At 42.0% G+C, this 133,082-nt stretch overlaps 8 protein-coding genes across 8 annotated transcripts; 3 read left to right on the top strand and 5 right to left on the bottom strand.

The window, feature by feature from the left end:
• Positions 1 to 6,767: 6,767 nt before the first annotated feature.
• Positions 6,768 to 8,153, bottom strand: LOC142939298 (protein IFIT1 homolog B-like; the record flags this gene model as incomplete). Its single annotated transcript, XM_076082574.1, has 1 exon — positions 6,768 to 8,153. A coding segment is annotated over one exon (1,323 nt), but the record flags the coding sequence as incomplete, so codon positions are not given.
• A 9,631-nt stretch (positions 8,154 to 17,784) lies between these two features.
• LOC142939296 (protein IFIT1 homolog B-like) lies at positions 17,785 to 19,665 on the bottom strand. The gene has a single exon (XM_076082572.1). It carries the CDS (start codon positions 19,382 to 19,384, stop codon positions 18,326 to 18,328), a length of 1,059 nt encoding a protein of 352 aa, XP_075938687.1. The 5' UTR covers positions 19,385 to 19,665; the 3' UTR covers positions 17,785 to 18,325.
• A 6,962-nt stretch (positions 19,666 to 26,627) lies between these two features.
• On the bottom strand, positions 26,628 to 29,105 carry LOC142939297 (antiviral innate immune response effector IFIT1-like). Its single transcript, XM_076082573.1, has one exon. The coding sequence runs from the start codon at positions 28,225 to 28,227 to the stop codon at positions 27,169 to 27,171; it is 1,059 nt and encodes a 352-aa protein (XP_075938688.1). The 5' UTR covers positions 28,228 to 29,105; the 3' UTR covers positions 26,628 to 27,168.
• Positions 29,106 to 35,478: 6,373 nt separating this feature from the next.
• Positions 35,479 to 38,539, bottom strand: LOC142939294 (antiviral innate immune response effector IFIT1-like). Its single transcript, XM_076082568.1, has 2 exons — positions 38,520 to 38,539; positions 35,479 to 37,325 (listed from the first exon to the last, which is right to left on the bottom strand). Exons 1-2 carry the CDS (start codon positions 38,525 to 38,527, stop codon positions 36,020 to 36,022), a joined length of 1,314 nt encoding a protein of 437 aa, XP_075938683.1. The 5' UTR covers positions 38,528 to 38,539; the 3' UTR covers positions 35,479 to 36,019.
• A 2,058-nt stretch (positions 38,540 to 40,597) lies between these two features.
• Positions 40,598 to 50,065, top strand: trmt1l (tRNA methyltransferase 1-like). The gene is made up of 16 exons (XM_076082567.1): positions 40,598 to 40,754; positions 41,799 to 41,909; positions 42,073 to 42,135; positions 42,465 to 42,578; positions 42,880 to 42,944; positions 43,488 to 43,644; positions 43,990 to 44,110; positions 44,232 to 44,311; positions 45,164 to 45,425; positions 45,871 to 46,083; positions 46,167 to 46,357; positions 46,932 to 46,998; positions 47,658 to 47,821; positions 47,915 to 47,980; positions 48,804 to 48,930; positions 49,471 to 50,065. Exons 1-16 carry the CDS (start codon positions 40,694 to 40,696, stop codon positions 49,658 to 49,660), a joined length of 2,052 nt encoding a protein of 683 aa, XP_075938682.1. The 5' UTR covers positions 40,598 to 40,693; the 3' UTR covers positions 49,661 to 50,065.
• A 6,331-nt stretch (positions 50,066 to 56,396) lies between these two features.
• niban1a (niban apoptosis regulator 1a) lies at positions 56,397 to 77,679 on the top strand. The gene is made up of 14 exons (XM_076082592.1): positions 56,397 to 56,450; positions 63,930 to 64,106; positions 64,849 to 64,977; positions 65,091 to 65,205; positions 67,901 to 68,065; positions 68,961 to 69,076; positions 71,589 to 71,693; positions 72,059 to 72,221; positions 72,309 to 72,496; positions 73,190 to 73,336; positions 74,300 to 74,410; positions 75,115 to 75,222; positions 75,346 to 75,457; positions 75,573 to 77,679. Exons 1-14 carry the CDS (start codon positions 56,397 to 56,399, stop codon positions 76,844 to 76,846), a joined length of 2,964 nt encoding a protein of 987 aa, XP_075938707.1. The 3' UTR covers positions 76,847 to 77,679.
• A 552-nt stretch (positions 77,680 to 78,231) lies between these two features.
• On the bottom strand, positions 78,232 to 108,127 carry kifap3a (kinesin-associated protein 3a). Its single transcript, XM_076082615.1, has 20 exons — positions 107,991 to 108,127; positions 107,204 to 107,335; positions 106,799 to 106,944; positions 106,626 to 106,684; positions 106,346 to 106,487; positions 104,442 to 104,541; positions 103,314 to 103,438; positions 103,025 to 103,123; positions 101,974 to 102,152; positions 99,605 to 99,767; positions 95,345 to 95,445; positions 92,814 to 92,922; positions 92,595 to 92,707; positions 92,066 to 92,231; positions 90,437 to 90,562; positions 89,836 to 89,934; positions 89,078 to 89,163; positions 86,991 to 87,180; positions 86,841 to 86,898; positions 78,232 to 80,613 (listed from the first exon to the last, which is right to left on the bottom strand). The coding sequence occupies exons 1-20, from the start codon at positions 108,029 to 108,031 to the stop codon at positions 80,514 to 80,516; spliced, it is 2,334 nt and encodes a 777-aa protein (XP_075938730.1). The 5' UTR covers positions 108,032 to 108,127; the 3' UTR covers positions 78,232 to 80,513.
• Positions 108,128 to 111,082: 2,955 nt separating this feature from the next.
• On the top strand, positions 111,083 to 119,880 carry ntmt2 (N-terminal Xaa-Pro-Lys N-methyltransferase). The gene is made up of 4 exons (XM_076082566.1): positions 111,083 to 111,281; positions 115,060 to 115,232; positions 118,556 to 118,808; positions 119,624 to 119,880. Exons 1-4 carry the CDS (start codon positions 111,083 to 111,085, stop codon positions 119,878 to 119,880), a joined length of 882 nt encoding a protein of 293 aa, XP_075938681.1.
• The last annotated feature ends 13,202 nt before the right edge of the window (positions 119,881 to 133,082 follow it).

Raw genomic sequence — 133,082 nt, 5'->3', positions numbered from 1 at the left:
TGAACAAACATTATCCGTGATGAAGTTGAACAAATCCAGATACAGATCCTCTCTCACTGACGTTCACCTGTCAGCTGTCCTTCACATCTCACCTCACACATTCAGCCTGACTTCAGTCACTCGTTCAAGCTCAACAAAGACTAGATTTCTCGCACTGAACTGAAAAACAGAAAGAGGTAATTGTATAGTAGTAGTTATAAAAGTAATCATTTTGCAAAAACATGATCCCCGTCAGTGTTCTACTATTATATATGGATATTACAAATGTATATGTTGTTTGGATCATTATTCCTGCTGCAGATGTTTTAGGTGGAGCTCATTTTAACTCCTTTATACTCTGTTGTTCAAAAATGATAATGTGCAAAGTAACTAGTAACTAAAGCTGCCAGACAAATGTAGTGGAGTAAAAAGTACAATATTTCCCTCTGAGATGTAGTGGAGTAGAAGTACAAAGTTAAATAAAATATGAATACTAAAGTAAAAAAGTACCTTGAATTTGTACATAAGTACAGTACTTAAGCAAATATACTTAGTTACATTCCACCACTGATCATAACATTTACTCTTACCACTCACAGCTCATCAAAACCAAACAACATACTGCTTTTTATAAAGAGGTGGAATAATATTGAGCAGGATTGAGTTCAGTCTATTGGTCCGGCCCTCCACAACAGTCCCTGTTTCTCATGTGGCCCCTTGGGAAAAATAATTGCCCACCCCTGGTCTACAAGGTGCAATGCTTAAAAAATAATAGACATATCACAAAAATATTCAATAACTTCATTCTTATGCTGCGGAGTGTGACCAAAAACACTTCACACATCAATGGTCTCTTAAACTAAAAAGGGTAACCCTTATTACAATGGTCATAAACAGGTGCATACATGAAATGTGTCCTCTGCATTTAAACCCACCATATGGCTTCAGGAGCAGTGGGCTGCTGTAAAGCAGACCAAGGAGGAACTTGGGGTCTAGTATTTCACTAATGGACAGCAAGACATACAATTAATAGTAGCCGAGGATCAAACCACCAACCTCGAGTTAAAAGGAAAATGCTCTCTTGCATCTTGTTATTGTGTATAACCAGGAGAAGACCATTGATATATGAAGTGAGTTTGGTCACACTACACTGCATGTCAAATGAAGTTATTGAATATGTTTGCACTATGTCTATGTCCTTGTGCACTCACTCTCACAGCCACATAGAAACCGACATTATTTGTGCAGCTCAGATGACGGCTCGTTTTGATGAAAATGAGGATGTAGATCGTTGTCTACCTCAGAACGGTTGCAAAGTGGCATCGTTTGTGTTTTAACATTTCGCTCACAAGTTATTGATCTGGAAAGTCTGAATCTGTGAATATCTTCTGACCTTTACCAAACTAGGCTATCTTATCTTATCTTATTTAATTATTACGAGTTATTATCTTGTAATTACAAAATAGTAACTCATAATGACGAGATAAGGTGTTTATATATTGTCTTCTTTGGATGCAATGCGCTTCTATAATTTAGAAAGGTTATTTTCTTCATCTTGAAGAACTTGATCTTATTCTGAGTGAAAGATTAAAACCCGAGATACCACATTGTTATGGCTGCACCTTCACATCGAATGATAATATCAAGGAGTTGTGAAACCTTTGAACGTATCTGTATGTTTTGTGACCTGTCGGCCTTCACTTTCGTTTCCTGGGATTGAAAACCTACAGCCACATCTGATCAAACTGAAACATAATTCATCAACTTTGGTCACTCAATTTTCTCTTACGAGTTATGAGTTATGAGTTACTGTTCTGTAATTACAAGAAAATAACTCACACAAAATGACAAATAACGAGATCTTTTGATTAATAATGACAATTGAGTAAAGGAAGTCGAGAGCTGTAAACAGAGACAGCTCGCCTTCAAAGTAAAAGTTGCATGTTTTCAAATGTCTTTGCTCCAGCGATCAATTTAAGGAGAGTGTTGGAGCTATTTATTTGATATTGAATTTTGTTATTTCATTTAGAGAGCTTTATAATATTCGTTCAGAGAGGTTAGAACAAATATTAAAAATAATGAACATAATATATAACTGTTACAAAGTCATATTTCTGCCACTCTTCCACAATTGAAGGTGAATAAACTGCCGATGAGCGGAAACACTGAATTATATGTATGTAATGATTCATTATATTATCAACTTATTTATTTAAATAAAGGCTTCCTAAACTATTTAGGTGAATATTTCAGGCTGTAGTGTTGAGACTTGTGAAGAGAAAGAGTTGATTTATCTTGAACTTTGACTTTATAGCTGGCTCTGTTGTCATGACAATGATGCCACGAAGCTATCCCATGTAAAATCCTTCAAGTAAAAATAATTTTGCAGGATCATCCTCTGGGCTTGAACATCATGACTTTCCACAGCATAAATATCACTCCTTGTAGAACATTGTCTGTGCCAACCCTTATTTTAATAAAACAAAATTTCACTCTTCAATTTTCTTTACTTTTATGAAATTACAAACGTTTTCTACTTGTGTCTGCTGCCCGTTGGCATCATGGTAACATGGATTTCACACCAGCCAATCAGTTCCTTCCATCAAAAAAACTTTATTTCAGACTCTTTTGCCGTCTATCATTAAGTAGTACTAATCAATATTATTGCAGCGTCCTCATTAAATGACATTTACATATGTTGAGGGCTGAGTAAGTCTACGACTACCATTATTTACTCAACCCTCAACAATATATTGTAGTATGAAGAAACAAAATTTAACAGCACCACAAACATCCTCCAAAATGACAAACAGTTGAATCAACACCTCTCTTTAGAAGGGAGGATTTATTGCAGGACTGTTGTATTATACTGCATTAGTTGTAGCTCAGTGTACCTAAATTAATTTAATATCCACCTGTGTGTTGTACGTCCAGTCACATTCACACAGTGTAACCCGTCAGCTCTGGAGAATCTCTACACACCTCAGTGTCAACTTTCTCTGGGCTCAGCATCATCCTGCAGTGATTAACACGCAGCAGAGACACTGCTCACTGCTACATACTGTCTCTGCTATGCATTGAACATGCAGGTTTACACTGGAAAGCCGATTGGAGGAGCCCCACTGAAGAATCAGGGCATGAGGGTTGTGCTCAACATGGCAGAGGGTATCAGGGGGCACAACATTACCTGTGACAAGTTTTTCACATCCTACAACCTGGGTCAGGAACTTCTAAAGAGAAAGCTCACAATGGTCAGGACTGTCCGATAAAACAGATCTGAGCTCCCTGCCGAACTGTTGGAGATCAAGAACAGGGCTCCCCAGTCGTCCAAGTTTGTCTTCACAGACACCACAGCCCTAGTGTCTTACTGCCCCAAAAAGGGAAAGAATGTTGTGCTCATGAGCACTCTCCATAGAAATGCAGAAATCAGCACCAGAGAGGACAAGAAACCAAGCATGATTCTAGATTACAATGCCACTAAAGGGGGTGTGGACAATTTGGACAAAGTAACGGGGTCCTACAGCACCAAGAGAATGACTGGCCTTTAGTCATCTTTTATAATATAATTGATGTATCGGCCTATAATGCGTTCGTCATCTGGACGGAGATTTTTCCTCAGTGGAACGTGTCGAAGCTGTACAAGAGGCGCATCTTTCTCGAGGTACTTGGGAAGGCACTCGTGGTGCCGCACATACAACGGAGACAGCACCTACCGAGGACCCCAGTCGCTGCAGCCACAGTGAGGGAGATCCAGGAGAGAAGTGCACCCAGTACACTAGTGTCTGAAGTAAGTAATTGTGTGTGTGCATGCATGTGTGTGTTTCAGGGGATCAGGAGAAAGACATAGTAAAGTAATCATTATCTTTATCTTTCTAGGTTGCTGCTGGGTGAAAAAGGAAGAGGGAGAGGTGCCAGGTCTGCCAGCCATCTGATGACATCAAGACGAGCACAACATGTGCGACATGTGCAAAATGTATTTGCACAAAGCACACCGTGACGACATGTCACTCGTGTGCTGTGTAGACACAGATACACAGACAAACGCATGCAAACATACACACACCTCGTTCATTGTGCTCATCTCTTGTTCATTTTTGTAAATGTCTGTTTCTTAACACTATAAATGAACATAAATAAAGTTTACTTTCAATACAAATCCTTATGACTCATTTGGCTTGATTTTGAGTGAGCGGGTCAATATGACCCTGAACATCAGAGGTGTCTAATCTCTATTTATCTACATCACCCCATGAAAAAAAGAAAGTTTCAAAATGTAAAAAAGATTTCGAAAAAAATACATGTTATGGTAGACTAATGCAATGTATATCTAGGTTTTTCCAATGTACCTAAAAAATAGTTTGAACATGTATTTTTCATGAAAACGAGTGAGTTATCCGAATTGAACTGTGATCTATGGAGGGGTGAATAACTCCATTCCACTAAATACTGATTGAATTGTTAGTAATGGTGTTGGTGATGAGGTACAAACTATAGTTATTAGGATTTTTTGGTTTCTGACAACTTTTGGATGATTAAACATGCACCGGGTCACATTGACCCGGGAACATCATTGCTGTGAGAAACGAACATAACAGGAGGGTTCTCTTCAAGGAACAGTGTGTAACATTTAGGGGGATTAGTTGGCAGAAAAGGAATATATTATGCATAATTCTAGTGTATAATGACCTGAAACTAATAATCGTTGTGTTTTATTTAGCTTAGAAAAAGCCATTTATATCTAATTAGGGAGCGAGTCCTTTTCCACGGAGTCCGCCATGTTGCACCGCCGTGTTTCTACAGCAGCCCAGAACGGACACTGGCTCTGGTGAGAGACGTTTGTGTTTTTGCATTACCTAAAAGGTAGGGATGGCTACTGAGACTCGGTATTAAACGTGGCCCGGATTATTAAAAATCGGAGTATTGATAAACTCTGACGTCACTGGTGCTTTTTATTTGTACTTTTTAATGGTTAGGTGTAATTTAATATCACGCTGAAGTGAGCATTTCCACTACTTTCTCTGTGGGGCTGAGCTCCTCCAACTACACATAGACACAAACACACACATGATGCATCAGTGAGCAGAGAGGCGGGACGGTGGTCCCTGAACCAGGTGAAGTGAAGAATACTTGATTTGACGGCAACTTCGCTTGTTACTGCAAAAAAAAACATTCGGAAGTAAAAGCCAATCATTTATCAATACATCTGTTCCACAACCACTAACATGTAAACAAAACCTAATTCAATTGGCCGCTCTCATCCACTATACTCTAACTCGCTATGTTTACACAAACACAGCACATGCGATCAGCCAAAAGCTTTTTCTTTTTTTTAATAAACAAATTAAACCGATAGATGTCTGTCTGAAGTTTACTGTTTATCTTAGTTTGTTCTTGTAAACTTCTCTACTGGCTGAGACAAAGCAGACAGGAGGACAGAGGACGGGAGGAATGACTACTATCTAATGTCTGTGTTCCTCATTATTATTATTTATAAACTTTATTCAGGTACTGGTTTACTCCAGTGAAATATTAATGACTTTATAAAGTGACTTTGCTGTTGTAAACATTAGTTATAATTAATTTGAATTTTTTTTATTCTATATACAGTATGCTTTCAAAGCAGTCATTTGTCATGAAAAAGAACAGAGTATTGATAAAAGTAGCTCTTTGCAGTAATAAAACCTAAAGATACCTCACTACCTGAAGGCCACCGCAGATCTCCGATAGGCTTAGAAAGGGGGTGGGGGGGGCTGAGCTGAGGGTCATATTGTTGCTTGCTATCTGCAACCTCACCACTAGAGGCCACTAAATCTCACACACTGTTCCTTTAAGTTGATTCAAAGTTAGAAACAGTTTTTTCTTCATCTTGAAGTATCCCACATTGTTTACCATCAAATGGAAATATTAACTTGGTGTGCATTACTTTAGACACACTTATATATCTAGCATATGTGAACATTTTGAGCAGCGGCCGTTTGCAGAGTGTTGGTGTGAACAGCGGTGACAGCGGTTACCTGGAGACACCTGCATTACGACACTCTGCTGCCATCTTCCAATTTGGCAGTAGCTTTCAAGAGCTGTAGTTTGACTAACATCCATCAGCGCCCTGTGAAGAGGACTGCAAGATTGTGTAGAGTACATGAATTTCTTGTATAGTAACCAGCAAAAAAAAACACAACTTAAAGAGTTGATTAATTTGTTGGATAATAACAAGCTAGAAAAAACACAGGTGGAAGATTTCTTAGTACACATTGTATATTTAATAGTATTAATAGGTAATTGTGTTCTTCTGAGACACAGCTTGACATACTTTCTATACATACAATCAACTGCATCTGCTGTGATATTCAGGTTACAGGCATCAAATTTACTATTACATTATTAGAGAATGTTATATTCCACGACTCAAAGAAATACAGCAAAGCAGATTTCACATACTGCTAGTAGTAGTAATAGTAATGTTCTTACATAAACTTAAAATACAGTGCTAAGAGGGAAAAAACACACAACAGGAATATAATAAACACAACATCTGATCAAAATCTATTGTAATAAACCATGTGATGTTGAATAATTCTAATGACATTTAGACATCACAGTGGATGTTATTAAAAGACCAGTGTTATCGAATGATTCAGCCTGTCGTACAAATCGAGTGTACTACTTCCTCCAAATATATAGTTGTTGTTTTTTTTCAAGCTTTTGTGTTCCATTAACTACTAAAGTCTAAAAACGTCAAGACACCTACCTTTTAAAGGGATACAGCTCAATTAATAAGTATTCTCAGATTTTTTTAGGTAATGCAATGAATTTATTTTTCCAGCTTTAGGACCAGTGTTGTAAAGAAACCACTATGGCTCTTGCAGGTTTTCCAGAAACTCCTCTATTTCTCTCCACATTGAGTTCCTGCGTTTATTTTTAACATTCTCCAGAACTTTGATGCTGTTCCCACGATAGAAGGATTGATGCGTAATCTCTGCCGCCTTCATGTGATATTTTAGTGACTTGTTTTGATCCTGTCGATCGAAGTTTAAATACTTTGCGTACTGGTTATAAAGCAGCTGTTTGTCTGCAGGTTCCAGATCACTGTTTAGCAGTTCCTGGTACATCTGCTCAGCTTTAGCCTGGCCGTGATTGGACTTCGCATATATATTTGCGAGTTCTATTTTCTTCACAAATGAAGAATGAGGGTAAAGAGAAATCACCTCCTCTTGGAGACTGATTGCTCTGTCTATCGTGCTTTGCTTTGGGCGACCGTCACTGAAACAAATGATCTTCCATCTGAGAGTGAGAGCGGCACATCTCTTCAGATAACGCTCATCTGGATGTTGTTCCAGAGCCTCCTCTGCCAAATCAACGGCCTCATCAATAGATACATAGTGTCTATAAACCCTTAGTATTGCTTTCATACCATTGTAGCTGCTGAGAAGATTTCTCAAAATCTTTCCGGCTAACTCACGTGCTTCATCCTCAACTCTTTCTCCTTTCTTTGCACGTTGCTCAAGGTAGTAAGCAGCAAGGTACAAGTTCTCTGAATCCTGTTCCTTGGCGACTCTCATTTTCTCCAAGATGTCAGCCTCCAGCACTGTGTCAATGTGATCAAAACCACTCGCTAACCCCATGACGTGACTGGTGTTCCACTCCACCATGTCCGGCTGCATCCTGATGGCTTTCTGGAAGTAATCTGCAACCAGCTCTCTGTCTGTGCTGAACTTCATCAGGGTCCAGGCTTTTTCAGCGTAGATCTCTGCATGGAGCTCGTCCTGCGATGGAGATGGGTATTTCTTCATCAGGGCTTCAACCTTGGACAGGTAAGCCTCGCTCTCTGCTTGGTCTCCCAGGTGGTGGTGCAGCCAAGCCAGGTTCCCGTAGTTCACCACTAACCAGGGACCGTCATCTGCTTTTCTCATCTGGCGGAAGGCCTCTGCAGCCTTGTTGAAGAAACTCTGGGCGTCTTCGGGGAAGCCCAGCTTGTACTGAATGAACCCCCTCAGGTTGTAAATGTGACCCAGCCAGCAGTGTCCCTTCTTGCCGATATCTACCAGCATGTCGCTGAGACGTAAAAGTTTCTTCTTGCTGGGGTCCAGATCCCAGGTAAAGTGGCACTGCAGGGCCTCCAGTTTTGAGACCAGTGTTGTTTGACTCTGAGCAGCACTGATGGGGAATAAAAATGACAAATATTATAACACATCACTAGGTTAATATAATATGCTCGGAGGCGTGCTTTGTTTGGATAATGATTGTTCATTTCATGTTGAGGAAGGGAGGAAGATAGAAATAGAGTAAGGAGCATTGAATCTGTTAGCTGCTTCCTTGATCTGGACACAACATCATTTCACTACACATACTGTTTAAAAAAAAGGAAGTAAGGAAGGATCAGAGGGGGGAATGAAAAATAGAGTAGGGCGCATTAAATGATCAGAAAGGAAATAAGGAAGGAGCAATAAAAGAAGATAAGGAAAGAAGTATGAGAGGAGGAAGAAAAAAATATGCACCAACAAACTGCTGCAAAGAAAAAGTAAGGTAGGAAGAGGAAAATAAGTAAAGAAGGAAAACTTGAAAGAGAAACCGAAGAGGACAAAGGAAGGCAAATGAGTGGACGAGGAAATGGGACAATGGAGGGAAGGAATGGATAAGAAAAGAGGTATAAGTGCAGACACAATATAAAACCTTGGAGGACAAGAAGAAACAAAGGTGAACAAAGTATGCAATGAATACATAGATTAGTAATGAAAGGATGGCATCTGTGAGGAAGGAAGAAACAGAGTGAGGCAGGAGGAGGAAAAAAAGGGGGGGTCAGAAGGACAGAAGGGAGAAAGAAAAAATGGCTGAAAGAGGTAAAGAAGGAGGAGGCAAGGAAGGAAGAAAGGTAAAGAAATGGTGTGAGCCACAGAGGAGAACGAGGAAGAAAAAAAGATAATAAAATAATTCAACAACAACATTTCACATTTGTCCACCAGAATTATATTCCTGGAAGTGTGGGATGAAACTTCAAGAAAACAACTGATCAGTAATAATTGTTAAGAAAAAGGGTTTTTAATCCCTGTGGCACTGACTGAAAGGCAAGACTGAAGAAACACAGGAGGGATAATAGTAGTAGCCTAAAGACAGAAAGGAGGGAATGAAGGAAAGAGGTACCAGAGATCTGACTGAACAACAGTGTTTGAATACATCATCAATGACTTGAAGGATCCATAATGTTAATATTATTTGGCTGTAGGACACAATGATAAGATATTAAATAAATCATAATGATACTGATTATTTACTCCAACAATGATATGAAATGCAGAAACAGCTACTCACCTCATCATTTAGCTGTTTCCTCAACTCTGTAACTCCTCTAAGTTAGTGTGGCTGGTTTTGGCTCTTGATGCTGCTTTGGCTTCGCTGGTATAAATGATAAGATGTTGTTGAGCACGCAGCTTTAAATGTTCACAATCACATCGAAGCGGATCGTAGAGGCGGGGCACTTGAGTTTCATTCTTCTATTCTCTTTTAGAAACGCTGCTTGACTTCCGTTTCCCTGAAATCGAAGTCTACAGCCATCTGATGAATCTAAAACATGACTTATCAACTTACCACATTATAATGGCTGCACCTTCACCTCGAATGATAATATCAACGTGTACATCAACCTTTGAACACATCTTATGTCTTGTGACCTGTCTTCGCCTTCACTTTTGTTTCTCGGGATTGAAAACCTACAGCCACATCTGATCAAACTGAAACATGTAATGGTAATTGTTTACGTAGTATATATTTCTACTCAGTATATTGTATTCATGCAACTAACTGTGTTGTATGAGAATGTTCCAGCGCCAAGGCCTTTGGGACGTTTGTTTTGGTTGCTGGCCGTTTGTTTTTCCTTGTTGTTCCTATCAGTCTGAGACCAAATGTCTGTAACATTGGCCATCGGCCCCCACCTTTGCTCATTCTGTATAAAGAAAGCTTGTTCACTTTTTTCTTGGTTCTTCCTCACTGAGACTGTACGCATTCTGTTGTGATGATTGAACCTTCTCTGCGAGATATATATAAACACTTAAAAGACAACCTGGTTTTTAGTATTATGTATCTCAGCATTAAAAGACTCACGCAAAGCGGGTATAGGAATATTTTCCACCACAATTGGCGTCACAAACAGCATCCCTTGTAAGATCGTCAGGAGCCAACAGGGATCGGTGAACTGGCCCTTCTGCCTCGACTTACCTCCAGACAAAATTAAGAGAGAGAGGCCCGATTCCTGTCCTGATCGTATAACTACAAATTCTCATTTGGTGAGTCGCTGAATTTTTTTAAATTAATCGTATTAGTGAAATTGATCCAGGAAGACCATATTGTGAGACTGAAAAGCAAATATGTCTGTTGTTGTTCATATTGGGTTTTTTTATTTTCTTTTGTGGGTTTATTGTGGATGTTGGTTAAACTCGTATCCTAGCGTTTTTCTGGGCATCACGATTGGGTTACTGGAATGAGGGGTCAGTGTTTGGCGTTGCATGTTGACGTGAGTGTTTGACAGTGTAGACGTTAAAAGCTGAAGTCCTTTGACCTAAGAGATGTTAGAGTCCGGAAGGGTAAATGTTATCTAGAGAAGGAGGACTGGTGTAAGGATGAGTGTTTAGCGTTGCAAGTTGCAGACCTTGGAGAGAGGTAGACGTAAGCATTGGATTCCTTGGACCTAAGACTGGAATACTAGGGGTGAGCGTTTGGTGTCTGCCTTAGAGGTTGAATATCTTGGGGTTAGGCAGTAAGCACTGAGTTCCCTTGACCTAAGAGACTTTAGAGTCCGCAAGGACAAATGTTGTCTAGAGAGAAGGCTTAGACTGGGAATCTAGAGCAACGGCTTTTATTCAGATTGTGCCAAAAACAAATCTAGAAACTCACTGTGACGACTGTGTTTAAAGAGAAAACGCGTTGCCCCATATAAAGAAAGCATAATATAATATGGGGGGGGGGGGGGGAAGAGTAAGTTCCAGGCTACTTCGCCTGATGAACCCAATGTCATGTTCATGAAAGGAAAATATGGGAAAGTGAGCTGCCAACATCCAAACGAATGGGTGAATGAATGTGGTTTTTCTGCGGGAGGTTTATTCAGTCTCAATTTGATACAGAAATTACACAGAGTTGGGGAAAAAAGAAAAAAGAGAATGATATGGAAAAAATAAATAAATAAAATAAAGGTGAAACATTTGGACATGAAAAAAAGTCATAGAATAAGCCTGAGCAGCCTGATGCCAAGGTCTTACCTCCAATAATAAAATACATGTGGGACAAAGATAATCAGACAGCCAAACAATTGGAAGAACGGATAAAATTGGGGTTCGCGGAAAAAGGCAACTTTAGCCTACGACCAAAATTGGATCAACTCAAACCGTGTGTGGAGCAGAGAGGAAAAGGCGAAGCAGAAACAGATGAAGTAATGTCCAAGAGGTAAAGAAAGAAAGAGATGTATTTGAATAAGACATATACAACTGATAGAAAAGGAAAATATGCTGCTGAACTTTTGTTTTTTGTTTTTGTTTTGTATTTGTGTTACATGGTCGAGTGGATCCTGATCTGGTCTCCGCAACGCCGCTGCTGTATGCTCCCCAGGCACAAACAACATGACCGCCAACACCCACCACTCAACACTCCTAGGATGAAGAAGGACGAGACTCATCCAAATCTACAGGCACCATGTCAACGCTCACAACTACAGCCCCATCAAGGAACACTGATGACAATATAAATCTGGATTATCTGAACGCGAGACAAAGAGGACATTACAACAGAGAAAGAAGATGTAAAGAAGAAGAAGCCATGACTCATGTGGAGAGTTGAAAGAGCAACTTCACAGAATTCAAGAGAACTTTGACCTCCTTTGTGCATTATCATAAAATATCTGCGGCATTCAGCCGTAATCAACCTGGAATGTGTTGTATACGACTATGATGTATAACCATAAAGTGACAGCCCTGACTGAACTTTGTAAGAACGCTTTCCTGCCATCTATGAATCTGAAAAACATCACCCTAAAGAAAGTTGTGTGATATGGAAGACTGCAACCATATTGCAACATGCTGAACACGTTGAGGAGCAACAACGACAGAGAACAAGCAAAGACTTTCGTCAGCGCAAACTCGAGGATGCCCAGCTGACAATGTAATCAGGCCATGACAGGCGAGGAGGAGAATTGAGGGGCAGAGACTTTCGAAAACACACACCAGCTGAAAACTTTGTGTGCCATAAATGTGACAACTTGGACATTGTCTAAGGGACTGCCCACAATCTCCATGGAGGCAGGACTGGTGGGAGGGCTCAACATCAGCAGTCAGGAGGGGAGGAGCAGGCGGCGGGGCGGACCTCAGTGATGGACCAACGACGCACACACATTACAACAGAGGGTGAACTTTAGATTCTGCATATGAAAACTTGTACATTCAATACACACATTAGAAATTAGACAAACACCACTCACACCCACATACCAGATGTGTATTTGAAATAAAATGAAAGTTTTCTAAAATTACCACAAGTCACGTTAACTATTAAAGGTAAATATGTTACATTTTTGATTGGCTCAGGAGGCATACCAATTAGTGAAATGTACACAAAGCCCTTATCCTGTGTTAGATAACATCACAGTCAAACATTCATTTCTGCTGTCCGATCACTGCCCTATAAATTTAGTAGGTAGAGAAATTATGTATGATGGACATTTATTAGACAGAAAATTCTGCTGGTGTCTCTGTTTCTCTGCCTCCCACACAATCTGAGTTGTTTAAGGGGGAGTTCACACAAGTGTCCTATGCACAAGGCCCATAATTGGAGGTGGAAGGACATGTCTGACTGGCTGTACAGACTCAACCACACATTTTGGGTATTATGTGTTGATGTTTCGATATGCCCCTGCTTGAAGACAGGCCACCACGAAATCTGTGGTTTCAACACCTTAATTATACTGTCCGCACGTCAGTAAATTTCTCTACTCTCGCCTGCCAATGTTAACCAAATTAACTAGTGGCCTATCCAGATGATGGTACGTGTCAATCCTTTTCAGGTAAACCTGTCTGCCTCTTAGACTACATCCGTACTACTCGTTTTTCAAACGAAAACGCAGTTTTCAAACAAAAACGATCTCCGTCCACACGGCGTTTCAGCATCGTTTTCGAATTGATCTCCGTCCATACTAACACACCTGAAAACGAATATCACGTGAGTCTTCACGTACACTGGGCATGCGCGTGGGTGTCGATGTAAACAGGAAGTACATTGGCTGCTTAGTTAAAAAAAATACGACAGAGTAATAAAGTAGTCTTTAATAATGAAAGGTCGTGTTTACCACGGTAACCACGGGTCTGTCGCCAAATCAGCCCAGACTGAAATCTTTTGGCATATCAACTGTAAGGCACCGTCTGTCATTTTAGTTCAATTAGCTCTGAGCGGTGGGGATGTCGTCAGCTTTAAAGATGTAAAACAGCGTATTTTTGTGGTACAGCTTAAACTGCAGCGTTCTTCTCCTCCCTCGGGAAAAAAACGAGCAAAGGCCGACTGTCCAATGCTGCAACATCCTAAAAGGGAGAGATAATTACTCAAGCAAAAAGCTTTAAAAAAAGCCACACATAGTTCAGGAGAGCAACAAAACCACACAGTGTGCGTACCTCACTGGCAGCGTAGGTGTTCAGGACTTTGATTTTGGACAACAGTGCAGCTCAGAGGAAGAAAATATATCACAGACAATACTTTTTAGTAGATAAATTCCTTATTGTTTCTTTAATAAATAATGTCATCAGACTTTAAATCTGATTTTGTGCTGCTGAATGTTCAGAACTCCGCGTTTACTTATTGGCAGAGCACGCCTGACGCACCACCTGTCAGACACACATGTAACTGTGATGAGAAGGGGGTTCATTAAACAATGCTTTGTATGAGCAGCAGTAGTCGTAGTGGTACAGACCCTTCCACAGACAGTGATGCCTCCTCCAGGTGAGGGTGAACTCACAGGTGCAGATCATGCACATGGTGGCCCTCAGGTCTGGGATCCAAATGGGAGCCTTTGAACCCAACAGGGCCCCGGTGTCGACAACGGCCTTCGCCCTCGGTCAAGATAATAATATACATATATTTTGAAGGCAGAACAACAGTACAACGTAAACTGGATTTAATGATCACTCACCAGAAAGAACACGTGAGGCTGCATGACTTTCCTGGACAGCTTCATTAGAGTGCCCTCCTTCAGAAACACCTGAAAATAAACAGGCTGCATTTAGAAAACACCTGCAGCATGTGGAGTCCAGTGGCTAAATGATGACTTTTTAAGACTCAATCGATACCTGAAACAGAAGCACAGAGCAGCGTGATGTGATGGTGGGAGTAGGTTTGTCATGTTGGGGTGATATCATCAGTCATACAGAATTAAACCACACATGAGTGTATTCTGATTCACAGAGAACCTGCAACATTATTAATGACGCTGCAAAAACTAAAAATGATTAGCAAGAAACTGAAAGATTACATTAAATTACATTACAGTAATTGAGCAGACACTTTTATCCATAGCGACTTACAATAAGTGTATTCAACATAAGTATTCAAGAGAACTAGTCACCAGAAGTCATAAGTGCATCTCCTTTTTTAAACAAGCATCTAAGAGTATAAACCAGAGCAAAAGTACAGAAACAAACGAATACAATAAGTGCAGCACACTAGTATGAATACAATAAGTGTAGCAAACTAGAATGAATGAAGATCATGCACATGGTGGCCCTCAGGTCTGGGATCCAAATGGGAGCCTTTGAACCCAACAGGGCCCCGGTGTCGACAACGGCCTTCGCTTCGCTTTCTGCATAGAATCTTAAAATGTTAGGTTTCTGTGACTTGTCGTATTTGTTAATTGAGAGAATTTACACCTGTGCGAAAATTATCCCCGCATGACAAACCAAACTGGAATATGAACTTTGGTTTGTAAAAAAAAGTTAGCAACACTTTTGAGACTTACTCTGCCTGGCTGAACGATCTCATGGTGACCAATATGTATAGAGAAAACACATCATGTCCTAAAAAAAGCACATAAAGGACATGCAATACATGTTTTGTAATACATTTTTCAAATGTGTACATTGTGCAGAATATGCTCGAGAAGAAACAAATCAATATCTGCTCTAGGTCTTGGCACCAGGGGAGACATAAAAACAGATATTACAACATGGTATTTCCTTTTTTCCTCCTTTGATGATGTCAAATGTGAAATTCCTTATTTTCAGTGTGCAGTCAGCTTCTAATTTGCCTTAAAATGATTTTAAATATTTGAAATCTGTTCTGCAGAATTCCTCCCTTGTGTTAAACTCCTCAGGTTTGTATTACCGTTACTGTCCACTGGGTGCCAGTACGGTACCAAAGCAAAGAAGGACCTGACTTCAGTCACGTGCTGTCAATAAAGGAGCACCATGACTCCATGACTCAGGAAACCCTTTGACTTTCAGTGAACAGTGAATGTGTGTCGGGTGGTTGTACCTGTGAGCAGCAGCTGGTGCTGAGGAATCCTCTGCACTGGTGTCAGCAGGTAGTGCTTCAGAGCCAGACAGACACATCTTGAACTCATGTCACAAAACAAACACAGCACCGTCCAGTTTACTGTTAGAGATACGCGTAGGGTGTTTTGATGGCTGCTTCTGGTAGCAACACTTCTGGATCGAAGCTGCAGACAGCTAAACTATATTACTTTATCTTTAAATGTTAGTTACAGTGAAGGAGTAAAGGCTCCTGAAACTGTATTTCACACATAATATAACATAAATAATCTCAATTAAAATCCTGCTTGAAAACGGTGCTGATGTGATTTAATCTACTAAGTGATTCGATGTTTGAAAGAAAAGCACAAAAAAACAAACCTGATACAATGTTCATGTAGAAACCCCAAAAATAATTGTTTTTTGTTAAAACTTTAAACTAAAGAAGAATAAATGACTTGCTTACATTGTTTTGCAATACAAACTTTTAAATACAAACTTTTTTTAAAGACAGGTAATTCAATAGTGGAAAAATTGTTGATTAACAAATATAATCATGCAAATATAACAAAAAGAAAAACAATGATATTACAACGTTCTCTCTAATCATTCTCTTTGCCTCCCCTCTAGCTTTGAGTTTCTCCCTCATGTGAAGTGGACAGAACTGGGACTTTGGTATTTTTTTTGCAAAAAATGCTAAAGGGGCAGGCCTAAAAATTTAAAGACTGAAGGCATCGACTCTGACCCAACAAGCACAGCACAACACTTGTAGATAAAAAGGGAAGCCTGGTTCATCAAGGATCTCACACTCAAATCCACAAATGGGGAGGAAGTCGGGCATGAATGATGCAAGAAGAGAGGACGAAGAGGAAGGAAAAGACATTGGTGTTAAAGAGAGATGGACGAGGAGGACGAGGAGGAGGTGATGGACTATGAGTACAGATGAGAGATATGACAGTTGGCAGGAGGGATGATGGAAGATGAAAGAGGGCTAGACACGGAGCATGTCTGGGTATCAAGTGTCGTGGAAAAGAAGTTCAGACCAGGCCAGTTGATGAAGTCTAAACCGCCATGTTTCTACAGCAGCCCAGAACAGACACTGGCTCTGGTGAGAGCCATTCGTGTTTTTGCATTACCTAAAAGGTATAGGGACTGAGACTCGGTATTAATTAAACGTGGCCCGGATTATTAAAAATCGGAGTATTGATGAACTCTGACGTTACTGGTGCTTTTTATTCGTACTTTTTAATGGTTAGGTGTAATTTAATATCACACTGAAGTGAGCATTTCCACTACTTTCTCTGTGGGGCTGAGCTCCTCCAACTACACATAGACACAAACACAAACACATGATGCATCAGTGAGCAGAGAGGCGGGACGGTGGTCCCTGAACCAGGTGAAGAATACTTGATTTGACGGCAACTTCGCTTGTTACTGCAAAAAAAAACATTTGCAAGTAAAAGACAATAATTTATCAATACATCTGTTCCACAACCACTAACATGTAAACAAAACCTAATTCAATTGGCCGCTCTCATCCACTATACCCTAACTCGTTATGTTTACACAAACACAGCACATGCAATCGTCCAAAAGCTTTTTTTTCTCCTTTTTTTTTTTTTTTTTTACAAACAAGCTAAAGCGAAGGCTGTCTGTCTGAAGTTTACTGTTTATCTTAGTTTGTTCTTGTAAACTTCTCTACTGGCTGAGACAAAGCAGACAGGAGGACAGAGGACGGGAGGAATGCCTGATACTATCTAATGTCTGTTCCTCATTATAATTAATGGGGGGCTGAGCTGAGGGTCATATTGTTGCTTGTTATCTGCAACCTCACCACTAGAGGCCACTAAATCTCACACACTGTTCCTTTAAGTTGATTCAAAGTTAGAAACAGTTTTTCATCATCTTGAATAAGGGAAATATTCAAACCCAAGCTCCCACATTGTTTCCCATCAAATGGAAATATGAACTTGGTGTGCATTATTTTAAACACACTTATATATCTAGTATACGTGAACATTTTGAGCAGCGCCCGTCTGCAGAGTGTTGGTGTGAACAGCGGTGACAGCGGTTATCTGGAGACACCTGCATTACGACACTCTGCTGCCATCTTCCCTTGTAACCTGGTTACTGTTTGGTTACCACTTCACACTGACGGGGCTGTTTAACTGAAAACCAACAATTCAATTTGGCAGTAGCTTTCAAGAGCTGTAGTTTGACTAACATCCATCAGCGCCCTGTGAAGAGGACTGCAAGATTGTATAGAGTACATGGATTTCTTGTACAGTAACCAGCAAAAAAAAACACAACTTAAAGATTTCTTAGTGTCCACATTGTATATTTAATAGTATTAATAGGTAATTGTGTTCTACGGAGTATCAGCTTGACATACTTTCTATACATATAATCAGCTGCATCTGCTGTTATATTCAGGTTACAGGCATCAAATTTACTATTACATTATTAGAGAATGTTATATTCCACGACTCAAAGAAATACAGCAAAGCAGATTTCACATACTGCTAGTAGTAGTAATAGTAATGTTCTTACATAAACTTAAAATACAGTGCTAACAGGGAAAAAACACACAACAGGAATATAATAAACACAACATTTGATCAAAATCTATTGTAATAAACCATGTGATGAGAGTGTACTATTTCTGACAAATATATAGATTTTTAAAAATGTTTTTTAAAGCTTTTGTCTCCAATTAACAACTAAAGTGTAAAATATTGCAGACACCTGCCTTTATAAAGGATACAGCTCAATTAATAAGTATTCTCAGATTTGTTTTTTTTTAGGTAATGGAATGAATTTATTTTTCCAGATTTAGGACCAGTGTTGTAAAGAAACCACTATGGCTCCTGCAGGTTTTCCAGAAACTCCTCTATTTCTCTCCACATTCGGTTCCTGCGTTTATTTTTAATCTTCTCCAGAACTTTGATGCTGTTCCCACGATAGAAGGATTGTTGCGGTATCGCTGCCGCCTTCATGTGATATTTTATTGACTTGTTTTGATCCTGTCGATCGAAGTTTAAATATTTTGCGTAGTGGTTGTAAAGGACCTGTTTTTCGGAAGGTTCCAGGTCAATTTTTAGCAGTTCCTGGTACATCTGCTCAGCTTTAGCCTGGCCGTGATTGGACTTCGCATATATATTTGCGAGGTCTATTTTCTTCACAAATGAAGAATGAGGGTAACAAGAAATCACCTCCGCATGGAGACTGATTGCTCTCTCTACCGTGCTTTGCTTTGGGCGATTGTCGCTGAAAAAAATGATCTTCCATCTGAGAGTGAGTGCGGCACATCTCTTCAGATAACGCTCATCTGGATGTTGTTCCAGAGCCTCCTCTGCCAAATCAATGGCCTCATCAACAGATACATAGTTTCTGTAAACCCTTAGTATTGCTTTCATACCACTGTAGCTGCTGACAGGATTTCTCAAAACCTTTTCGGCTAACTCACGTGCTTCATCCTTAACTTCTTCTCCATTCTTTGCACGTTGCTCAAGGTAGTAAGCAGCGAGGTACAAGTTCTCTGGATCCTGTTCCTTGGCGACTCTCATTTTCTCCAAGATGTCAGCCTCCAGCCCTGTGTCGCAGTGCTTAAAAGCACTCGCTAACCCTATGACGTGACTGGTGTTCCACTCCACCATGTCCGGCTGCATCCTGATGGCTTTCTGGAAGTAATCTGCGACCAGCTCTCTGTCTGTGCTGAACTTCATCAGGGTCCAGGCTTTTTCAGCGTAGATCTCTGCATGGAGCTCGTCCTGCGATGGAGATGGGTATTTCTTCATCAGGGCTTCAACCTTGGACAGGTAAGCCTCGCTCTCTGCTTGGTCTCCCAGGTGGTGGTGCAGCAAAGCCAGGTTCCCGTAGTTCACCACTAACCAGGGACCGTCATCTGCTTTTCTCATCTGGCGGAAGGCCTCTGCAGCCTTGTTGAAGAAACTCTGGGCGTCTTCGGTGAAGCCCAGCTTGTACTGAATGAACCCCCTCAGGTTGTAAATGTGACCCAGCCAGCTGTTTCCCTCCTCCGTGCCGATGTCCACCAGCTTGTCGCTGAGACGTAAAAGTTTGTTCTTGCTGGGGTCCAGATCCCAGGTAAAGTGGCACTGCAGGGCCTTCAGTTTTGAGAGCAGTGTTGTTTGACTCTGAGCAGCACTGATGGGGAATAAAAATGACAAATATTAGAACACATCACTAGGTTAATATAATAATATAAGTAATATGTTTGGATAATCATTGTTCATTTCATGTTGAGGAAGGGAGGAAGATAGAAATAGAGTAAGGAGCATTGAATCTGTTAGCTGCTTCCTTGATCTGGACACAACATAATTTCATTACACATACTGTGTATGGTGGTTTGATTTGAAAGGCAGCTAAAAAAAAGGAAGTAAGGAAGGATCAGAAGGGGGAATGAAAAATAGAGTAGGACGCATTAAATGGTCAGAAAGGAAATAAGGAAGGATCAATAAAAGAAGATAAGGAAAGAAGTATGAGAGGAGGAAGAAAAAAATATGCACCAACAAACTGCTGCAAAGAAAAAGTAAGGTAGGAAGAGGAAAATAAGTAAAGAAGGAAAACTTGAAAGAGAAACCGAAGAGGACAAAGGAAGGCAAATGAGTGGACGAGGAAATGGGACAATGGAGGGAAGGAATGGATAAGAAAAGAGGTATAAGTGCAGACACAATATAAAACCTTGGAGGACAAGAAGAAACAAAGGTGAACAAAGTATGCAATGAATACATAGATTAGTAATGAAAGGATGGCGTCTGTGAGGAAGGAAGAAACAGAGTGAGGCAGGAGGAGGAAAAAAAGGGGGGGGGGTCAGAAGGACAGAAGGGAGAAAGAAAAAATGGTTGAAAGAGGTAAAGAAGGAGGAGGCAAGGAAGGAAGAAAGGTAAAGAAATGGTGTGAGCCACAGAGGAGAACAAGGAAGAAAAAAAGATAATAAAATAATTCAACAACAACAACATTTCACATTTGTCCACCAGAATTATATTCCTGGAAGTGTGGGATGAAACTTCAAGAAAACAACTGATCTGTAATAATTGTTAAAAAAAAGGGTTTTTAATCCCTGTGGCACTGACTGAAAGGCAAGACTGAAGAAACACAGGAGGGATAATAGTAGTAGCCTAAAGACAGAAAGGAGGGAATGAAGGAAGGAGGTACCAGAGATATGACTGAACAACAGTGTTTGAATACATCATCAATGACTTGAAGGATCCATAATGTTAATATTATTTGGCTGTAGGACACAATGATAAGATATTAAATAAATCACAATGATACTGATTATTTACTCCAACAATGATATGAAATGCAGAAACAGCTACTCACCTCATCATTTAGCTGTTTCCTCAACTCTGTAACTTCTCTAAGTTAGTGTGGCTGGTTTTGGCTCTTGATGCTGCTTTGGCTTCGCTGGTATAAATGATAAGATGTTGTTGAGCACGCAGCTTTAAATGTTCACTATCACATCGAAGCAGATCGTAGAGGCGGGGCACTTGAGTTTCATTCTTCTATTCTCTTTTAGAAACGCTGCTTGACTTTCGTTTCCCTGGAATCGAAGCCTACAGCCATCTGATGAATATAAAACATGACTCATCAATTTACCACATTGTTATGGATGCACCTTCACATCGAATAGAAATATCAACCTGTACATCAACCTTTGAACACATATGTTTCGTGACCTGTCTTCGCCTTCACTGTCTTTCCTGGGATTGAAAACCTACAGTCACATCTGATCAAACTGAAACATAACTCATCAACTTTGGTCACTCAATTTTCTCTTATGAATTTCTCTTGAGGAAATGTAGAGTTAGAAACAGGTTTTTACTTCTTCTTACAGAACACGAGTGAAAGATTCAAACCCAAGACACCACATTATTATGGCTGCACCTCAGTGACGTGCGATGAGGTTCGTGGCTCATTTACAAATATGCACCCAATAGAGTAGCTTAAATCACCATTCAATTGGCAGCTTGCACATTGACTACTGGTTGTTTTTCATATTTCATATCAGCATTTTTTACACACACATAGGTACGGTACATAACATATTTGATTCCACCGGGAGCGTGTGCGACGCGATCCGGCTGCGCATAGGGTTTTATTTTGAAAAATTACCGGATACTCTATCCTTTTTCGATGTCTGACTTCCTGTCTGGGGCGATCTGCTCTGTGTAGCTTGACGCGACTTCAGCGCTGGTCCATGAAAAACAGAGGCCAAATCCCAATGTCCCCCCTAAACCCTCAAACCCTGAACCCTCAAGGACTTACTGACGTCACCTGGTAAGTGGGTGAGTGTGAGAGGCTGTGAGGGCTTGAGATGGTGTAAATAGGAACGGGACAGCACTTTGCTGCAACATATCACGTTACCATGAAAATGACAATAAATATGATGTATAATTGTGTGTATTTATTTTATACGTTGTACTCCCTGATTTGAACGTCTTCAGTCTCTTTCCTCACTTGATGAGAGGTAACTTCATATAATCTATATACTCGTTTTTGTCAAAACAGCTTCAATGACAAAATCAAATATTTGATCAATAAATAAATAAATATCTTCTGATTTCATGTTTATTTTTTGTTCCATCTTTAACCCTTAATGTTTCTGAGTAAATTTATTATGACAGGCTGAAGGTTGTTTACCTTTTTATTAAGTCTCCATGCGTCCACTGGTTACCCCGTGTTTAACGTCACATTGCAATGATTTGTGGGTAATTCCCTTAGGCTAAATCAGCATACCATGCTGATTTATGGAAAGGGTTCATAAAGGGCTCAAAATGTCTGCGAGAGAGCCCTCAGACACTTGACGATGTGACAGTGGGACAGCCCTAAACCCTCACGGACTTCGCGGGAGCGCGCCTCAAAGTCCGTGAGTCCGTAAGGGGGGACATTGGGATTTGACCAGACCCTCGCAATGTCTGTTTGAGAAAGCAAAAGGCACGCGCTCAACCCAGTTTGTGAGGGATTGCACAATCTGAGATGAGGCACAGCTCGTCGCTGCCTCACCTCGCGTGTCTCCTCTCTGTTTGAACAGGACATGCGCAAATTCAGCGATTTGGATTATAAAAATGCTTGAAATGATTGGAATCATACCGAAATTACATTTATAACACAGATCAGTAGAGAAATATTAATATTTATTTTATTTTATAATTATTTGTTTTTTTTCATGATGACCCGCATGTCTCAGTGCACCTTCACATTGTGTGATAATATCAACGTGTTGTGAAACCTTTGAACGCATCTGTATGTCCTGTGACCTGTCTTCGTCTTCACTTTCATCTGATCAAACTGAAACATAACTCATCAACTTTGGTCACTCAATTTTCTCTTAAGAGTTATGAGTTACTGTTTTGTAATCACAAGAAAATAACTCATACGTATGACAAAAGATCTCGTGAATACGAGATCCGGATTTCATAATTATGAGAAAAGTTAAGGTAGCCTAGTTCGGTAAAGTCGGAGAGATATTCAGATCCGGACTTCTTAGATCAGTAACTCAGAAGCGAAACGTTGTTAAAACACAAACAAAAGAGCACAAGAGTGCGCAGGGACCGTCTACAAGGTGCAATGCTTAAAAAAATAACTGACATATCACAAAAATATTCAATAACTTCATTATTATGCTGTGGAGTGTGACCAAAATCACTTCACACATCAATGGACTCCTCATGGTTAAACTAAAGAAGGTAAACCTTATTAAAATGGTCATATACATACAGGTGCATACATGAAATGTGTCCTCTGCATTTAAACCCACCATATGGCTTCAGGAGCTGCTGTAAAGCAGACCAAGGAGGAACTTGGGGTCTAGTATTTCACTAATGGACAGCAAGACATACAATTAGTAGTAGCCGAGGATCAAACCACCAACCTCGAGGTAAAAGGAAAATGCTCTCTTGCATCTTGTTATTGTGTATAACCAGGAGAAGACCATTGATATATGAAGTGAGTTTGGTCACACTACAATGCATGACAAATTAAGTTATTGAATATTTTTGCACTATGTCTATGTCCTTGTGCACTCACTCTCACAGCCGGCTGCACATATCAACCGATATTATTTGTGCAGCTCAGATGACGGCTCGTTTTGATGAAAATGAGGATGTAGATCGTTGTCTACCTCAGAACAAGTTGCAAAGTGGCATCGTTTGTGTTTTAACGTTTCGCTCACGAGTTATTGATCTGGAAAGTCTGAATCTGTGATTCTGACCTTTACCAAACTAGGCTATCTTATCTTATCTTATTTAATTATTACGAGTTCTTATCTTGTAATTACAAAATAGTAACTCATAATGACGAGATAAGGTGTGTATATATTGTCTTCTTTGGATGTAAATTTTTTTTAAATTTAATTTAATTTAATTTAGAAAGGTTATTTTCTTCATCTTGAAGAACTTGATCCTATTCTGAGTGAAAGATTCAATCCCAAGATATCACATTGTTATGGCTGCACCTTCAAATCGAATGATAATATCAACGTGTTGTGAAACCTTTGAACGCATCTGTATGTCTTGTGACATGTCTTCGCCTTCACTTTTGTTTCCCGGGATTGAAAACCTACAGCCACATCTGATCAAACTGAAACATGTAATGGTAATTGTTTACGTAGTATATATTTCTACTCAGTATATTGTATTCATGCAACTAACTGTGTTGTATGAGAATGTTCCAGCGCCAAGGCCTTTGGGCCGCTTGTTTTGGTTGCTGGCCGTTTGTTTTTCCTTGTTGTTCCTATCAGTCTGAGACCAAATGTCTGTAACATTGGCCATCGGCCCCCACCTTTGCTCATTCTGTATAAAGAAAGCTTGTTCACTTTTTTCTTGGTTCTTCCTCACTGAGACTGTATGCATTCTGTTGTGATGATTGAACCTTCTCTGCGCAGAGAAAAAATACTTAAAAGACAACCTGGTTTTGTTATTATGTATTTCAGCATTAAAAGACTCACGCAAAGCGGGTATAGGAATATTTTCCACCACAATTGGCGTCACAAACAGCATCCCTTGTAAGATTGTCAAGAGCCAACAGGGATCGGTGAACTGGCCCTTCTGCCTCGACTTACCTCCAGACAAAATTAAGAGAGAGAGGCCCGATTCCTGTCCTGATCGTATAACTACAAATTGTCATTTGGTGAGTCGCTGAATTTTTTTAAATTAATCGTATTAGTGAAATTGATCCAGGAAGACCATATTGTGAGACTGAAAAGCAAATATGTCTGTTGTTGTTCATATTGGGTTTTTTTTTATTTTGTTTTGTGGGTTTATTGTGGATGTTGGTTAAACTCGTATCCTAACGTTTTTCTGGGCATCACGATTGGGTTACTGGAATGAGGGGTCAGTGTTTGGCGTTGCATGTTGACATGAGTGTTTGACAGTGTAGACGTTAAAAGCTGAAGTCCTTTGACCTAAGAGATGTTAGAGTCCGTAAGGGTAAATGTTATCTAGAGAAGGACTGGTGTAAGGATGAGTGTTTAGCGTTGCATGTTGCAGACCTTGGAGAGAGGTAGACGTAAGCATTGGATTCCTTGGACCTAAGACTGGAATACTAGGGGTGAGCGTTTGGTGTCTGCCTTAAAGCCTAAAAATTAAAAGACTGAAGGCATCGACTCTGACCCAACAAGCACAGGACAACACTTGTAGATAAAAAGGGAAGCCTGGTTCATCAAGGATCTCACACTCAAATCCACGAATGGGGAGGATGTCGGGCATGAATGATGCAAGAAGAGAGGACGAGGAGGAGGTGATGGACTATGAGTAGCTACAGATGAGAGATATGACAGTTGGCAGGAGGGATGATGGAAGATGAAAGAGGGCTAGACACGGAGCATGTCTGGGTATCAAGTGTCGTGGAAAAGAAGTTCAGACCAGGCCAGTTGATGAAGTCTAAACCGCCATGTTTCTACAGCAGCCCAGAACAGACACTGGCTCTGGTGAGAGCCATTCATGTTTTTGCATTACCTAAAAGGTATAGGGACTGAGACTCGGTATTAATTAAACGTGCACCGGATTATTAAAAATCGGAGTATTGATGAACTCTGACGTTACTGGTGCTTTTTATTCGTACTTTTTAATGGTTAGGTGTAATTTAATATCACACTGAAGTGAGCATTTCCACTACTTTCTCTGTGGGGCTGAGCTCCTCCAACTACACATAGACACAAACACAGACACATGATGCATCAGTGAGCAGAGAGGCGGGACGGTGGTCCGTGAACCAGGTGAAGAATACTTGATTTGACGGCAACTTCGCTTGTTACTGCAAAAAAAAACATTTGCAAGTAAAAGACAATAATTTATCAATACATCTGTTCCACAACCACTAACATGTAAACAAAACCTAATTCAATTGGCCGCTCTCATCCACTATACCCTAACTCGTTATGTTTACACAAACACAGCACATGCAATCGTCCAAAAGCTTTTTTTTCTCCTTTTTTTTTTTTTTTTTTACAAACAAGCTAAAGCGAAGGCTGTCTGTCTGAAGTTTACTGTTTATCTTAGTTTGTTCTTGTAAACTTCTCTACTGGCTGAGACAAAGCAGACAGGAGGACAGAGGACGGGAGGAATGACTGATACTATCTAATGTCTGTGTTCCTCATTATAATTAATGGGGGGCTGAGCTGAGGGTCATATTGTTGCTTGTTATCTGCAACCTCACCACTAGAGGCCACTAAATCTCACACACTGTTCCTTTAAGTTGATTCAAAGTTAGAAACAGTTTTTCATCATCTTGAATAAGGGAAATATTCAAACCCAAGCTCCCACATTGTTTCCCATCAAATGGAAATATTAACTTGGTGTGCATTATTTTAAACAGACTTATATATCTAGTATACGTGAACATTTTGAGCAGCGCCCGTCTGCAGAGTGTTGGTGTGAACAGCGGTGACAGCGGTTACCTGGAGACACCTGCATTACGACACTCTGCTGCCATCTTCCCTTGTAACCTGGTTACTGTTTGGTTACCACTTCACACTGACGGGGCTGTTTAACTGAAAACCAACAATTCAATTTGGCAGTAGCTTTCAAGAGCTGTAGTTTGACTAACATCCATCAGCGCCCTGTGAAGAGGACTGCAAGATTGTATAGAGTACATGGATTTCTTGTACAGTAACCAGCAAAAAAAAACACAACTTAAAGATTTCTTAGTGTCCACATTGTATATTTAATAGTATTAATAGGTAATTGTGTTCTACGGAGTATCAGCTTGACATACTTTCTATACATATAATCAGCTGCATCTGCTGTTATATTCAGGTTACAGGCATCAAATTTACTATTACATTATTAGAGAATGTTATATTCCACGACTCAAAGAAATACAGCAAAGCAGATTTCACATACTGCTAGTAGTAGTAATAGTAATGTTCTTACATAAACTTAAAATACAGTGCTAACAGGGGAAAAACACACAACAGGAATATAATAAACACAACATTTGATCAAAATCTATTGTAATAAACCATGTGATGAGAGTGTACTATTTCTGACAAATATATAGATTTTTAAAAATGTTTTTTAAAGCTTTTGTCTCCAATTAACTACTAAAGTGTAAAATATTGCAGACACCTGCCTTTATAAAGGATACAGCTCAATTAATAAGTATTCTCAGATTTGTTTTTTTTTAGGTAATGGAATGAATTTATTTTTCCAGATTTAGGACCAGTGTTGTAAAGAAACCACTATGGCTCCTGCAGGTTTTCCAGAAACTCCTCTATTTCTCTCCACATTCGGTTCCTGCGTTTATTTTTAATCTTCTCCAGAACTTTGATGCTGTTCCCACGATAGAAGGATTGTTGCGGTATCGCTGCCGCCTTCATGTGATATTTTATTGACTTGTTTTGATCCTGTCGATCGAAGTTTAAATATTTTGCGTACTGGTTGTAAAGGACCTGTTTTTCGGCAGGTTCCAGGTCAATTTTTAGCAGTTCCTGGTACATCTGCTCAGCTTTAGCCTGGCCGTGATTGGACTTCGCATATATATTTGCGAGGTCTATTTTCTTCACAAATGAAGAATGAGGGTAACAAGAAATCACCTCCGCATGGAGACTGATTGCTCTCTCTACTGTGCTTTGCTTTGGGCGATTGTCGCTGAAAAAAATGATCTTCCATCTGAGAGTGAGTGCGGCACATCTCTTCAGATAACGCTCATCTGGATGTTGTTCCAGAGCCTCCTCTGCCAAATCAATGGCCTCATCAACAGATACATAGTTTCTGTAAACCCTTAGTATTGCTTTCATACCATTGTAGCTGCTGACAGGATTTCTCAAAACCTTTTCGGCTAACTCACGTGCTTCATCCTTAACTTCTTCTCCATTCTTTGCACGTTGCTCAAGGTAGTAAGCAGCGAGGTACAAGTTCTCTGGATCCTGTTCCTTGGCGACTCTCATTTTCTCCAAGATGTCAGCCTCCAGCCCTGTGTCGCAGTGCTTAAAAGCACTCGCTAACCCTATGACGTGACTGGTGTTCCACTCCACCATGTCCGGCTGCATCCTGATGGCTTTCTGGAAGTAATCTGCAACCAGCTCTCTGTGTGCGCTGAACTTCATCAGGGTCCAGGCTTTTTCAGCGTAGATCTCTGCATGGAGCTCGTCCTGCGATGGAGATGGGTATTTCTTCATCAGGGCTTCAACCTTGGACAGGTAAGCCTCGCTCTCTGCTTGGTCTCCCAGGTGGTGGTGCAGCAAAGCCAGGTTCCCGTAGTTCACCACTAACCAGGGACCGTCATCTGCTTTTCTCATCTGGCGGAAGGCCTCTGCAGCCTTGTTGAAGAAACTCTGGGCGTCTTCGGTGAAGCCCAGCTTGTACTGAATGAACCCCCTCAGGTTGTAAATGTGACCCAGCCAGCTGTTTCCCTCCTCCGTGCCGATGTCCACCAGCTTGTCGCTGAGACGTAAAAGTTTGTTCTTGCTGGGGTCCAGATCCCAGGTAAAGTGGCACTGCAGGGCCTTCAGTTTTGAGAGCAGTGTTGTTTGACTCTGAGCAGCACTGATGGGGAATAAAAATGACAAATATTAGAACACATCACTAGGTTAATATAATAATATAAGTAATATGTTTGGATAATCATTGTTCATTTCATGTTGAGGAAGGGAGGAAGATAGAAATAGAGTAAGGAGCATTGAATCTGTTAGCTGCTTCCTTGATCTGGACACAACATAATTTCATTACACATACTGTGTATGGTGGTTTGATTTGAAAGGCAGCTAAAAAAAAGGAAGTAAGGAAGGATCAGAAGGGGGAATGAAAAATAGAGTAGGACGCATTAAATGGTCAGAAAGGAAATAAGGAAGGATCAATAAAAGAAGATAAGGAAAGAAGTATGAGAGGAGGAAGAAAAAAATATGCACCAACAAACTGCTGCAAAGAAAAAGTAAGGTAGGAAGAGGAAAATAAGTAAAGAAGGAAAACTTGAAAGAGAAACCGAAGAGGACAAAGGAAGGCAAATGAGTGGACGAGGAAATGGGACAATGGAGGGAAGGAATGGATAAGAAAAGAGGTATAAGTGCAGACACAATATAAAACCTTGGAGGACAAGAAGAAACAAAGGTGAACAAAGTATGCAATGAATACATAGATTAGTAATGAAAGGATGGCGTCTGTGAGGAAGGAAGAAACAGAGTGAGGCAGGAGGAGGAAAAAAAGGGGGGGGGGGTCAGAAGGACAGAAGGGAGAAAGAAAAAATGGTTGAAAGAGGTAAAGAAGGAGGAGGCAAGGAAGGAAGAAAGGTAAAGAAATGGTGTGAGCCACAGAGGAGAACAAGGAAGAAAAAAAGATAATAAAATAATTCAACAACAACAACATTTCACATTTGTCCACCAGAATTATATTCCTGGAAGTGTGGGATGAAACTTCAAGAAAACAACTGATCTGTAATAATTGTTAAAAAAAAGGGTTTTTAATCCCTGTGGCACTGACTGAAAGGCAAGACTGAAGAAACACAGGAGGGATAATAGTAGTAGCCTAAAGACAGAAAGGAGGGAATGAAGGAAGGAGGTACCAGAGATATGACTGAACAACAGTGTTTGAATACATCATCAATGACTTGAAGGATCCATAATGTTAATATTATTTGGCTGTAGGACACAATGATAAGATATTAAATAAATCACAATGATACTGATTATTTACTCCAACAATGATATGAAATGCAGAAACAGCTACTCACCTCATCATTTAGCTGTTTCCTCAACTCTGTAACTTCTCTAAGTTAGTGTGGCTGGTTTTGGCTCTTGATGCTGCTTTGGCTTCGCTGGTATAAATGATAAGATGTTGTTGAGCACGCAGCTTTAAATGTTCACTATCACATCGAAGCAGATCGTAGAGGCGGGGCACTTGAGTTTCATTCTTCTATTCTCTTTTAGAAACGCTGCTTGACTTTCGTTTCCCTGGAATCGAAGCCTACAGCCATCTGATGAATATAAAACATGACTCATCAATTTACCACATTGTTATGGATGCACCTTCACATCGAATAGAAATATCAACCTGTACATCAACCTTTGAACACATATGTTTCGTGACCTGTCTTCGCCTTCACTGTCTTTCCTGGGATTGAAAACCTACAGTCACATCTGATCAAACTGAAACATAACTCATCAACTTTGGTCACTCAATTTTCTCTTATGAATTTCTCTTGAGGAAATGTAGAGTTAGAAACAGGTTTTTACTTCTTCTTACAGAACACGAGTGAAAGATTCAAACCCAAGACACCACATTATTATGGCTGCACCTCAGTGACGTGCGATGAGGTTCGTGGCTCATTTACAAATATGCACCCAATAGAGTAGCTTAAATCACCATTCAATTGGCAGCTTGCACATTGACTACTGGTTGTTTTTCATATTTCATATCAGCATTTTTTACACACACATAGGTACGGTACATAACATATTTGATTCCACCGGGAGCGTGTGCGACGCGATCCGGCTGCGCATAGGGTTTTATTTTGAAAAATTACCGGATACTCTATCCTTTTTCGATGTCTGACTTCCTGTCTGGGGCGATCTGCTCTGTGTAGCTTGACGCGACTTCAGCGCTGGTCCATGAAAAACAGAGGCCAAATCCCAATGTCCCCCCTAAACCCTCAAACCCTGAACCCTCAAGGACTTACTGACGTCACCTGGTAAGTGGGTGAGTGTGAGAGGCTGTGAGGGCTTGAGATGGTGTAAATAGGAACGGGACAGCACTTTGCTGCAACATATCACGTTACCATGAAAATGACAATAAATATGATGTATAATTGTGTGTATTTATTTTATACGTTGTACTCCCTGATTTGAACGTCTTCAGTCTCTTTCCTCACTTGATGAGAGGTAACTTCATATAATCTATATACTCGTTTTTGTCAAAACAGCTTCAATGACAAAATCAAATATTTGATCAATAAATAAATAAATATCTTCTGATTTCATGTTTATTTTTTGGTCCATCTTTAACCCTTAATGTTTCTGAGTACATTTATTATGACAGGCTGAAGGTTGTTTACCTTTTTATTAAGTCTCCATGCGTCCACTGGTTACCCCGTGTTTAACGTCACATTGCAATGATTTGTGGGTAATTCCCTTTGGCTAAATCAGCATACCATGCTGACTTATGGAAAGGGTTCATAAAGGGCTCAAAATGTCTGCGAGAGAGCCCTCAAACATTTGACGATGTGACAGTGGGACAGCCCTAAACCCTCACGGACTTCGCGGGAGCGCGCCTCAAAGTCCGTGAGTCCGTAAGGGGGGACATTGGGATTTGGCCAGACTCTCGCAATGTCTGTTTGAGAAAGCAAAAGGCACGCGCTCAACCCAGTTTGTGAGGGATTGCACAATCTGAGATGAGGCACAGCTCGTCGCTGCCTCACCTCGCGTGTCTCCTCTCTGTTTGAACAGGACATGCGCAAATTCAGCGATTTGGATTATAAAAATGCTTGAAATGATTGGAATCATACCGAAATTACATTTATAACACAGATCAGTAGAGAAATATTAATATTTATTTTATTTTATAATTATTTGTTTTTTTTCATGATGACCCGCATGTCTCAGTGCACCTTCACATTGTGTGATAATATCAACGTGTTGTGAAACCTTTGAACGCATCTGTATGTCCTGTGACCTGTCTTCGTCTTCACTTTCATCTGATCAAACTGAAACATAACTCATCAACTTTGGTCACTCAATTTTCTCTTAAGAGTTATGAGTTACTGTTTTGTAATTACAAGAAAATAACTCATACGTATGACAAAAGATCTCGTGAATACGAGATCCGGATTTCATAATTATGAGAAAAGTTAAGGTTAGCCTTGTTCGGTAAAGTCGGAGAGATATTCAGATCCGGACTTCTTAGATCAGTAACTCAGAAGCGAAACGTTGTTAAAACACAAACAAAAGAGCACAAGAGTGCGCAGGGACCGTCTACAAGGTGCAATGCTTAAAAAAATAATAGACATATCACAAAAATATTCAATAACTTCATTATTATGCTGTGGAGTGTGACCAAAATCACTTCACACATCAATGGACTCCTCATGGTTAAACTAAAGAAGGTAAACCTTATTAAAATGGTCATATACATACAGGTGCATACATGAAATGTGTCCTCTGCATTTAAACCCACCATATGGCTTCAGGAGCTGCTGTAAAGCAGACCAAGGAGGAACTTGGGGTCTAGTATTTCACTAATGGACAGCAAGACATACAATTAGTAGTAGCCGAGGATCAAACCACCAACCTCGAGTTAAAAGGAAAATGCTCTCTTGCATCTTGTTATTGTGTATAACCAGGAGAAGACCATTGATATATGAAGTGAGTTTGGTCACACTACAATGCATGACAAATTAAGTTATTGAATATTTTTGCACTATGTCTATGTCCTTGTGCACTCACTCTCACAGCCGGCTGCACATAGCAACCGATATTATTTGTCCAGCTCAGATGACGGCTCGTTTTGATGAAAATGAGGATGTAGATCGTTGTCTACCTCAGAACGAGTTGCAAAGTGGCATCGTTTGTGTTTTAACGTTTCGCTCACGAGTTATTGATCTGGAAAGTCTGAATCTGTGATTCTGACCTTTACCGAACTAGGCTATCTTATCTTATCTTATTTAATTATTACGAGTTCTTATCTTGGAATTACAAAATAGTAACTCATAATGACGAGATAAGGTGTGTATATATTGTCTTCTTTGGATGCAAACTTTTTTTAAATTTAATTTAATTTAATTTAATTTAGAAAGGTTATTTTCTTCATCTTGAAGAACTTGATCCTATTCTGAGTGAAAGATTCAATCCCAAGATATCACATTGTTATGGCTGCACCTTCAAATCGAATGATAATATCAACGTGTACATCAACCTTTGAACGCATCTGTATGTCTTGTGACATGTCTTCGCCTTCACTTTTGTTTCCCGGGATTGAAAACCTACAGCCACATCTGATCAAACTGAAACATGTAATGGTAATTGTTTACGTAGTATATATTTCTACTCAGTATATTGTATTCATGCAACTAACTGTGTTGTATGAGAATGTTCCAGCGCCAAGGCCTTTGGGCCGCTTGTTTTGGTTGCTGGCCGTTTGTTTTTCCTTGTTGTTCCTATCAGTCTGAGACCAAATGTCTGTAACATTGGCCATCGGCCCCCACCTTTGCTCATTCTGTATAAAGAAAGCTTGTTCACTTTTTTCTTGGTTCTTCCTCACTGAGACTGTACGCATTCTGTTGTGATGATTGAACCTTCTCTGCGAGATATATATAAACACTTAAAAGACAACCTGGTTTTTAGTATTATGTATCTCAGCATTAAAAGACTCACGCAAAGCGGGTATAGGAATATTTTCCACCACAATTGGCGTCACAAACAGCATCCCTTGTAAGATCGTCAGGAGCCAACAGGGATCGGTGAACTGGCCCTTCTGCCTCGACTTACCTCCAGACAAAATTAAGAGAGAGAGGCCCGATTCCTGTCCTGATCGTATAACTACAAATTGTCATTTGGTGAGTCGCTGAATTTTTTTAAATTAATCGTATTAGTGAAATTGATCCAGGAAGACCATATTGTGAGACTGAAAAGCAAATATGTCTGTTGTTGTTCATATTGGTTTTTTTTATTTTCTTTTGTGGGTTTATTGTGGATGTTGGTTAAACTCGTATCCTAGCGTTTTTCTGGGCATCACGATTGGGTTACTGGAATGAGGGGTCAGTGTTTGGCGTTGCATGTTGACATGAGTGTTTGACAGTGTAGACGTTAAAAGCTGAAGTCCTTTGACCTAAGAGATGTTAGAGTCCGTAAGGGTAAATGTTATCTAGAGAAGGACTGGTGTAAGGATGAGTGTTTAGCGTTGCATGTTGCAGACCTTGGAGAGAGGTAGACGTAAGCATTGGATTCCTTGGACCTAAGACTGGAATACTAGGGGTGAGCGTTTGGTGTCTGCCTTAAAGCCTAAAAATTAAAAGACTGAAGGCATCGACTCTGACCCAACAAGCACAGGACAACACTTGTAGATAAAAAGGGAAGCCTGGTTCATCAAGGATCTCACACTCAAATCCACGAATGGGGAGGATGTCGGGCATGAATGATGCAAGAAGAGAGGACGAGGAGGAGGTGATGGACTATGAGTAGCTACAGATGAGAGATATGACAGTTGGCAGGAGGGATGATGGAAGATGAAAGAGGGCTAGACACGGAGCATGTCTGGGTATCAAGTGTCGTGGAAAAGAAGTTCAGACCAGGCCAGTTGATGAAGTCTAAACCGCCATGTTTCTACAGCAGCCCAGAACAGACACTGGCTCTGGTGAGAGCCATTCATGTTTTTGCATTACCTAAAAGGTATAGGGACTGAGACTCGGTATTAATTAAACGTGCACCGGATTATTAAAAATCGGAGTATTGATGAACTCTGACGTTACTGGTGCTTTTTATTCGTACTTTTTAATGGTTAGGTGTAATTTAATATCACACTGAAGTGAGCATTTCCACTACTTTCTCTGTGGGGCTGAGCTCCTCCAACTACACATAGACACAAACACAGACACATGATGCATCAGTGAGCAGAGAGGCGGGACGGTGGTCCGTGAACCAGGTGAAGAATACTTGATTTGACGGCAACTTCGCTTGTTACTGCAAAAAAAAACATTTGCAAGTAAAAGACAATAATTTATCAATACATCTGTTCCACAACCACTAACATGTAAACAAAACCTAATTCAATTGGCCGCTCTCATCCACTATACCCTAACTCGTTATGTTTACACAAACACAGCACATGCAATCGTCCAAAAGCTTTTTTTTCTCCTTTTTTTTTTTTTTTTTTACAAACAAGCTAAAGCGAAGGCTGTCTGTCTGAAGTTTACTGTTTATCTTAGTTTGTTCTTGTAAACTTCTCTACTGGCTGAGACAAAGCAGACAGGAGGACAGAGGACGGGAGGAATGACTGATACTATCTAATGTCTGTGTTCCTCATTATAATTAATGGGGGGCTGAGCTGAGGGTCATATTGTTGCTTGTTATCTGCAACCTCACCACTAGAGGCCACTAAATCTCACACACTGTTCCTTTAAGTTGATTCAAAGTTAGAAACAGTTTTTCATCATCTTGAATAAGGGAAATATTCAAACCCAAGCTCCCACATTGTTTCCCATCAAATGGAAATATTAACTTGGTGTGCATTATTTTAAACAGACTTATATATCTAGTATACGTGAACATTTTGAGCAGCGCCCGTCTGCAGAGTGTTGGTGTGAACAGCGGTGACAGCGGTTACCTGGAGACACCTGCATTACGACACTCTGCTGCCATCTTCCCTTGTAACCTGGTTACTGTTTGGTTACCACTTCACACTGACGGGGCTGTTTAACTGAAAACCAACAATTCAATTTGGCAGTAGCTTTCAAGAGCTGTAGTTTGACTAACATCCATCAGCGCCCTGTGAAGAGGACTGCAAGATTGTATAGAGTACATGGATTTCTTGTACAGTAACCAGCAAAAAAAAACACAACTTAAAGATTTCTTAGTGTCCACATTGTATATTTAATAGTATTAATAGGTAATTGTGTTCTACGGAGTATCAGCTTGACATACTTTCTATACATATAATCAGCTGCATCTGCTGTTATATTCAGGTTACAGGCATCAAATTTACTATTACATTATTAGAGAATGTTATATTCCACGACTCAAAGAAATACAGCAAAGCAGATTTCACATACTGCTAGTAGTAGTAATAGTAATGTTCTTACATAAACTTAAAATACAGTGCTAACAGGGAAAAAACACACAACAGGAATATAATAAACACAACATTTGATCAAAATCTATTGTAATAAACCATGTGATGAGAGTGTACTATTTCTGACAAATATATAGATTTTTAAAAATGTTTTTTAAAGCTTTTGTCTCCAATTAACTACTAAAGTGTAAAATATTGCAGACACCTGCCTTTATAAAGGATACAGCTCAATTAATAAGTATTCTCAGATTTGTTTTTTTTTAGGTAATGGAATGAATTTATTTTTCCAGATTTAGGACCAGTGTTGTAAAGAAACCACTATGGCTCCTGCAGGTTTTCCAGAAACTCCTCTATTTCTCTCCACATTCGGTTCCTGCGTTTATTTTTAATCTTCTCCAGAACTTTGATGCTGTTCCCACGATAGAAGGATTGTTGCGGTATCGCTGCCGCCTTCATGTGATATTTTAGTGACTTGTTTTGATCCTGTCGATCGAAGTTTAAATATTTTGCGTAGTGGTTGTAAAGGACCTGTTTTTCGGCAGGTTCCAGGTCAATTTTTAGCAGTTCCTGGTACATCTGCTCAGCTTTAGCCTGGCCGTGATTGGACTTCGCATATATATTTGCGAGGTCTATTTTCTTCACAAATGAAGAATGAGGGTAACAAGAAATCACCTCCTCATGGAGACTGATTGCTCTCTCTACCGTGCTTTGCTTTGGGCGATTGTCGCTGAAAAAAATGATCTTCCATTTGAGAGTGAGTGCGGCACATCTCTTCAGATAACGCTCATCTGGATGTTGTTCCAGAGCCTCCTCTGCCAAATCAATGGCCTCATCAATAGATACATAGTTTCTGTAAACCCTTAGTATTGCTTTCATACCACTGTAGCTGCTGACAGGATTTCTCAAAACCTTTCCGGCTAACTCACGGGCTTCATCCTCAACTTCTTCTCCTTTCTCTGCACGTTGCTTAAGGTAGTAAGCAGCGAGGTACAAGTTCTCTGGATCCTGTTCCTTGGCGACTCTCATTTTCTCCAAGATGTCAGCCTCCAGCCCTGTGTCGCTGTGCTTAAAAGCACTCGCTAACCCTATGACGTGACTGGTGTTCCACTCCACCATGTCCGGCTGCATCCTGATGGCTTTCTGGAAGTAATCTGAAACCAGCTCTCTGTGTGTGCTGAACTTCATCAGGGTCCAGGCTTTTTCAGCGTAGATCTCTGCATGGAGCTCGTCCTGCGATGGAGATGGGTATTTCTTCATCAGGGCTTCAACCTTGGACAGGTAAGCCTCGCTCTCTGCTTGGTCTCCCAGGTGGTGGTGCAGCCAAGCCAGGTTCCCGTAGTTCACCACTAACCAGGGACCGTCATCTGCTTTTCTCATCTGGCGGAAGGCCTCTGCAGCCTTGTTGAAGAAACTCTGGGCGTCTTCGATGAAGCCCAGCTTGTACTGAATGAACCCCCTCAGGTTGTAAATGTGACCCAGCCAGCTGTTTCCCTCCTCCGTGCCGATGTCCACCAGCTTGTCGCTGAGACGTAAAAGTTTGGTCTTGCTGGGGTCCAGATCCCAAGTAAAGTGGCACTGCAGGGCCTTCAGTTTTGAGACCAGTGTTGTTTGACTCTGAGCAGCACTGATGGGGAATAAAAATGACAAATATTAAAACACATCACTAGGTTAATATAATATGCTCGGAGGCGTATTATGTTTGGATAATCATTGTTCATTTCATGTTGAGGAAGGGAGGAAGATAGAAATAGAGTAAGGAGCATTGAATCTGTTAGCTGCTTCCTTGATCTAGACACAACATAATTTCACTACACATACTGTGTATGGTGGTTTGATTTGAAAGGCAGCACGGAAAAAAAAGGAAGTCAGGAAGGATGGGGGGGAATGAAAAATAGAGTAGGACGCATTGAATGGTCAGAAAGGAAATAGGGAAGGAGTAATAAAACAAAATAAGGAAAGAAGTATGAGAGGAGGAAGAAAATAATATGGACCAACAAATGGCTGCAGAGAGAAAGTAAGGTAGGAAGAGGAAAGTAGGTAAAGAAGGAAAACTTGAAAGAGAAACAGAAGAGGACAAAGGAAGGCAAATGAGTGGACGTAGAGGAAATGGGACAATGGAGGGAAGGAATGGATAAGAAAAGACGTATAAGAACGGACAAAATATAAAACCATGGAAGACGAGAAGAAACAAAGGTGAACGAAGTCTGCAATGAATACATAGATTAGTAATGAAAGGTAGGATAGCGTCTGTGAGGAAGGAAGAAACAGAGTGAGGCAGGAGGAGGAAAAAAAAGGGGGGGGGCAGAAGGACAGAAGGGAGAAAGAAAAGATGGCTGAAAGAGGTAAAGAAGGAGGAGGCAAGGAAGGAAGAAAGGTAAAGAAATGGTGTGAGCCACAGAGGAGAACGAGGAAGAAAAAAAATGGACTCAGCAGAATAAAATAATTCAACAACATTTCACATTTGTCCACCAGAATTATATTCCTGGAAGTGTGGGATGAAACTTCAAGAAAACAACTGATCAGTAATAATTGTTAAGAAAAAGGGTTTTTAAATCCCTGTGGCTCTGACTGAAAGGCAAGACTGAAGAAACACAGGAGGGATAATAGTAGTAGCCTAAAGACAGAAAGGAGGGAATGAAGGAAGAAGGTACAAAGATCTGACTGAACAGCAGTGTTTGAATACATCATCAATGACTTGAAGGATCCATAATGTTAATATTATTTGGCTGTAGGACACAATGATAAGATATTAAATAAATCATAATGATACTGATTATTTACTCCAACAATGATATGAAATGCAGAAACAGCTACTCACCTCATCATTTAGCTGTTTCCTCAACTCTGTAACTTCTCTAAGTTAGTGTGGCTGGTTTTGGCTCTTGATGCTGCTTTGGCTTCGCTGGTATAAATGATAAGATGTTGTTGAGCACGCAGCTTTAAATGTTCACGATCACATCGAAGCGGATCGTAGAGGCGGGGCACTTGAGTTTCATTTCTTCTGTTCTCTTTTAGAAACGCTGCTTGACTTTCGTTTCCCTGGAATCGAAACCTACAGCCATCTGATCAAACTGAAACATAACTCATCAACTTTGGTCACTCAATTTTCTCTTATGAGTTATGAGTTACTGTTTTTGTAATTACAAGAAAATAACTCATACACAATGACAAATGACAAGATATTTTGATTAATAATGACAATTGAGTAAAGGAAGTCGAGAGCTGTAAACAGAGACAGCTCGCCTTCAAAGTAAAAGTTGCGTGTTTTCAAACGTGAATTAAATAAATAAACAAATATTCTAACTAATGAACATAATATATAACTGTTGCAAAGTCATATTTCTGCCACTTTCCCACAACTGATTGAATAAACTGCCAATGGGCACAAACACTGAATTATATGTATGTAATGATTCATTATATTATCAATTTATTTATTTAAATAAAGGCTTCCTAAACTATTTAGGTGAATGTTTCAGGCTGTAGTGTTGAGACTTGTGATGAGAAAGAGTTGACTTATCTTGAACTTTGACTTTATAGCTGGCTCTGTTGTCATGACAATGATGCCACGAAGCTATCCCATGTAAAATCCTTCAAGCTTATTTACTGTTTGTACTTTTAACTATTCAACATAAAATAAAATGAATGAATAATAAAAATCCTTAACAGGGTTATCCTCTGGTCTGCGTATGGAGAGTTTCTACATCATGCCAACTATGTAATTACCATTTTAAGTACAGCAGTCTAGGGTGTATACTTGTTAATACTTGTTAACATTGGTAATAAAATATAAAATAAGATTAGTAGTATAAACAAAATTTCACTATCCAAATTGCTTTACTTTTAAGAAATTACAAACGTTTTCTATGTGTCTCTGCTGCCCTTTGGCAGCAATGGAACAAGGATTTCAGGCCAGCCAATCGGCTCCTTCCGATCTAAAAACTCTATTTCAGACTCTTTTGTAATCTATTATTAAGTACTAATCAATATTATTGCAGCTTCCTTTTCAAGTGACATTAAAAAGAGTTAAACCGTGTTAAAATTTAAACATTTAAACCCATCATATGGCTTTAGGATCAAACTGACGCAAATGAGCCACTTGGGTATAGTATTTCGCTAGTAAACAGCAAGACATACACTGAGTATACTAACTGTATGTCTTGCTGTCCACTTTATGGCTGCAACTTCCCATCGAATGGAAATATAAACATGTTGCACAACCTTTGAATGCATTTATATGTTTGAATATTCTGGTCTTTACTTTCGTTTTCCAGGAATGGAGACCTACAGCCACATCTTTATTAAAAAACTCAAGCATGACTCATCAAATGTCCTAATATTTTGTCTTAACTTGATGGTTAGATATAATAGCCTATGACTATGCAGCACTATGTTAAATATTCAAACCGGATATGCCACATTTTATGGCAGCACCTTCTCATCAAATAAGAATATTAAGATGTCATGTGCATTGTCTTAAACACATTCACATGTGAACTCTCTGTGTGTGTACTCTCTGAGCAGCGGCCGTGTGCAGAGTGTCCGCACAGAGAGCTGGTACGATGGTTGACTGGAGACGCCTTCATTACGACGCTCTGCTGCCACCTACGGGTGTAACCTCGTTACTGTTTGGTGAACGTCCAACTGAAAAACACTTTTCGGCACAAAATCTCATATTACATTTTAACACATTCACCCATTTGTTGAATCCTTTCATTTGAAGGTTTCTTTTAACTGTAAACTATGTTATCTTTATATTTATTTAATTTTAGTCTAATCTAAGTATTGTATTTTCTATGTGTGTGTAGTGTGCGCTACAACTTACATTTCATTGTGGGAACCTATGTTGTAAAATGACAAATAAATGAACCGTGTAACTTTGTAAATTAGTCTTTTTTGTTAAATTCAACAGCAATCTACGTTTACAAACTGCGCAGTTTGCGTAAACCACGTACGACGGAACATATCCTGCGTATGTTGCTGTAGTTAGCAATGGCGGAGCTCAAAGAGGCAGACGCTGCTCAGCTTCACCAGGAGGACGTCGATATCAAACGTAAGTAAACTGCGCCCGTTTGTTGATTGAACGCTACATTTTGGACCGTAAAGTGGAGAATAAATTATAGCATAGTCAATGTCAGCGCTGTGCAGTGAATTCACAGAGAATTTGAGTTTGTAACTGCTTAACTAAACGAGGGCCTCACCACGGAGCTCCGCCATGGGACCTAAATAGTCAACATTAACAGCGTCAAAGGCGCTGGAGCTAACGTTAGCTAAACCGTTGTCGTTAACAGTGACTTACAACAGTGCATCTCTTCACAGAGCTTTAATAAGAGTGTGGGTTTGGGTTGCACTACAGTTTAGGATGACACGGTCTCATCACGGAGCTGCACTACAGGACCGCACAGTTTGGACATCAGCTGTCCCTTTATTATCGGCTTATTGACGTTGGTTTTAGTTTCAGAACAAAGAAAACAACAGTCCACTAGCGATAGCTCAAACTTCAGACGAGAAGATTCTGTTTGTGAACAATTTATGTTGTGTCAACAAACAGTGGGAGCAGATGTGTAGCATATTATACTTCTAATACAGCTAGACCTATATATTATACGTGTATTATAAATACTGAGGCCATGAGACCAATCCTCCTAAGAAGTTGACAAGCATAAATAGCTGTAGTTTTGGCCTTAGACTGGTCTTAGATGTCATTTTGGTCTAAGTCTAATCAGGTCTGTGTGTTGCATACATATAAGACTGACTGATCGCTAATGTGAGGGAGGAATGTTAGCCAGGTAATGATTAGCCACCTCAAGGTGAGAGCTCTGTTACTGAGTGTACCTGGATTGTTCCAACTTCAACTTAAAAACGTAGGACATAACCTGGTTTTGAAAAGTTTTCCAGTAAGACGAAGCAGGAAACCCTCAGACAAGTCAAGCTGAACTAATTAGTTTGTCTGTTTTTTTTTTGTAAAAAGCTTTTAATGAACCTTGCACCTGCCAATTCCAGCTGGTCCACTCAAAGAAATAACCAAAATAGCTTAAAAGAAACATTTTTATTGTAACTTTCCCATCTCTCTGTCTGTCTGTCTGTGTCTGTGAAGGTGGAGATGGTGGTGGAGATGCACCGTCAGTTGGTGACCAAGCTGCAGAACAGGCAGTGAAGACTGAAGCTGCTGCAGACAGCGATGCCAAACCCTCAACCACAACCCCTGGTGAATCAATAAAAGCTGTTTCTGTGCATTGATTGGTTGACATCAGTGATGGCTTCATACCATCTATATTCACTGACATTAAGGATGAAACTTTAATGGCACGGACTAAAACATTATAGAAGTGTTCTGACTTTACATAAGTATTGTGCTTTTCTACAAACAGAGAGACACGTCTCCATCCAAACTATATTGGAGGGACTCGAGGTGCTGGTTGACCTCAATGGTGGTAAGTTCAGTTCTGCAGTAACGCATCCCTCTCTTTTCCACTGTTTATCTTATTTGTTATAAGAGAAATCAGGTGACATAGAAGAAGAATGAGAGGACATGTTAGATTATTTTTTTTTGTGCAAAAATGCCCCGAAATTTACTTCACACTGTGTATTTCCTTCAGCTTTCCATTGTCGTATTTGATAGTAAACAAAATATGTAGTTTTGGAGTTAGTTGTTAGAAATGTCATGTTTGCCATTTACTGCCATTTCAATCCAGTTTTCTGACATTTGTAGAGCAAACATTCAAGCAGCCCTGCTTATTGATTTTGTGTCTTCATTCATCAGCGGGACGTAAATCGTGTCCTCTGTGTCCCGAGGAGAAGTTTAAAGCCTGCTACAGCCACAAGCTCCGCCGACACCTGCAGAACCTCCACTGGAAAGTTTACGTGGAGTTTGAAGGTAGGAATGCAATCGGGTCCGGCTCACAGTCGGCGTTCCAGAGATGTTGGATGAGGTTGAGGTCAGTACTCTGTACCAAGAACACTGTTGTCCAAAGGCTTTGTACATTGTCTGGCAACAATTAATGACACCTGTATCCAGCAAACTCTGTCATTGGCAGTTGAAATATCAAGTAAAAATAGATCTATTGTCCAGAAACGTACGTAAAATGCGTGTGAAAGTGACGTCTGGTATCTTGGTCTCAGGAAATCATCAAATCCTACTTCCTTAATGTTGACATGTGACTGTTGACCTTTAACAGGTCAGAGAATGTGCATCTGCCACCTGCCCTGCAGAAACCTGAAGCCCAGCCTCAGTGGAGATCAGGTGAGAAAAAAAGACGCACAAACTGTCTGCAGCTCAAGCTCCCTTCAGTTTGGAACAATAGAAGCACTGTGGCTTCAAATTGCATCACCACAGACGGACTCATTCATGACGATCACTTTAAACTTTTCACAAACTCATTGTAAGCATGAATCTTGTTTTGCTGCAGTGGTGCTGTATTTTAAGGGTCCTGTAAGTTCAGCTTTTCTTTTTTTTTAAAATGTCAGTAGGCAGACTGAGCAGACAGCTTTGCAAGTTTAGTTTAGTTTTTGGCAAAATTGTATGAAACGACTTATACGACTACTTCGAGCAAATCTCCTGCATACATCGCTCACACAATGCAGCAGCGGTCGGTGCAGACACCCCTGGCGGAGATCTGCACTCTGCTGAGTGCACCTTTCTAGTTACTTAGTAATGTCCGAGGTAATTTGGTAAGTATTCAATTGAAGGACACCTCCCTCCTGCCACATTAAAATACTGTGATGTAGTTGCGGTTCGTTTCTTCCTTCACCCCTAAATTTCGATTCTTTGATATTTTGTGTCCAGGCGTCGGGGAGACACGTGGCTCACTACCACTGTGTGGTGTGTTCTGTGACCATCGCCCGCAAGACGGACATGGTCAGCCACCTGAAGCGACACGTCAACAAAGGAGAGACTGAAGCCAGCTACTCCGGGAGCTCAGACGTCCCGTTTGAGGAGCCGGGTAATGAGCACTGACACCATCTCGCCACAACATGCTCCATTGGATAGCTGTCGGGACTCACAAGAGAAAGAACGGTCAAATTTGGACCGTTCGTCACTGGACTCTACACTTCCCGTAATGCAGCTCTATATTGTGTCTAACCTATAACCTTCCATCCTAAAAGAGACAGCCATTAGCTTTGTGCAGGTGTTTTAACATCTACACTGCCGCTGTCTAAAAAGCTCTTAGTACAATCGCATGCTTCAGATCTCCTTATTCCAGGTCCTGCCTATTCCAGAGATTCTTTTATCCTTACTGAATGCGATCTTTCTGCATGATTTTAATGTGTTAAAACGTGCTCGGCAGCTCCGTCCGGTCAGGCCTATGAAATCATGAAAGAACTCGGAACCAACGTCCAGCTCCTCCCGAACCACACCACCCCGCAGAAGAGCGACACTTACTTCAACCGCAAGATGAAGACCAACAGGTCGGCACGCGCACAAGACATGAGTCCCTACGAAAATACATGTGCAGAGTTTTGCTTCACGGCTTTATGTAAACTCTGATTATGGACATTCATTAAAGCGGAGTTCGTTCGTGTGTTTCAGGCAGCTGGTGTTTTGTTCGCTGGCTGTTCTGGCGGAGGAGAGAAACCCGCTCGAGTGTCTGGACGCTTTTGGAGCCACAGGTGGGACTGTAAAGGTCTCCAGAAATAAGAAAACAGGGTTAAATACCACAAAAAGCTTTAATAACACACGGGCTTTCAATGAAAAATCTCATGCCTAAGTATTTGCAGTTTATCTGATGTTCCTCCACAACCTGTTTTCATGAAATAGAAAACTGTTAAACTGTTAAACTTAGGTATCGTTTACTCAATTCTCCTGGAGCGATCTACTGTTTCAAATTCCTGTGAATGAGAGGAATTATTTTAACCTGTGGGCTGAGTTTGGAGCTGAAACGATTGGTCGATCAGTCAATCGTCATTTTTGGATGCTTAAAAAGAATCAAAAGACACGTGAATATTTGGTGGTTGTCTTTGTCTTCTAAGATAGTAAACTGACTGTCTTTGGTTTTTAGACTGTAGCTCGGACCAGACGAGTCATCTCAATATGTACAGTTGGAATTTTGGAAATAATTGATTAATTGTAATTGATTAACTGAGAAAGTAAAAACAATTGTTTTGTCGCAGCCCTAGTTTAAATCTTGGATTCTCTGAGACTGATCAGGATCAGGATTGATTATCAAGTTTAACCACATCAGAATCAGCATGAGGAGTAGGTTTTCAATATGAATAATCATCACAATTTACATAATAAGATAAAAGGCAAAGAAACCAGCACTGCAAGCCAAGAATCTATATAAAATAGGATTATACGATTAGAAATATGTCAAAAATCTCTTTTCATTTTGAAACAGATATGTGCGAGAAGCAAAAATCCCTAATTTACATGATGCCTTGTAAGTATTTGTTGATAAAATGTTCCCAGGCCGTCGCTCTAACCCTCCACCTTGTGTCTGCTATACGTGTCCTCTCTCTCAGGGATTATGGGCCTCCAGTGGGCGAAGCACCTTCGTAACGCCGTCAAAGTCACCATAACCGATATCAGCGACACGTGCATCAAAATGATCAAAGAGAACTGCGAGCTCAACCACATTCGGGTGGACGGAGGCTCACGTGGCTCACGAGGCCCCCGGGGGCCCGACGGGGCCGGCAGCGAAGTCGAGGGAGCGCCCATCGCCACGGTGGAGGTCGTCAAGATGGACGCCAACGTCACTATGCACCTGTGGCCCTTTGACTACATGTAAGTAGGAAGGGTTTGTTCAAGTGTGGGATCCATTTAGCTTATTGGTCAGGTGACTACATACAGTCCTGTGTCAATACTTTCGGAGGAATAGAGTGAAGACACAGTTATGGTGATAATTCAGCCTTTAGTCCGTAAAGACTTGTGACATGTTCCTTCATTACAATGAACACACACACTGTAGTGAAAGTAGTCCCCAATAAATGCACTATTTCCTTTGTTTGTTTGATTTAAAACTACAGTGACCAGCTGTTTAAGGAAATTACTGAACTTTAAAATAAACTTTATATTTGTTAGGTGTTTTTAAAGATTTACATCTCCAGTAGAAACCAATGGGCTTGGAGCTGAGAGCCACAGACAGGAAGTCAGTCAGTACTGAGAGACAGACTAATGCTAGTTTGTTGACAATAAGACAATCCGTCACTTTATCTCTTGGATCTTTCAGCCACTTGGATCCGTTCGGGACAGCAGTGAACTACCTGGACGCCGCCTTCAGAAATGTCCGGAACCTGGGCATCATCTCTGTGACGTCCACAGACACGGGCTCTCTGTACTCGAAGGCTCCCAACGTCACCCTGCGTCACTACGGCTGCCACATCGTACGCACGGAGTACTACAGGGAGCTGGCCGCACGCATGGTGGTGGCCACTATGGCCAGGTAGGACTTTAACTTGTGGTGTAGGTCAGTCCCTCATGTGATACTTGGGCGGAAGAAAACGTAATCCTCGCTGTCTGTTGTAGGGCGGCGGCTCGCTGTAACAAAGGCATCGAGGTGCTGCTGGCGGTGGCGTTGGAGCACTTCGTCCTGGTGGTGGTGAGAGTCCTCAGAGGTCCCACACAGGCTGATGAGTCAGCGAAGAAGTTACGGAAACTGGTCCACTGTCAGTGGTGTGAGGAGAGAGTCTTCCTCAAACAGGGAAACATGGTGGACGGTGAGTTCAACAACAGAGCGGTCCGTCATAGAATGCTGGTGTGCTGACGTTCAGCGGTGGAACATAACAAAGAACAATAAAATGCACAAATCAGATGTATTTTTACTTTACTTGAGTATTTCCGTGTTCAGCAACTTGACAATATTGTACTTTTTACTGCACTACATTTGGCAAAAGTTACTTTTCAGATTCCACTTTTTCATAACCTTCCTGTCCAGTGAAAACCATGTATCTCCAGGTGTGGTGATTTTGAATGTTTGTGATAAACTTGAGGAAATGTCCCTTTATGTGTTGAGACAATCCCAACGAATGGTGTGCTCACGTCCACTTTCACAGTAAAGGCTTACAATTGCTTTCACATTGAAATACATTTATTGTGAAGCACATGCAGGAAGTAGAGAGCAACAGCAATCGTTCAATGCTTTTTCAATTGTCGGCCAAAATACAGAATGCATCTATTGGCTGTTGTTTGGTCAATATGCTTTTTGTTCTGCTGCTGCTCTTGTGAGTACAGGAAGCTGCAGTGTGTGTATATATAGAAAGTAAATCATGTCCTTTCTTGTATTTCCTCCAGACACGCTGCCCTGTAACTGTCATGGAAGTCTGCCCGGAAAGACAGCAGTGCAGCTGGGACCGCTATGGTAAACCTCCCCCCCCCCCCCCCAGCATCACTGCACACAGCAGCATCAGTCGCAGACAGACACATATACCTCGCTGAGCTGTATGAAAGATGGCTAAATACTCCATCTACTTCAGATATCCTCATTTTGGCGCCATCTGGTGTGAGCAACAAAAAAAATTAAGATTATCGAGACACCCTACCGTTGAAAGATGTAATCTCCTGCCACAGCAGTTTGATTGGGTCCAGTCCGATTACTGCGAGGACTACTCTGTGTGTTTGAATGGTCTTTCATGCTCTTAATTTGTGGAAAGTCCTCTTTACAAGTAGATGTTATTTTGTGTTCTGTTATGAAGGGTGTGTTTTGTACATGGAGAACAAAACTGTGTCCAATGGTTCAACCAGACAGTAAGGGACAAAGATCCCTCTGAGCAGCGGTTGAATAAGAATCACCAGTTATTATGTGAAAGAAACTGGAAGCTTAGCATCAAAATGTGTGCACAATAATGCAGCCTAACACATGCTGGACTAAATGGAAGTTTGGATCATTGAATTCCTCTTTTGGGGCCAAAACTATTTCAAGTGTAAATAAAACATTTGGTGTCTGAATTATTTAAAAAAAAAAAAATCTCAATGCGTGTGCGTGTGTGCGTGTGTGTGTGTGTGTGTGTGTGTGTACAGGTCTGGTCCTCTGTTTAACACGGGCTTCCTGAGGAGGATGCTGTCGGCGGCAGTGCAGCACAGCATGGACGACATCCAGGCGCTCGTCAAAAATCTCATCTGCGAGTCCGACTGCACCACCCTCAAGTCTTTAGTCCACGGGCCGTCCGCTCTCACCAACCAGGGTGAAGCGATCACACCTCTCCTCAGTAACGCACGCCTGATGTTTGCATGACGAAACTACCTCGCTTACAGAACATTGTGTCTCCTCTCTGCAGTGGAGTGCGGCGTCGTCATCAAGACCTTACAGAGCGGAGAGGAGTCGGGTCCCGCTGAGCAGTCTGGTGAGTCACTCACAGGTTTATTAACCCGTGTGATCATCTCAAGTTCTTTTCAAAATTGAATTCAGCATTAGTTTTTCTTATTTCTGTTGTACATATTAACACATAAGTTCTGGAAAACCAGATTTGAGTTTTTTGCTCAAACTAGCTTGTATGTGTCTCTTTTGGAGTGGAAAGATAAGATAAGATGGAACTTAAGTTGTAACGAGGGAGAGTGTTGAGCTGCAGTTGCATAACAACGATATCATATGAAAATTCTAACCAAATGTACACAATGCCAGGTATATAAACAAGCTAAACGGTAAGGACCACACATATGAAGGAGCAGTGGCATGTACGTAGCTATGCTTGTACCATATCTTAGTACAGGTGAGTGTATCTGGTTCATTCCAAATGTCCAGTGACTATGTCCATGAGTTATTCAAAAAATCAGTTAAGTCAAATTCCTTGTTCCTTCCTCAGCCGTGATGTAATAGCCAAGTGGAAGCAGCGTCCACCGGCTGACCTGCTTTCTTTCCTCATAGGATGTGATGCCTAAACTGTTTCTGTTGTCGCAGCAGCATCTCGGCAAAGGGAAATGTTCTAGATGTCTTGTGCATTATGTTACAATCGTTCCCCAAAATGACAGATTGGGTATCTTTGGAAACCTTTGAGATCTCCACTAGATTTTCTAAAATAGAGCTATGAGAGTTTGAACAAAGTCTGACCAAGCAGCATGAGTTTGTGAAGACGGAGTCACCGCTGGGTTGAGCACGGCCTCACGTGGATGCCTCTCAGTTTAGTTTTTGGTTCAGATCTCATTTTCTTTCTTTCTTTCTTTCTGCAGGTAAGAGGAAGACGGGAGAAGAGTCGGGGAATGTAGTGAAGAGGATGAAGTCCGATGGGTCTCTGGATCACCCGCCCTTCTACTACAGCATCCACCGCCACAGCATCAGAGGCATGAACATGCCCAAGTAAGTGACCTATGACCTCAGATGTTTTATAGTGTCATGTATCGTGTCCACACTCAAACCAAGAGTGAATGCTAGCAAGTATTGTGTGTGTGTATCAATGCCTGATACATCTTCTTCCTCTGTGCCATTGTTGTCCAGAAACTATTAAAAACACATCAGTGAGCCACACTGTTGCACTGGGTGACATGCTCCTTCATCCCCATGAACACACACACTGTAGTCAATTCTGACTCAATCCCACATACACCGTCCTCCTGCCAACAATACTCACTAGAGCAACAAATGTGGATTAATTTGCCGCTGAAAATAGTCCTCAACAAATGCACTATTTACTTATGTTTGATAAAAACTACAGTAACCAGCTGTTTTAGAAAATGACTGAGTCTTTTCTTTTTTAAATATGAAGCTATATATTTGTGAGGTGTTTTTAAAGATTTACTTCTTCGGTAGGAACCAATGGGCTTGGAGCTGAGAGCCACAGACAGGAAGTCAGACAGGAACATTTTATTTATATTCATTAAGTCTTTTTATCGTTTATAGGTTGAACAAGTTTCTTCAGTACCTGACGGAGGCCGGCTTCAGGGTGAGTCGGACTCACTTCGACCCGACGGGGGTTCGAACCGACGCCACGCTGGAGCAGTTCAAGTCTGTCCTCACCAAGTACAGCGTCCCCACGTACACCAACGCCACCACCATGCAGACGAGCGTGAGCACGGAGAACACTTTGTGAGAGAAACGAGCAGGAAGGAGCTTGATTCACACACTTTGATGAACAAAGTAGATCTGCTCGTCCCGTTTCTACTCCACTTGGACTGTTTCTATTAACCTAAACAAAGTTCTGACTGCACTGATGTCTAAAACAAACCCACCAACTGCTCTCTATGTGGACGTGCATATACTAAAACAAAGTAGTAATCTGATGTAATCAAACCAAAACTTTCTTAAAACTGCAAACCAAACTGATCCTGCTGCACAAATGAGCCCAACTGATCCACTGTTCCTATTTATTTCTGACTTCTCTTGAAAATTCATTGGTTACAAGATTGTTTTCTTCTCTTCTAGATGGTTTTTATCATCTTTTTTTTGTTTCTCCTGTCTTATAAAGGCAAAATAAAGTTTATCTGCCAAGCCTGAATTTGCTGAATTGTCATGTATGTGATGTCCTGCAATTCTTTACAGAGTCTGAGAAAGACAAACACACGCAGATGTATTTCTAAGACACAATTAAATAAAATTACAAAACAGACATCATAATGCCAAACAGGTTTATTTGTGTGGCACCTTTCAACAAGGCAATTCAAAGTGCCTCAAGATATAAAATGTGTTGGGAAAAGATACAGAAGAAACAAACCAATACAGAAAGACATAAATATATTAAGATAAATCTGGCAGAATAAAAGTTACAGTGCAGTGCAAGATGTGAACAAATAGTCCCAAGTTAAAGTTCTGCAAACAGCCCTGATTTCAAAGAACAGAGTGTCTGTGACTTTGTTTCAGATATGGGCATCACACAAAGTGAAGTGCTGCTTCTGTGTGTTTAGACTGCATAGGGGCGGAATGCAGACCTGAACCCAGATCATCTGAGACCTGAACCTGAGAGGTCTGGATGGTTCATAACGAGCAGCAGATCAGACAGAAGGACACTCAAAAGATATACAAAGAAATAAATGAACAAATACCAAAAAAAAGTAAGAACAAACTGAATTAATTCATAATTTGTATTAATAATCTGAATAAGTAAAGTAACCAACTAATACCAAATAAATGTAGTTTAGTAAAAAGTACATTTCCCTCTGAGATGAAGTAGGTAGAAGTATAAAGTAACTAAATGTAAACAGACAAGTAAAACACAGTACTTTCGAAATTGTACTAGTTACTTTCCACCTCTGCAAAAGATGAATTATTATTATTAGAAGTAGCCTAATTTAGAGCACAAATTAGTATTCTGATGTCAGAACTCATCCCCCTCAACCGGTGTATGATACTTGATTTAAATTAAATTGAATGGTGTCAAATCCATACGTCGTCGGATCACTCACTGTTGAATTACGTCATTAGAGCAGAAAAAGTGAGCTGGCTTTTCTGGCTGGGCGTCACTGCATGGCACAGTGTTTGAAAGAGGAGGAGGAGGAGGAAGAAGAGGGCGTGTTCCTCCTCCCTCTCTCCCTCTCTGCTGCTGCACATCGATGTGTCGGTGTCTGTAGGCTACCTGAGGACTGAACCCTAACCTGTGTATCCTCTCCCAGCAGCAGCGCCATGGGGATCTCCGCGTCCAGTCTGCTCGATGAGACCACATCCAACTACATCAAAGGTAAACACATAAATATTCACATTTAACAAGCATAATAGATAACAATACAAACATTCACGGGTTGGAGCGCGTTTGGAGCGACGCGGCGAGGACGCACCGCGTTTCCTTCAACACACAATCTCCGTTTATTTCTACCGGGAACTTCCACTTCTTTATCGTTGTGTTCTCGTGGAGCTTCGTGTCTTGAGTGTTAGTGACGAGTGGATCTGTGAATGTCATCTTCTCTCCTGATTGATCGGAATCTCGGAGTCTCATTCAAATCTGGTATTAACGTGTTGACGTCACTCGGCTGAGAGTTTCTGTGGAAACAAACAGCTGTTCAATTTCACCTGAACTTATTTCCAGACATCTGAATCTGTCAGTCGGGCTGCTGGAACCCGTCTGTCTGGTCTTCTTGTATGTTTCCACAGAAATCTTCTCCTAGACTTAAATCCGACCTTCCTCTGTGTTTGTCTGACCTTGGCAGGTGACAAACCCAGGAGGGGATTTGATGCTGCTGTCAGTGTTTGCAGCTCAGCTATCTAAAGGGGCTGATCAGGTCACTCCTGCCTTTCCAGTCCTGCAGGGGGGGGGGGGGGGGGGACAAGAGTGCCAAGCCCTGTTTCCCCCTTTGTCTTCTGTGTCCTCTGCTGCTGGGTGTGTCCCATGGGTGGATGCGTGGAGTGGACAAAAGGTGCCTCTGTTGTTGTCATTGTGTGCAACTGACAAACAGAGAGGTGGGGATGCTAACAGGTGTTTCATGAAGGGATGCTGCATGTGCCAACATGATGATATGTAACGCTGCTGCTTTATTTGTGATGTCGGTGTTTAAATGTGCATATATAAGATGAATCAGCAGGATGTTTGGAGACCATATAATCAGTCATATCCCACATATAGTCCAGGGCTGATCCAAGCCTTTGCGGGGGGGGGGGGGGGCGTAAGCAGAACCCCTTAGGTTGTTAGGTGACCAGCTGGTGGCTGAAGATCCCCCTGTGTTTTCAGGTCAGGTCTGGCACCATGTTTGTGCATCTCGTGTAGTGGGATCATATTCCAGTAACCGTTCTCACCATCTGATTTTCTCACAGACACATGCCTGTAAAGGTTTGAAACGTTAGTGCAGTTTTGAAGGTATTTGAGCTTTTTTTTAAATCCATGACCATTTCCTACTTTAACAAATGAAAAAAGACTGTAGCCTTGTTGATTTTGTTCCAAACAAGAACAATATCAATGGGTTTTTTGGGCATGAAAATATAAGATAACGGAAAGGGATGTCAATTACTGATTAGGGCTGTAGCTAAGGACTCATTGAAAACACCTTCAAATGTCAAACTTCTCTCGGTTTCAAAAGACCGCTGCATAGTTGTTGATGCAGCTCAGTGTTGTGTGCCGGTTCTGGTGCTGTGTCAGTGTTGACTGAACGTGTTGGCATAACAGAGAGAGGATAAGACAGCCAGCAGGTCCCCAGCAGAGACCAGCTGACTGGAGACATTTATGTACTTGTATGTTTTTCAGGTGTGTGTGTATAGATCAGGGCTGCAACTATTGATTAATCTCATTATCGATTTAACTGTCACTTTCTCAATGAATCGCTTAGTCTATAAAACAGGAAAACCCATCCAAATCTTCACATGTCTTGTTTAGTCCAAAATATATTACATTTACTCTAATGTAAGAGAAGTAAAAAGGCAGCAAATCTTTGCCAACAGTTGCCAATGAATTTTGTTTGAATGGACGAGTTGTTGCGGCTCTGGTTTGGATGCATCTATGTTCTGCAGGGATGGATGATCCACTCGCTGCAGAGATAAATCCAGTTGAAGTTTATAGTTAGAAATCGAACAGCTGGACTGGTGTCGGCGTCTTTGTTTGCAACGATGATCAGAGTGTTCCAGCGCTTCATTCACGAGTCTGGAAACCTGGTGTGCCGGATCGAAGCCATTTCTTGGCTTCTTGGGTCACATGAACAACAGGCAGGGTCAACGCTCAGTGAAACGGCGTCATTGTAAGCGAACAAAATAAAGGTGAGAAAGCGGAGGAGAACGGCTGAAGCAATAAACAAAAGAGAACAAAGACTAAAATGGCAACAATGATTGTAAAACGCTGAATAATCTGGTCCTCCTTTTAAATATAATTGTACCTCAGAAAAGATAAACAACCGTCTGTGAAAACGCCTCCGTGTCTGTTGTTGATGTTGACACCGGTTGCCTCGGCTGTTGCCGTGGTTGCAGAGTATCATATGTTGAAAACGGGAACGGAAAAGTAAAAATATTGTCCCGTGAGGTGGAAAATCCCGGAGTGAGATGTGTTTTTTTTGTTGTCACTGTTGAGACCACTCTCTCTGCATGCTGGGTCTCGCACATAAGACGACAAACAATGTGCCGTGTGTATGTGCATGTGGTCAAGGTTGGTGGAAGGCAGCTCTCAGACTCTTGTTTAATGGGGTCCTTTGGGAGCCGTTTACCTCCTGCTGCCCCCAGATAGCTCTCAGTGTAGACGCAGCTCGGTCTGCTCGCACTCTGGGATGAGCCGTTTGTTCTCGTGGTTGCCTCGTCAGTTTTTCCTGGCTGGGCGGTTTTTAGTGGAGGGCAAACTCAGAGCGGTGCATCACCGTGCATTCATTACTCGTGGTGAAAACAATCCTCTCTCTCAGTCTGCAGCAGTGAGAGATGTGTGTGTGGAGGGTGGGGTGGGTGTGTACGGGATAATTTGTTGAATATTTGGTGGTAGTGTATACTGGGTTGGGTTGGATGTCTGTTTTTTTTTTTTTTGAGCAGGCTACATTTGATTCATGAGACAGATTACTCCAAACATTTGTCCTCTTTGAGTTTTGGCTGTATGATGTGGTAACATGGATCTTTATCTCATTTCTAACTCAATCTGACAGTATTTCTTCATCATTCCTACGATACACGATGGCCTGAACAACGTGTTTGGCTGCAGCTGAGATTGGATGTGAAGATATGAGGGCAGAAAGAGGGCGTGCAATTGTGAACGACTTGTGCTTGAAATCAAATATGCAACACCCACTTTAAATACATGATAATGAGGTTGCGGAGGCCACATTTCACTAATTGCTCCAACATGTGTCCGTGCTTCATGGATTCATGGCGATTTTTCCACACTACAATCTCACAGCAGCAACAGAGTGTGTGAGACGTAGTTTGACTCTGTGAGACTGTGAACATGTGGATCCTCGGTAGAGGAATATACCAAACCACTGGAATAAATGTTGTGCACAGCGACGACGCTTACGAGCATCTTAAACATCTGGCAGAGCGGTGCCGCATGTTTATCCTCCACATATTTCACCAAAGACGACAAACAGAGAAGCTCAACAGGGGCGCAACATCTGCTGTCTGCTCCGAAGAGTTTCTGCATTACTCAACAGTTTGAACTGTTTCCTTTTAAACCATTGCTCATCTCAGCATGACCACTCAGTGACTCATGTTGCGTTGGGATGGGCGAAGGAGACCAGTCTTAGGCTGGTTCTGGTTCCTAGCTGTTCTGAGCCGGAGTACGGATGAGGAGCTGCTGCAGCGGTCAAGGCTGCGACAGTCGTTCATTTGTTAAACGTTCAGTATTTCCAGTTTGTGTCTCGCATGACGAACCTCTTTGTTGGTGCATTGTTGTGTTTCTTGCTGTGTTACTGCCACCTGTAGTGTGAAACTATTGGCAGGTAGTGTCCTGCTCTTAAACGCCATGCATTTTCACTGTACATCTGATGTGTTGCTTTGTCATTGTAGCTGTTCTGCTCCTGGTGGCGTTATGAGTCTGATGGAAGGGATTCTTTAGTCTCCCACATGGCTTCAAAGAAAGTCGGCCCAGCTCAGTGTGCAGCATTACATCATCTGTCCAGTATAAATGTCACCCAGAAAAAGAAGATCATCATTAGCTCCAGTTAGAAAACATTATTGTAATTTAAGAGTTGGCTGAAGTAGTTGTAGAGATTCTTTGGTTTTTGCTGTCAGGCTGCAGTTCTTCATGCTGTGTCACTCCAGCTGCCATTACACAATCCTTCAGATATTCAGAGGAGCTGTGAGACTGTGAGAGCCCCCCCCCCCCCCCTCCCCCTTGTTTTTTAGATCTGAATTCACGGCTCTCCACAAAGAGAGGAAGCTGCTGCTGCTGAGGCGCTCTGCTTTAAAAACCACCTGTTGTTTACTCAACCTGACTGTCCACTGAACACAATGCAAATACTGCAAATCTGCTGCTATTCAAATAACGTTTCACCTTGAAACCAGCTCTGATTAGTCAAGAAAGTATGTACTTATGTATCTGTATGAAAGTGACACACCAAAGCCTGAAACGATTAAACATTGGAGATTGCAGCCTCATTATACCACTTTCAATTATCTGATAATTCTTTAGTAAAAGGATTGTTCACCAAAACTACAAAATACCCACATTTTGTCACTTAAAGGAATAGAATAGTACATTTGCTTCTTTTTTTTCTTCGCGGAGAATGAGATATTCAGATGGTTATTAATATCATATCAGTGTGTTAAATATGGAGCTGGAGTCGGGACATGGTTAGCCTAGCTTAGCATAAAGACTGGAAGTAGGGGGAAACAGCTAGCTCCAAAGCTAAAAAAAAATAAAGAATACAGTTAGCAACCACTAAAGTTCCCTAATTAACACGCTCTATCTTGTTTGTTTATATCATAAACAAAAATATAGAAAAACAGTTTGTGGTTTAAAGGGAAAGTTACGAAGTATTTCTTGATAGATAACAGAGTATCCTTCCACTGCAGTGCCTCCGTGCAAGCTACAGGTTGTCAGATATAGTCGGATATTGTGATTTTTAACAAATGAGATACAGTGTGTTAATCAGTGAGCTTGAAAGGTGTTGATGGGTGTAGTTTTCTAACTTTGGACAGAGCCAGGCTAGCTGTTTCCCCCTGCTTCCAGTCTTTATGCTAAGCTAAGATAACCACATCCTCCAGCTCTGTCCATAACAAACAGACTGATTCTCATCTCACTCTCGTTTTCAATAAAAGTCGCTCTTCCTCTTTATGTAAAGTGTCATGGTTTATAGGGTGTAAAGTCAGAATTCCGGTGTTGAATGCAGTTTCATATCAGGCTCACTTTGTGGTTTGAGCTCGGTGCAGATGGAGCTTTTTTTTCTGTCATTTAGTTCACGTCCGTATGCGGCTTATTTTGAGTGTAAACACGAGGAATGGAGGCAGAGCTGGGCGCCAAGACCTTGACGCTCGTACTCCTCATCCCCCAGGTATGATGGTATGGGAGCGTCAAACCGGCTCTGCAGCTCGTAAAAGTCGCTAATGGACAGATGAGTTTACTATTATTTCAGAAAAACTCTCACATGGTGACGCCCATCCTCTGTTCTAATAATCCGGGCAATGAAACCTGTCGGCTATGTGAGGGATGTTTATTGAAGTACATTTTCCAAGTGCAGCGCTCTATCATTGACTATTCCCCTCTGTCTTGTGTCTCTTATGTAGTTTCACTGCAAACAAGGCACAGAGCTAAGCATCCATTTGTGTGAGAGATGAATCCCTGACCATCTGCAAAAAACCCACAAGGTCCTTTTAACAACGCTGAACACTGAATCAATTTCGAGAGTCCTCAAAGACTCTTTAAACTCTCAGAAAATATTCTGCTGCACGACCAAAACGATTTTTAACCATTTCTCCCAACAAACGTGGAAGCCGGATTATTTTAGTTTTTTTATGAACAAAAACATATTTATATGTTTCCTTTGTTGTATGAAATAAGCATGAGTCGTGCCCAGCCACCATCTTTGTTTTGATTAGGAAATGGAGTTGCAACCTGGGAGACGGGTTAAAGGAGACATAGAGAGAGGACATCATCTGGCCAACATTGAAATGTGTCCAACACTTTGGTTTATGACCAAATACCTGCAGAACTAATGATATTCCCACCAGCCTCAGCTGCACGTTGTGTTTACTGGTAACTAGCTAATGTTAGCATGCTAACACGGTGAACGTTTAACCAGCTAAACATCAACCTGCTAGCATCATCATCGGGAGCATGTTAGCACAAAAGCACCTCTGTGCCTAGCGTGACTGTGGACTCCTGTTGCTAAATAAATTACAATGAATTCATCATTGTCAAGGAATCTATTGTTGATCGACTAATTGATTAATTGACTTATCTTTTCAGCTTTTAAAATATGTGGTTAAAAGAGGTTAGTTTGTATACCTGGTATTTCTAGTTATTTATATACAAAAACAGCAGTAGTCATATGAGTAAAAGATGGGCTATGAGCTAAACTGGAGAGGAGCATGTTTTAATTTTCATGGACACAAATGCAAACACACTCTCATATTTTGTGTATTTGTCCAACATTTTTCTGCCTTGCAGTGACTTGCTCTGTGTCTCGGGTATTTCCTGACTGACAACACAAAGAGTCTCTTCTCTGAACATAGGGCCCTTGCGAGTACAAAATAACATTAATCATTTATTTTTTCGCATTTTATTGTACTTTGAACTTGCACTATAAAGCACTTTGGGCATTTTTTAAATATGCTTTATTAATGAGATCTGACATGTCGTGTGGACTCTAACTTTAAACTGTTGAAATTATGTCAGCAGTGGTTGTGCATACTTGTTCACTTAGTCATCATGTTTGCATGTTAGTGTGTGCGAAAACAAATTTGTTGTCGGTGTCTCACACACACACACCCTAGACAACCACAGGAACTTTCTCATATGTGAACCAAAGAACACTTCTACCGTTGGACCTCATGTGGTTTAGCTGTTGGAGATTTCAATTAGTCTTTTTTAAAGCCTTTTTCCCCATATTAATTATTTTTCATTATACTTGCATCTAAATTTTACAATCCTCAAAGAGTGATGTTTCTCATTGTACACTAGAGCCGAAAACCCCACAGATCTTTTACACAATTATAATATAGAAATGACATTTAATAATAAAGGCACTACATATTGGTGGAGGTTGAACCAGGTGTGATGGGGTTAGGTGAAGTTGGCTTTCTTTGTATGACTGTGTGTGTGTTTGATTTTGTATTTTTACATTTTACTGCTGGCCGTTTGACCAGCTGTGCCACATCTGCCTGCATGAGTTCCACGTGTTTGCAAGGTCTCTGCAGATCCCGGATAAGTCGGATCAATGGAAGACATTGAAGTAGTGCTCACTGTTTTTCGACCCATGAGACTTTGCGTACCATCGTCATTTAGTCCATGCTTATCACATGAGGTGTCACCCAGATCTGGTCTTGAGATTCCTTTGTAGGGGACCGCTTGGACAATTGCTGCACTCATCCAATAAAATGACATTACCTGTGTGAAATAGCACCTATGCGCTTTACGGCCTTAAGGTTAAAGGGGTCCACCTCTGTGATGAAACGCAGCCATGGTGGAAGACCGGACTTCAATTCAAAGGCACAGTTTAAACGACAGTAAAAACCTGCAGGGACTCTTGTGTTTCAGTCCATCAACCGATCTTCTGCTGTCTGACATTGTAAATGTTGAAGGTGGAAGAGCAGGTCTCTCCAGTGAAACGGGGGGGGGGGGGGGGGGGGGTTGTAAGTCGAGCTGCTGCTGAATCACTTCACACAACTCTCGCTCATAGTTCACATACCAAACCCTCGCATACCAGCACACATTTCTGTTAGAGGACAGGCTGGCACATTTTCAAGACTCGCATGTCAGAATGTTTGTTTAAAGAGTTACTGGTCAAATTTTGCAGCAACCAAATGCGGCAAAATGGAAAGTTCATCATCCACCAAATTTGAAAACTGTATTCTGACACGGATTCAACAGCATTTCCTCTCTGACAAAAGTTGTACAAATTTAGCTAAAGAGTGAATCCTTTACGCACCGCAGGATTATTCTGTGTGCTCACAGTTAAGATCCGCCTCAAGCAGTCCGCAGGTGTGGCTCTTCATGTTCTTGTTAAAGTGCCAACAGGTGTAACATAATGTGCGGCACACAGTCAGACGCCAGGCCTGCAGTATTTTAAGTATTCAGTACTCAGTGTGTCAAGGTTCCCTCGCAGATGCATTTGATTTGTTTTGTTGTTTGCTCATTTATTCTTCAACAAACCTTCAAACAGTAGAGACGCAGTATCTGACCAGCAGACTGTCTTTGCACCATCAAGCACTTAGATAGATGAGCAAATCCCAAAATGTGATAAACTCTATCAACAGAGCCATAGTTGGGCGTTTAATACCATGGACCGTTGTGGACGTCGCGTACTTGGGAGGAGATGTCTGAGACTGTGTGGAAACAGGGTGAAGTAGCGCTGTGTGAAAGTCAGTCAAGAGTGCGTTCTTGTCTCATCTGAACTCTTGAACTGGTGTCTTTCTCTGCGCAGATGGCAGCATAAATTAACAAGGCAAACTGTTTTTGATGGATGCCCACTTACAGCTTGGTACTCCAAACATGCGAGAAGTTGTGTTCATGTGCTCTTAGTGACTCTCAGTCGACACTAAAATACAGTCTATTTTGATGAGAATATGAATTATGTGCGGGGAGTTTAGTCCTTTTTAGATTTTAATAATCTGAAGGTCCATCTTGAGTTAATATATAAGTGAATGATTATTTAGATATGGCCTGGGTGTGTTCAACCGGTTGCCCAGTGCATGCGATGTCTGTCTGCTGTGATAAATTTGCTCTGAATGGCCCAATTACGTAGCTTTTATGACACTTTTGTCTGTGTCTGTTTCGCTTTATATTAATGTCTTTACAATGTGCATTTGCACGATGTTCAGTTTTGATCTGTGTTCAAGTTGAACATTTGAAAACAAGGTTTTCTACTCGTGCCAGGACTCAAATGAGAAGCAAGCAGATGGCTTACGCACTGGCTCATTTACAGTCATGCTGATCAATAAGAAGTGTCCCTGGGAAAACGGCAACCAAAGCAGAGTGATTGTGAGTAATCTGTGATTATTTTAATGAATAATGGATTGTTTTGTTTATAGAATATCACGTTGTCCGAGCCCAAACTGATTTCTGAGGGACTGTAGGAAACTGATTTGGGTTTCAACACGTTCCTCAGTGAGTGACTAAAGACGAAGTTATTTACTTTACTACATAAAACCTTTTACAGCTATATAAAGCCAGACTCTTTTTCTAGCGCTTTTCTCATTTTAACTTAAAAGGCCGTCTGAAGGTTGGTCTGAATATGTCATTGCTCCTCCGGCCACCTCTTTCATAATAACTCAACCTGATAACAAGGAAAATATTAAACAAATGGCGGCCGGAGCTATTTTGCATGAACGGCAGCCGAGCAATCGGATGAGGGCCGTCTGCCCAGCCATTCAAATCAACTCGGGAGCAGAGTGAACCAAGATGAACTCGGAGGAGGACGAGTCATGGAGCAGAGGTTCCTCCTCCACTCTGGATTTGTGCTGCAGCGTTCTCAAAATGCAGAGAATGAGTCAATTATACCAGAACACGTGTGTGTGTGTGTCACAGCTGGCAGCCAGAGCAGATCAAACCTCAGAAGGAACGGACCATCTCTCAAATAAAATCCATTTTCTGTGCACAGAGCGTCTTTCAGGGTTCGGAGAATAAAACTTCACTTGTGTCTGTAAGAGTCTCTGATACTCCCTGGGTGACCCACAGCTTCGCATTATTGGAAAACAGGTTAACCTCCAACCTGACTGGGTGCTGTTGTGCAGAAGTAGAACGGCAAGTTGCACTGACGGGCACATAAGCAGAGTCTGTCCTTTCTTGCCAGTACAGTTTATGAGCTGCCGGTGTATTTACCTTTTCAGGGCTGAACTAACATTTCCAGTCCAGTTCTTAGATCCAAACCACTAGCGGGTCTGAAAAATGCAAAGTTTGTGGTGCTAGAAAAGAGTCTTTTAGGGATTATTAATGTCAAATGGAAAAGTTAGCTCTGCACCAAAACCTTTTCTTGTTGATGATCTGAGTGCATGAACAGGTTTTGCATCAAAATATGCAGCCCATGAGGCCATACATCCTCCAGCGAGTGTGCATTGGTGACATTCAGAAACATTCCTGTGGCTGTTTCATACAGATTCGGATTATATAACATCATCGTGTCTATTTGGAACCTGGATCAACCACCTTTGAGTTAGATTTAGATATCTCCCGTGTAAAGTTAATATTTTTTCCTGACCGCAAGGGTTCAACCTCTGGGGAGCTCTTTGTTTTGTACTGATGGTGCCACTCGAGAAGAGGCCAAGGGGGTCGGCAAGACATTTTAATTCTGCCCCCAAATGTCCACAAAAACTTGGATGTAAATCTGGCTAGGTGTTGTTTCTAGTACAGACGAACAAACCATCCATTGGACCTTCTGAGATCACCATCCACCAATGAAAAGGCATCCCCGTGGAGTGCTATGGCCAGGAAATGGAAACTGCCCTCGTCTGGGAGCAGGATATCCACTCTGACTAGCTGATCAGTGGAGGGATAAGCGGAAGGCTCGTCGGGGTCAATGGGGAGACGAGACACAGAGCTAACCTTTCTACACGCTGCATTGTTTAAGGCTGAGGAAAAAACAAGGAGGCCCCCTGAGATCCTCCATCCACAGCTCCAAACTGCCGCTGCTGATGAAGAAACAGCCTCTGCTTTACTGTGAACAAACCTTTAAAATCCCCGTCATTAGTCGTTCACCAAACAGTAATCTATCAACATCTAAACGTGTGACTAAATGTTTGGTCTGGCGGCCAGAAATATGTCTTAAAAACACCTTAATTTCAAGGCCTTCAACAGGTCACAACCCTAATTAACACAATTTGAAACATTTGACATCAATTCCAGGTGTTATTAAAGTTGGGACTCTGGTTCGGAAATATAAATATAAGTTTCAATTAAGGATGCCTTTTGAATGGCTTTTCTGCATCGTTTAGGAGTTTGAAAGAGTTGATGAGCCTTACAGAAAACCCTCCTTCACTAACTCATTACCAACGATCACTGCAACTGTTCCTGAGTTTGCTTCTACCTGAACACTGTTTAATGCTTTTTATATACTGTACATATTATGATGTTGTTTTTGTATGAGATGAGATTAATGGAGATGTTTCATTCGTTTGTAACGACTCGCTTCCTGTTGCTGCCTTCTTGGCCAGGTCGTCATTGTATATGAGAACTGCTTCTCAATTGACTTATCTGGTTAAATAAAGGTAAAAAAACACACACAAAAAACAGTATATGCGATGTAAAAAATGAACGCTACCCCAAAGTTGGACCTTAAAAAAAATATGACTCTAAAAGGGAAAATCTGAGGATTCGTCTGAAGTCTGATGTTCTTTTGTGGGCTAAAACATATTAAGGGGTTTTATGGATTTAGAAGGCCCTTAATCAGATAACTAATTAAACATAGCTACTAATTTATCCATTAATTGTCCTCTTCATCTGAATGTGTAATGTGTATTACTAGCCCTGAAAACGACCAATTAATACTTTAATTACATTTTGTGGGTAAATTAGTGATCGAGGAATTGCCTCTCTGCCTTGTAACTGAGCCACAGAAACCCCACTTGTGTTTTCATTTCTCTAAATTCATCTCTAACCCAGACATACGGCGTGATGGAGCGCCACAGCTTCTGTTACCATAGTGACGCGGAGCCGGGTTGTCGCAGCGCCGTGTCGTCATGCCGTCTGTAAAACACCCCAGAGAGATAATGACGGCGCACATCGACCCCGATCATTAACACCGACTGTGCAGCGAGGGAGACAAAGCACAGCAGCCGCCTGTTCAGGCATGTTTATCCATTAAGTGGAGGATGTGTCACTGGGAATTACCTCTAATAGTTTGTGGATATTGAGAATTTAAAGCTGCGTAAATACTCATTGAATGTTGTATTTGTGATGTGGTTTTGCAGCCGTGCAGAGAGAGACGACTGAAAATGGGGAACGCTCTGCAGCGACTTTGACAGGGCTTTATTCTTTGTTTTGTTTTTCCTAAGAAACTGAATCCCTCCGCGCCAGGAATCTGGCCTGCTTCAAACGGGAACGGAGAGGTTTCTCTTTTCTCTCGGTAATCCTGCGAGCGTACTGCCAGCTAGTCGTAGGTTGACAGACCACAGCAGGGACGGAGTGAAAGGCCTCTCTGGTTGATGTGGTTGAGAATCGCCTCGGAGACTTGGACAGAGACACAGAGTCTGATTGGACGCTTGTAATCTGGATAGAAGTTACTCACACGATCCAGAGAGACACCAACAGCAGCCTCGGCGTCCTGCTTACAGCATTCTGCAGAGATCACCTCGGGTACAGCGTGATATCATCTGGTGTTTGTTATCCAGGCTAAGGGAAGACTTTGGCATGTCTCAGCGCCAAGGAAGAGATGGAAAATGAGCGTAAAGATGAGCTCAGGTTTTGTTTTTAAGAAAGCTCTGTTGTGTGGGTGTGTGTGTGAAGTTTTCTGGCAAACGCTCTGCTGCACAAAGTTTTGAGCAGTTTTGACAAAATACGTTCCAACTTCATGTGATTTGCTTTTAGGTTTCTTTAGTTGAGCATCGTTCTATTTATCGAAATAAATCTTAAAGATCTTTTTTTTTTTTCGGAGAGTGAGATGTTTAGATGGATGTTAGTCTTTTATTACAGATCTTTGTGTTTGAGAAGTCCTCAAACTGGACTCCCTGGCCTGGTTCATATTTCATCCTCGGAGCAGAGCGGCCTCGTTCTTATTGTCGGGCTGAAACCTGACCAGGAGTCCAACTGGAATGCTCTGGCTCAGTATTTAACACCCATCTTCAAGTGTAATCGGTGCTTAACTTCCCACTGAAACCAGTCCTGTAACCGTTGTTTTAATTCTTCTTCTCTCTGTGTTCCTGCAGTCCAGGCCGAGGCCGAGCTAATGGAGTTCAGTCCGTACTACAGGAAGCAGTTCTCTCTGGCTCGTTTCTCCGAGGTAGAAGATGATCTGGAGCAGAACAAAGAGACGATCACGCAGCTGCTCATACAGAGGGTACGTGTCTGCACCGGTGCCATACCCCCCCCCCCCCCCCCCCCCCCCCCCCCCGAGTCAGCATTCACTCCTTAAGAATGGGTCTAATGAATCAGAGGTTTGGTTTAAAGGTTGGCAGAGCAACCGCAGCAGTAAGCACATGTGCAGGTGTGACTAACATCTGTGATGTCATCCAGCTGCGTGAGACAGAGAGGAGTCAACTAAATTACAGAGACAGTCTTAGGGGGCGGTGTGAAAAGCTAACGGCTGGATTACATCCAGACTCACGAGGGAAAGGACTTGAAAAATGAAAGTAAGCAAAGGTTTTTAGCCAACTTGTTGTCCCAGTTATTCAATTCAGGCTCACCTGTGAATGAATTTATAAAAAGGCCAAGCTGAGGTATTTTCTCTTGCTTTGAATCCGGATGAATATTTATCAACGTCAGAGCCAATCTGTTGATTAGATTCATAAACTTATAATGATTATTTGTGACCGTGAGCCAGTTGAGGTGAATCATGCATCCCCTGGGCACAACAATTCAACACACAGCCTTTTCTCTACAGAAAAAGTCTCTCCGTTACTCTGGATAAGGGTCGGGTTGGAAATCCAAAGTGTTTATAGCCGTTCATAACGGTCACACTCGAATATACATATGAAGACGTTCACCGCAGAGAGAATTCAGAGGACAAAATCAAATTCTTGCCACGTTTACAGCTGAGTGTTCATTGTATGTATGTGTGTGTGTGTGTGTGTGTTGACCAGGGGACTCCTGAAGGGGGTGAGGTGCTGTATGAGGAGGGCGTCCTTTTCTTCGACGACGCCAGGAAGTGGAAGGAGAGGTACGTGGTGGTGAGAGCCAACTACTGCCTGGAGTGTCACGACGGCCTGGAGGTGAGCGTGACAGTCAAATGGCAACATGTCACATTAATCTGTATACACACTCCATACAAAAAGGACACATTTAATCTCCAGTTTTTTCTTTTCCTTCTGTCCTCTTCCACCAGACTTTTATGAAAGGGATTCCTCCCCGTCAGAAGCTGCTGCCTACAGGGGGCAGTGTGCCGACCACAGAGGAGAAGTACATGGCCATGGTGGACAAGTGCTTCCCCGATGACACCAGTGAGTAAAAGATCTGATAACTCTTAGTAACAGCTTCAATTACGTGTACACATAATAATTAGATAATCATTAATATGTTGTCTATTCACTGTTCCTGTCAGCATCAGCTGCACTTTAATTATTGATACCTTACATGCAACGTAATGCTACACAACCGGCCTACATGCTAAAGATAGCCAGTGGTGAATACTTTACTGAAGTACAATTTGGACATACTTGTACTTTACTTGAGTATTTCTATGCTGTGCTACTTTATTTACTTCACGAGTATTTTTTTTTTTACACTGTGGTATTTCTACTTTTACTTAATTAAAGGATCTGAGTTCTTCCTCCACCACTGATATAGAGCTTATTAGAGCATATTAATGTCCACTAACAGAAATTGCGAAAATTTTCTCTTACTTTTTTAATCTATCCAATAATTGAGTGTGTTGGGTTGCAGTGGACATCACAGCTTCTCAGTGCTTCTAATGTCTCTACAATCTTGCTGTATTGGCTTTTTCAGGACAAAGAATGTCCCTTCAGGTATTTTGATCACGGTCATTTCAGCCTCAGGTGTTTTGAAAAGAGACGTGTATCTTTACTGAGTAAACAGTAACCTCTGCAGAGGATGAGCTTCTTAACGTAATGGTGTCATTTGGCTGTTTGCACACAAACACGCTCTCATAAAGGGATGCTGGGTATTATTCCCACCGGTTTGGTACGGATAAGAAAAAAAAGAAACATTGCAGGATTCATGATTTTATCCTTCAGTAGTTCTCTACTTTCAAAGTCGATAAAATAGACAGGTTAAGGTTTTTAAAAAGAAAATTATTCCACATATAGATTTCAAATTTCACAGAGTCTACTATCTTACATCCCCATCTATGAGAAAAAATTCAAATACGTCATCATACGTCATCACTGGCCATTCAGGAAGGTGGTTTTGTTGTTGCTTGCATAGAAGACAAAGCAGCTCTTAAAGAGGAGCTCACTGTTATCCCTCCAGATATTTAATCTGATTATATTTTTTTTAAGCCTTGTATCTTAACGGAAGAGAAGAGAAACCTGTTTCCCACTGTGATCTTGAACAACAACCTCCCACCCACGGGTGCTCAACAAAGCTAAAAGCAGCTCAGGTGGGAGTTTGGGGAACCAAGACAGACTGAAGGAATTTAGGAGGAACGTTGTTTAAGACACGCAGGCACCAACGCAGCACTTTGATCACGATCATTGATTTAGTTCACTCTGGTTTATACATGAATTAAAAAAAAACACACATTGCAGTTTGACTGTGTATTTATTGAACTCTGGCAGCGGCAAACAGTTTTTAGATGTCATAAAATCAAGCTTAGATGGTTCTGCTTCTTGGAAGAAATGTGGTTGTATTAAAGTAAATTAAAAAAAATATACATGTCTTCAAGTTTTCAGTGGAATACTCCTTTAATGGTATCCATCAGTGTGCTGAGTGTGCAGCAGTAGAACTGGAGTTCTGTGTAAAAGCAGGCAGGTTTGTACAGGCTCTGATCCAGACTGTTTCTATTTACTGTGTGGCTTTCCCTCAAAAAAATCAGCCACCGAGTGAAGAACCGACAGACGGTTCAGACTCTGAATACTGCTGCCTTCAGACCGCAGGGCTCACCTGGACTAACCTGTGTGCGATCCGAGCCGGTTTCACTCGCCTGTTTCTAAGCTGTGTGTAGCACTCAGCTAAAGGCAGCAGCTCAGAGGCATGAGCGGACTCAGTAGATTATAAATTCATTTGATGTAAAATTTTGATATAGAAAACACTGGAAAGAAATCACTAATTATCATCCAGTAAAATGTTTTATCTATAAGAGAACTTCATATTCATCCATAACTACAATATACTGGACTAAATTGTCTATAGAAAAATGGGCACAATTTATGTATTTTGTTGCTCATACTAAACGGACCAAGCAAATATATTATAAGACAATTGGAGGCTAATGATTAACACATTTTTTTATATTTGAAATATAATCAAATTAAACTCAAAAAATAGATAAACCGAGCATTGTGAACACAGTTTTTTTTCTCCTTATGTGTTTGCGGTTGTTGACGTCACTGAGATTTAATGGTCATGTGTTTATCAAGAGAATCTGAACTGCAAATTTGACGGTATAAACTCAGTCTAAATGGTGACTTCTTTGATTTAAGTGTCCCTGGCTTGAATAGAGCAAAGAGAGAGATTTTGTTGTTTGGGAAGCTCGTACTGTTGTGCTGCCACCTGACCTGAGGGCCTTTGATTCAACTTAAAGGAGGTCAGAGTCTCATCTGGTTTAGTGGTTTAAAACGTAGAGCAGTCACTGAACCGGTAAGAGCCTAAACACATTATATCTGAAAGCTGAGGAGTCATTCATGCATCTCTTTCTCCTCAGATCAGTCTGTTACGGTGCGTGATGAAGTGTTAATGCTTAAATGAGCTGAAGACGCAGAGAGCAGAAGGGAAACAACACATTTAATTTCCACACTACTCCCTTATAAGCCACTGTATGTGTAACCTACACAGTAACCAATAATCAGGCCAACTACTGGAGGCCCAGTTTACACCATACAGTGGTATAACAGCGTATACTACTATCGTGTGGACATACCAACCGCCCAAACGTTGAGCCGCTAGTGTGGCTAAAACAACAGCTCTCCATTCAGTTCGGTGGTCGCCATCAACGGATCTCCGTGTTTTCTGTTTCAGACGTGAAGGAGGACTTTGCTCCTCCTCTGTCGGGGATGCCTGGACAGTTCCCCGTCTACCTGCGTCTGCCCTACAGGAGAGACTCCTACTTCTGCTTCAGACAGGAGGCCAAAAGAGCTGCCTTCCTCTCCATCCTGTCAGACTGCATCAGACACCAGAACCAAGGTGAGACAGATACAGTCGATCCAAATACTCCACAGTAGGTTTACCGTCCGCTGCTACAACGCAGCCATGGGGGGTCTCTCATTCTCTTTTAGGGCTGGGTATCGTTTGGCACTTTGGGATTTGAGTTTCAATGTTTGTTTGTTTTTCTTTTCGATATCTTACTTTGGGGGATTATTAACTTGTTTTTCTACTAAATCCTTTTTTCATTTTTCTTAACTTACTTACTTTAACTTTACCAAATGAAATACAGTCTGAAGTTGGCCGATTTTTCAAAAACACACTCAAGATCCTAGTTGCTTTTTTTAACGTATTACTGTTGAGTGATACGGAATAAAGCTGAAACAGGAATGCCAGACCTTTGCTGGCTCCAGATTGCTGGTTTTCTATATATTTAATCTACCACAGGGCGACTAAATATCTTTGTTTTGGACTTTTAGACATTGTGATAGACGGTTTCAATATTATGACACATTTTACAACCTGTGGAATAAAATGGTTCTACCTACAGTATCATATTGATTAAAAACATTCATTTTTCAACACATGGTCACTCGTGATCCATTTTACACTCTGCAGAAATGACTTGAGAAGCAACGGCACTCTATCATCAGCAGCAGCATCTGAGTGTGCGAGAGATGGTTTTAGGTTGCATGGCATCACTTGAACCACTTTTGGCAGTTGCCATGGCAACAGACTCGCCCCGCACCAGCTCCGAGGAGCAGAGATGGGCATTTGTTTTTTATAATCAAGTTGAAGCAGAACATCTCTGCCCGAGCGAGTTGACAAAGCATTTAATTCACATCTCGGCTTAGAATAAAGCGAACACACTGAGAGACTGACGACGCGTTATTTGTAGTCGTTTTGTTAATCTCTCCATCTCTCTCCTCTCTGTCAGACTTCCTGAAGAAGAAGACGTGTGAAGTGCAGGCCTTCCTCAAAGCCATCCAGCTCTACAGACAGGACAAAGGCCAATACGAGGCCTGGGACATGCTGATAGGGAGCGATGTCAGGGTACGTTTTGGTGTATTCACATTCTCAGTAGAAGTTACATTGGCAACAACTGCTCCTCCTGCGGTCAACACATGCTTACACATGTTAAGCTCCACTAAAGGATGAATGAGTTATTTAGCGAGCTTTAGAGGTGTTCCCTGTTTCCAGGCTTTATGCTAAGCTAGGCTAACCACACCCTCACCCTGTACTTAACACACAGACGTGAGATTGATGTTGCATCTTAATTGCAAGGACACCAAACAAATAATAATTCAGAAACTATAACTGCACAAAATTGCTTCGAAACTCAACATATGATAACTTCTAATCTACAGAAAAGCTTTCTGTTGAATAAAAGATAAAGAAAAGAGAAATACTTTTACTATTTTTTCTCTCTTGTTTCATCTACACCTCCACCTGCAGTGTTGCTTGCCCTGTTAGCACCGTTAGCTTCTAGCTGGTGGCTCAACATCATCGTCACAGTTTCATTTGTACAGACTGCAGTGTATCTGCACCATAGAAGGATGCAGGACTTGTACGAATCAGAGTCACGGCTTTGTAGCCTCTCGCTCAGTTTGCTGTAATCTTCCAGTAGCCGAGAAAACCCTGAGAACACAGAGAGGAGGAGAGGAGCTTTGGTTCACTTAGACCGTCGTCCTTACTCTCTTTTTCTCTTCCTTCCTCCTCCTTCCCCGAGCTCTCTGCTCTGCCGTTGTGCTTCCTGCTGTTTTTCTCTCTGTTCTCTTTTAAAGCAGTGCAGGAATCCTCCCTCATAGTGTCAGTGTAAATGCTCCATTGTGTTGCTGTTCGCTCACATTGTGTTTAGTCACAATTAGTTGGAGGTGAGAGGAAGTTTGACTTGCTGCAGGAAACACACACACACGCACACACACACACACACACACACACACCATTTAAAGTATATTTGTTTTTCTCTGCACTTAGCATGCAGTTCATACACGTATAAAGTAAAAATACACACCAAAGTACACAGGTTTGCACTCGCTCACCGGTATTTTCTTTCCTTCTTGTACATAGCTCTTGTCTGACACACACACACACACACACACACACACACACACACCAGTGAGAGCTAAGACATGAGAGGAATGAATGAAATGTTTGCAGCAGAAACACGAACAGTTTCACTGAGTTTTATAACCACTGCATCAAAATCATAAATCAGTCAAGGTCTCAGTCTTCAAAAACAGTTATTTGGTGTGTGTGTGTGTGTGCGTGTGCGTGTGCGTGTGCGTGTGCGTGTGCGCGAGCGCGTGCGTGCGTGCGTGCGCGCGCGCAGACTCACTGTCTACTAACATCTTTAGTGATCATGTAAGTAATTTATAAAAAGACGTGAAACTTCAGTCAGTCAACAGTGAGGTATATCATTTGATTTTATTAATCAAATATGGTCTATGTTGCCTCATCAGGTTACAAACACAACATATGCCAGACTGGCGGCATGTTGCAAAAAAAAGACCTGTCCACATTGAGGACTACAGTCCTGCCTCTGCCTGTTCTCCGTCTGTTAGTCAGCACGTAATCTCAGAAACGTGAGATTTCAACGACACTTTGTTGAAATTGAGGACTGGATTTGGTGTGGGGGATTTCTTCACATGAATGTTTTCCCATGAACTTCTGCACTGTTGAATGAAGAAAATCTGGCACATTTATCATATCGCTGTCCGTCTCGATGTGTATTTTGATGTCGATCCAGCACTTAGTTCTCTCTAGCTTGGGTTATTTGACCCGAGGCTGAATTACCAATTGGGCAAAACTATTGCAAATATTTTAACGGCAAAATTAGAGCAGCGAGCAGCCGTGACATTTCTTCAGAAGATGTAGCCTTTTCTCGTTCCAAATGTATTTGGTAATGTGCACCACTAAAGAATGATATCAATGGAAATTGGAACAGTGTCTTGAGGTCCTGTCTTGTGTCAAAGTCCAGTTTTAAGACCTTTGATATTTTGGTCAAGGCTATGCTTACATAGTGCATATTCAGAGAGTGTGTTTACCAGACTGATATGTTTGGAATCTTTGGGATTTAGAAGGTTTAAAAAAATAAATAATTCAAATTATGACACATTTGTGGATAGTATCTAAACAAAAACTTTAGATACAGATCCCTTAGATTTTTCTTTTTAAGATTTGTAACCAAGATACATTCTTCGTGGGACATTTTACAAAGTAAAAATAACTTGTCAGTGCTCTGTGATGAGCGCACTGTTTTTTAAATGTCTTCAAACCTAGTTTGGTGTATCTGCAATAATGTTATGGGTCTGTCTCTATTTTATTGTCTATTTTCTCAAACAAATGTGTTTCATAACCAAACTAACTAACTAGCGCCTGCATAGAAGAACCCCTCGTGGCTGCGGTTGATAGATAATCTTTTAACAGAGTAATCCAACATCACTTTGGTAGCCTGAGATATTTTCAAAAAGGCTTAAATGTGTTTGAAGACAGGACTGAAATTATAATTATTTCTTTTTTTGCAACACATCATTAAGCATTTAAACTGTCTGTGTGTTTGCAGGTGATGGCCAACGTGGTGATGGAGCAGCTGCTGCCGTCTCTTCAGAAAGACATGCTGCCTCGCCTCAAAGCCAAGAAGACGGAGAGGAAGAGAGTCTGGTTTGCTGTGAGTCACACTGTTAACGTGATACCTTTTTATATCCTTTGTGACTGATGTTGCTGCTGGCGCACTGTCAATGCAGATGAAAAATAATCAGTTTTAGTTTGAAAATTGGCACACAGGGAACATTTTTATCCATCGTCGTCTTTGATGGCGTTTTATCACAAATTTAACCTAGTTAAATCTAGAATGGTAAATCATGCATTCATGCTGTGGGCTATTCCCTGCATTATACTATGTCTCTACTGTAAATCTTCATATGGAGCAATTTCATTTTGTCAAGCAGTAAGAAATGAAGTGAGCTGAAAACTTGGAAAGAATTGACTTTATTTATATAACCCGTGTTTGATCAATGGACTGTTTGTGCCCAGACGGTGGAGGCGGCGTACATCCTGGTCCAGGAGCATCTGTTGGAGGGACTCTCAGCACTGAAGGAGGAATGTCGAACGTCAGTCCGGCAGCAGGAGGTGCTCATCCACTCCGACATGGACCAGATCCTCAACTCCAGACGGCAGCTGGAGGAAACAGTCCGAGGTAACGTTCAGCGGCTGACTGATAGTCAGTGTGAATGAAACTGGCTCTGGTTGTTCTGAGGGTAAATATTTGAATTTCTTCCTCCAGACAAAGTGTCGGAGCGAGCAGAGAAGCTGTGCTCCGAGTCCGTCCAGCCGTACCTGGCCTCAGTCCTGGAGGAGCTGATGGAGCCGGTCAGCTCTGGCTTCCTGGAGGGACGGCAGCTGAGCGAACGCGCCATGGACCAGGTGTGTCAGGACGTCCTGCGTCTGGCAGACAATGAGGAACTGAAGAAGGTTCGTCAATCATCTACAGTATATCCTCTTTTGTGTTTTTTCCTCTGTTATTGAAGACCCAACCTGACTCCATCACAAATAAAGGAGTAAATAAACTGAGGAATAATCATCTTTTACCGTCGCCTCTAGATTTAGTTTTCTTCTTGCTGAATACATAGCAGAGTTTTCCTCATGAGACAGGCCTGGATTAATTTTTCCATAAGTATTGAAATGAAGGCCTCATCCAAAGGTGTCTACTCAACATAAGCATCCAAGCAGCTCTTTTAGATCACATTGTCCACAGTCTGACAACTTCCACAGTTTATCTTACACTGCATTAGGCTCCACAGTGCTGTATGTGAACTATGTGACAGCCACCAAAGCTGACCAGTAAAACAATACTCCAACATTGCATCATAGAGAGAGAGAAACGTAATAACTTTCAATTCAATTCAGTATTTGTAGGACCTCGATTCTAAAACACAGCTGCTAACTCTCTGGGTGGTCCGCCTTAACTGACTAGAAGTACACACAGAAACATGTGACTTTAGTTCCTACTGTTACATTTGCTCAAATCTGTCATTTTTAGGCCCAAATTAGTTTAGTTTCCCTGGCGGGCTCCTTTCTGCTCAGCCCTTCAAAATAAGAGTTATCTGTAGCTACATGAGCTAAACAGGCTGTTATTTTAAACCCCCTCCTCTCTCCGTCTCTCAGGCTCTGGCAGACATGGCCAAACCGAACCTGCTGAGCGGCTACCAGAAGATCGGCTCGCTGCAGGAGAAACTGCAGCACCTGCAGGAGAGATTTGGTTTCTCCAACATTTCAGGAGTGGTCCACAGCGCTCAGATCGACCTGCAGCAGGTACACACACACACACACACACACACACACACACACACACACACACACACACACACACACACACACACACACACCCAGTATTTATTCCAGCACTGTACTAAAGTACAGTTTTATGGTAGTTGTTCTTTCTTGAGTATTTCCATTATATGATACTTCTTACTTTTATACTTCCCTCCACTACATTTATTTGTCAACCTTAGTTACTTGTTTCTTTTCATGTAAAGTTTAACATAAAGGTTATGAAAGGTACAAAAAAGGTTATAAAATATACGTTGAAAACACATTATTTAAGATTAAACCAGTGATTCCCAAACCTTTTTTTATGTGACCTTTTACAAAAGTAGTCTGGGCCTCTAGTCATGTTTCAGATGTCGGTTCCACCACACAAAAGCAAATTTTAGCTTTAACTTTAGCACGATTATGAATACATTACTTGTGAGTATTATTTCATTGTATTGGTAGTTTTACTTAAAGGGACTGAATACTTGGTTCCATTGACTCTCTCCTCCTTCAGATGACTCAGCTGTCATGCTTCTGCTCAGACAGAGTGGGCAGAGGAATCTTTCTGGCAGAGTCGTTTTATCAGCCAACATTTCTGACACAGTTGTGATTGTAATCTATGTTCCTTCGATACATTGACTCGGCACTTCAGTGTGTGTGAACACATTTTGAGTCTGCTGATGATGTTTCACACTGATGGGATTTCCAGCTGCTTTTTTTTTCGCTCTGTGTTTGGGGCATTTAACTGCTGTCTGATCTGATCTCATCCTGTCTGTCTGTGTGTGTGTGTGTGTGTGTGTGTGTGTGTGTGTGTGTGTGTGTGTGTGTGTGTGTGTGTGTGTGTGTGTGTGTGTGTGTGTGTGTGTGTGTGTGTGTGTGTGTGTGTGTGTGTGTGTGTGTGTGTGTGTGTGTGTGTGTGTGTGTGTGTGTGTGTGTGTGTGTGTGTGTGTGTGTGTGCTTCAGCTGACTGAGAATGCAGCCTCCACGTTTGAACAGCTGTTTCACAAAGCCGTCCAGGACAACCCCGAGAACCCCGGCTCTGCCATCGAGAAGGCCAAACACAGAGTGCTCAAGGTCAGATTGTAATTTACAACACGTGGCCTCCATGTTTCTAAACTATTCTTTGTCACAGACTTTTACGGAATTAAGAAACACATTATTGCCATTACAAATCCAATCCGACAGAGAAAGATAAACAAGAGGGGAGAGAGAGACACGTAGGAGAGAGGGACAAGAAATACTATAGACGGGAGACAGAGGGGAGAGGGACAAAGGGGGAGGGAGAGAGGGAGGCAGAAAGGGTAGAGAGAGATGAGAGAGAGACAGGATGGGAAGGGAGAGACGGGACAGAGAGACATAAACATAAACATCCAGGGGAGGGGAGACAGAGGCCAGAGAAGATAAGAGACAGAGACGAGATAGGGAGGGGGAGACGTGAGAGGGGAGAGAGACATGTTACTGAGGGGGAGGGGAGAGAGGGGCGGATGAGAGAAAGACATGAGAAGGGGGAGAGAGAGACAGACTATAGACGGGAGTGAGAGACAAAAGTGAGTGGGAGAGGGGACGAGAGAGGAACTAGGGAGACGAGAACGAAAAAAGGGAGGAGGCGAGAGGGAGCAGGAGACGGGGATGAGATAGGGAGGGGGAGAGAGACAGAGACAGATGAGAGGCAGGGAAGGGGATAGAGAGAGGAAGAGACGAGAGAAGGGGGGAGAGACAAAACAAGAGCTCCCTGACATGAAGTGACGAGTCTCGTCTGTCCCCTTTGTGTCCTGCAGCAATACGACTATGACAGCAGCACAGTGAGGAAGAGGATCTCCAGGGAGGCCCTCGTCTCCATCACTCTGCCCTTCATCAAGAAGAGTCTGGCCGCCACCTGCAAAACTGTGAGTCTCACACAAACACACATATATAGACTTACTATGATCAATGATCATTAACTCCACCATTATTCAGAAAGCTAAGATGGTTTCAGAGCATGACCCATGTGTCTCTCTCTCTCTGTACAGGAGCTTCAGGGTCTCGAGCGGTCAGTCTACGCCGACCACTCCAACTACATCCACATTGAGAACGTCTATGAGAGCATCCTCCTGCAATCTCTGGACAAGGAGGTCACCAAAGGTATGATACAAGTTACACAGATGGTGACAAATCAGCAACACACACACACACACACACACACACACACGTCCTCCCTCACAGAGACGCCGCTAATCCTTCCCATTTTCTCCCGCAGTGGTGAAGGAGGCGGCCAGCCTGAAGAAGTACAACCTGTTCACAGACAGCAGAGACCTGCTCAGTCAGTCCAGCCGCTCCAGCCTCTCCTCCCCGCCCGTCTCCACTCCGGGCACCCCCGCCATGGTGCTCGCCTCCCCCTCCAAAACCTCCGTTGAGCCCCAGCCCCCGTCTCCTCTTGCAGTCAACGGTCTGTCGTCCAGCCCCCAGAAGGAAGGGCAGACGGAGGAGAGCGAAGCCCCGAAGGACGCGGCCCTTATTGAGACGCCTCTGGGGAAGGTTGAACAAAAAGACGCAGCTCAGACCGTCGAAGTCGGCGAGGAGGCAGGGGCAACGCCACTCACAGCAGAGGAAGTCTTCCTAACTGTGAAGGCAGAAGCAGGCCCCCCTGCTTCAGCAGACACATCCAACCCGAGTGAGACGCAGGAGGTTAACGTAGAAGCGCCTCCAGAGACTGTGATCGAAAAGGAAGAGATTTCTGTCGAGACAGAAACAGTGGAGATGGCCGCTGAGCCTCAGGTGCAGAGGACAGATGCTCCAAAAGAGGCAGATGTCACTTTGTCAGAAACCCCTATTGTTGTAGAAAGCATAAAAGATGTAAAAGAAGCAGCAGCACGGATAGAAGCTCCTGTACCAAGCTGTGACCCCACTGATGAACCAGCCAACACTTCAGCAGAGAGCACTGATTCCCAAACTGCAGCCAGCTGTGTAGAAGAGACAAACTGTGGATGCTCAGAAATCAAGTTAGAGGCTCCCTCTAGTGGTCAAACAGCTGAACTCACATCTGCAGACATCAGCCTGGACATGAAGCGACAGGAGGCAGAACCAGTGACCGTCTCAGACCCCAATTCCATGGACGTGTCGGTGGGGAGTGAGTCGGCCCCGTCGGACGTGGAGTCCATGGAGGAGGGGAAAGTAACGCAGAGCAGCGAGGACGAAGTCTCAACGACCTCCGACGTCTTGGAGGACGAGGCCAACGTCAGCAAATCGCCTGTAAGCTTGGACGATCCCGCCGGGGACAAAACCACGGGCGACAAGGCGTCTCCTCAGGCCCAGACGGAAGCTGTGACGAGCGGCGTCGAGGCGGGTGCGAGCGCGGAGCCCTCTGCGGCAGATGCGGCAAACTCTCAGCCCTCTGAGCCCGCAGAGGATGAAGGCCCTGAAGCGCAGCCCATTGGCTGCATCAAGGAGATCCGTGACCTAGTGATGGAGGTGATGGAGGTGGAGGAGCCGGTGCAGCGGTACCCCAGCGGAGTGCCAAAAGAGGAGGAATGAGGCATCAGGATCCATCACAACTGCATTACAAAAGTGATTCAGGATGTTCTGCTGAAGGGAACCAACTCATGACCAGAATAGAACATTAAGCCTCAAACTGTCCGGGAGTCAAGACATTTGTTCTCAGAGCCGACGCAGGAAAAGACTCCTGAGAAACATTCACAACAGCTTCCATGAACTTTTTTTTTTTTTTAAACACATATGCATGAAATGATGGTAAATTATTCATAAAAATCAATATATCAGCTGTGTCGGGTGTATAAAACAAACATGTCGGTTTCATTCAGTGAATTTTAACACTATAATTATTTTTGTGGCAAAAAGTTTTAGAAAAAGTTTCTGGAAATTGCATTATGCTGTGGTAGATTACGAATCTATTTCAAAGGAATAGTTAGGACATTTTATAGAATGTATTTATGCGCTTTCTCTCTGAGAATATGTGAGGATGGATATCAATCTCCGTATAGGATGTCTGTGTATAAGCCGCTTAGCTTAGCAGGGGAAATGGCCAGCTTGGTTCAGTCTAATTTGAAATGACACCTACAAACGTTTTATCTGTCAGCTCTGTACAGGCAGACATGAGATTTGTATCCATCTGAATATCTCACTCTCTGGGGAAAAAAGCAAATGAATGAATTCCCTAAAATGCCAGACTATGAGCTTTAAATTGTTTAGAAATGACTATTAACAGATATTTAATTATATTAGACCACATGCGGCGTAAACTGTGGCTTTGACAGCAGTGCAGAGCGGCGGCTGTGAGCTAGCCAGTGGGGGGCGCTCACGTGCACTAAAAGCCACGTGGCAGGAAAACACACACACACACACACACACACACACACACACACAGAGGAAGAGCGACTTCATTCTCTGCTCCAGTACATTCATCCTCTATATCTTTACACAGCAAATCGCTGTTTGCTGTTGTATTAATGCTCTGAATGTTTAATGCAGCTTCTTCAATGTGATTATTTAACCTACTGAACGACTTTCTTTTAGCTAAAAAGGAAACTAACTGCCTTCACAGAACCTCCATGTTGCCTCCTCGTGCCTTATCGTCACAAAATGAAGGAAACCAGCTTCTGTCCTGTGGAAGCGGTTGCCGTAGAGACTGGTCCGAGTCTCAATACCTGTGCCTTTTACCTGTGTAGAGCATCTTACACAGACGTGGTTAGCGGGACAGTTTACAGTGCGAGTACAGGCAGAAACACTTGACCATTTACTGTCAACGGGATGACTGTTTGTTAAAGGAAACATTGTGTTGAAATATGAATAAAATAAGAGTCTAAAAAACAAACTATTACTGCGTGAACTCTCTGGTTTCGATGTTGGGAAAATGACACAAGCAATGAATGGTTTTATTTGCCAATAAAACAAATACAGCATGAGGTTTGGATTATTTATTTTTGGTCCACAATCACAGACACACTGTGCTGAGAAATATCAAAAAGCTGCAAGTAATCCAACATCTGTGACAGATTAAATACTAAATACAGTTTGACTACAATAATACGCCTTACATTTATTTGATATATTGCACCACATATGTCAAGCGGGCCAGCAGGGCTCCAGGCACATCAAGGACAGGATAAAGAACACAAATAAATTATTTAACATTTGTTCATATTTAAGATCCATTTTTCAAGATAAGACAAAGGCTGTTCTCATTTACATTCATAGAAATAAAGATAAATGACATGTTAATCCAGTGCTTGGATTTCTTTTTCTTACGGTCCACTGCAGAGATTCTAGTGAGACGCAGTGTGTACTCTTTATTTTATGGTCCATCGTTATCCTGGAAAGAACTGTGTAATTTGGTACTGATTATAGAGACAATACTCAGTTATTCAAGCTTAGAGAGTTATGTGGAGTTTATAAAAGCTTGTTGATGTATGAGTAAGCAAATCCAGCTGACCTGCTGGGCACAGACTGAAAGACTCTCCAGGTTCTACACCAATTGAACACTGTGTCCGTCTGCAGTAGTTTCCCTCTAATATGTACCAAATTACAGAGTGATTTTCAACAAGCTTCCTTGGAAATCAAGAAAATACAGAACCGGAAATATAAGGTGTTACCCAAATATGATGTATTGTTATTTAACACAACTATTGTTAGAGCGTAACTCAGTGGTTTTAAACCTGTGGGACAGACTATACTACGTCCCAGTCGACCCAAGAGGAATCTGAGAGGTCACCATATGATTAAAGGGATAAGATAGAAAGTGCATTTTCTCAGTTTTGCTTTATTCACTTCCACCTCTTTGGGCCTCACAAGCAAAAAATAAATAAATACGCCAGCCAGTGAGCCGGACTGGTTTTAAGTCTATAAAATATTATCTCTGTTAAAGGAAGTTTTTCTCTTGTTAATAAATCCAACCGACAGTGAATCTACTTGCATGTACTAACAAGTATTGTGTGTGTGTGTGTGTGTGTGTGTGTGTGTGTGTGTGTGTGTGTGTGTGTGTGTGTGTGTGTGTGTGTGTGTGTGTGTGTGTGTGTGTGTGTGTGTGTGTCAGAGCCCAGTGTGTCTTCTTCCTCTGAGCCATAGAGCTCCTTTAAAAACACATCAATGAGCCACACTGTTGCACTGGATGACATGTTCCTTCACCACCATGAATACACACTAGTTTATTTTGACTCAATCCCACACGCACCGTCCTGCTGCCACAAGTACTCACTACAGCACCAAATGTGGATTAATCCGCCGCTGAAAATAGTCCCCAACAAATGCACTATTTCCTCCTGTTTGATAAAAGTACTATGACTAGCTGTTTAAGATTACTGAGCCTTTTTTGTTTTAAGGGAACTATATACTTAAAGGTTGATGTTAATATGTACCAATGGGCTTGGAGCTGAGAGACACAGACAGGAAGTCAGAAAGTATTGAGACGCACCAACACATTGTTGGTTTGAGTCTGCGCATGGCATTTGTTGACATGAGAACATTTTTTACAATAACACCAGATTTATCTTTCAAAACGCACTTATCTCTTTCTATGTATTTTCTTTGCCTGAAGTAGTGTTTATGAACGATCACATTAGGCACGCTGTGGTTACAAAAGAAACATTCGTTTGTGTCAAACGTGACGGTAAAAATCTGAAAAACGCAGTTCAGTGTTAAATCAACAGCTGCCTAGTTTATCACGAAACAGACGTATTAAGCTTTGATTCACAGCACTTGTTCTTGAATCACATTAGCAATATTAAAATATTTACAAATTCATCTGAATAAAGGTCAAATGAAATTTAAGATCGACCTTAATATGTGAGTTTTTTAGTTGTTTTAAGTGTAAAATATTTATATAATATGAATAAATCACATACTTTCATATGGAGTCTTGAGGATTTTGTGGGTGGGGTAATTCAACTTATTCTCTGTGCAGTTGTTTGTTCCAGCAGTTTCCCCTGAATCAGTGCCAGTATATTCAAATAAGACAAATTACTTTTGGTACTCCAACATCAAGAAAAGGACACTTCCTGTTTGCCTCATGAACAGACTGACTGACCATTATGGTGATAATTATTTTGCTGTGACGACATGTAAAGCGCTGAGCGATGCTCAAAGAAAAGACACGTGTCGATGCTATTCCTCCACAATCAAGATGCAGCTTCAGTGGCCCAGTGGGCACGACGCCTGTACAGTGTTTTATGTGTCAGGGGTTCCAGGTTTACCGGGAGGCGGTGTTGTAGTTGAAGAAAAACTGCTCGTCTGGGCGGAAGCCGTAGGCGCTGACAGGTCGATCTGCTGGGACAAACTGCTCCGACAAACTGAAAGGACAAACAAAAGAAGGCGGAGATGGGAGAAATTAAGACAATCTGATTCACCATTACCAATTACGGAACCTTTTTTTTTTTTACATAACCTTAAAAAATACGAAACAGTCTTTCACATGATTATGACAGAGATACACACAATTCTTAAACCTTTGACTCGACTGCTTTCGAGAACCAGGAGTGAGCACCAATGGCCAAGATATGAACTAAAATAAGCCCCCGGTAGTCTTGTGGGCAGAGATAAGAGCGATGAATTCATCCTTTTGAAAGAAACTAAGTAGGAAAGCAACTGGGAATTTCTCAACACAATCAAGTACTTTTACAAGACCAAAACAAAATCCCCCAAAAGTTAAAAAACATCGTCAGATATCTAAAATGCACCATCGTAATGGAGCTGATGCAAAGCTTTTATTTCTTTGCAGAGATCCTGGTGCTTTCTTATTCACAGCCACATTTTATAAGCTCGTGTGAAATCCAAGTTTGTAACAAGTAACTACAAGTGTCAGATGAATGTAGTGGAGTAAAGCGTACTGCGACACAGTTTGACACGGTGCCTCAAAAACTGTCCACATTGCCTACAATAGTGAGCCTCCAACGTTGTGTCAACAGTTTGTGTTAGTCTCTTTCCTGTTTCAACATGACAACGTGCACAAAGCCAGCTCTATAAAGAAATAGTTTCCCCAGTTTGATGTGAAAGAACTTGACTGGTCTGCACCAGAGTCCTGAACTCAACCCCATCCAACACCTTTGGGATGAACTGGAACATCACCTGAGAGTCAGACCTGAATCACCCATTGTTAACATTGGACCTCACTACTGCTCTCGTGTCTGAATGGGAGCCAAGCGTCCAAACATCTGGAGGAAAGACTGAAACCAGAAAGCACCGGCACCACCACCAGGTGGAGCTCTGACACCAGACATCTCTATGGAACCCCCCCCCAACTCCTAACCCCGGGCCGGACCAATCACTCAGGGTGAAGAAAAGGGAAAAACTCATAAAAAGTTAATGTAATATTCATCTGCCCTGATGCAGGTGTTGGACATCCACAATGAGTGTGTGAGTTACAGACTGCTAATGGCTGGAGGGGTAAACAGAAGAGCGGCCAAGCCGTAAAAAAAAAAAAACGGAGAGATGTCAAAACACAGCGCCGTGGAGGCTGACGGCCAAACCTGGAGGACCTGGCTGCCCTCCGCTTGGCAACAGAGGCCTGTTGAGGGGGATGATAAAAGGCCTGTATCTGCAGCGTATAAATCAGTTACTACGGGGATGTGGATACGGAGGGTGGGGGCCGATTTCACGCTCCATCTTCTGACCAGCTGCTGGGAGTTTGTGTCTGGTTGTGGTGGTGGTGGGTCACCTCGAACAGGCCGGTCGATGGATAAACTGGGCCCTGATGGATGACACCACATCTCACACGTATCCCCGTCTTTCTCCTCGCTGGCCGGCCCGCCGTCCTCCCTCGGCCTTCTAAAATACGAGCTGTTTGCTTTGCCCCTGCAAGCGCCTATAATGACGTGTTGTTTTTAGCCAAATCACTTCCAGCGATCAGTTACACAGCTTGCAGCATATCCCCACTCTCCCTCCTCCTCCTCCTCCTCCTCCTCCTCTCCGTTTTGCCTTTGCCCCCTGCCGTCTCTCTCCCCCCCTCCCCTCCCCTCCTCCCACAACCACCATCTCCTCTCCCTCCTCTCTGGGCAGAAATATGTCTTTTTCCTCTCCGCACGCTACGGCTGTCAGGGGGGATTTGAGAGCCCGGCTAAAGGAGGCTGGAGGAACACTGGAGCTCTGAGTCACACCATCCGCCTGCCTGCCTGCCTGCATGTCTGCCTGTTTCGATGGCTGACTGACTTGGTCACGCCCCGGCCTGGACTTCCAGGATCTGCTCACGACCTGTAGAGTCATGAAGTTCAGACGGGACCAAAAACACTGAGCATATAGTCGAATCCTGAGTTATTAACCTCCACTGCGATTGCTAATTCAATTCAATTTGAAGATGTGACCTCAGGCCCTGGGGACTTGTGGCCAAGCTGACTACTTCTGATCTCTTGTCCCAGGTTGCGTAAGTCTACAGGTTCTGACCAGTTGAAACACATTGTGACTCCTCAGATGGTCTTAGTTGAATATTTTGGGAGTCATACAATTATTCTGATGAAAAAAAAGGAGAGACTAAAGAATATCCTAAAAAACACAATCTGTCAGATTTATCTTGCGACCCTTAACGGACAGATGACCAATCCTGAGCCAATCATTAACTGTCTGGTTGAGTAATAATTCATTTAACTTAAACTGCAAACATTGACTGAAGACCGGAGCATACACTGAGTTTGTTTTCATGTAGAACTTTAGTTACAGTAAAACAAGATATATAAACTTAAACATCATGTGACTGCCAATAAATTAAAGGAATGTGATGTTTCTGATTACAGTAATAATATGATGTTAACATTAGAGGCACACAGTCAGACGGAGACGACTAATTGGTTTTCCTTTGATAGAAAAATGGATTTTAACGTTTCTACTATTCTATACATTTTGGATGTTTGTCAGTTGAAGCTAGCAGTTCCAAAGCGCTCATGATTTATTATAGATCTGTCTTTTCTTAAAAGACAAAATACATAACGAAATATGTAACCCTGTTATGTATTTTTTTTTTAAAGAAAGGCTGAAGAACTGAACTGATTATGGAAACTGAATCAATAAAAATGATTTAAATGTTTCTAGAAACACTGGCTCTCATCTCGAGCTTTATGTCAAATCTTAACTCTGGTGTCAACCGAAAAGCTCCCGTCACAGCAAGAAGTTAAAAACACTGCAGCTGAGGAAAGACTTCATCCCTCCGGGTGAGTGATGCTTTTTATCACGCTTTGAATATTTAGTTTTAAGCCCAGCAGGTCTGGACATCAGAAACGACGCCTGACACAGTTGCTGATATTTCTCATTATGAAACATGCAAATCAACCTGTCTGCCTGCCCCCCCCCCCCCCCCCCCCCCTTATTCACTTCACGTGTGTCAGTGTGTGTTGTGACACGCCGGCAAAATGAGGTGAGTGTGGTTGGGGGTCGCTGAGACAAGGGGCCCGGTGTTCCCACCAAATGCCAGTTTGGCCCCAGAGGAGCGGCTGCAGGAGGCGGCGGGGACACGTCCCATCCCGCAGAGAGCATTCCTTGGTAGTGAACAGGAAAGGGAATCAGGCCTTCTTCCTCCTTTGGCGTGACCCTTCGCCTCCCCCTACGTCTGTCTCTTCCAGGGCCCCCGCTTTGATCTCGCCCTGCTGTCACTGCTCAGGTTACAGCTAACCAACACGCCGGTAAAGAACCAGGTCTTGCCCCCCCCCCCCCCCCCCCCACCCCACCACCATCCTCCCCGCGTATCTGCACGTCTCACCTGATCGCGACGGCGTTCTGCTTCTTCTTCCCCTTCATTTATTTCGTACCTCGCTTCTCTCCCCGGCGCCCCGCCACATCCTGACAGCCTCTCAAAGCGCTCAATGATCCTCCTGTTGGTGCGTTCACAGGCGCACACTGTCTGTGTTCCCAACCAAAACGTCCCTGGGTTCATGTCATCCCCTGTCTCTGTCTCCCTTCATTTCCTGTTTTGTCTTTATATTATCAACTGTCCAATAAAATGCAATACAATGTCAGAAAATATCTTTGAAAATAAAACAAAAAAATGTGCAACTATAGCAAACTATTTAAAGTAAACTGCACTGAAACTTCGCTAAATTAGCATCAATAAAAACAGCACAAATATATGACTGAATATATATAAAGATACATGCTAAAGTTTTATAAACATGAAATTAAGAAGTGTGCGGAGCATTATGAACATTAAATTCATTTTTGATAGAATAGCCTGTCACCAATACAGCCAGACTGATATTTGAGAGTTCAAAAAATCTGATTACAATGGATTGAAAAATTACTTTTAAATAAAAAATTTAGTGTCTTGGACAGAAAGAGCAGAGCGACCTGCTCTGACTACTGAGCGGCAGCTTCCCTCTTTCTATACACGGACAACATATTGGTCAGATTGATGATCCCTCTGGTCAGGAATGAATAATTAGTCTTGAGGTATTAATTTAAAACCCATTTTACGATTTGCTTAGGAAAAAATCCTGTCCTGCAATTACTTCACATATCAGCATACAGTACACATACTGTATACATCGATGTGAACTCAACTGATAATCCTCATTGTACAAAGTTGGTATAAAAGCTCATTCTGAGTGACTGAACAGTATTATGTCCATTTAAAAAAAGGCCCCATTCACACCATGTTTCACACATAGTTTAAAATAAGCTTTGATTATTATGTTAACCTGGACCACTCAGGAGTACAGCGGCCAAATTAAAACAGTCTCACAGACGCGACTCCCCCGGCGCTTTCAGTATATTTAAAAGGTATCGGTTACAAAGCTGAGAGAGAGAGCGAGAGACAGAAGGAGAACAGAAACAGACAATAAAGAAATGAGTGAAGGGAAGTCAGATTGGGATTTCTCTCTCGCTGGACTGGCTGACTGTGTCTTGGATTCAGCCGCTCACAGTCAGCCTCTCAACAACCGCCAAATTAAACATTCCTGCCGGTGAGGGGGGAGAAAAAAATAAACATCGACACAAGCTTTATCGCACGCAAGGAGACGTTTGATAATAAATAAGACAAATTACTCACAATAAACTCTCTATTTCCTCAACTATTCATCATCTCAGCGGCGTATCGAATTAGCTGCCGCTCGATATTGGGACCAAAAAACGGACTCGCAGTCCATCTTAGTGATAACAGGACTGATTTCTAATTCCCAGGCTTCAGTTTCATGTTTCGCTGTGGAATGTCAGCGGCGTATTGGGACTAAAGTAGCTGATATATTGGAGCCACGGAGGAATGAGGGAGAGAGAGAGAGAGAGAGAGGGAGAGAGAAACATGGAGACAGACGGACAGCCGGAGAGTGTTTGTTCTCAAAGCTGGAGTACTGCTGTTCAGGGTGAAGCGATGCCTTCTGGGATTGGTGAGGCCTGTTGACTCAGGCCTGGCCTGGTTCAATAACACAGATCAGCGAAAAGTGATTCAGAAAAACAATACGAGGGGGCAGAGGCTGGCTGGCGGACGAGCTGACTGAAGGTAAACACTCACAGTTTAGCGTTTCCTCTCTGACACAGCCAGTGTTTCTGGACAAAGACAACCTGCCCAGCTGACAGACGTTTTTGCTGTGTCTGAGTGCAGGGTTACCAGATACTGAACCCCAGAATCCTAGGTTCGCTAAATATCCATACTGGCTAAGCTCCGAGGATAACAAATGTCTTCTTTTTCATTAGCAAGGAGCAACGTAAAAAAAATTCAAGTAGCAGGATTCTCCTCTTTTTCAGCTGGCTGTTGCCTTCACCATATGAATTGCCAAAGATTATATCAGCAATGAATGAAACTCATCTGTTTTCTGGTTAATGTGCTCTATGTAAGGTGGTGTGCTCACTCCGCCACAGATTTATTAGAGAAAGAAGAAGAAAGCGTCCCTCTCCAACATCCTTTTTGGCATTGCATATATTTTGAATTGGCCCATTATTGTTATTTAGATTTTTATATTCAAACTCATTCCTACTTCTTTTAGCAACTGATGCACAGCAATTTCCCTCTGGATAATTAAAGTTATGTTTTGCGTAATTGGGCTATACAAATGACTTGAATCTAAATGTAATTGTTACATGACCCACCTCCGTCTGAACTCCTTTTCTCTTTCTGTTTGTTGAGGGAAAAACCCTGCACTCACATGCTGCCGTGTCTACATGTTAACATGGTTACTAGACTATGTGATCTTGCCTCGTCATTCTGGATATGGCTTTCTTGACAGGCTCCAGGACCAGCAGATGGATTTAATAATAGTTTAAGGGATAGAATTCATGCTAAAACCACATTTCTACTAGTCACACAGTACTGGTCCTTTTCTTAACCGACAAACGAAGTACACAACAGACAAAGACTGCTTGACAAGGAGGGTGTTGTTTGGTCCAAAGGTTGACTGACTGACTAAACAAACTGGCACACGCACCAGAGTTCGTGTGAACCAAACTAAATGGGTGTAAAAGCAGAATAATTTATATTTAAATGTATTCACCGAAAAATGTTGAAGCTCGATGATTTTAAAATGATTACGATTCTCAAACTGGATTTGAAACCAGATTCAGTTTTGGTGAAGTGCTATTATTGTGAGGTGAAGGGAGAGCTCCAAACCTGCTCAAGTCGGTGTAGAACTCGGGACTGATGGCACCGTCTGCTGAGATGATCCCCTCTGGATGAAACAATACAAACGCTCGTTATAAATCCTCTCATCCCACTCTCGAGACAACAAAAAGGCAGACCGTTTTTCAAAGCCCTCCGTACCGGCGCTGTAGAACAGATCGGGTCTCTCCAGGAGGTCTCTGTCCCCGATGAAGGATTCTCCGTCCTCCCCGTACAGGAAGGGCTCTTCCGCCTCATCCATTGGACGGTTCTCCACCATCTCCAGCCACTGGCAATTGTACCAGCGGAACTTCTCATTCTGGATCTTCTCTCCCAACTCCTCGTCATATTCCTGAAGCGATGTTGGAGGGCAGAGAGGTTTGGGTGGAGAGAGACAAACATTGTTGTTATAATGCTGCATTTCCATTTTTGAATGCACAATTTAGAAAATGATTGGAATGTACCTGGAGGTAAGAGCAGTGAGACAGACGTCTTATCAGAGTCAGCGTTATTATAGAGGAAAGGATTCAGTTTATTGGCAAACATTTTAAACGCTATACTGACTGATACTCGCCACATGACTCAAGTAAGGTCAACAGCTCCATATCAGGCACACGCCTGTATGTATGACTGTGTGTCTTCTCCGCCCTCCGTCCTCACTACAGCTTATAAAAACCTCTGTTTGCGTGCGGAGCTCGGGCGGAGGACGACCACAGAGCTCTGTTTTCTTTTCCCTGCGGGGGCTGAAGGGGCAGCGATAAAGGCGGCCTTTGAGACTGCGACGCCCCGGCCTGAAGGATTAATCACTCAGATGCAAAGCAGAGCGCCTTGGGATCTGACAGCCGGCCGAGACCCCGGACTCAAACGGGCCTATTGTCACACAGAGGGCCCCGCCCAAAACCCCTGGAAGTGACAGTGACACATTTCTTGGCGTGCGGATTCATCACAGCCTGAAATAGCAAATATGCTCTTTTATTAGCTTAATATGACTTTATAATCAGCTATTAGCCGCTGAGCGCATGACAGCATGAGCTCATCACAGCAGGGGTGAGGAAGTGCATTAAAGTTTTGCCAGTTTTCCAACTTATTCCTCTGGAAATGTGGCATCACTGTGAATTAGGCCTGTGTCCCACTTGGAGCATCTACAAAGGTCCTTGTGCGTGTGTGCTTGTACATGAGCAGGGCCACAATGATCAAAGAGCGAACATCTCAGGACTGCATAGTTATGGCGTGTGCTGCCAAAAGGATCCCGCACAGCCGAGCAGTAATGATTGTGTGTGTGTGTGTGTGTGTGTGTGTGTGTTTGTGTCCACAGCTCTGCTTTCTCTCTCACCTCTGCTGTCCAGCCGCTGACACACTCCAGAGCCCACCGGCGGCCTTTCATGTGGTTCACAGCTTAATAGGTCTCACTGATAATTTCAATGAAACACTTCCTTCGCCCCGCTACACTGGCTGGCTGTAATCTACAGCTAATTACGCTGATCTGAGGTCTGGCAGCGATCACGCACTGTCTGGGAGCTGACCACACCTGTCAGTCACAAGGTGATTCCGGAGTTCATCGGTTTGGTAATCGCTGATGTCAAATGTGACGCATCAGGAGAAGGTGAGAGTGTTTGACTGGAAGACTGGAAAAGGTCAAAACGTTTCATGTTTGTATGGAAAACGAGCTGTAGAACACAGTATTCTGGAAGACCTGTTTTAATCTGCATAGAATTGGAAATCTTAATTTTAATCTAATATTTCATTCCATGACTTGCAGCAGTGTGAGTGCAAAGCTTCCAAACGTTTTTGAACACCTCCTATCCAAGGCTGTATTACCAATCAGGCAAAGTGAGGAACTGCCCTGGAGCCCAGGAACCCCAAAAAACATCTGATTCCCTGCGTTACAATTGGTGTGTTGCTCTTCAACCTGTGAGACTCCAAATCAGTGCACCTCTTTGGAAAAACACCATAAAACCAAGTTTACTTTGGCTTTCTCTTCTTTTATTTTATAAAAACATAATATTTGTGTCTATTCACCTTGTTTCTATAGACCGTCTTCTGTCTTTTTAAAGAAATATAATTTCCTCTGTATCTATTCTTCTCTCTTTAAAGAACTTTGTGAAAAATTTGAATGTATTTAAAAAAAAAAAAGTTTTTACAATCTGTTAAAAAAAATAATACTGACTTTTCATTTCAGCATCAAAGCACCACAGGTCCTACAGCTGAAGTGTTGAAATGTTATTTATGAGACATGGTCAGTTACTCACAGCGATGATATCCAGCGTGTTGTTGCAGACTTTGCGGATCTCGCCGTTGCTATCGTGCATCAAGTCGATGAGGTACGCAGGCGCTTCTGAGATCAGGACTCAAGGAAAGAAAACATTTCATCCTCTCAGGGTCGTTTCGACGCTGAATCAATTATTTTGTCTGTCCCTAATCAATCGCAGGGGGAACGATGGGGATGCGGTGGTACTGTGGGAAGGAACAACCGCTCCCCACTCTGTCATTTGAAGACAAAAGAGACCGGAGACAGGTGCCCTGCGGCTGAAGGAACCGCTGTCTGCATTTCCTGTGATGAAGTGAACACTTTCCTCCCACAGCGGTGCCTAAATCAGACATTCCCGTTATATTCTTTACGCAGAAAGAAAAACATCAATCAGAACATGCTGACAGAGAGCATATTTGTAATTTGACACAAGCCGCCACCGACCACAACTGTGTACAATTACAGGCAGCTTAAAATACCCAGAGGGTTAAAAGAAGAAGAAGAAAGAACGAGGGGTTAAAAGAGGTTGCTATTGAGATGCAGATGGGACCAAACAGTGAAGATACATACAGGGCAGTACAAGGACTTACCACGGGGACAAACACAGAGCACCAGAGAATAACTGTGGAGGAAACATACAGGCAGTGTACATGACTGTGATGGAAGCTACTCATAACAGTCTTCCCATATCTCACGTCTCTAAACATGTATTTCATCCAACGGGACAGAAACGTCTGCGAAGCTTTGCAAAAAGGATACGAGTGTCTTTGACGATGACGTCCCTGGTAGCTTTGTGAAAGACCATCTGGTAGAAGACGTAGACAATCTGACACACAAACTCATCATCCTCTTGACGGGCTAAGATGGAAACAAGTATAGGGGAAAAAAATTAAGAATGATTTATTTTAAAAGTAGATAACGTCATGTGTCAAAAATGTCCCCTGGAAATTTTTCTCTTGAAAAAGGTAAAAAACTACTGTTGTAACGAACATGATTTAATCAATATACATATTGTTTTAAAAAAAAAAACAAAAAAAAAACGAAGCAGCAATATGATCATCCGATTGTTTACATTTCTTCTTAAGATTAAGAAGTTTTATCGCTGTTTAGTTAAGATCAGTTAAGGTGGTTTACTTAAATAAAGTAAGGTGGATAGAACACAGATTTAAAAGGCATACTCCAGCAATTTAGTATTGTACTTCATTAAAGTTGGGGGACACAGATTAAAAAAAGAAGGTGAATATCTGTGTAGAAGAAGGCGAGATATCCTGACTTTTAGTCCATAGAAAAACAAAATTAAAAATACTACATGGTACATTTCATAATGCTTTGGAAAGCTGTAGTAGGATTTGGTTCTTACCGTTGAGCAGCTCAATAAGAGCAGCAATGATCCCAGACTTGGCCAACATGGCTGCACACGAGTCATCCATGGACACGGTGCCGATCATGATCACCACCTCCAGAATGAGGTCGTCCTCAGCAGAACCTGACATCAGGGAAAAGTGCAAGTTGATCGGATGACCGGCAAAAGAAACTCATTGATCGTCTTGACACATCTGGCCCCCGATGTGCAGAACAGAGTGCTGAGCCAGGGGAAACACACGGTGCTGCTGGACCTCAGTCTGACTGCTGTGTCTTAATACCAATGCAGTCTAGAAAACTATGCCTGGGAAACATAAGGTTATAAATAAAAGGGCTGTTTTACATTTGTGTCTGAGGACATCTATTGACTTTTAAAGGATCCCAAGAGGCTCATTTTAAGATCAATAAATGGCTCATGGACGGTTCAGTGGAGGCTGTTAGCGGGCTGGAACTTACTGAGGATCGCTCAGATCTCTTTGTGAAATCATTAAATTCTCAGACTGTTGGAAATATGATCAGTTTTACACCCTCACCATGGCCATCAAAACTTAATGCAACTGACATGTGGCCATAGCATCCGATATCAAAATCAATTCTTGATTAGATTAAAACTCATTATATGAAGGAACAATTCGTTAAATGAATACGATTTTCAATTTTCCCAACGTTTTTGAATGGCTGCTAAAAAAATGTGAACTTTGAATTATTCTCAAAGGTATCAACAAACTTGTTCTGGTATCGGAGGTGAAACTCTGGTACTCCGGTATCGACACTAGTATCGAAACATCAAATGACACCCAAAGAAGGCCTGCCCTGGTTGGAAAAGAAATATGGGCAAACATCAAACTTTGAAATAAGCCAGGGTTCTTGTTATAGACTTCAGTTAGATAGGTCTTCACTGGTCCAACATTCATGTGAAAGGAGAACCATAGAAAACCCAAATCTAATGTGCATCATCTTAAATAAACAAGTCCCAGTTCAAAAAGGGCCCAATAATAATTCATTTAAAAATAATGAAGCAGCATATAACATATTGACATACAGTCCGGAGACCTGCAGCAACACCTCTCTACTGTTGTTGAATGCACAGATATAATTTGGACCCAACCCAAACCATGTCTTCATCACGATGTTTATGGTTAAATAAGAAAACATAACTAGTAACTTATGTAATGTTTTACATTCATGTTACGTGCCAACTTTCCTGTCATTCTTTATTGTTTACTATCCTACAATGCAAAAACAATGAAGTTCAATATATAGCACTAGACTTTTAATTCTGCCTCAATGAAGACAAAAACTGAGGGTTAGGAGGTCACTGGTCCTCAAAGGTAAAGATAAGGCCCAGACCCTAATGAGGGTCCTCTGTCCTCATATCATCCACGACCAGTGACACCTCACTGATAGTGGGATGCAGGTGCAGTAGTTAGAGGTTAAGATGGGGGATGGGAGAGACCTGGCCTCTGCTTTTAAAGGGAGATAGATGAGAGAACCGTGGCAGGGTTATCCTTGTATGCAAGCATTACTGCATGTCTTGCAAGAGTGCGTTTAAAAGATGTCACAAAAAACACTCTCAGATGGTGCAGCTGATGAAGACCACAGAGGTCCATGTAGTCTTCACACACACCTGGTTTAATTCTGTCTTTCAGGTAGGGCACCAGGTTGTACTCCTTGAGGACCAGAGCCCAGTCCAGGTCGGAGATGGTCAGATTGGCCAGCGTGCCCAGACACTCAATCACAAACTCCTCCGCCTCCTCCTCACTGATCTCAGCTGCCAGGTCACCGACGTGGTCCTACCAGCAGACAGACAAAGCAAGATCAATGAGAGTATGGAGTATGTGCTCTCTTTACCTTCACCTAGAGGCTTTGTCACTACATGTTCTCTTTATATGAATGGACAGAGGAGAGTGTTAGTGAGATGTAAGAACCAGGCTGATTGGACTGATCAAGTAAAAAAATATATAGTTTGGCAAAAGTACGGCACATTAATAATCGGTTAATAAAAGAGGAAGTGTAATGTTGCAATGGAGACACTGAGTTAGCCCCCTGTATTTCTTCATACTTTGGTGAATCTCAAAAAGTAATTTACCAAAATGTGTTACTTTTGATCAAACCGCTCATTGCTTTGAGGTCATGACTTCAGTATCAAGACTGACCAGGAAGAGGCTCTTGGTGGGTCCGTTGTGCTGAGAAAGGTTCCTGATCATCTTCATCACCAGAACATCCTTCAGCTTCACAGCACGCTTCATCAGCATCTTCAGACCGTTGCCTAGGCCAACAAGGAGGTAAAGATCATCTTAGAACTTAACGACATCAGAGTGGGATAAAATGCCCTTTTCCATATGTTGCGTTTAAGGTTTCTTTGGAGCTCCTACCTTCACAGATGACCTTTGCGTTACTCTTGTTAGCAGCCAGGTTGATGCAGAGCGAGATGAGCGCAACATCCATCGTCTCCTCCCCACAGTCAAACACCATCTTCATCAGCTGTCAATCACAGGTGTTCCACATGTCAGTTAACCTCTTGATTGATTCATCACTGAGAACCAAGACAAACTAATCCATAACACACCAAAGCAGTCGTGTCAGAATAACACAGCTGTATATCAGCGGTTCAGGGTGTTTATGTAATATGCTTTGGAGTATTTCTTCTCTGATGTGAGCTAAAAGGGAGCAGCGGTTAGTTCCCGAAGACAACGAGCGACATGTCTTCATGTTGTGTGTGTTTTTGGTCGTGACGTGTCATTTTGATGATTTTCGTGTCGGGGTTTGAGCCCTGGAGTGTAAAGGAGGGTGAGGAAAAGAAATGAGTTGAGAAAAGTGAGTTTTTGAGTTAAAGAGAGAAAGACAGTGTTTCGAGATAAAGGCAAGCGCCATTCCTAACTTCTCAAACACCCACCACCTCCTTCCCTCCCTCTGTCCATCTGTCAGTCTCTCCTGCACTGATTTAACATTAAACAGGAAAAGCTTTGAGCAGAGGAGGAGGGGGGGCAGAGGTGCACTGCTTCCCTGTGAGGAGTCAGGAGTCAAAGAAAGGCTGGGCCGGGCCTGGGTTAGGTATCACATACCAGGGGCCCCGGACCCCAAATCAGCCCCGTCTAGACTCTCTGGCACCTGCCTCTGCTTATTTACCACAGACAGCCACCGGAGGCCCAGTCAGGGCCCAACGCCACGCTGCAGTCCAACCAACACAGCCACCTCTGCTGGGCCCCCCCCCCCCCCCTCACCTCCATTCCTCTCCTTCCTCACCCCTGGCATCCCTGCTCTGGAAACCCCACATTGAACACCAAACTGTGACCCCATTAAAAGCTAGAGAAGGGGAAAGGGGCAGGTCAGCTACTAGCCTGGGAAAGCGATAAAAGAGAGGGGTCTTAGAAGTACAAACTAGGTAGAGAGGATAAAAAGGTGGGAAATGGGGCGAGGCAGTTTGTTGAGGATGGAGGGACATGTAAATATCATATGGCACAAAAAAGGTTTTGGTGTGGGGAGTTGGACTTTGGGGAAAATAAAAAATAAAATGTAAATGAACCACTGAAACTGAGACAATGTCTACACAAAGAAAAATAATGTTTTTAAAGTGTGACTCTGACACTCATTGATTGTTTTTGCAAATATCTGCATCTGCACACGAAGACCTGAACAAAAGGAAAACGATTAAATCTTGTCTTCTTAGTCAAAAACAACTAACTGTTGATCACAGCAAACATCTGGTGAGCAGGGGGACAGACACTTTAGTGCAGACAACATCATTATCTCACCTCTGCTTGATAATGAAATGCTACCTGTTCACCTACTGAACAGTAGCTCCTGTTGAGCTGCACTGAGACGTCAATCAGAATCACTAGGTTGATGTGTGATCAGCTACATTGGCAATTGAAATGAGTGATGGCAGGCAGGGCTGCTACAAGGATTTTAGAAACACCAAGTGATTAAGAAATCAAAACAAAAACCATAAACAATTACACTTTTCAATGATATCTTTCTTTTGCACTCTACATTATTATGGTGGCAGGTACTTTATGCAATTCTGGTGGAAACAAATGACTCATTTGAACCCTTTTTATATTCAAGTATGCTAAAACTGTCCAATGTAGTCCAAAAATAACAACTTAACAACTCCTCATGTTATTAAATTCCTCAAATAAAGTGAGTTGTCTTCTTAATTACTGTCAAACTGCCTCTGACCTCGATTGAGCGATAGATTTTGATATTTATCCACTCCCGATTAGTGGGACTAAAGGTAGAAGAGGGTTGTGAGCGGGCCTCGGGGCGGGGTCGGAGGTCACATCCTGGTCATGCTGCTAGCCAGCCTCCTTTCTACCACGCAGGGGAGCCTGGGGTTCAGATCTGCTGCTGACGTGACCTTCTGAACAAACAGCCGACTCCCCCCGGCCACATCTGGCCGGCATTTACACCCAATCTCAACAAACAAACACAACGCACATTTAGCTAATCGCCAATGATGAGAGGAGCGACTGACCGGGTCAACTCAATCAGGAGGGAGTGTAACTCAACAAAAATGTTCTGATCGAAAGTTGAAAGAAACAAGCCTGAGGGGGTTTTGAAATTAGGCGGTAAACTTCATTTTCATGATCACAAATCCTGTCTCTGCGCTGGTGTCCCAGTTTAGAAATGCTAATGAGGCGTCGAATATGCGGAGAAGATACAGAAATGGATGAAATGGCGAGAGGATGTTTTCAGGAAAGAGAAGAAAAGAAGGAAAAACAGAGACGTCATCACAGCGAGAGCGAAGACTGAGCAGCAGTCCTCTGGTGGTTTATGGTTCCAGATGTGGCGCGCGTCCCTCCCTCTCGCTCCGTTTCTCATGCATTAACTCCCGGGTGCCGTTAGCTGCTGATGCCAATGTGTCTGTCTTGGTCTGCTGGCGTTGTACATTAGCCAGTCTTACCTGCGGTATGCAGTCTGTGTCGGCAAACATGGACTTGAATCTGTCGTCCATGCTGATGTGGTACAGAATGCACATGCAGAGCTGTCTCTGGGCCTCGTCAGCTGCAACATAAACAGGAGGAGGGAAGTCAATGGATGAATGACTGGTTGTGCCGTAACGCTTCGCGGGATGCCAATGACCACATCTAGGAGAGTGGTGTGTTTTTTGAAGGTATTAATGAGCTCAATGGCCTTTTTAACAGCGATTCCTGTCGAAGGTCAAATGGCATTCGGTGCAGAATCAGAATCGGTCGACTGCAGTTTCTCAGTTTGTTGTGTCTCACGGGAAGCTCTTTTGAAGAAAAACAACATCTAAACGTTGAATGTGGAACTGCAGCAGGCGACTGACTGAAAAAGGCCAGCTTTCCATGCTGCATAAATGGGAAAAAAGAAATCTAGATATTTTCTCACTTACTTTGTTTGTGCAGCTTTTGATATATCCAGATTTCTGTCCCAAAACAATGGAAGTAAATGGAATTGTTGTGCTATTCACAGAATTTGGGGATACGTCTCACAATATCATATCTTTTTCTTATTGTCAACAAATTCCATGTGCAGGCCAACAATGAATCTACTATCTACTAACAAGTGATGTATCTTCTTCCTCTGTGCCATAGAGCTCAATTGTTGTCCAAAACTATTGAAAACGCATCAATGGCTCACACTGGATCACATATTCTTACTTTACCACGAACACACACACTGTAGGTCATTTTGACTTAATCCCACATACACTGTCCTGCTGCACCATATGTGGATTAATCCGCCACTGAAAATAGTCCCAAAATGTACCCTTTCCTCTTGTTTGAGTAAGTAAACCAATGGGTTTTGAGCTGAGAGCCACAGACAGTATTGAGAGACAGACTAACATGCTGTTGGTTCGGCTCTGCACATAGGATTTGTTGACAATAAGAAATGAAAACAATGATGCCAGGCTTGAAATCATGAATAAAAAGAATCTCTCCTCTCCCTCCAGAAACAGTGACCCAGTTACTAGTAGGGATACTCCACAGACCTCACTGGGAATAGTTTACATAGGGACCATTTCTTCGGTAGAAAGCAGTTCCAATGAAAACAGATCGGTCTGTGGATTATCAAGGTAACCGGGACACTGTCTGTGGAAAGACACGTTCATGCTGAATTATTTTTAAAGCTGCATTAATGATTTTTCTGCTACTTAAGAGGCAGTGGAACAAGTTGAAAACCTCAAAAAGCTAAATAAATAATCATATTCACCTCCATTGCATTGATCCAAGAGACAGATCTCTAAAAAACCTGGACTTATAAAACCAAAACTATCTGCATAGATAGATACTGCTAGAGGTTAAGAAAGAAAATGACCCTATAATAAAATGAGTACATTCCCTGTCACTACACTTTTGTGAGCTTATCAAGCCTTGGAAGCAGCATGGAGGAGATAAAGACAGAATGGATTGAGTGTTAGACTGTCAGTGAGCCCAGGACCTTTATGAGTTTGACCTCCGACCAGAGCAGGGGGGCAGGAGGCCTGGAGGAGGAGCCAGCCAAGGGGGGATTAATAGAGTTCAGACCAGAGTTTGACCCGGGAACTTTTCATTAAGAGAAGTGTTAAGAGAGAGGCTCCTCACTGGACCAGAACCACCGACAGACCTGCAGTAATGCCCACCAGCCTCCAAATCCCCAACCAGGTCCAGTTAAAACTGGTCCCAGCCGTGTTCGGTCACTGGCCGTACGGGGAGCCTTATCGCTGAGTATTGGATCCAGATGTGCTCAGTGAAGCCTTGGAATCACAGGAGGGAGAGACGGCTTCTAACTTTAATTGGGAAAACAGGAGGAAGCATCAATTTTACTGCCTTAAATACGTTAAAGCTACGCCGCTCGCTGCTCTGGACCTTCCAGCGCAGCCAGCGATTGGCCAGAACATGTGCGTCTCATTAGCGATCCTTTACCTCAACCAATACCTTGAAATGCACATGAAAACAACCAAGCATGCGCGCGCGCGCACACACACACACACACACACACACACACACACACACACACACACACACACACACACACACACACACACACACACACACACACACACACACACACACACACACACACACACACACACACACACACACACACACACACACACACACACACAATAAGCTCCTGCAGACCGTGCAGACTTTCTCACTTTACTGGTAGGAACATGGAGGATCCTTTATGGGGGACGAGAGAGATCCCATTAAATGTTCAAAACACTGGTCGGGTTGGGGCAAGAAAGAGGAGGAAAAAAAGGTGAGGGGGAGCTGTTAAGAATTAACTAGACTGTTCAGGGGCAGTTAGTGGGCGAGCTAAACTCCAATTACACCCCAGCCTGATTTAAAACCGCCTAACCTTCGTAAAATTACACCCGCACACATTAAGAGGCGTCTGGGTTTGCTTTGCCGACATCACTGCGCCGTTGTTATTGTATTTTCTGGATAAATAAGCAAGCTGGGTTTGGTCTTCGGAGACATCACGCACCACTTAAACTGGGTAAAAAGTTCTTAAAGAGATCCCCACCCCCACTCAAGTCTCCTGGTTTGTCTTTTGCAATGTAATGACAGTCAACGTGCTGTTGGGCAATGCTGGAAATGAGGCTGCAACAAATGATTGTGTTTTATTATTAATACATCTGAAGATTATTATTTTTGGATAAACAGATTATTTATATTTGTATATATAAAATGTCGAAGGTGATATTTGTATTATGCGTCCAACAGTCCAAACCCAAAGACTAAAAGACAAAAGGCAACACACGAAACCAGAGAATGTTTGGTATCTCTGATAAATAAACCTAACTTTTATTCTGATATGTGATTTTAGGGATAAGAGAGAAAATAAATATTTCTGTTTTGTTATGGTATTTTGGACATACAGGTTCAGACAGTGCTTTTGTTCCATGCGCACAGTCCACGTTGTCATGACTTTAAGGCCCTCATATACTCCAAGAGTGAAATTTGTTCATACACTTTACTGGGTGTCATCATAGGCGGGTGTGTGCAAAAGTCTAAATCGACTTGGGCATGGGTTAAAGAGGTTATCATCATAGTTTATAGAGTCCAAGTGACTCCAAATGTCTTGTTTTGCCCGACCAACCGAATACCAAAAGATTTTCAATTTACTATGATGTAAAAGAGCGAGAAGCAGCAAATGCTCACATTGAAAGCAGACAATGTTTTGCTCGATACATGACTTGAACAATTAACAGATTTTCTAAATTATCGATTAACTTCTGATCGACTAATTGTCAAAACTGTCTCTGCGCTAGCTAACGAAAAACATAATAATGTGCAGCTGACAAAGAGGAATATTCTACTTCCTGTTGAGTTCAGGTGGTGGTGGGATGGATCAAGTGGGAGGTGATGATGAAAGCGGAGGCTCCCCCCTCCACTTTCATCTTATCATCAGGGGTCATGACCTCGGGTCAGGTCTGGATGGAGACAGTGGAGGCTGACAGACCCGCCCCCTCGCTGTCTTCTCTCTTTAGAGATAAGACCTCAGGAGTCCTCGCGCAGAGTGCGTCAAGCAAAAAGAGGACAGTCGGCAGTGAAAGCAGATGATTAATGACACATCGGCTCACATGCAGAGCGCATTAAACACATGCGCAAACACACAAATACAGGCAAACTCAACAGTGTCAAGACTGTGAGCAGGCGTAATATTTCAGTGTTCACTTATATTATGTGTGCGCCTCGCTTCCTGTATGAGCAACCCCCAACCCGCCACTGCCCCAAAAAAACAGCCCTCTCTAAATCTCTGAAGACCTCTCCACCTCTCCGGCCTGCTCCTGCAAAAACAACATTTGTGCAGAGGCTCTGGCATGTTATTCTAACAAATATATTGTATTAATTATGCGCCGTTACCCGAGCCTCCCCCTGAGAGGCTTCAAAAGGCCCGTCAGAGATGCTTCTGACCGTGTCACATGACCTCGCGGATGAGACGACGCACCGATCGCACGCTCTGGAGCTTTCAGGAAGTCACCGCTCTCATGGGCACCAGAGACTCTTTCGAGGCCTGGGTGCTGTGTAAAAGCTGCACCTGCACATACGCCTCAGTTATAACAGATTAAAGGCTCCACCGGCGGCTCGGGATGGATGAGCAATTCTCGTGTTGGTCGTAAACACACAATGAGCCGGTACAAACACATCCACAGGAACAAGCACAGACAGTCGTGAACAAACAATCAGTACGCAGTCAGATCGATTACCGAGCAGTGAGGAGACCTTGGGAAGGAGTCCTGTCTGGACCATCTGGCTGCGCAGCGACGTGTCGAAGGAGAGGTTGAGCAGGAGGCGTAAGCTGGTGCTCAGGAGGTACTCGTGATCGCAGGGAACCAGCCGAGCCAGCTTCTCCACGGCAAATGTTTCAGCCTGCAGACAACAGACAAAAAAAACTAACTTCAAGGTTCTGCTCCAGAAGCACACGGACATCTGTAATATTACAAAACAATCCAGCTCTACAACATAACCTTACTGTACACAGTGCCATGTGGTACAAGGTGGTAGTATTCTGCATAATGACTACTTTTGCTTTTGACAACTCAAACTACTTTTGTACTTTTACTTCAGTAGACTTTGAATGTAGTTTGAGTATTTTTGAATTCTTCTTTAGGTGAAGGAGTGAAGTACTTCTTCCAACACTTGCTGTATATGTGTACAACACAGGTGTCATGTGATTCACGGTATATTTGATTATAATTCATGGCAACTAATTTCATTTTTCCAATTTTAGATTAAATGATCATCAAGATAATGTAAAGTAATGGGATACTTTTGTCAGAAGTTAATATATAATAATGTATACTTTATTTTCTACTGGAACGTGCAGCCTTAAAAGAGACATCAGCAGAATGAAATTCATGAAATGATCACACAAAATGGAATGATTACTTTCCTTACTGCCTTACATTATCTGTCAGTTTACACTCTACCATGAGACCACTTTGAAAAACACTCCTGAATGTAAATACAGGGATTTGTCATAATTATAATAAATGATAACTCTGAATCATCTCTGATATGATAGTTACTAAACATCTTCATAAAACACTGACATCTTGCCTTTTCCCTTTGTTAAGCCTGGTGTCCAGCTTGGAGAAGGTTCACATGACCTACAGGCAGATGGAAGTGTTGAGCTGATGACTCTGAACTCATGCCTGCCGACTCTTTAGGGGATCGTTGATGTGTGAAAATGTGACCAGCATGGTAGCGTTTGGACTACATGCCACTGTGAGTGTCAGTGTGACAGAGCGGCGCTCGTCAGTCCGGTGCTGCCTGTTAACATGTCTGTCTCCTCCCCCCCTCTCTCCTGTGGTCTCCCCGCAGCCAGATATCACGGTGACGCAACCTGCTCCCAGTTAAAAAACGCACCCACTGCTACTGTGTGCGAAACCAGCTCCAGTCGCACCATCACAAACCAGACCACGAGCAGCATAATTAAGTGCAGCCCGTGTCAATTACCACTGACATTCCCCTTTCATTAGTGACGGGAACAAAATATCAGACTGCGTTGAAGTCTTATCTGATTTGGAGAAAAATATGTTTGCTGAGTAAATAAAACCTAAAGACACACAGCATCATTAAGTGATTAAGTCTTTCTTTTTTTTTAATCAATTAAACATCCATGTCCTTAAATGGAATCCCTTTTCCCTTGTGTAAACTGATATACTCAACCCAGTCAAAGTGTTGAAACCACTATTTTCCTGCTGGACACATGCTTGAGTGGGTCTAAACCCCCCGAAGGCTTCTTTAATCTGAATCAAAGATACAACGAAGGGGAAACGAGGAGATAAAACCAGTTCCTAACTGGGTCTGGCTTTGATAAAGAACCACAAACTGAGTGAGATTGGAACCAGGTGGGGCTGGATTAGGGGAAAGTCGGCGCCTGTACGAGCGCTGTGGGACACGTGGCCAAAAGCGGACCTTCTAAGCATTTATTAAATTGAAATTTGATAAGCGTGGTTTCAACTGGCATTTCTACAGCGGAACAGCCATTTGTCAACATGACTTTGGGAGTGTTTTACAGAACAAATGAAGAGTGATTGTTTCCTTTTAAGTTTCACGAATGGAGTTTAAATATCTCAAAACAACCTTGTTAAAGAGCACATTCATTAGAGATGTGAAGGTCTAATTTAGGAGATTGACTGTACTAGTCAGAAAAAAACTCAAAACAACACAGACGCCATGGTCTTTAAACAATGAATAGTTTGGCGGATGTGCTTTAATAAACACTTAATTAAATCCAAATTTTGTTGATGCAAGAGTGGTTTTATGTAACACTTAATTGCGGGAATATTTTTTCATTTTCCTTAACAAATCCATGATTAATGTCCTACTTGCCGTTTCTCAAATTCAGAGAAAAAGCGCAAGCGGCTGCAAGCTTTAATAGTTTCTTTGTAAAACTTTCCACCTTAACTGTCTGCACCATTCATGAGCTTAAGTGTTAATTTGTGATATTGGGCTGTATAAATGGTTCTAAACTTTTTGCAAGGCACTGTGTATATCAGCGCTTCAGTTAAGATGCAAGGAAAAAGGAGGAGAGTGTTGTAACTTTCACTCCACCCCTCCTCTGTCTCACCATGTCATTCTTGTTCTCCAGGAAGATGGAGAGCTTCTTGAGGAAGGACACCACCACCAGCAGCAGCTCCTCGTCTTCCCGGTCCAGGATCTTCACCAGCGTGTGGACGATGTTTTTGTTCCTCATCTTCAGCTCTGTGCGGGTGTCTTCAGCCAGGTTCAGCAGCAGGCACAGAGCAACTACGGGGTCAAACGTGTCAGAGACATAAAGATCAGCCTGGCAAACACAAGTTGTTTCTAGAACAGAAGTCATTTAGCTGTAACGCACTCCCTTACTGTTGTTTTGGCTTTTGGAAGTCATTTCTGATTTAATGTAGCTTTTCTTGTGCCTCTTGGGGCAAACAAATCTGTCAATTAACTTAATGAAGAATCAATTACTTGTTTAGTGTATAAAAACCGACAGAGCAGAGTCCAAATTCAGTCTGAACAATGATCCAAACCTCAAAGACATTCAGATTCAAATGATTAAGACAGAGAAAAGCAGCAAACCCTCTCATTGGAGACCCAGAACTTCCCCAATAACTGCTTAGCAAATGACAAAAAAATCAATTTGTTGTTCATTATATCAACAGTATTTCTGATACAAGCCTGCTGGTTTCATATGTTGCGCTTAACTGTTTTAATTTGGAAGTACTTACATTTTGTTAGAAAAGTGCTGTATAACTAAATCACATATAATGTATTCATTGCAGCTATAAGACGCTAACTTAGACTTTCGTATCAGTGACACCGACACTTAAATGTCTGTCTAATTACATTTCACACACAGTATTCTCGATGTCATACGCATTACTTTGTCCAAACATTCCCAAAATTCAGCCAAAACACATTTGATGACTCGGGAAACTTTTGTCGATAGCCCAACCGGCAGCACTGGCTGCAGAGGTTAAAGGCTAAGTGAGCAGACTGGTGTTTGGCCAATTCAATTAGCCGGGCTTAGAAGAGGACTACACTGACCCCTCACGACTCCAGTATCTACAACAGCCTGCTGGTGGACACTGCAGGTCAGATAAGCTTGACATCATCAGGGGGTACAAAGTTCCCACAGTTACCTCTGAGAAGCTGCTCCTGCTTGGTCAGAAGGCTCTGGTACTTTCTGAAAGACTTCTCGTGTTCCTTCTTCAGATTTTGGTTCTCAGAGAATTCTTCATGTGAGATCAGTCAAGCAAATCAAATTTACACAGAAAACATTAAAACTATACCATAATAACCCAGCTACTGGAAGTATTAGGTTACATACAAGAAAACGTTCTTTCCATACAGACATCATCTATTCTATTAAGTAGAAACTGGCTTTTAGAGGAAAGATCTTTCAGTTGCACAACTCTTAGAAAAGGATATAGGCCTTCTTCTTCTTCTGTAGTTCGTCTTGCCAGAGGTCGAACCTCTTCAGCTCATGCTCAATGATATTCATACAAAGGGCCCCAATCTTGAAATGTGTGACCAGGCCATGGAACTGGGAGAAACTAGACGAGGAAATGAAGAGGCAACGAGAGAGAGAAAAAGAAAGAAAAAGACTTCCATTTATCCAAAAGTGTATTTTCAAAACGGAATTGGGGATTCCAGCTGGGAGCTGTCATTAAAATGACCCAATCCGTCACCGCTGAAGTAGTTTACAAAGTAAACTGTCAAAGTCAAAACACATTCAGTCAAACAGTATGTCCTGGGTCTGACTTATAATCAGTCCAACTTGAACCGTTTCACAATCCAAACAGCATAACATGGAGATGGACACGAGCCAAGAGCGACGATCAGTTTTCAGACGTACACGTCCTCTCGCTGCCTAAATCAGCTCTGACAGACGTTTATGTATTATTCTAGTGAGGGCTAATTTTAGGGTTTCCTAACCCCCAGTTGGAGAGTGAAACTTCAGTACTAGCTACGCTGCCAAAGGTGGAGGACTACTGTAAGTAAGGGGGAGAGCAGTGAAAAAAGAAGAGAGCAGACTCAGGCGCTGTTACAACTTAAATTTAGAAATAGTGCACAGAAGGAAGGCAACCATACGGCTGGTAAAATGTTATGACTGCCTTAATCTAGTAAACTGGGTTTGTGCTCCAAATGCAAAAGACCGTATATTACCTTAATGCAATATCGATATCAAGGCATGTGGTCAAAAATATTGAGATATTTGATTATTCCATCCTAGTCCAGCCCTAGTTTAGTTAATCACAACAAATTAAAAAGGCACGGATGTAGTCCAAAACCAGTATGTGGACTACATTGGATGTCTGTATTCACGGAAGGATACACATGCTTGTCAGTACGGACGCTCCATGCGACTCTACATTTTTGGGCTGCATGTAGACGGTCATTGCAGGCATGGGCACATGAGGACATTTACACCATGCAACAGACTCTTGCAGCCATAAAGAAGTGGAGACTATGAATAAAGTTAAAAAATACAAATTTGGAATGAAGGGATAGTCAGATACTTGTGGCCCTCTGCATGTGTTTGACGTGCCGGTTTACCTGGAGAAGCAGAAGAAGACAGAGACGATGGTTGTTGCCAGGTCCACACTTTGCTTCCAGTCCTCCCTCAAAACCCTGGCCAGGGCTCCAAGGGCCGCCTCTAACCACAGACACACAAACACACGTCAATAAAGACATACAAACACACAAAGGCCCTTATACAAAAAGAAAGTCATACAAAGAGAAGGCGAGACAAGAATGAAGGACCACAGATGTCAAAAGAAAAACTAAATGCAAAGCGCATGCGTGTGGAAATCAGTCAGACCGAACACTGCAGCCGGAGGTTGATTTAAAGAAGCGTGGGGGAATGCGATGAGGTCGGAGGCTCCCAAGGATTGTGTGCTACGGGGGCTTCTCAGCGCAAAGACGTGCGTCCCAGGGTCCGTCTCCTCTTTCCACGTCGACCCCAGGCCTCTCGGTTCACACGAACACTCGGCTCTTATCAACATCGGACCGGTTGATGCGGCGCGGCAGACGGAGTGAGCCGACGACGCATTATGACAGATACAAATGAAGCCGTGGCATCTCGCCGCGGCTGCGGAGGATGATGGCTCCGTGCTGTTGCGGAAGAAACAGCACGGTTGTCACGGAAGGGAGCAGAACTGAAGCCGAGCTTTGTTTTCTTTGAAAAGGGGAGCCGAGAGGACGAGCTGTTGAAAGTCAACGGATTCTACACTCAAGCGATATTTTCATTATCAAAACTCCCTTTTCATCCAAATCTGGCTTTTTGCTTGACAATCTGAAATATGAGTGAGGTTTGCACATTTCAACTTTGGCAACTGGCTTCACTTTGCCAGGAAAAAGATTATTTACAGAAAATTAATACACTCTGAATAATTGAGAATGAAAAGGACCTTGACCTTGATCCTGGTCTTCCTCTGCAGATGGAGTTTGCTCGGTTATCACAGAGATATTATTATATCGCCATATCATGACAGGGGTTACCATCTTCCCTCCGTATACGACCACCTGAGCAAACGCCATCTGCCGAGGAAGACCGTGAGATGCTGTTGAAGGCTCAAAAAAAAAAAGAAAAAGGCAGGGTAGAGTAGAGGCAAAAGATATCTACAGCTACAGTTAGTGAAGGGACGAACATGGACAGCAGTCATGGTTGTGTTTGTTTTACAGTGTGTGTCTGCAGAGGCAAACATGTTGCGGACACAGGCAGAGTATGAAATATATATCACATGGACCCTTGTGAACATGGATCTGCAAACTATAAACTGTGCTTAGCTAATCCTTCACTCATTAGTAACTGAAACGTGAATGAATCTATTGATTTAGTCTTTAGTCACGTTATCACGTGGCATTTTTTATTTATTTAGCGCTCTCTTGATAACTTTCGATAATTCGATAACTTTGGTACCGACACTGAAATATACTTGTTTGCTGCCTAATGTTTAGCCAATTTGGCAAAATTTTGATTTAGGTCTTGAATTATGCGATCCAAGAAAGAAAACAGAACTATAAAGCTGACCAGAGATTAACAGATACCATAAAAGTATTGAGGTTTGATTGATACCCAGCCCTTGGAGCCAGTGGAGAGAAGGAATCTTGTAATGTGATTTTGAGAACTACATACTTTCGTATACTTTTTGTATATATTTTGTATATATTTTGTATATATTGAAAAACTATATAAAATGTTTTATTGCTTCATTATTTGAGGAAGGAGATACCTTGAAACATCTTTTGTACCATGATTTGAGAAAAGGCATATATACTGTCTATCAATAGTAGTTTGGATAATCAACACCTTGGTGCTGGCTGTAAGCATGTTGTTGGAGTTCTACTGTGGTTCTGTATTTCTGCGTGAATAGACAAAGAATAGAGATAAACGAAGAATTATGTTTTCTTCCTCTTAAGCTGAACAAAGCAATTCTCTATTTAACAGAGCAGGGTACCGTTCTGTATGAGCTCCTCCAGGTTGTCCGGGTTGCGGGCCAGTTGGAAGATGAGCGTGGCTCCTCTGATCTTCTCCTGGACGTCCTCATACAGCAGCTCCACATACTCATCGATGCTGTTGATGCTCGCCACCTCGTCCAGCTGAAGGGAAATAAAAGAGTTCAGCCTCAGGACTGCGAAATATCCTCAGAACTGCACACACACACAAACACACACACACACACACACACACACACACACACACACACAGTCCTGTATACTGTACAGTTCAGTTCCTACCTCCACTCCTGCGTAAGGTGTGGAGTCTTGAGGTGAGATGCGTTTCTTCTCTTGGATGTCTGTGAAAGGAAATATTTAGCATCACAAAAAGGCCTCTTGTGACTTTTACTCTGAGGAATACTAACCCTAACTATGTTAGTTAGTTAGTTAGCCATGATGAAACTCCTCAATACCATTTGATTGTTTGCGGTTTTGCAAATAGAAGAGCAGCTGCTCCACCTCGTGGAGCTTGGACGAGGGAATCAGACGACATTCCTCCACAACCTTCTGGGCCAAAGAGGACGTATCTGTGTGGGCGTTCAGGCTTTTCAGGCGAATACTGAAGGACAAACATATAGACACTTGAAATTACAGCTTTTGAGAGAAACATTGAGCACCTGGTTCTCAGATGCAAGGTACAAAATAAAATCAGGATACAGAAACCGATTGATATTGTTGGACACGATAACATAATGTATCTTAAGAAAGGTATGTTTCTTACAGTGTAACTGTCATCTTACAAATCACCGTTAAGTCGCAGTTAAAAAGAAACTCAGTAAGATTTAATCCTGAATTAGCTGACAGTGTTTATTTCTCACATTTTCTGACACTCTTTGCGTTCTCCAACCATAGGGTTCCCCAGCTCTCCCAAGACAGTGGCCTCCACCTCATACTGAACCACGAGGGCTCTCTCAGTGGGGTGGACCTCAAGAGTACATCCCTTCACTCTCCTGTGGGTCATACAGAGACAAAGTAAGCATTGGCTGAAGATAAAACATATAATACAACAGTGAATAGCACAGTAGTAGTACAGTAAGATGTACTAAATGCTCATTCTGGGTGGATTCACTTCAATTTGCCTAGTTGAGATACAGTGCTTTCAAATCAGCCACAACTGTGATTCTTTTCATTGTGTTGGAGTCAAGATTCAGAAGAGCTCACCAGACGAGGTCAGAATGTATTATGATTTTTAAAAACAGGTACAAAAAAAAGTTTCATGCAAGGAAATTGAACGATGTTTGAATGCATTTAATATGTTGATGTATGTACTGTTTGTGTAATGTGTAAAACCTATGAACCTAAGAATCAATGTTATTGTTTTCATTGATTAAAGTACATCACGGTCCATGACGTCACATTACCGTTACACACGCAAGACAGACATATGGTCAGCTAATACTATGCTAACGGTACTACTGTTGGATACTTTGAGCTGGTCGTACCAACACAAAAATACATATTCATGAATATTTGAAACGGAGTAGTCGCTCATTTAAACAGCGTGTTGTTCTTTCGATGAAGCAGCGGAGCATCCCGCTGCTTCATCGACCTGCTCGCTAAAGGTTTCACTACACACGGAAACAAGCCGGCGTTAGCAGCGGTTACCTTTTCAGATACCGCGGACCTCCTGCTGGCAAACTGTCCATTTTAGATTCAAATGAAAGTCCACATTAAAACTGTCTGCGTCTCAAACGGGGCCAGCTGATGCTGATGAAGACAGGGCGGATGTTTTTGTTTTTTTCTGCAGCTTGTTGCCAGGGCGGCGACTCATCCAGCTCCCAGCATGCAATGTTGTTATCGGCAGCAATCTGCCACTGCTGCCACCTGTAGTCACGGAGGACGAGCTTAATGGAAACCAGCAGCACAGGGAGGCCAAGCTTTGCGTCATGTGTATTAACGTTAAGTACATTCAAGTACAAGTACTGAAAAAACAGAACTTGTCTTTATCTGAGTCTTTTCTTTTCATACCACTTCTACTGTAAAAGTTAGGTATCTCACCTAGGTATATATTGTACATTTATCTTACAGCTTTATTAACCGTTAGTCAATTCACAAATTAATTAATAAAAAATTAACATATGAGAGGTTTTAAAATATGTTTTGCTATTAATTCAATTAAAGAGAGCGTTACCCAACAGTTTTAGTAACGATACACGTTAATTTATCAGCAGCCATGCCATTGCAGGGTTAACACAGGTGTAATTTATAACATTAATTTAGCCCCTGTTCCATGTAGATGGGGCATGGCCCTGCATTGTGTATGCTGCCTCACTGAAATGGCTGTGACACTCTAAATAGAATGGGGCCCTAATTAACTTCATCAATTAGCTACACCTGTGTTAAACTTTACCCTGCTATGACATGTCAAAATCGCTGCTGTGAAAAGGGCCCATTAGTCAATTGACGGAAACATAATTAAAACACATTTCATGGCTCCAGCTTATTAAATCTGAAGATGTGCTGCTTTCCTTTGTAATATTTCTAATGTAATAATGTTGAGGTTTGGACTGTTGGTTGTACAAAACAAACATTGTAAAGGTGTCACTTTTTTGGGCTCTGGGTAATTGTCACAGCATTTCTCACTATTTTCACAAACCAAACAATTGATTAATGGAAAAAACAATCAGCAGATTAATCCATAATACAAATAATCCTTAGTTAATAGTCCAAACTGAGCTCCACCTCAACCAACTACAGCAAAATCCTGCTTTTACAATAATTCATGAGTAGCCAAATAATTAGGAACAGTCACAGGGGACATTGTTCTACTTTTTCTACTTTCAGTAAAGTTTCCTGATTCTACTTTAGTCAAGTATCATATTTAATGCAGGACTTTTACTTGTAACAGTGTATTTTTACTGTGTAGTATTATTAGTTTGACTTAAGTAAAGGATCTGAATGCTTCCTCCATCTCTGCCTGCTCTGAAGCTGAACAGTTGCAGCAGGGTTGTAACTTGGACTTAAGAGGCCATTTCATGAAAATCCATCCAATAGTCATTGTTTTATTTCACTCAAAACCACACATGTGATCCTCATGGTGGCACGAGAAGAAAAGTTGGAGGATCACTTAAGTCATTAGGACACATCATCTGGGAACCATAAATGTATGTACAAAACTTTGAGCCAATCCATCCAGTAGATGTGCAAAGATGGCAATATGCAGCTCTAACAGAGATAGAGGGATAATGAAATGTTCAGAACCAGATGGTCAAATTATGAAACACTTTCTAAAATAAATTAAAATAGTTAATATGCAACTAATAAGTATAAAAAAAACCATTTTCTGTTAAAGGACTGTATCTGCGGATGAGATGGATGGTCTGCCTGCAGGCTGCGGTAAGAGAAGCCTCCAAGGTGAGTCAGCTTAACGTTACATAACTTCAAACATGACCTTAAAAAGGATCTGTCAACTTCAAATGTGTTTCACTGCTTATTACCAATCCTTCAGTCCAACAAGTGGATTCTCTTCAAATTTCAGTTTTCACAGACTGCTTTTTCATTACATAAGGTTTCACATCAACCACAGTGTTTTCTAATATACTCTATTGTTCAATGAACTCTTGAATGAAGACGAAGGCAGATCACTGCACCACATTCAAGAGAAATATGACTTGATTATAGAAAATCCATTAAACAAGTTTATTTGTTATGCACTTGCAGATTTGTTTAATTGTTTTAATGAAATTATACTTTTGAGATCTCTTAATAAGCCATGTATGTTGCCATGTATCTAGTTACAAGTGAGGATATAAACAAATGGCAAGTAGGTGTAATCAATACTGTAACATAATAAATCTGCTCTCCTCAATGTATTCGCTTGTCTCAGCACCAGTGACAGCTGATGTCACTGCACTAAGTTTAGTCCGTGGCTCGTGATGGATATATTAGAATATCATTTGTGTTAGGGGTCAAAAATATATACGGTATTTGTATTTCCTGGTGACTGACTGATTTATAGGGGTACAAGGACAGATGGAGGTTCTTTATTAGTGTTTGACAGTATGAGATCGGCATGCAGTTCTTGAGATGCCTTATCCCACACAACAAAACAGACAACTGCAGCCATTGAGGTTTAAACATGCTGTCTGCAAAGCTCTCCATTTATATGATAAGTCAAGAATGGGAACTACAAACAGCTACTTAAACCCCTGAACTGCTGTAACTCATCCTGAGGTCAGATTTCAAGGTGTCAACCCAAAAGAGGTCAATAAGAGTGGCACATATAGAGGGTGAGACTCAGAAGTGTGGAGACCGGGTTAAATCACATGTTCAGTTTGGTCTATGTACTAAGAGAATAAGATGACTTGGAGCATATCTTTGTTCTCTGGTGTCTGTGGAGTTGTGTATACAAACATGAGAAGACATTGCTAATTTTAGGACATTATATGTCAGCTCTGCCTTGAAAGTGTGCAGCTGAAAGTCAGTCGCCTCTGTGTCTTCCAGAGACAGCCCCCTCCCTCAAAGTCAGTGTCCCTAGCAGGTGATCTGTAAATCTGGCAGGGGTCCTGAGCACTGCCCCCTGAAAAAGATCTCTGCCGATCACTTGAACGCTGGTTGAGACATGTTGAACACTCAGCTAGACAGATATAGCAGCAGCTGGAGTAACAGCAGCGTAAAAAACCAACAGTGTTACTCTCCTCCACCATCGCTCGGTCAAACACCTTCCCACCGCTCTGTGGGGTGCACATACAGCCAAAATGGAGATTTCACTTCAAGATACGACTGGCAGCTTATTGCCCAACTTAGCATACAAGGGCGCTCACCAGGCGTTTTCAGATCGCTGGAAAGAGACGGATGCCACCATGTGTCGCCACAGCATGTCCTTCCACCTGCACCACGCGATGAGGAGTGAGTTCTTTGCCAGCTACCTGTACCTGCTGGAGAAAACTCCTGTGGGTAAGAAGGACCACACAAAGATCCAACCACACATAGTTAGGAGGTCAAGATTTACAACCTTTACTTGACCCATGACTCCATTAAGTATTGGGCAAAGCTGAAGAAGCATGCGGGAGGTTTTGCATGTTTTGGTTGAGTACAAATAACTTCATATTTTTTTTTCCAAAGTATACCATATGCAGTAAAGATAATTAGTTTCCAATGGGTTTTCATTAGTTTCCATTCATGAAAAATAACTTGGCAAAATTAGCTTAGTTAAAGTCACATATTCATCACAAGGTAATACATTTCAAATTGCCCATTGATTGGAAGACTGTGTACTGCATTACCCATAATAACCCCCCCCCCCCCCCCCCCCCCCAAAAGCAAATAAATGCATTCCTGATAATAACTGTGATTGATCACCTGGCTAAAGTTGATTTACATATTGTAGTGAAATTAATTGAAACAATGGCAACCTGGAAGATAGGGGAAAAAATGATGCACTTAACAAAGTGTTCAGCAGTGATGTTGAGTGTGTAGTGTTAATACTAAACAGGATAAAACAAACAAATGCAGAGGGAATTATAAGGAGCTTTGGGGTTTTCCACAACAGACAGTCTTTGGAATAGCCAACCAATAATAGTCTGACGAAGTAACAAGTAAATATCGTTTTACATCATTATACATTTAAAGGTTTACCACATAGTTGTTTTGCAGACACACATCAAAAGATGTGTGGAGGTTTTACAACACTGTCTCCACTTCTTGTCGGGTTTATCTGCTTTTTTAATAGAAAAATGTCGAAAAAGAGTGTGTTTGCAGAGATATTATCTTTAAAATTCAAATATGTAAGTGTATGTGAATGCACTTGTTATTAGTCTCAAGGGGAAACAGCTAGTCTGACTTCAAGTGCCTACTTTTTTAAATTTGTAAACGGAAATATAAAAACCTCAGTTTGTAGTTTTGGGGGAAGTTAACATTCTGGAACTATTTCTTGATAAACAACAATGTATACATCCACCCAGCCCTTCTGTGTTCATTCTACAGCGCTGTCTATCAGATACGGTCAGTGAACACAGATTTTGGTTTCTGCACAGACACAATGGTACTAAACCATTAGTTTATTAACCATGCAAAATAATGCAGCCAATAACAAGCTGGAATTAACAGACGTGTTGCTATTAGCTAATATTGATGGAAAAAAAGAAAAGCATCAATACAAAAGGGGATCCCAAACTTTTGTATGGTGTATAATATAACAACCTCTCCATTGTGAGAGCTGCCCCCTCTTAGTCAATTAGTCAATTTATCGTCGTTTTGGTCCTAGTCGACAAAGATCTCTTGAGTCGATTAGTTATTCTGTGTGCTTTTTTTCATACTGAATGACTTATTTCCAAGAAATGTACTTCTCTGGTTAACACCAGATTTAAAGTGATGCTTTTGTGTGATTCTTTGTGAAGAAACTCATTTGTACAGATCTGTCGATTTAAATCAATGAATTGATTAGTCAAGTGTTAGTTGACTTCGAATTTCTTTATTCGAGGACAGCCCCTCAAAGCAACAGAAGGCTGCTCTTGGTTGTAGAAGGTCTAATCTAATCCTCTGCAGGGTGTGCACTTGTTCATCAGACCACAATCTGCAGAAAGAGGAGATCCAGACCTGCTGGCCATTCTGGCTAAAAGACCCCTTATTTTCTTACCACTGACTTGACACAAAGACCATTCATGGCATGGTATGTCAGGCATGAAGGCATTAACTCATGTCAGTCAGCGCTATACATGACAGTCAGAGGGCTGCAGTCAGATTATTTACCAACAGCCGTGGCCGTTTAATGGTAAATGGACTGAAATAAATATTTATTTAATCCTTTATTTACGTCTTAATATAGCAAATGTCAAGCAAAAGGAGTAAACCTAAAATAAGTATACTGTACACTGGATGGAAGGGTATCACTAGTGTTAAATCTAGGCCTAAAATATTGGAAATTAACATTAATCTTCAGACCAGGTATCGTTTAATCAGATGTCTCATTCTGCTTCACCTCAGGTTAACTTCTAATGAGCAGGTCCACTTTGAAGTTGCGAGATAGAAGAACATGGTAGCACCGGATTGACACTTCCCTGGCAGAAGTGCATGTCATCGCGCTGTCCTCCCCCCTTCTTGGGTCTTGCTCGATGTTTCTATAATTACCCTTCTTCTGAACGCCTCCCAGAGGGGTCACGTGACATGTAACTGACAGCTTTAGATGCTCAGATCAGGACAAATTCATCAAACATCTCAAAACCAAGCGGGCACTTGACTGAAAAGTCAAGCATTGACTGTTTCTACACTTTGTTTTTTAGCATGACCCGAGCGATTCGGCCCCTTTAATGGCTCCTTGTTTCTGGCATGGAGGAGGTATTCCAGCTGGAAATAAATCCCCCCTCTTAATGTTTCACTTTGGTGTTATGAATTCTGCCACTGGAGGTCCTTGACAAGCGGACGGACATTCTCCCATCACCTCCCACCCCCTCTACGCCAGGAACGTGTCATCTAAGCCTTCGGAAATGTTGCGTTCATTCTGCAGGATTTATTTCAGCTCAGCAAAACCGAGGCAGTGAAAGGTTGGGATTGTCTAAGAAGCCAGTTAAGTTTCTTAATGTCACAGTATGCCATTTGAATTCTATTATAAGTGTTGTTGTACAACACATAATTGAACACACAAACAATATTTACCGTGCTCTGTTGTGGTACTGGATACAGAAGGGTCACAGTTTCACAGAAATATTAACTTTTTGCTCATTGATAACCCACAAAGCATGCGAATGCCCAACATTGGAAATAAATCAACCAGCTTGTTATTTTATATCATGTAACAGCTGAGCAGAGTGTAAGCATCATGTCCTTATTTATAGTCTTCTGGTAATCAAATCATTCTACATTTCCTTTGAGATTGTGGACAGAGTTCCTCTCCATACACGGCAGTCTAATGTCATGACATGTGTTGGAAGTAATTCCTTACTACTTGCCATAAACTCTAGTCAAATCTAAGCTTTAATACACTTTTTAAATTTGGTAATCATCCACCATTCCATGCATTTGATGTTAATTTGTCCCAAACCATCAATGAGGGACCGGCTTCAAAACTTATACAGCAACCACGTTACTTTTCTTTTTTTTCTTCCAGACTAACCTTTACCCTTTTCTTCTTAATTTCCCATATTCAAAAGATTGAGTCATCAATCCTGAGGATAACTTGATGCAGCGTTGGATGCAATTTTTCAACTCAGTTTTTTCAGTCCAGGGTGAATTCATGTCTGTTAGCGTGACAGACACTTACTATGCAATTACACCACCTGTCGCTATCTTGGTTTTTGACTGTCACCACTTTGGTTTTTGACTGTCACCATCTTGGCTTTTTGCAACCAGAAGTGACATGAGAGGGGGGAGCTTAGCGTACCTGACTTCTGTAGCCCACTGCTCATCTCTGCTGCCGGATCGGGGCTACATTAGCATCAGACTATATCAAAATTAACGAGTAAACTGTAGGCAGCGTTTGTATTGTTGGTAATGTAGGTGCCAGAAGTCTTGTTGTTGCTGACCTCCAATGGTTTGGCTTCTCATATTACTCCAGTGATGTACAGGTGTACTCTAGGACACCATGACATCACTGCTGGGTGTGGTCAGCGGTACAAGCTTGAAACTTAAACCCTCTTTAAAGAGTAACTTAACACCACATCATCCAACAAGAAATAAACCGTATTAAGAATCTGTCTGTAAAGCTGTTCTCTTTATGTGTGTCCATGTGCCCTAACAGTGAAGCTGTTTCCAGTCACCTGTGAGTTCATTAAAGGAGAGAAACAGTTTTACTACAGAGCTCAACAGTTCTATGAGGACGTCCCAGCCTCGGAGGAAGGCATGCTGGGAGATTTTCTGGAGATATGCAACGTTGATCTGGAGGGTTCCCGGCAGTTTCTGAAGAGGTTTGTGGTGAGTCACGTGATACCAACTCATATTCAGGTTCAGATCAAAGGCTCAATCAGGTCTGGAATACCTCTTGACATACTTGATACTGTTACATTTGAGAAGCAGTTTGTCTATTATTTACACACTTTACTGTGGCTTCTGAGTACAGTCCACCCGTATATCGATTTACACTGGTATAGCTATCCCTGGATGGACAGTACATGTCAGAATCTAATTCGTCTTTCTGACTGCATAAAAAGAATACCACCTTGTTTCATGTTGAAGGAGGCTTCAGTGCAGTTTCTAATAGTAGCTCAGACTTAATGTCACCTGTAAACACCTGTACTGAACAAGCTGAGCCAACAGCTGCCAATCAGTTTGTACTATGGTCAGTTTTTACTAGCGCTAATTTGTTCACAGTAGAGAAGGAAGAGATATTTATTAGTATTTTTCTGTTGAGAAATATCTAGAATTTTATAAACTGCAATGTGGTGTAAGATTGACCTAAGGGTCACTTAAAAAAATAGGCCTATTCGCTCTCTTGCCGAATGTTACATGGGGAGATTGATAAGTATGAAGCTAACGGCAGCAGACAGCTAAGTTAGCTTAGCATAAAGATTGGGAAACGGCTAGCCTGGCTTTGTTCAAAGGTAACAAAATCTGCCTTCAAGCACCTCTAAAGGTCACTAGTTTTAACGTGTTATATCTTGTTTGTTTAATTTGCCAAAGAAACACGTACACACAACAGTTTGCTGTTTTATAGGTTGTTTTGGACTTGTCTTTGATCCAAACCAGGCGGGAACCTCCAGGCCGGAAAAGTGAAGCCAATGCAGAAGTGTCTTGAACTTACATTCTTACTGCTGGCCATCAGGAGGCGACTCTGGTTGCAAAAGAAGTCAGATTGTGTAGAAGTCTATGAGAAAATGACCTTACTTCTCACTTGACTCAGTAAACATTGTAAACATGAGTTTATGGTCTAAATCGGTAGTTTAGAGTCTATTTATGATCAATTTAGAGTAAAATAGACGACAAAGTAGGGTTTGCTTTAGGGTGAGCTACCTTGTGATTGACAGGTCATTACTGCTACCAGAGCTATACACGGCATCTCTACGTCACTTCCGTTCACTGGTTGCACTTCTTATTTACAGTCTATGGTCCAAACTAGTACCTACCTGGGGTGTCTGCTGGTTGCCTGATATATGGTCTTGGAAGAAATACTCTGACATAACCCCCCGGGAAACAGTGGATTTGTTGTTTTGGGTTTTTCTTTGGATTAAGCAAATAAGACCCAATGTGTTAATTACTGTGCTATAGAGGTGCTGGTAGGTTGATTTTGTTACTTTTGGAGAGAGCTAGGTTAGCTGAGAATATGCTTATATCCCAAAATGTCCCTTTAAAATATATCATAATTATGTCATAAGTTTCTTGTCTTATTCTCATATGTTTCAACATCTTTGTATGCGTGCACACATGCATCTTTGCATGTTCATGTGAATGAATGTCAGAGTGGACTAGAGGGTTTTTTTAGATGTTGGAAGAGCAAGTGTAAATTCAGGGGAATGGGTTTGGCCCAGAGACGGGGTTATTTAGAGGATCCGTTTTACAGGAGCTCTAATTATAAAGTGCTAAGATTGGATGTGTTTAAAGGAACTACAAATAGCTAAATGGATACTTTTGCACTAGTGCTGATGTCAACAGAGCAAGCTTTCTACTACTGGTTAATACAATACAATATAATAATGAATATATTTAATGTCAGTTTTCTATTCTCAGTTCTGTCTGTCATGAGATGATCGATAGCAAGGTATGCTTTATTACTGCACATTGTATATCAGTTCCCTGAGCTATTATTACAGACAACACGATGTGAGCAAATTCTAATATTTGAGAATTCTGAATCAGAAAATGTTAATGGAGCTAAACTGCAACTGGATAAAATAAAATGATTACAAATCAAAGATCTTCTTAAATGGAACTGAAATCAGTAAAAAAACTTTTGAAAATTTTCTTATCACTCAGGGCCCAATATAGGACTTAAAAATGTTGAAAAATCGTCCTCACATTGACTAAACAATTCTTTATTTATGGAAGGGAATAATCAAATGTACTGCTAGCATTAAGTACAGTATTTTATGATGCTAATAAAGCCAAGACAACAAATTCGCAGAAATACAAATCATATGATTGTTTCATCCTCTCTAAAAGAAAACGTATTTATGTTCTCTTCTCCGCTCCGTTTATACAGTCATGTAAGACGCTGTGAGCGGTGACAGTGGTTGTCTCACGTGATCTGAGCAGAGATGTGATTGGATCATTTATGGTTTGTTTAATGGTTGTCAGCTCTGAGATAGTCTGGCCAGGTCGGCTCCAGCCCCCCCCCCCCCCCCCACAACCCTGAACAGGATAAGCGGTGAAAGATAATGGATGGATGGATGGACATTGAACAAAGGGCTAAATTGTTTTTAAAATTCATACAAATATCATAACTATCATACACCTGGCAACATGGCTGCTGTAACAGCATATCATCCCGGTGATCCTTTGAAATGTTGCTCTGCATTTAGTGCTCTGGAAATTGTTTCTTTCTGAGTTAAAGTCGGTGATATTTGCTTCAATTTGTTTGTGTCCAGAAATTCACATTCAATTCACTTCAATGCAAAGAGCCTGAATGTTAGGATTCTCTCTCTTCTACAAACGTGTGCTCAGTTACACATCCTGCTCCCCTGGCTGTGAACAGCTCCTTTTGAAACCGGACATTTCCACTAAAACAAGTCGGGGAAGGAAAAGATTTAGAACACATCTAGATTAACCTGAGCTACATACGCACGGAGCAATATGGCAGTAATTCACCAAAACCAGGAAGCCTCCTGTAACAAGCACTGAGCTCCTCGGGGCCCCATCTTTCATTCAATCACACACTGGGGCCCCTGATGCGGAGGGGTTGGAGTGAGGTCAGAATACCAAATGAAAAGGAAGAAAAACCAGCATGATTCAAGTGAGGTACCTTTCTGTTCCCTCGTGGTAAAGTTCATAGTTCCGTTGCCCTGAGGAACTGAGGTCGAATTGTTTGGGCTGTCGGTGCTTTTGAGCTACAGAGGCCTGACATCTGGCAACACATCAAATTAAGTATCGACCCCTGACTTATAGATATTGTAATAACATGCTGCATTTAAATGTACATTTTGTTTTCTCTGAAACATAAATCCAGCTCCATTGTTTTTATGGTTGCCTTACAAACGATCTTCAGTTGAGGATCTTTACTGATTTTATCCTCTCGATACACCTCTAAATAAGGTTGACTTTTGCTACAACTATGAATGTTTTCTCCACTTTTTCTCCACCCACAGGGTCCCGGTAAGGCTGGCACGCACTGTGCCCTGGACTGTGGCTCCGGGATCGGCCGTGTGTCCAAAGGCGTCCTCCTTCCTGTGTTTGAGAAAATGGAGTTGGTGGACATGATGGAGCACTTCCTGCTCCACGCGCACGAGGAGTACCTCGGAGACGACGCCGACCGCATCGAGACCTACTACTGCTTCAACCTGCAAGAGTTCACACCTCCAAAAAAGAAGTACGACGTCATCTGGATGCAGTGGGTGGCATGTAAGTATGAGAGGGATCTTAGTCTATAGTCTCTTTATTACTTGCTACTTAACGAGCACACTTCCCATTGGCATTGGACGTGAATTGCTGCAAAATCCTCAAATGTGAACATAATTCCAAGGGATACTGAGCTTCTTTCTTTTTTAGGCGAGACTAGCATTGTTTTCTAATTTCCTCTCATGAGATTTAAGTTGTTTCCCCAAATGAAATGTATCGTCAAGTCCATCAGGATCTTGCCAGTGAGGGTAAGATGGAGTTTAAGATCAACAGGGAGACTGGTGCAGCATCAGATGTGATGTGGGCGTCATACTAGCCTGTCGTGATGAAGAAGGAGCTGAGTGTGAAGGCAAAGCTCAAAAGTTACCAGTTGATCTACGTTTCAACCCTCACATCTGTTCTAGAGCTTCAGATAGTGTCAGAAAAACTAAGGTATAATATAACAATGTGTAAAAACAGGCAAAATAAGTTTCATTAGTAAGGTGTCTGAACTCAAGATGAGGATGAACAACCCCTGTAACTGCAGCAGGGAACCACCTGGACGCCTCCCTGTGGAAGTACTGAGCATCAGGCCTGGAAACTCGTCAGGATCCTCAAGGAGGAGCTGGAGACAGTACCTGTGTTGACCACCAGACTACAGTCGGTCAATTGATGCATGAAGCAGTGTAACTTGTCATTGACTCAAGCTACCTGGGCAGGTTTTGGCGTAGACCTGTAGGAAAACTTATGGAAACAAAGATCCCAGCAGGGACAGGTACCTCTGTTGTGGTCTGTTGTTGTTGTTTTTCGCTTCACTCCCTATCCATCTTTCTCTTCAGGCCATCTAACAGACAAGGACCTGATGAACTTCCTAGTGCGCTGTAAGAAGAGCCTGCGTCCAAACGGCGTCATCATAATGAAGGACAACATGGCGCGGCAGGGCTGCAAGCTGGATCCCATCGACAGCAGCATCAGCCGCCACCTGGACATCATGAAGTGCATCATCGCCAAGGCCGGCCTGGAGGTCCTGGCTGTGGAGAGACAGGAAGGCTTCCCTGAGATCATGATGCCCGTCTGGATGATTGCGATGAAATAGAAGTGACATTATTACTTTTGAAAGATTGTCGTTGCTCCATTTGACAAAAACTAAGAGCAAATTCCAACCTAAAGCTGAATTCATGTGTTATTCCTCTTTTGTCAAAGTCTAAATTAGTGATCAAGTCTCTTAAAAAAAACGACAACAACACAGCAAGTAATCTTCACGATGTCATCAGGAGATAAATAGTGGAGCAGCAGTGTGGACGGCCTGATGGCACCCGGGGTGATTTTATGGAGACAGGATTTATTTTTTCCGCTCTGCCCCAGAAATGAATGAATGCTTTTACGTGGACATTAACCTTCTTCAGAAGCACTCTATACGTCCACAAAGCCAGTCTGTAATTTATTGTCAGCCGACCACCTCCTGGGTTTGTGTCTCGATGACATCAAAGATCGACCCTCATCTCTCTGGAGTGTAATCGAGGGAGAAGCTTGTTCCCGTCTCAACCACGACGATCATTGGAATAACATGTGGATTCAGATGGTTTCTCCCCTGAGTGAATGATTTGTTTCCGTTTTAGACTAAATTTCACAGCACAAGTACAACCTACTTTATCATCAGCAATAAAATATCATGTCGAATTTATGTTAAATATTTAAATATCGATATTTTAGAACATGCGATCTGTATCTGGAGACTTTATGTGGATAATGGCGTCTGATCACAGGCTTTTGAATTAACTCTTGGTATTTATAAGCGTTCTTGATTCTGCTCACATTGTGACCCAGATCTCAATCTGCTAGTTAAGCAGGAGCAGCTGGACCCGTCAACAAATATGCAACATGCATCCCAGGTCAAAGGTGCAAGACGGAAGACCCTCAAGAGAGAGAGAGCCACGACCTGCAAAGCAATGATCGCATGACAGACGGAGACGAGACATCCGCAGGCTACAGTACATATCAGTAGCCTTGATAACTTGGCTACTCTTACTGAATCGTCTCAGACCGCAGAATGCTGAGCAGCACATAATCTGACAAAAGCAGCTAACTACGGATGCTGCTTCAGAATGTTAATAATCACAATATTAAAGGGAAACCACGGATTTAAAAAACAAAAGTCTGTTTCCAGGTGTTAGGAATTTCTACTTCAAATGGAAAAAAAGTCACTGTTCAAAGTTGAGTCAAGGTAAACGTCGTCTGCTGAATCTGATGCGTTTTGAGGTAATTCAATTAAATTGAGGTAGCGAGCAATGCTACGGTTTGTGCGGCTGCCTGAGAGACCGCAAAGTTGAACTTCCACTTTTGGTGTGAAAGCCATTAACCTGTAATAATCAGGGCCAGTGGAGAAGCTTACTAGCATTAGTGTTGGCTCAGCTACACCCCTCCGTCATGTGACCCTTGTCTTGCAGGTCATTGCAGACCCTTGAGAGTCTCCTGAAGTAATACTGCTTTATGGATGGTTTGTTTCCACATTGTGCAGCTCCCGCTGTTCTCGTAGGTAGACTCTGTGACATTTTTATAAATGTAAAACCTTCATGGATTATAAATTCATTATACAAAGAGTAATCATTTACCTTGCTTGCAGTTTGAGTCAGTCTCCTGTCAACAGTTATGAAATGGTGGTCTATGGGATTAATGCTTTTTGGACCGCAAGCAGGGCCGTATCCAGCTCTCCTAATACATCCATGGTGTACGGGCTCATGAAGAGCTTGTCTGTAGTTTCTTGAATCACAGCTGGAGTAGGAGTAGGGGTGACCTTACAACATGTTGGGCGGATTTTGTTTCTTAAGAATATTGCCATAGTTTGCATTTACATTAGAACACCTCCCGATAGGGTCTAATCCAATATTCCAATTGGGATGCATGCATCTGCATTAACCTCGTCTTTTCCTGATCCAGGTAAAATATCCAGACACAGATCACTCGTTGGTACCAGGCGGAGACAAGGTCTAAATTATTAGGTCATCTTTCAGTACAGAATGTAGTTCCTCGTCACTTTATATTGCAGGATAAATAATGCCTGGTGCACTTAGTACAGGTTGGTCAGGTGTAAATATTATATTTGTTTTTATGTAAGTATGTCTTTTATACTTTTGCCTGTAATATTGCAGATTCATAGTACTTTCTTTTTTAATGATTTCTTTTGTGCAATTCTTTCTGTATAGTGCAGAAATTTGGACTACGTTGCCTTTATTGTAGTGCATCTTACTGTGTGTTTGCTTGAATTCAGCTGAAGACATTTAGCTGCATTGTTTTTCAAAAAATAAATGTGCCAAACTCGGAAAGCATATGGATGTAGTTTTATGATTTTTGAATGCTCTTTTCATATATAATGTTTTTCATCCCATGTTCCAAACACAAGCTAATAGGATTAGTGATGGGTAATCACTGCTGACTATTATAATCAAGGCTGGAACATAAAGGCTGACCGATTGTCCCTAAATATTACAGTGCGGCCCGTCCACACCCCTGACAATGACCGCGCTGCATTCTAACAGAGTGGGCTGAAAACACACCAGATAATTGAGATCATCTCAGATTGTTAAGGTAATTCTTCTAAGTATTGTTACTATTATTTTTTTTCAGAGTAACAGTAGAAGCAGCACATTGTTTTGGGCTAATGACTTTCAGCTGGGCCCCTTGAGGCAGATCCTGGTTTTGACAGACAGTGCCGGCTTTCATATCTGCCCTGGCTGCATTTCAAGTCTGTCAGATGCTGTCTGCATAAAACACATCCAGGAGTCGGCTCAAATATTCAGCGTTTGCGTGCCTACGGCTCGACGGGAGTGTTGTGGAGTTGTTCCTCCCTGAGATTTTTATGAAAGGATAGTTTGTCAATGAGTCGACTGGCACTGAGAAAGTACAACATCATCAAAGTGTCGATGGCGTGAGATTATCTCCACGGCATGTTCCTCTCGTCAGAATGACTCTTTTGAGATGTGAATGGACCAAACACGTTTTCCACATCCCGTATGAATTAAAGATCAAAATGCCCCAAAGTTAAACTTTTAAGGTATTTCTTTTTCTCCCCCGCAGCAAATAGCAGCCAAATGTGCTGTCACCTTTTCAGGAGTGGTTAGCGTCGCTGACAGTCAAGGCTATCATTTCTAATACTTCTCAATGTCCTCTGCAGCCGCTCGGCAGCAGTTTGAATATATTAGCTGGAATAACACTAATTTGTCCAGTCATGTCAGCAGAGCAGAGCTTTTGGGCCTGATTCCAGACAGAGTATAAGTCAGACAGATCTCAGAGACAGCAGGAAGACAGAGACCACAGAGGGATGTAGTGACCAACACTAAGTGTGATTGCCTCAACTTGCAAAATGCAGCGTGGAACCGTTCGACTCAAAGCCACAGCTCTAACTATAAGAAAATGATCACGATAAATACTTTAACACTGCGCCCCAGACCCATTTTACATGTGCTGTGTACACCAACATCCTCGTCGACTCATCACTTTTAACGTTTTTTGAAAGGAACAAAAAAGATTGATAACAAACCATAACTCTCTAATGATAGCTTAAGTGTCAGTGCATTGAGCTCTTAGCGCTGTAATCTTGTCACTGTGGATACCGAAGACATTTCAGCATTCAGCACCACAAGAAATCTGCTGTTGAGTTTTTTATTTCTGTATCCTTTTATTCAGGAAGTTCCCTGAAAGAAGGGATGATTAAGTCTCAGTTTATATTGAGTTATAATTTTATGCTATTTCTAACTAGGTAGAGAGGGGCTTATTTGAATGTTGGGATCACAAATAGAAAGACGTCATGAACATTTCTGAACCAAAAAACATAATACTTTGGAACAGGCAAGTGAACCCACAAAGATACTGCTTCATTTGTGAGGTGTGTGGGTGTCAGAAGGCAAGGCAAGGCAAGGCAAGGCAAGTTTATTTGTATAGCACATTTCAACAACAATGCAATTCAAAGTGCTTCACATAAAACCATTAAAAGCATCAAAACATAAGGCAAAAGAAAAGGAGAAGAACATTAATTGAAAGTAGACCGGTCCCAGACGACCTAAGGGGTCGGGATGGTTCATAAGGTAGCAGCAGATCAGAGATTTATTTTGGCCCTAAACCATTCAGTGCTTTATAAACCAGCAGCAGGATTTTAAAGTCAATTCTTTGTTTAACAGGAAGCCAGTGCAAAGACCTCAGAACTGGAGTGATGTGATCCACTTCCTTGGTCTTGAGGACTCGAGCTGCAGCGTTCTGAATCAGCTGCAGCGTTCTGATTGACTTTTTACAGAGACCTGTAAACACACCGCTACAGTAGTGGAGTCTACTGAAGATCAATGCATGGACAAGTTTTTCCAAATCATGTTGAGACATGAGTCCTCTAATCCTTGATATATTCTCAGGTGATAGTAGGCTGATTTTGTAGGACACGTTTGCTCATTAAATGGGGAATAGTGTCCTGCAGATCATTATATATGTAACCTTAATCAGTCCATTTGCAGATTCTGGCTTCTCAAAAGAAGATTTTTTTAAACAATAAAATCCCCAATTTACCTGCCACCCTCTGGACCGACTTTGTCAAGCCTCATTCTTAGTAGAACAACACAATGATAACAAAAATTATATTTTTTCAGTACTTTCTAGTTGTGGCATGTAATGAACAGTGCAGCCTGTAGGAGGTGCTAACACTGCTTTAGCTGTTCAGTCTTGTTGTGAAGATGAGATGCACAGACGGACGGTCACACTACAGCTTCCACCCTCATGTAAGGATAGTAAACACCCCCAGGAAGCAGCACAGGGGTCATTTTCCAGAGCAGAGAACACATCGGCCCAGACAGCCTGAAGCTTTCATCCTGAACACACTGAGTCTTTGTGGACTCTGCAGTAGAGAGAAACCTCAGTCAGTGTCTGGAGCCGGGACGGTTTCATGGAGACAGGCAGAGGAGTAAGCCTGTAGCCTCCGTTCCCTGGGAGAATCCCCACCAGAGGAATGTGCTTTCTCTTCATCTCAAGTTCTCATAGTAAATCATGTCACTGGAAAAAAAAAGAAATAGACCTGATGATTTTTGGGCTGCTTTTTCTTTGGCTGCCCACACACTCTCCCAGCATGTCGTCTGAGAGTGTTTCTTTTTTTTCTCACTCAGCTCCTCTCAGCTCAGAGGGCAGGGATTAGTTACGCTGACTTTTTACAGGCCCGGCCCCCCCCTGAAACATGTAATATTTCATGTGGCAATGAGGGTTTGCAGCCTGAATCTGGTGCTGCTGACTGACTGAGGGTTTAATCTGTGAGCCAAGCAAAGGGTGCCAAATGACGACAGCCATACAGTAGGTCGCACCTTCCGCTTGATAAACCCATAGATTTCTAAAACTGTTGTCAGTGGAGGAATCATTTCTCTTCCCAAAAATGACCTTCCTGCTCAGCAGCGTGTGATGGAAAGCATTGCTCACAACAAGAAAAAAAAGGAGGAATTTATCCCCATCTGGAGCTGGAGTGTGCGTGCGTATGTGTGTGATTCACCAGGACTATGATGGAGCGATGTAGGGCCAGTATGTTCTTGGCTTTATGTGTAGTCAGACCCTGAGGTTTGCACATAATGTTAAAGACTGGTGTTAAACATTTCTGCCCTGTATGTGTGAATTTCTGTCTGTCTTCCAAATAAATTACACAGCAAACAAAAAACGAATTTTGTACAACAACTCTTTAGTGTGAATGTGTTTTTTTGTTTCAAATACTTGATGTAATATTGAAAAGGGAATTTTCTTCTTTCCTTTTTCATCTCATCCTCAATCAAAACTGGAGATTTTTGGAGAACTTTTCACTGAACCGGGAAAGTAAACTTCACACTTACACACAAAGGCCAAAAGTATGTCTGTCCCTTTGCTCTTGGAGCTTTTGTTTTCTTCTTTTTTTTCTGGGCTCTGTTCCAATGAGATATTGGGAGGTGGATGCTGGGGCGAACCTATGGGGCAAACATTAGGAAATATCAGAAACACTGCATTTCAGCTGGCTGGAGGGGCGTGTCCCTGTCTGTCTTTGTGGCTAAAAGTTGCAGCTGCGGCTGGCTAGTTAGCTAGCTAGCTCGCTAATTATTCTCCTAAATTTGAATGTCTTTATAGGTTGAAAATGGGATTTACACTGCACATATGTGTGCTTTAGACAAATATAAAAAATAATATTGCAATTTAACTTCAGTTGGACTTTAAGGGTAGGGAAAGATGGAAGGAGAACTTGACTGTCCTGCACAGAGCCCTGACCTCAACCCCATTCAACAAACTCAACCTGTGCAGGCAGCATACACCACGTGGTTATTACTGTAACCATGATGACTTCACTTTGCATAATACTTATTTGAACCCATTGATCTTTTCCTCAACTTAACCAAACATTAACCATTGAGTTGTCAAATCACAAAACAGATTTATTTTTTGGCAGTGATTTGTAACGGCATACGACATACAGTACTTCATCTTGCTGTGGTCGCTCCTCAGGATGTGGACAAACAACGTAGTCGTTTCATTTTGAGGATTTGTTGTTCCAAAATCTGATGGAAAGCCTGAAACCATGAAGGGTGGCTGCTGTTATAGCAGCAAATGAATGCCCATGATGTCACAATCACATGTTCAACTGTCACGTGAGTTGAATGTCTCGGGTGTCCACATACTTTTAGCCACGTTTTCTCCTGTAAACAAACACACAACATATCACAGCTGGAAACAAACACCACAGATGATGGCATCCGTGTGTGTGCGTGTGGTAAGTGAAAGTGTATACATAAATTCAGTGTAATTTAGAACAACAAACACCTCATTTCATTCCTCTGACTGAGGTTTCGAGAGCAGAGCGACCCAATTAGATTTACCCACAATTAATGCCGCCGCCGCCGCCCCCCCTCAGTGTTGCCGTAGTAGCATGTTGTCTGACAACATGTGGAGCCGCTCTCGGGGCCCGGCGCTCTCTGTGCCCTTGGAAGCCTCGTCCCTCATGCTGGTTTCAATTCCATAACCTTTCAGATCACGGCGTAATGAGTCGAAATGGCCTCCACATGCACATTATGCCCAGACGAATCATTTTTCCGACCGAGCCAATTTACTCCCATGATTAAATCTTTTTTTCCTACTTGAGTCAGTGCAGAGAGCCAGGCGAGGCAGAGGTTTGGAGCGTGTTGTGTGTCTGCAGGGAGTCAAATGTGTGTGGGGAGTCAAGTGTGTGTGTGTGTGTGTGTGTGTGTGTGTGTGTGTGTGTGTGTGTGTGTGTGTGTGTGTGTGTTTGTTGAATGAGCATCAGAGGTGGAAAGTATCTCAGTACATTTAAGTTCTGTAGCTCGTTGCAGTTCTGCAAGTTCTGGTACTTCACTTGACATTCTACTTAAATATTGCACTTTCTTTTTACGGCATTATATTTATTTAATGACTGGAGATTGTTTGAAAAACAACAAAACTTACCTTGTTTCTTTTTTGTCTTTCTTTTCATCATTTCTTCTCTTTCCTTTTCTTTTTCTTCATTTGTTTCTTTTCTATTTTCCTTCCTCAACTCATTGAGAGCACAGAAATCCCCCAAACTGGAAATAGGGCTCTAGTATGACAGCAAACTAAACAATACTTTTTTTCTCTGATATTTAAAATACGTCTCAACAAAATGCACCAAAAGCGAACTTGCAAAATAAAAAATGCTGGCAATCAAATCCGTGCATTTCTGGCAGATTACTCTGTAACGTGATCGGCTAATTTCTACACGTCACATTTGTCATGAAAATAGATAAAATAATTGCCACCATAACTCTCCAGAGGATTATAACCCGCCTTGCAGTGTTTCGGCATAAACCTTTAAAACTCACAGATCACAGTTACTCAAACTGGACTTCCTGTATTGAATTTCATTGTTTTATTGGTACCTGTTACAAGCCTCCCCCACCTATGCAGCCCCTTGTGTATTTCTCACGCTGTGCTTTTTGGTCTAAACGCCTGTTAACACTTTGTTTACTTTTATGTATAAGTCAAATTTGCAGAATGTTTCTTGACAATTAATGAAGCCTAAAATACCTGTGTGTACTCTATGTGTATATATATGCCTGTGTGTGTGTGTGTGTGTGTGTGTGTGTGTGTGTGTGTGTGTGTGTGTGTGTGTGTGTGTGTGTGCGTGCGTGTGTGTGTGTGTGTGAGTGTAATGTGATGTATTCACGAGGAGCAGGGCAGAGAAACAGGCCCCGCTGCTGGAGCCATTAGCTGCTCCAGTAAATCTGCTGGGACCTGAGAGAGTCGGCCCTTCAGCGGCAGGTATTTCCTGTCTCTTGATCTTGGGAGGCAGAGCTCATTTCTGCCGGTGGGGGTTCGGCCTTCATAATAAGTTGCGGATTGATGCCAAACAGTTTATTATTCAATTTCATTCTGTAAAACCTTGTGTGTGTGTGTGTGTGTGTGTGTGTGTGTGCGTGTGAATACCATTTACAGTGAGAGCATGCAGCACGATCGCCAACTGTTGTAATTGGACAATTCTGTAAAACTCCACATTGGCAACAGCTTTTTGAATGTTTACTGCCAATTCTTTCAAAATAATGATTCCCACAATATTCCTGCAAGGTGTGGTTATTATAAAGCAAAACACTTTATTAAACCTCCACTAATCAAATATTTTATATTAGCAATGAACAAAATGACTGTGTGTACTGTGAAAGGGGTCGCTCGCAGCGACGAACCCACAGAGAGAAAAGCTCTTTTGGTTTTCATCAAACACGCCCTGGTAAACTCACTGTGCACTATTTTTAGATCGCTTGTTGCGTTGGCTTGAAAGTAAAAAGTCAAAGTTTGTTCTTGAAGCTGATTTGACAAAACGAGGAGTTGGCCTCCATTAGTGGACATCTGAGGAAAACAATTGGACATGGTTGTGAAAGCTCCAGTTTCATGACCTGGCTCAAGAGAATTCATGTTCAACAACAAAAGAGGAAGTGATTCATGTTACAGTCTTCTGAACTAACACCTTCATGGTTGGGATTTGGTTCGTTGTAGAAACACTATACTCTGTTAAATTTAGGGATCCTTCATCTTCATGGTTATAATAACTACTTGGTTAAAGATGGGGAAAGACTGGTCATAAAAAGCAGACAACATGTGAAGTGCATTGAAGTCTTAAGAGTGTTTCTCAAAGTCAAGGATGCTTGCTTGGTAGATGCGTCCTACAGAGAGGCTATAGGCAAGATTCCTTCCTAGCTCACTGTGCCTCTCCATCATTCCTAGTGTGTTTCTGTGTTACCCCCTTTCCTTGTGTTTCTTGTTTGGTCCCCTGTTTGTCCTTTCTCTGTTTGTGTATGTGTGTGTATGTATGTGTGTGTGTGTGTCTGGGCGTGGCACTTAATCTCTCTCCTGCTGCCAATCAACCAGCACACCTGAGGCCCATCCACTCATCAAGCCCCTGCTGTATATGAACCCCGGTTCGCCGATACGTGGCATTAGCACTACGGCTACAATACCAGTTTGGTTGAATATCCTTCGGTCCTGTCTGAAATCCGTTAGCCTTGTTTTTTTACAAGTATTCCAGGTTTATCATCCCTTTGTGAGTTTTTTGTTTGCCGCCTTGTCCGCCTTTGGCTCTGCCCCGCTGTCTCTCTCTGCCGTTGCCGGCCTCAGTGCTACTAAGAGCTCGCTGAACGAGTCTGCCACTGTGTGTCGAAGGTCGGAACAAACTTTTAAATAAGGTTGTGAAGATAAGTGAAATTCTGCAACTGGATTGGCAATTTCTGGCTTCAAATTAGTTCAGAAACAGATTTTGGCGGACTGCTTATAGGTGAAATAACAGAACGTTTATTAGCATGTGTCCCCTGTTTCCAAAGCGGGGGAGAACAGGAAATGCATCGTGCACATAGGATTGTGGGTGTTTTACACACATGTATCCTTGTAAGTCCTCTGAACAAAGGTCTCAATCCTGAGTAAAATTCAAAGGATCTCCACATTGTAACAGTTCTTCGGCGGGATTCGATGACGTAGCATCCTTGAAATTCAGCCGTTGAAGGATCCTTACTTGACTCTGAAAAACACACTTATCCTATCAAAGCAACCATCAACGTTATTAATAAGGTGTCAAAGACACATGAAGGGTCTTGCCGCCCCATAACAGCGTCAAGCTACTTTCTCCTTTCATTGTGTATCACAAAAGTCATAATTGCGATCACGAGAGGTCGCCTGTCAGACAAACAAAGACATACTGTAGGTCGTTTTAGGAATTTGGAAAAAAATAACCGATGCTGGCGTTTCCTTTGGTGAGGGCTGTCTCAATGGTCCTGATGCATCAATTACACAAGTAGTGAGACAGAGGAAGAGACAGTGAATGCCTCTTTCAGTCTGAAATGACTCTTCCTACACAGGAAAGAGCAGCAGCATCTTTTAGTTTAAGTAATTGCCCCCCCCCCCCCCCCCCTTTCTTCCTTTTAAGCCACTCGAAGATCCTCAACCTCAAGCAGGGTGTTTGCATTTGGAGGAAAACAGGATGTGAAGTTTTAAAACCACACTAAAGGAGTCTATGACGGAGGGAGACATTGTTCAGTCGTGTTCCTGGGCTTGTATACAAGGGGAACATTGAAACACGCTGGTGGTTAAGATGTGAGGGGGGAAATTTATTGGACTCACATGGGCGACATTTTTAGTCAAACCTAATAGTAATTTGCCCCGGAGGATAGTTAGAAGTAATTTGGGTAGAACTGCGATGATAAGTGACGCTAAGTTAATGATCAAGCAAATATTTAGGTTGATGTGGAAACTAAATACTTTTCTTTTGCTTTTTAATCGCCGTTTACTTCTTGAAACAGTCACTGGAGGTTTATTTGTTTGTTTGCTTTTAAGAGGATTAAAGGGAAAAGCCAGTGCTGTTAAATAGGGGAATGTGTGGGAGAATCGTAAAAACCCAGTGGGTTTAGAAAGGAAGTGAAAGTTAATTTATGCAGCACCTCTGAAGAGCAGCAGCAGCAGCAATCGGTCATGTGCGTAAAATGTAGGAGAACAATAAGACACATGAAGAAATGTACAGACATGATACAAAACACGGAAGAACTGCTCAGGAAAGTCATCACAGGACCCAAATAGAGCATCGACTTGTTACTCTTTCTGCAGCTGTGCATAATTAATGATGACTAACGTTGTTACCTTACAGCCGCATTCATTGATTTTTTCTTTTTTTTAACAACTTGGGGGCAGCGCAACAAGCTGCCGATACAACATGGACGTAAAGTTGACGTGAACTTGTTACTTGGTGTTTATGTCCCCCTGATGAGTGTAAAACCAATATTCACTCTCTCGTAGCTCTGTTTTGGTCTCTACCAACTCCCGAGTGGAATACCTGGCTCTTTAGCTGCTAGACGTTCTACTTTCTTCATCATCTGGTCTCCAACTGTGTCCGTCTGCTGTTTGGTACTGAGCAGGCAGTGTACAGTGGGTTTATCAGCACATGTTGCTGCTGCTGGAAAAATTGTAAATCTTGTGGATTAGCTGACAGATGCTAAAAAGCTAAATGCTAAAATTGTGAAATGTACCAACAGATTGATCCCATCTTGAAAATGACTTCATGTTCGGGGGGTCATGATGCAGCTAACTGAACAAGCTGCACTTCTGAACAGACTAACCTGTAGATGATGACTGCATAAATATAAAACTCTATTATACTTAACGCTAATTTAATGAAGATTTGAAAAAGTGTATGACTTTGGACAAAAGTGTTCTGCGGGAAAAAAAACAAAAAATGATAAGAAGTGCAGGATATATTCATGTAGAGACATTCTCCAGCGTGCAGCAGGTCAGTGGAAGCCTCAACAGTGGGCCTATATCTGTGCAGAGACTCTTACAGTCTCGGTCATCGCAGTATTTATGGTGAGAGGAAACTTGCTGCCGTGTGTTCAGCAGCCAAGACTCAAACCTGAACCTGATGTGAATCGAGAGATCTCGACCCGAGATGGCGGCTCAAAGCTCGATGGCAGAAAGTGTGTGAAATCCAACGCTATCCCATCGGTCTCTCTCTTGAGCTTTGCATTTGGGGAGCCAAGAGGGAACAGAGGAGGAGCAGGAGAGAGAGGAAGGAGGGTGAGCGATCCTCTTAATTTGAAGCAAGTCGAGTGATTTTAATGAACTAAGCTGTGAAATATGACTTTAATAATGGTTACAAATGGCAGCTCCGTCATCTGGGAGCATGGGAGGGGGAGAGGAATATGACGGAATGAAAGTGTGGAAAATAAAGAAGTCAGAATTCCAACGTTGGGATCAACACCAGCTCACCGCCGTCTCCGCCGCCACCCTGGCAAAGCCCGCCAGCTAATGAAATGTGAAAATACTTGTGGGCGCGGCGACTATGGGCTCAGCGAAATCCAGCTCCATAAACTGATGATTAAATCGATGTCCCTGCGGCGGGGGCTTAATTCTGTGTAGACGCTCCACTTTTGCTTTGGCGGCTTGCAGGGTGAACTTTGGGCCCTGATGAAGAGGAGCAGACTGAGACAACCGACGTCTGACGAGGGGGTTTTAACGGGTACCGCGGAACGGTTTAATGGGGCACCGCGGCACCACCCTGGCTTCACCCCTGCCCTGTGGTTGGACTTTTAAAACCACGATGGAGTCTCTTTTTATAGCTTTTTTCTCCTCTATATTTAGAAAGTGTAAAACAAACTGAAAATAATGATTCGACAAAGTTCTACTAACAAGCATTTAAATCAGAGCCCGTGTTCTCGTTTTGAGGCTGAAGTGATGTGAGGCATTTATCAACATTCTAGCAGAGACACCTCCCTTCAACATAAAAAGCACATGTTGGGTAAGTCCCTAGTTCAGCGCCGCCTCGTGCTCCTCCTCTTCCTGTGGATGGGATCCCTTTTTGTTCTGCGTGTGCACACAAACACTTGACGCTTGGCACATTTGGTTCTCGGTAGAGAAACATGCCCTCTGCACACATTTCCCCAATGATGAATGAGGATTTAGCGGCCGCACCACAGCGGGGCTGCGGCGATCGGCCGGACGACCCTTGGAAAGAGTTAAGGGATGTTGTTCATTGTCACATGACATTAGGAGCACCGACTGAAACTCTCCACCTCCTCCTCCTCTGAAACGCCTCCTCACTCCACCCCCCCAACCCGAACCCCCAGCCCTGTACGCACATCTTGCCTGCAGATGTGGCGAAACCGCAAACACTTCAAAGTGCCTCTCCTCAGACCAACAGCGTACCCTGACGCCAACTGTAAATGTCCTGGACACAGTGCACGGAAAATATGAAAACCCCCCCCAAACTGGCAATGAACAGCCGGGCTGGACCGGGCAGGCAGGCAGGAGAGGGGTGGG

Source organism: Anarhichas minor, unplaced genomic scaffold (genome assembly GCF_050575085.1).
Source record: "Anarhichas minor isolate MPS153535 unplaced genomic scaffold, ASM5057508v1 ptg000096l, whole genome shotgun sequence".
Classification (NCBI taxonomy): Eukaryota; Metazoa; Chordata; class Actinopteri; order Perciformes; family Anarhichadidae; genus Anarhichas; species Anarhichas minor.
This window is presented reverse-complemented; position numbering and strand designations above follow the sequence as displayed.

What these genes read in the sequence shown, in the direction of transcription:
- LOC142939296 (XM_076082572.1), bottom strand. Translation starts at nt 19,384, where the DNA reads ATGAGAAAAGCAGATGACGGTCCCTGGTTAGTGGTGAACTACGGGAAC.
- LOC142939297 (XM_076082573.1), bottom strand. Translation starts at nt 28,227, where the DNA reads ATGAGAAAAGCAGATGACGGTCCCTGGTTAGTGGTGAACTACGGGAAC.
- trmt1l (XM_076082567.1), top strand. Translation starts at nt 40,694, where the DNA reads ATGGCGGAGCTCAAAGAGGCAGACGCTGCTCAGCTTCACCAGGAGGAC. An exon ending in GGACGCTTTTGGAGCCACAG is followed by an intron (nt 44,312 to 45,163) that starts GTGGGACTGTAA and finishes CCTCTCTCTCAG; the next exon opens with GGATTATGGGCCTCCAGTGG. An exon ending in GTGGTGGCCACTATGGCCAG is followed by an intron (nt 46,084 to 46,166) that starts GTAGGACTTTAA and finishes TGTCTGTTGTAG; the next exon opens with GGCGGCGGCTCGCTGTAACA.
- niban1a (XM_076082592.1), top strand. Translation starts at nt 56,397, where the DNA reads ATGGAGGCAGAGCTGGGCGCCAAGACCTTGACGCTCGTACTCCTCATC. An exon ending in TGATAGGGAGCGATGTCAGG is followed by an intron (nt 69,077 to 71,588) that starts GTACGTTTTGGT and finishes GTGTGTTTGCAG; the next exon opens with GTGATGGCCAACGTGGTGAT. An exon ending in GGACAAGGAGGTCACCAAAG is followed by an intron (nt 75,458 to 75,572) that starts GTATGATACAAG and finishes TTTCTCCCGCAG; the next exon opens with TGGTGAAGGAGGCGGCCAGC.
- kifap3a (XM_076082615.1), bottom strand. Translation starts at nt 108,031, where the DNA reads ATGGACAGTTTGCCAGCAGGAGGTCCGCGGTATCTGAAAAG. An exon ending in CACCTTACGCAGGAGTGGAG is followed by an intron (nt 106,488 to 106,625) that starts GTAGGAACTGAA and finishes ATTTCCCTTCAG; the next exon opens with CTGGACGAGGTGGCGAGCAT. An exon ending in CCACCAAGAGCCTCTTCCTG is followed by an intron (nt 92,232 to 92,594) that starts GTCAGTCTTGAT and finishes GTCTGCTGGTAG; the next exon opens with GACCACGTCGGTGACCTGGC.
- ntmt2 (XM_076082566.1), top strand. Translation starts at nt 111,083, where the DNA reads ATGGAGATTTCACTTCAAGATACGACTGGCAGCTTATTGCCCAACTTA. An exon ending in GCTGGAGAAAACTCCTGTGG is followed by an intron (nt 111,282 to 115,059) that starts GTAAGAAGGACC and finishes GTGCCCTAACAG; the next exon opens with TGAAGCTGTTTCCAGTCACC. An exon ending in AGTTTCTGAAGAGGTTTGTG is followed by an intron (nt 115,233 to 118,555) that starts GTGAGTCACGTG and finishes CTCCACCCACAG; the next exon opens with GGTCCCGGTAAGGCTGGCAC.